The sequence below is a fragment of the Monodelphis domestica genome, chromosome 1, assembly GCF_027887165.1.
Source record: "Monodelphis domestica isolate mMonDom1 chromosome 1, mMonDom1.pri, whole genome shotgun sequence".
Classification (NCBI taxonomy): Eukaryota; Metazoa; Chordata; class Mammalia; order Didelphimorphia; family Didelphidae; genus Monodelphis; species Monodelphis domestica.
Window position 1 is genome coordinate 104,230,159 of NC_077227.1, and position 144,179 is coordinate 104,374,337.

Here is a 144,179-nt window from a genome sequence, read left to right on the forward strand (position 1 = left end):
TGTCATGTTAGCCAATCTGCTAGGTGTGAGGTGATACCTCAGAGTTGTTTTGATTTGCATCTCTCTGATTATAAGAGTTTTGGAGCACTTTTTTCATGTGCTTATTAATAGTTTTTATTTCTTTGGCTGAAAACTGCCTGTTTATGTCCCTTGCCCATTTATCAATTGGAGAATGGCTTGATTTTTTGTACAATTGATTAAGCTGTAATTTGAGTAATTAGACCTTTAAAAGAGGTTTTTATTATTAAGATTGTTTCCCAATTTGTTGCTTCCATTCTCGTTTTGGTTACATTGGTTTTGTTTGTACAAAAGCTTTTTAATTTGATGTAATCAAAATTGTTTATTTTACATTTTGTGACTCTTTCTATGTCTTGCTTGGTTTTAAAGTCTTTCCTTTCCCACAGGTCTGACATGTATACTATTCTGTGTTCAACTAGTTTACTTATAGTTTCCTTCTTTATGTTCAAGTAATTCACCCATTCTGAGTTTATCTTGGTGTTGGGTGTGAGGTGTTGATCCAAACCTAATCTCTCCCACACTGTCTTCCAGTTTTCCCAAGCAGTTTTTGTCAAATAGTAGATTTTTGTCCCCAAAACTCGGGTCTTTGGGTTTGTTATGGACTGTCTTGCTGAGGTCACGCACCCCAAGTCTATTCCACTGAACCTCCTTTCTGTCTCTTAGCCAGTACCAAATTGTTTTGATGACCACTGCTTTATAATAGAGTTTGAGATCTGGGACTGCAAGGCCACCTTCCTTTGTATTTTTTTTTCATTATTTCCCTGGATATCCTTGATCCTTTGTTCTTCCAAATGAACTTTGTTATGGTTTTTTCTAATTCAGTAGAAATTTTTTTTTGAAAGTTCAATGGGTATAGCACTAAATAGATAGATAAGTTTGGGTAGGATGTTCATTTTTATTATATTGGCTTGTCCTACCCATGAGCAGTTAATGTTTTTTCTAATTGCTCAATTCTAGTTTTAGTTGTGTGAAGAGTGTTTTGTAGTTGTGTTCATATAGTTCCTGTGTTTGACTCAGTAGATAGATTTCTAAGTATTTTATTTTGCCTACGGTGATTTTGAATGAGACTTCTCTTTCTAATTCTTGCTGCTGAGTTGTGTTGGAAGTATATAGAAATGCTGATGACTTATGCGTCTTTATTTTGTACCCTGCAACTTTGCTAAAGTTGTTGATTATTTCTACTAGCTTTTTGGTTGATTCCCTTGGATTCTTTAAGTAGACCATCATATTATCCACAAAGAGTGATAACTTGGTCTCCTCATTGCCTATTTTAATGCCTTCAACTTCTTTTTCTTCTCTAATTGCTACTGCTAGTGTTTCTAGTACAATGTTAAATAATAGAGATGATAATGGGCATCCTTGTTTCACTCCTGATCTTATTGGGAATGCATCTAGTTTATTCCCATTGCAGATGATGTTAGCTGATGGTTTTAGATATATATTGTTTATTATTTTTAGGAAAGACCCTTTTATTCCTATGCTTTCTAGTGTTTTTAATAGGAATGAGTGTTGTATTTTATCAAAGGCTTTTCCTGCATCTATTGAGATAATCATGTGATTTTTGTTGTTTTGCTTGTTGATATGGTCAATGATGTGGATGGTTTCCTAATATTGAACCATCCGTGCATTCCTGGTATAAATCCTAGTTGATCATAGTGAATGACCCTCCTGATCACTTGCTGAAGTCTTTTTGCTAGTATCCTATTTAATATTTTTGCATCTATGTTCATTAAGGAGATTGGTCTATAGTTTTCTTTCTCCGTTTTTGACCTGCCTGGCTTTGGAATCAGTATCATATTTGTGTCATAAAAGGAATTTGGTAGAACTCCCTCTTTGCTTATTATGTCAAATAGTTTGTATGATATTGGGATTAGCTGTTCTTTGAATGTTTGATAGAATTCACTTGTGAATCCATCAGGCCCTGGATATTTTTTCTTAGGGAGTTCTTTGATGGCCTGTTGGATTTCTTTTTCTGATATGGGATTATTTAAGACTTCTATTGCTTCTTCTTTTAGTGAAGGCAATTTGTATTTTTGTAAGTATTCATCCATATCACCTAGATTGGCATATTTATTGCCATATAATTGGGCAAAGAAGTTTTTAATGATTGCCTTAATTTTTCCTCTTCTTTGGAGGTAAGATTCCCCTTTTCATTTATGATACTGTTAATTTGCTTTTCTTCTCTCCTTTTTAAAACTAGATTGACCAGTACTTTGTCTATTTTGTTTGTTTTTTCAAAGTACCACCTTCTTGTCTTATTTATTAGTTCAATAGTTCTATCACTTTCAATTTTATTAATTTCTCCCTTAATGTTTAGGATTTCTAACTTGGTTTTCTTCTGGGGGTTTTTAATTTGTTCACTTTTAGGTTTTTTGATTTGAATGTCCAATTCTTTGATCTCTACCCTCCCTAATTTGTTGATATATGCACTCAAGGATATGAATTTTCCTCTGAGTACTGCTTTGGCTGCATTCCATAAGGTTGGAAAGAATGTCTCACCATTGTCATTTTCCTCAATGAAAGTATTAATTGTTTCTATGATTTCTTCTCTAACTAACCAATTTTGGAGTGTCATATTATTTAATTTCCAATTAATTTTTGATTTTGCTCTCCATGTCCCCTTACTGATCATTATTTTTATTGCCTTATGATCTTAAAAGGTTGCATTTATTATTTCTGCTTTTCTGCATTTGTATGCCATGTTTTTTATGACCTACTGTATGGTCAATCTTTGTGAATGTGTCATGTGCTGCTGAAAAGGTGTATTCCTTTTTGTCCCTATTTATTTTTCTCTGTATATCTATCAACTCTAATTTTTCTATGATTTTGTTCACCTCTTTTACCTCTATTTTATTTATTTTTTGATTTGATTTGTCTAAATTTGATAGTGGTTGGTTCAGATTTCCCACTAGTATAGTTTTATTATCTACTTCCTCCTTCAATTCTCCTTGTTTCTCCATTAGAAATTTGGGTGCTCTACCCTTTGGTGCATTCATGTTGATTAGTGATATTTCCTCATTGTCTATACTCCCTTTTAACAGAATATATTTACCTTCCCTATCTCTTTTAATTCAGTCTATTTTTGTTTTGGCTTTGTCAGATATCATGATTACTACTGCTGCCTTCTTTCTGTCTATTGTGGCCCAATAGGTCTTACTCCAACCTTTGATTCTGACCTTGTGAGTATCTACCTGCCTCATACATGTTTCTTTTTTTTTATTTTTTTTAAAATATATTTTATTTGATCATTTCCAAGCATTATTCGTTAAATATCATTTTCTTTTCCTCCCCCCCCACCCCCCATAGCCGACGCGTAAGTCCACTGGGCATTAGATGTTTTCTTGATTTGAACCCATTGCTTTGTTGATAGTATTTGCACTAGAGTGTTCATTTAGAGTCTGTCCTCTGTCATGTCCCCTCAACCTCTGTATTCAGGCAGTTGCTTTTTCTCGGTGTTTCCACTCCCATAGTTTATCCTTTGCTTATGAATGGTGTTTTTTTCTCCTGGATCCCTGCAAGTTGTTCAGGGACATTCCACCGCCACTAATGGAGAAGTCCATTACGTTCGATTATAACACAGTGTATTAGTCTCTGTGTACAATGTTCTCCTGGTTCTGCTCCTCTTGCTCTACATCACTTCCTGGAGGTTGTTCCAGTCTCCATGGAACTTCTCCACTTTATTATTCCTTTTAGCACAATAGTACTCCATCACCAACATATACCACAGTTTGTTCAGCCATTCCCCAATTGATGGGCATCCCCTCGTTTTCCAGTTTTGGGCCACCACAAAGAGTGCAGATATGAATATTTTTGTACAAGTCTTTTTGTCCATTATCTCTTTGGGGTACAGACCCAGCAGTGCTATGGCTGGGTCAAAGGGTAGATATTCTTTTGTCGCCCTTTGGGCATAGTTCCAAATTGCCCTCCAGAATGGTTGGATCAGTTCACAACTCCACCAGCAATGAATTAATGTCCCTACTTTGCCACATCCCCTCCAGCATTCATTACTTTCCTTTGCTGTAATGTTAGCCAATCTGCTAGGTGTGAGGTGATACCTCAGAGTTGTTTTGATTTGCATCTCTCTGATTATAAGAGATGTAGAGCACTTCTTCATGTGCTTGTTAATAGTTTTGATTTCTTTATCTGAGAACTGCCTATCCATGTCCCTTGCCCATTTATCAATTGGAGAATGGCTTGATTTTTTGTACAATTGATTTAGCTCATTATAAATATGAGTAATTAAACCTTTGTCAGAGGTTTCTATGAAGATTTTTTCCCAATTTGTTGTTTCCCTTCTGATTTTAGTTATATTGGTTTTGTTTGTACAAAAGCTTTTTAGTTTGATGTAGTCAAAATTATTTATTTTACATTTTGTGATTCTTTCTATATCTTGCTTGGTTTTAAAGCCTTTCCCCTCCCAAAGATCTGACATGTATACTATTCTGTGTTTACCCAATTTACTTATGGTTTCCTTCTTTATGTTTAAGTCACTCACCCATTTTGAATTTATCTTGGTGTAGGGTGTGAGGTGTTGATCTATTCCTAGTCTCTCCCACACTGTCTTCCAATTTTCCCAGCAGTTTTTATCGAATAGTGGATTTTTGTCCCAAAAGCTGGGATCTTTGGGTTTATCGTATACTGTCTTGCTGAGGCCGCTTTCCCCCAGTCTATTCCACTGATCTTCCTTTCTGTTTCTCAGCCAGTACCAAATTGTTTTGATGACTGCTGCTTTGTAATATAGTTTGAGGTCAGGGACTGCAAGGCCCCCATCGTATGTGTTTTTTTTCATTATTTCCCTGGATATCCTTGATCTTTTGTTCTTCCAAATGAACTTTGTTATGGTTTTTTCTAAATCAGTGAAGAAGTATTTTGGTAGTTCAATGGGTATGGCACTAAATAGATAAATAAGTTTGGGTAGGATGGTCATTTTTATTATATTGGCTCGTCCTATCCATGAGCAGTTAATGTTTTTCCATTTGTTCAGGTCTAGTTTTAGTTGTGTGGCGAGTGTTTTGTAGTTGTGTTCATATAGTTCCTGTGTTTGTCTTGGGAGATAGATTCCTAGGTATTTTATTTTGTCTAAGGTGATTTTGAATGGGATCTCTCTTTCTAGTTCTTGCTGCTGAGCTGTGTTGGAGATATATAGAAAAGCTGATGATTTATGTGGGTTTATTTTGTATCCTGCAACTTTGCTAAAGTTGTTGATTATTTCAATTAGCTTTTTGGTTGAATCTCTAGGATTCTTTAAGTAGACCATCATGTCATCCGCAAAGAGTGATAACTTGGTCTCCTCCTTGCCTATTTTGATGCCTTCAATTTCTTTATCTTCTCTAATTGCTACTGCTAGTGTTTCTAGTACAATGTCAAATAGTAGAGGTGATAATGGGCATCCTTGTTTCACTCCTGATCTTATTGGGAATGCATCTAGTTTATCCCCATTGCAGATGATATTAGCTGTTGGTTTTAGATATATACTGTTTATTATTTTTAGGAATGACCCTTCTATTCCTATGCTTTCTAGTGTTTTTAATAGGAATGGGTGTTGTATTTTATCAAAGGCTTTTTCTGCATCTATTGAGATAATCATGTGGTTCTTGCTAGTTTGCTTGTTGATGTGGTCAATTATGTGGATGGTTTTCCTAATGTTGAACCAGCCCTGCATCCCTGGTATGAATCCTACTTGATCATGGTGAATGATCCTTCTGATCACTTGCTGGAGTCTTTTTGCTAGTATCCTATTTAAGATTTTTGCATCTATATTCATTAGGGAGATTGGCCTATAGTTTTCTTTCTCTGTTTTTGACCTGCCTGGTTTTGGAATCAGTACCATGTTTGTGTCGTAAAAGGAGTTTGGTAGAACTCCCTCTTTGCTTATTATGTCAAATAGTTTGTATAGTATTGGGATTAACTGTTCTCTGAATGTTTGATAGAATTCACAGGTGAATCCATCAGGCCCTGGGGATTTTTTCTTTGGAAGTTCTTTGATGGCTTGATGGATTTCAATTTCTGATATGGGATTATTTAAGAATTCTATTTCCTCTTCTGTTAGTCTAGGCAGTTTGTATTTTTGTATATATTCATCCATTTCTCCTAAATTGGTGTATTTATTGCCATATAATTGGGCAAAGTAATTTCTAATGATTGCCTTAATTTCCTCCTCATTGGAGGTGCTGTCCCCCTTTTCATCTTTAATGCTGTGAATTTGCTTTTCTTCCTTCCTTTTTTTAATTAGATTGACCAGTACTTTGTCTATTTTGTTTGTTTTTTCAAAGTACCAGCTTCTTGTCTTATTTATTAAATCAATAGTTCTATCACTTTCGATTTTATTAATTTCTCCCTTAATTTTTAGGATTTCTAATTTGGTTTTCTGCTGGGGATTTTTAATTTGATCGCTTTCGAGTTTTTTCAATTGCATTTCCAATTGATTGATCTCTGCTCTCCCTTGTTTGTTAATATAAGCTTTCAGGGATATGAATTTGCCTCTGATTACCGCTTTGGCTGCATCCCAAAAGGTTTGAAAGGATGTTTCGCCATTGTCATTTTCCTTGATGAAATTATTAATTATTTCTATGATTTCTTCTTTGACTAAATGGTTTTGGAGTATCATATTGTTTAATTTCCAATTGGTTTTAGATTTGGTTTTCCATGTACCATTACTAATCATTATTTTTATTGCCTTGTGATCTGAGAAGGCTGCATTCATTATTTCTGCTTTTTTGCATTTGTGTGCTATGTTTCTGTGACCTGATGTATGGTCAATTTTTGTGAATGTGCCATGTGGTGCTGAGAAGAAGGTGTATTCCTTTTTATCCCTATTTATTTTTCTCCATATGTCTATTAATTCTAATTTTTCTAAGATTTCATTCACTTCTTTTACCTCTTTCTTATTTATTTTTTGATTTGATTTATCTAAATTTGATAATGGTTGGTTTAAGTCTCCCACTAGTATGGTTTTATTGTCTATTTCTTCCTTCAATTCGCCTAGTTTCTCCATTAGAAATTTGGGTGCTATATTATTTGGTGCATACATGTTGATTAATGATATTTCCTCGTTGTCTAGAGTCCCTTTTAACAAAATATAATTACCTTCCCTATCCCTTTTGATCAGGTCAATTTTTGCATTGGCTTTATCAGATATCATGATTACCACTCCTGCCTTCTTTCTATCAGTTGAGGCCCAGAAGGTTTTACTCCATCCTTTAATTCTGACCTTGTGGGTGTCAACCCGCCTCATGTGTGTTTCTTGAAGACAACATATGGTAGGGTTTTGGATTCTAATCCATTCTGCTATTCGTCTATGTTTTATGGGTGAGTTCATCCCATTCACGTTCAAAGTTATGATTGTCATTTGTGGACTCCTTGGCATTTTGATTGCCTTCCCTAATTCTAACCTTTTCTTCTTTGGCTCTACCTTTTAGTCCAGTGATGTACTTTGAATCAGTGCCCCTTGTCCCTTCCCTTGATGTTTCCCTTTTTAGTCCCTCCCTTTTTCTTCCCTCACCCTCCCCCCTCTCTTTCCCTCCCTTTTTGTTCTCCCTCTCCCCTTCCCCCCCTTGGTTTTCCCTTCTCCTTACCCTTGTTGGGTAAGATAGAATTCAAGATCCCAATGGATCTGGATGTTTTTCCCTCTCAGAGTTGATTTCCCTGAGATTGAGGTTTAAGTAAACCCCCCCCCTCTTCCTCTCCTTCTTATAGGAGTTTTCTTCCCCTCCCCTTCCCATGTGAATCTTTGTGTGAGAACCATTATTCTATTTGGTCTTTCTTTACCCCCTATTTATACATTACATTTTCCCCATATGTTAGTATACATAGATTGATATAAATGTAGTCCTTATAGAAGAGAGTTTGAGTAAAAGAAGAAGATAACATTTTTCCCCTTTCCTTAATATTTACCTTTTCAGGTATTCCTTGCTCTTTGATTTTCGGTATCAAACTTTCCACAGAGCTCTGGTCTTTTCTTTGCAAAACATTGGAAGTCTTCTCTTTTGTTGAATGCCCATACTTTCCCTTGGAAGTATATAGTCAGTTTTGCTGGGTAGCTGATTCTTGGTTGGAGACCCAGCTCTCTTGCCTTTCTGAAGATCATGTTCCATGCCTTACGATCATTCAGAGTAGAACTTGCAAGGTCTTGTGTGACCCTGATTGGTATTCCTTTATATCTAAATTGTCTTTTTCTGGCTTCCTGTAGGATTTTTTCTTTTGTTTGATAGCTTTGGAATTTGGCAATTACATTCCTGGGAGTTGTCTTTTGGGGGTTTAGTGTAGAAGGTGTTCTGTGAGCTCTGTCAGTGGCTCTATTGCCCCCTTGTTCTAGAATCTCTGGGCAATTTTCTTTGATTATATCTTGTATCACCATGTCCAGTTTGGTGTTTATTTCTGGCTTTTCTGGGAGTCCAATTATTCTTAAATTTTCTCTTCTCCCTCTATTTTCCAGATCTATCACCTTGTTGGTGAGATATTTTATGTTCTCTTCTAATTTCTTGGTGTTTTGGCTTTGCTTTATTAGTTCTTGCTTTAAAGCCTGGTTTTCTTTTACAGTTTGGTCAAACTGGTTTTGTAGATGCATGAATTTCTTTTGCATTATTTCCCACTTTTCCTCCCAGAGGGCTTCCATCTTTTTGGTCATTTCTGATTCAAATTCTTCATGGGTTTGTGGAGAGTTTCTATTTCCTTTGGAAGATTTTGGAGAATTTTCTTGTATATCTTCTTCTATCTGCTCTGTATTTTGTATTTTGGCTCCATAGAATGTGTCCAAAGTCGCCCCTTTCTTCTTATTTTTCTTGGTATTTTGGGGCTTCTGTGCTTCTGTGGAGTTTGTCATCTCTGAATGTGGAGGATTAGCTTTTCTTATCTCTGTCTGGTGATCAGAGGCTTTAGTCCTGGGCAGATGGTTCTATGAGCTTTCCCTGGGTTAAACTGAATATGCCTCACTGGAACTGGAATGGAAGGGGCGGACCACGAGGCCACACTCTCCCCCCGGCTCGCTTTCTGGAAGTTGCCTTCAGAATCGCTGGCCGTGAGGCTGTTTCGTCGGCCTGCGGGGGGATGGGCTGCAGCTTTCCCAAGCTCCGAGGGCAAGGACTTTCACTGAGACTTGGATAGCAGGATCCAGCTGGTGAGGCTGTCTTGCCCGCCCTGAGGGTTGCTGTTGTTTAGACCAGCTCTCTGCAGCGGAAGCCCCAGGCAGTAACTTTCACTGGGACTCGGGTAGAAGGCCCTGAGGGTTCTGCTCTCTGAGCCCCACTGGGCTGCGGCTTTTGGGAGCCTTGGACTCAGCGCTCCTACCCCTGAGGTCCGAGTGATCTGGGGTTCTGGCTTTTGAGGGGAGCCGTACCTTTTGAACCGGGTCCAGGTCCAGGAGGAGGGTTCCCAGGGTCTGTGCTGTTGATCATTTTGAATTTCGGCGCCTTAGGAGCTTATAGTTTGAGATCGGTCCGGAAGGGTTTTCCGGAGATCTGAGCTTTAGCTTTCTCTAAGCCGCCATCTTAACCGGAAGTTCATAAAATATCCTCATACATGTTTCTTGAAGACAACATATGGTGGGGTTTTGGCTTCTAATCCACTCAGGTATTCGTCTATATTTTATGGGTGAATTCATCCCATTCATATTCAGTGTTATGATTGTCATTTGTGAATTCCCTAGCATTTTGATATCCTCCCCTAATTCTGGCCTTTCTTCTTTTTTTTCTATAACCTTTTAAACCAGTGGTTTACTTTAAATCAATCCCTCTAGCCCCCTTCCTTGTTATGCTTCCCTTTCTGCACCCTCCCTTTTAGTTCCCTTCCCCTCCCACATCTCCTTCCCTCCCTTTTTGTACTCCCTCCTTCCCAGGCCCCCTTAGTTTTCCCTTCTCCCTTAACCTGTTGGACAAGATAGAATTCAAAATCCCAATGGATCTAGATGTTCTTCCCTCTCAGAGTTGATTTCACTGAGAGTAATGTTTAAGTAATAACAATTAGCACTCTTTTCATCTCCTTCTTATAAGAGAATTCTTCCCCTCCTCTTCCCGTGTTTATCTTTGTGTGACAAAGATAATTCTATTAAATTTATTTCTATTTCTTCACGTATATCTTAGTACCCTCATTAATCCCCCCCTCCTTTTTTCTTTCTTTTTGCTTTTCCCCCTCCAAATCATGTTAGTGTCCTGATCTTTCCCTATGAGTGATTCTTCTGATTTCTATATTAATGCATACCATTTTTGAAAGTTACATATAACATTTCCCCCATATGTTAGTATATATGTTTGATCTAATTGTAGCCGTTATAGAAGAGAGTTTGAATGAAAGAAAAAAAAAACACTTTACTCCTTCCCTTTCTTTCATATTTACCTTTCTCCTGGAAGTATATAGTCAGTTTAGATGGGTAGCTGATTTTTGGTTGAAGACCCAGTTCTCTTGCCTTTCTGAATATCGTGTTCCAGGCTTTGTGGTCTCTTAGCATGTTTGCTGCTAGGTCTTGTGTGATCCTTATGGGGACTCCTCTGTATCTAAAGTTTCTCTTCTTAGCTTCTTGTAAGATGTTCTCCTTAGCTTGGAAGCTCTTGAATTTGGCGATTACATTCCTGGGGGTTGTCTTTTGGGGATTTAGTATAGAGGGTGTTCTATGAACCCTTTCTATTTCTATTTTTCCCCCTTGCTTGAGAACATCAGGGCAATTTTCTTCAATGATATCTTGTAGTATGGCATTGAGATTTTTGTTTATCTCTGGTTTTTCAGGTAGACCAATGATTCTCAAGTTGTCTCTCTTTCTTCTGTTTTCCTGGTCTGTCACCTTGTCAGTGAGATATTTTATGTCTCATTCTAATTCATTAATTTTTTGACTTTGCTTTATTAATTCTTGCCGATTTGCAAGATCATTGTCTTTCAGTTGCTTAATTCTGAGCTTTAAGGACTGATTTTGCTTTTCAGTTTGGTCTTCCTTTCTGTTTGAGGCTTCCAGCTCTCTCTCCAATTTTGAGTTCTTGTCTGTCAGGCCGTTGACCTCTTTCTGATTTTTTTCCCATTTTTTCTTGCTAGAAGGTTTCCATTGTTTGGGTAAGCTCCGTTTTGAGTTCTTCCAGAGCTTGTGGATAATTTCCATTTTGGGGGGCATGTTTTGATTTTGTTTGAATTTCATCCTCTTTTTCCTCTGTAGCCTGGGTTTTCCTTCCATAAAAGTTTTCAATAGTCACTTTTTTCCCTTTCTTCTTGGAGGATTGATCTTGGGCACTATTATCCATCCCTTTGGTGGTTTTCCCTTTCCTTTTTGGTCAGAGGACTGGTTGTTATGGGCAGGTTTTCTGTAAATTTAAGTGGCGATGTTTTTTGCCTCAGGCTGGATCTTCCCCAACTCTGCAGTTTGTTAGTACGCTGTCAGCCCCCATGCTCTGTGGTCTCTTTTCTCCTGTGCATAGGAGTCTCCTGTAATATTGTTCTGAGGGGTAGTTCCCTGGTAGCCCCTGTCAGTTTTTTTTAAACCCTTACCTTCCGTCTTGGAGTCAATACTGTGTATTGGCTCCAAGGCAGAAGAGTGGTAAGGGCTAGGCAATGGGGGTCAAGTGACTTGCTCAGGGTCACACAGCTGGGAAGTGTCAGAGGCCAGATTTGAACCTAGAACCTCCCGTCTCTAGGCCTGGCTCTCAATCCACTGAGCTACCCAGATGCCCCACCCCTGTCAGTTTTCAAGGAGCCTGGCATGTCCCCCCTCACTACAGCAAGGAGTGGAGCTTTGGCCTCAGGTAGTTTCTATAGTTTCTAGGGTCTCCACAGTGTTCACAGTTTGCAAGGGCCCCTGAGGTCTGTGCGTTCTGCAGTGTGCAGGGTTCTCCAGTGAAACCTCCCTGAAGGGTGGTTCCCTGGCAGTCATTGTTAGATCCCAAGGACCCTGATGTGCACCCCCAGACAGAGATGCTCCTTACTCACTCGCTGTCTCTGGTGAGCATGCTGGCCCCTACTCTGGTTCCGTGGGGGAGGTGGGGAAGGGCAGCTCAGTTCACATTTTTGTGCACACTTTTTCTCCTTCTTATAGTGTGGAAATGTTCAAACCCCATGTACCTTCATTTCTGTGGTCTTCTGGAGAGTCCCTCTGTTCTTCCAAGGAAGATTTTTATGCTCCTTTGAGGTAGTCTATTTCGTTCAGTGCCGGGGAGAGGAAGCGATTCACATCTAGATTGCAGCCATGTTTAACCGGAAGTCCAAGACTTTTTTAGAACCAAAGAATTCATCCTGGAAATGATTCACCTGAAATTGTAGATGGGTAACATTTCTCAAGACTATAACTTTCAAAATGACCTGCTTATATTCCCATTTTTATTAAAATAGCAAATGTACTTATTCAATAAATATTCATTTGTTTGGTATATTTACTTAACACAGAGAGAAAGAGAGTTGAAATGTAAGAATGGTTAGTATTGGACTTCTAGTCAAGAAGTTCTTGGTTCATTTATTCAACAGCAAAGATTTATTCAGCACCTCTGTGCTAAGCATTAAGCTATGCACCAAGAACACAAAGAACAAATCAGTCTTTGCCTTCAAAGAGTTTATATTCTGCCAGGAAGAAGTGGAATATTCATGGGTACCTAAATAGAAAATACTAACAAAAGATTTACAAAGATATTTACTAGCAATGAGGAAGTACTAACAATGGAAAGGATTAGGAAAGGTTTCATGTAACAGTTGGCAATTAAGCTGAACTCCAAAGGTAAGTATGGATTCCAAGAAGTGGAGGTGAGGAGACAGAGCACTCCAGGCATGAATAAGAGCCTCTGCAAAGGTATGGAGGTGAGAAATTGAGTGTCATGTTTGAGTAAGAACAGCTATTCCACTATGGCTGGAATGTAGCTTGTGAAATTGTTCCAGAAAGATAGACAAGAGCTAGGTTGTAAAGACTCTAAAGTGCTAAATTGAGGAGTTCCATTTATTCTCTAGGTAATAAGGAGTGACAGAAAACTCCTAAGGAGAAAAGTGATATTGTGAGTCCTGAATTGTAGAGATATCATTTTGGCAACTTATGTAGATACCACAGGGGAGACCTTGAAAGGAGTAAACTAGTAAACTAATACACTAGTACATTATTGAAGTAGTATAGAGAAAAGATGATGAAGGCCTGAATTAAAGTGGTGGCCATATAAGTTGAGAAGGAGGCATAAAAGCAAGATATACTGTGAAGATAGATTTGACTTCCTCAACAATTTATTGATGTGGGACAAGGGATATTGAACATTCAAGAATAAAACTAACTTGTGAACTTGCAAGGTAGGAAGGGAAAGGAAGCCTTCCTTTCCCTTCCTACCTTGCAAGTTCACAAGTAGAGGTGTTCCAGGTACCATGCTAAGCATTTAGCAAATATTATCTTATTTGATCTTCACAAATACCTTGTCACAGAGGCACTGAAACTGAAGCAAAAAAAAAAAGCTAAGTGAATTTCCCAGCTTGTCTGAAACTGAATTTGAACTAGTCTTCCTGACTCCAGTCCCATCAGTACATACACTGTATTACCTGACTGTCTCCAGATGGCTGGAAGGAAAGTGGTGTCTGTAAAACAATAGAGAAATTAGGAATAGGGATAGAGATAGAGGGAAATATTCTGTACCCTCTGACTCCTTCCTAATCCCACATATCTCCTTTGGGAATTTACCCCTTCAATGAGTTCCCCTCTATTGTCTTGAATATTTCACTCATTCCGAGTTTTTTCTAATTGTCTATAAACAAAGCTAGCTCTCCTCCAACCTTTAAAGCCTTCACTTTAACTTTGGCATTCCATCAATCTTTATTTTTTCCTCCTTGTATTACCAAATACTTTTAAAGAGTCAGCTACATTTGCTGCCTCCACTTCCTCTCTGCTCACTCACTTCTCATCCCTTGCAAACTGACTTCTGATCTGAAAACTCTACCCAAATTGCTAAATCTACCCACTACAAAATCCTGCCTCTTGCGTGTAGGATTTGCTTATGTTGTAAGACATGGGTGTATGAACTACATCAAGCCATCTTCCACATAGTAACCAAAAGTGATTTTCCTGAAGTGCAAGTCTGACCATGCCACTCCCCTACCTAAAAACATGTCAGTGATTTCCCATTATCTTATAGGATTTAAATATAATTTCCTACAGTTTATATTTAAAACTCTGCAATCTAGCTCCAAACTAATAAGATGGCATAGAAGATAAAGGATTAAATTTGTGGTTAGAAAGATGAGTTTAAATTCTGCCTCTGACACTACCTATGTGACCTTGGACAAGTCATTTATCATCTTTAGTTTTCTCAGCTGTAAAAGGGAGAAAAGAATAGAACCAATCTCCAGGGTTTTTGTGAGCCACAAATATGATAATGTACATATCAAAAACCTAGGGTAAGGTTTATTATATCATCATCATCATATTATTAATATTTTATCATAATTAGCCCCCTAGAATTTAAAGAGCCTAGAACACACTCCCCCTAATCTTTCTCTCTTAGATTTTTTATGATACCCAGAAGATATCACTCTGGAGGGTACTTGGAAGTGGAGAAAAAGAGGTCTCTTATGCTTTGATCACATCACGTCTCTACTCTATTTTCCCTTCTATGAAAGGGAGAGTCAAAAAAAGGTCTTTGGTGCGAAATGTCCCCTCTGATGATAAGAGATAAAGCTTCTCAGGGTGTTTAGTCTAGGGCAAAGGCCCCAGTTTCATATGGCTTCCTTTCTGTTCAAAGCTAGAAATATTAACAATACAAATTATTAAAAATTCATAAAATATTCTGTTCCTCTAGTCAGTCTATTGATTGTCAAGCTGGGGCAGTGAAACCTCAGCCATTTGAATTTTCTGAGTTGGGGTAGCTGCAGAAGATTACAATCTCCCTAGCAAAAGAATCAGCTCAGGATGGAATTTAAATTATCTTTATTTGTAAACTGCAAATAAAGATTAGAAGACATTTTAAATAACATAGAAACATTTAGTAGTGAACTATAAAGTCTATTGCAAGTAGCAGTAAAAAAAGAAAGAGGAAAAAGAGAGCGGAGTAAATTCATCATTTTTTCCAGTGGTTTCCCCAAGTGTCCGATTCTATCTCTTCCTGTTAGGTTCCTTTCTTTCTTTCCCTCTCTTCCCCTCCCTCCACATAGCTTTCCAGGGTGATATAAAAACTGCAATAAAAATCTAGGTCCTCCAGTTCTGATCTTGCACAAACTCCTTTTCCCCCCAAACTGGGAAAAATATTAATCCTAAGGCATTTAGTGACATAAGCTCCCTCACAAGGAAGCTAACCCATGTTGTGTCAAAATGAATTTTCAAGACTCGGTTCAGATGCTATTTTCTGCTTCTACTTCAGAGAATAAGGGAAAGCACCCATGTGTACAAAAATATTTAGAATTGTTCTTTTGATGGTGGAAAAGAATTGGAAATGAGAGAATGCCTCACAACTGTGAAATAGCTGATCAAGTTTTATGGTATATGAATGTGATAGAATATGATTGTGCTATAAGAAATAATGAATGGAATGAATAAATGGATACTGCTTTAACCCCACCCCAATTAGTGTCTTCTCCAAAATGCCTTGTATCTGTTTTGTATATACCCATAGAAGTAAATATAGTCATTCAACAATAACCTCCCTGAAGGTGAGGATTGTTTTTCACTTTGTATCACCAATACATAGCAGAGTACCTGGTAAATATTAGGCATTTAATAAATTACTGTTGTTTGATATATGAATAGTGGCAAAATAATTGATGAGTTGAGCCAAAAAAGTTATAAAGATGTAGCTGTCCATGATAATTCAAAAAGGATCCATTTTAAAAATTTTGAATGTAAACTTAAAAAAATGTGTAGAAAATGTCTTCGTGTTTTAAGTTGTGTGAATGTAGGTCCCTCTCCACCCCCAGTTTAAGAAATTATGTGTTTATATGCAGATAGATAGATATCATTATTTCATATTTTGGCCTAAATCAATAGCAAGCTAAAATCAAGAAAAATATATATTAAGTACCTCCACATGCCAGGTACTCTGTTAGTTCCTGGGAATACAAATTCTATAGTACATAATCTCTGCTCTCAGGATTGGACTTTCTACTTGAAAACAGATGGAGGAAAATGGGGGTCAGGGAATAGAGCTTCAGTTTGGGGAGTCATGAAGATGGTGACTATACAGATGATTCCTATCTTATCTAAAAGCTTTTTTTTTAATATTGATGTCATTACTATTCTCATAAGAAATAAATTGAAATCAAGGGACAGAAGGAAACATTTTTATGGGGCCAGGATTGATAACAAGACACCCTGGATGGATGGATGGATGGATGGAAGGACAATGAATTCTGGGACCTACTAATTATAGTTGATTGAGTCGGTGAGTTTACATTCACTAGCTCACTAATCAAGACAGCTCAGTAGCAGGGCAACATCAAAAACCAAGTGAATTACCTCCTTTAAGGAAGGAAACATAGATTCTGAGAAACTGATCTAGAGATTGGAGGAGTTAGGGGCAGGTATCAGAGAAAAGGCAAGATAGTTGGAGCAGGTGGATGATTGCCCCAAGTGAGAATAAAATGAAGAGATTATTTAAACTGGAGATAGAAAATCATAAAGAAGAGAGTAAAGTACACTTCAAGTATTTGATGGGCTGTCAAATGAAATGAGAATTAGATGGTTTGGCCCCAGAAGACAGAAATAATACTCATGTATATGTTTTTTGCAGAGAAGTTGATTTTAGGCTTATATTGAGGGGAAAAACTTTTTAACAATTAGAGATGACTAAAAGTAAAGTGTGGTATGTTTGGAGGCAGTATGTGTTTGAAAATTCCAAAAGCTTTGTTTTGCTTTTTAAAATATTGAATTATTGTTGGAAAAGGCCCCTTATTTTAAACAGCACCCCAGAATCCCACTCATTCTTTGTTTTTCCAAGGCCTGTAGAAGTCATAATTCTATATACTAGTAGGTGGACTCAAACCAGAAGAAGCTCCTCATTCCAGAATTACAAAATTTGAGAGTTATAAAGAACCTTAGGGACCATCTAGCTAAATCCATATGCTGAAAGAATTCCCAATAGAACATATACAATAAGGAATCATTGAGGCTCTACCTGAAATCTCCCAAGAGTGAAAATTTACCTCTAGACAGACCATTCACTCTTGGACAATTCTAATAATTAAGAAGTTTGTCCCCACATCAAGTATAAATTCAACTTTTTATTACTTTCACTAATTATTCCTGATTTGGCCCTCTGTAGACAAATACAATAAGCCTAATTTCTCCTTTACATTATAGCTTTTAAATACTTGAAGATAGCTGTTATACTCTCCCCCTCTTGTCATCACTCTACCAATCAATCATTTAAAAACACAAACAAACCTTCCTTGTTTCTTCATCTGATCCTCATATGTCATAGATTCAAGGCCTTTAACTATTCTTACTGTCCTTCTAGGGAAATCCTCCAACTTATCAATGTTCTTCATAAACAATGGCTCCTAAAACTGAACACAATTACTCCAAATGAAGTCTGACAAAGTCAGAGAAAAATGGTACGAACACCTTCCTATTTTTGGTAGCTGTGTTTTTCTTAATACAACCAAAATTGCAATATTTTTTATAACTAACATACTACCCTGATATATTGAGCTTGTGATCCAGTAAAAACACCACATCTTTTTTGGAACACACCTCACCTATCTCTTCCATACTGTACCTTTTAAGTTGATTGGGGGGAGGGATCTAAGTGTAAGACTTTATTGTACCATTGTACCATTAAAAAAAAAACTATTTATCACATTAGCATTCCTTTTCAGAACTGTTTCAGATTCAAATGTGATAAGCCTATTACCATTGACTTTACCCAAGTCATTAATAATAATTTTAAATAAGTGCAGAGTCAATCATCAATTGCTGAGAGACTCTATTGGAGTCCTAAAGCCTTGGTAACATTAAACTATTAATAGCTACTTTTTAAACTCTTACCTTCCATCTTAGCATCAATACTATGTTTTGGTTACAATGCAAGGGCTAGTCAATGGGCATTAAGTGACTTGCCCAGGGTTACACAGCTAGAAAGTATCTGTGTCCAGATTTGAATCAAGGACCTCTTATCTCTAATCCTGGCTCTTAATCTACTCAGCTACCTCACTACCCCTAACAGCTATATCCTAAATCCACACATCCAGCCCATTCTGAATTCGTTTGTCTATTATCATCTAGTCTATATCTCTCCATCTTCTTCACAAAAAAGTCACAATTTATCAAAAGATTTGCTAAAGTCTAAGTTAAATTATATACACAGCATTCCTCTAATATCCCAGTTTAGTATCCCTTTAAAAAAAAAACATGTGTTTAATATGGTATGACCTGCTCTTCAGGAAAACATAACAAATGTTCATAGGGACTTGTAAAAATGGAGACTTGAATCCAGGACTTCAATCCCCAAAAGTCCTTGCTCCACTTCCCCAGAAGGCTTTTAATCTCACTGAATTCTCACCTGGGCTGAGATCGAGATGGGGCATTTAACCTGATTGGAAAGGCTTCTGTGCTCTCTTTTCTTTCCTGTTTCCTCTTGCAAGCAGACACTTGTCTTTTCATAATGTAGGTGAGGTTGTGTCTAGGCCTCTCTGGGCCTAGACATGTGCTTTCTTATTCTGTAATTTTCTTTAATCCTTAACATTTAATAAACCTCTAAAAATATAATACTCCTTGCATAGAGAAACTAATTTCTACCCTGACTTCAGTTTCCCAAAATTTTAATCTTTACAGACTACAACCCTTTTTAGGTGTTTGTCAACTACATATTTATGGTTTTAGTTTCTTCATAGACTTTCCCTGGGAAATTAAACTCAATGGTCTACAGTTTACAAATTCTGTTCTCTTATTTTTTTGGGAAGTGGGACAATGATGACCCTTCCATAATTTTGTGGTACTGCTTCTCTTTTTCATGACCTTTTGGATACTATTGACAATGGCTTAGCAATTGAATTTTTCATGGTTTATTTTATTGTTGTTTTTAGTTTTTAAGGATATAAATTCATCTGGGAATGACAATCTTGAATTCACAGAGAACAGCCAGGTGCTTTCTCATTCTTTCTTTACTTACCTTGGATAGCAATGCCTTGTTAGTTACTGTGTCTTATAATTTCCGTATGTTCATTCCTCTTTGTGGAGAAAATTTAAGAACTGAGGAGGTCCTCTTTTTCTCTGTTGTCAATTATTATCATTCTAGTCACACAAGCAAAAGTTCTATGCCTTCTTCAACTTTTTTCTCCAAATAGTACTTTCTAAATATCCAGAATCAACTTTTTTGTTGTCCTTAGCTTCTATTAACTACCTCAGCTATTTGACCTTTAACATCCCTGACAATATATGTAGAGGGCCACACTACACTACTATATTCATTCTCTGGTACATGTTTTGCTTCCATCTTTTTTACTTGTCTTTTCAAATCTAGGCTGCTACTGAATTCCTTGTTCCAGTTTGTGAATCCATCAATTTCTTCAATGGAATCCCATTTTCTCTCTTCATTGCAGTTTATTCCCTTTTTGCTTATAAAATTTAATTATTTCACATCTTCCAACTTTCTTGGGCTAATTTTCTCTAATGTACATTAGTCCATAGAATACTATCCATTTGAAAGATGTTTCCCTCAAAATGTAGGATGCCTGTCAGTCTATGCCCAAATGTCCTCTCCTCTATTATAAACTCTAGGATGGAAAATCAGTTCCTCGAGTTTCCCATCATGGCTATCCTAGCAACCAGTTATTTCCTGCTACTGAGACTCAGATCCAGAATAGATGTCTTTTGTTAGTTCTTCTACCTTTTAAAGGAAGCAGTAGTCATTAAGGCAAGTCAAGAAATTATTAGAAGTTCTATCTTTGACAGAAAGTAATACAATAGTTGTGTGGATAATTGGAGTCTTCCATAACCACTTGTCAGGTTTATGATTTAGTTTCCAAATTCTTCATTTTTCTCCCTTCTTTCTTGGTGGTACATAGTATACTTCAAAGACAAAATCACTTCTGTTTCTCCTTCCATTGACATTCACCAAATATTCTTCATTTATCCTATTTCTGGATCCTGGATTTCTTTGAATAGTCCTTCTCAATATACAGTGCTATCAATTCCCACTTAATTTATCCTGATTTTTCCTTTGTCCTGTGCCTCTTGCCTCATTGTCCTTTCATCTTGGTTGCATGGAAGTAAAGGATCCCTTTGGTAGACTAATAGCACCCATAACATAAGCATTATAAAAATATTTGCTATCTTTGGTGAAGTCACAGTGTTATACCACTTCATTTTAATACCCTAGATATATGGGAAAGAGAAAGGGAAACTAGGATTTAATTCAATTTGCTTCCTGTCATCAGAGAGCTCATGGCCTAGTTCATCAAGATGCAAAAACTCAAGTACCTCCAATTCCAGACCAAATGTGATAAGCACTATCATGATATAAACGAAAGTAATAAGAGGATTTAAATGAGAGAGAATGCTTTCTACTTGGATGAGAGGAATCAAGAAAGTTTTCATTAAAGGGATCATTTTTTTTTGCCAGGCTTTCATGGGATATGATTTTGAAAGCCACAAACTGGAGAAAGAGTACTATAATCAGAAGTAATAATGAAAAAAAAAGACATGAAGGAGCTTATGAAATATTCTAAGTATTTGCTTTATTGTTTATTTTTTTGTCTTGAACATAGTATAGCTAGAGGAGTGCAGTGGTTTGTAATAGCAGAAAATATTGCTTAGGTCTGAAGTGTGATAAGCTTCTGATGTCAAGCTATGCAGTTTAAAAATTTTCCCCATTTCATTGGAATCTACACCCATGATATACTTCAGCTATTTTAATCCCCACACATGACATTCTAACTCTTACTTTCATGACTTTGAGGGTATTGCACATGCCTAGAGGGCTATCTCCTCACCACCAATTTCCTGCCTTCCAGGATCAGTTTATTATTTTATCTCATGAGATTTTTGTTTTCCTGCAATCTGTTCTCTTTCTTCCTTCCCCTACCAAATTACTCTGCATTTCATGTGCCTATATTTTTATTTATATATCTGTATGTATGCCTCTCCCTTTAGTAGAATATCAACTCCTTGAGACCAAGGACCATTTCATTTTTTATTTTGTTTTTCCACTCTGTAGTGCATATCACAAAGTTAAGAGCTTAATACATTCTTTTAAAAATTAAAACAAATAGAACCTAGGACCTCCTGGGTCTAAGGTCATATTCTAGCCACATGGCATAAACCATCTCTTCTTGTGAAGTGAATATGCAAATGTAATAATCTCTTTATAGCAAGTAAAAGACATTTATTAATTAATTACTAAGTATAAGTTATTGTGCTAAGGGTCAAAAACACAAAGAAAGAAAAAAAAACAATTCCTCCACCCAAGAAGCTCATAGTCCAATTGGGGAGACAACATGCGAACAGCTATGTAAAAGCAAGATGTATAACAAATATGTGTATACATAAAGATGTAAATCTATATGTGTACATGTATTTCATATATGGTATGTATGTAAAGCTATACATATATACATAATATAATAGCATATAAATATGCTAGGATATATTATCCAGTACTATGTAGATATTGCAATAAATGTGTGTATACATATATTTTGCATGTATGTATTTACAGAGAGATAAATGTGTCTATATGTCTATATTAAATATTTATTTCTTTAAATCCCCCAAAGACATTGGTCTTAGAAAAGGAGTAAAAGAAAAGAAAATGAGACATCATGGAGAAATATAGAATAAGTTCAAATAAGGAATATTGGTATATAATTCCCAATTTTTCTGTGAACTAGAAAGCTTCTGCTAAAAGGGCTGGAGAAGAAATGGTCCAAGAAGCTTCAGTAAAGGAGTTTGTGGTACCTAATGTGGGGAATTCACGAATCAAACATGATAAAAAAAAATATTGCCATGTAGCAATGAGGGACTAGCTAAGATTGATTAGCATGCATTTGTATTGAACCCAATTATCATTGTTGTGTGACTTCCTCCATTAGCATTCAACAAATAATATGAATGCAGCAACTGAGAAAAGAGATGGTAGAGGTAGCATATGTTTGACTGTGGCTAAACATTTTAATTTACATAAACCAGCCACTCATAATGATGACATTTTAAGATATCAAGTATAACCATTTTTAGCAATAATGCAAAAGAAATAATATTACAAGTTCTTATATTAAAACAAATGCAAGAATAATAAATACAATTTACACATGAACCTAGGTCACAGCATTCCTAGAAATGAACTCACTATCTATGGCATAGAGCAGGCTCATTCTTAGAGAAACTAGGTGAATAAGCACATGAGGAAAGAAATTCTGTATGTTCCAGGTAACTAACAAGTCTAGATTGTAAGCTTTGATATTATTGGTCCATTTAGGAAAAACAGTACTCGAAGCTGCTTCATGACTGCTTTTCTTTTAATCCTCAACTTCTCCAGCTGGACAAAACCTCTATTCTCAGGCAAAATATATATAAGCTTTTTCCATTTATAATCACCTTGAAAGAGCTATGGAAATGGATACTAGAATTGCATTGCCTAGTAATTCTCTTTAAGTCAGAGATTTGAAAGGGAGAAAAATTCAACAGGCTTGCTCTTTCTGACCAAATCCAGCTAAGTTTCTCACTCTAGGATGCTACATTATCCAATCAGAATGTAGCAAATTGAGCACCCAGCAAAACATTTCAAGTTAACTCTTTAGCCAGAGAAAATAAGCTTAGCCAGATTCTGTGTCATACAAATAGATCTTATCATCTTTTCTTGTATCGCAATGATTTCAGACCTTTTAGAGATGGAGTGTCAGGCCCAACCCCACCCCCCAGACCAAGTGCCATGCCTCCCCCAGACTGTGTGCTATGCCCCCTCCTTCCCACAACATGCTGGATATATCCTGCCTCCTGCCTAACCCTACACAGAGTAGGGAGAAAGTGCTCCCATTGGGCTGAAGGGTGGAGGGGCAGGTGATGTGGAAAAAAAAATGTCATCAGGCACAATGGAGAGGAGGAAGGGAGCAGTTCCACCAGAGTCCCTTTGCCTTTCTAGTAACAAACTGTGGGGGTAAGGGGTGGGGAGGAAGGATGGTTGAGTGCCCACAGAGAGCATTCTGTGTGCCATCTTTGGCATCCATACAATAGGTTTGCCATCACTGTTGTATAGTAAAGAACTACAAAAACATCTTTCTATGCTCTGCTTTTCCATGTCTTACCAGAGGGGGTATCAGAGAGCAGTGAACATTTTTGAGAGACTTCATCACTCTTAAACTCTGGGTAGCATTGAAGGGAACCTAAAACTGAAATTTTCTACCACTAAGCTTAAAACTTTATTTTGCCAGTTGGGATGTAGTCATCAAAACCTTATCAGCTGACTGTTCCTGCTGCTTTTTCTTCAAATTGTTCTGATAAAACTGGTTGTCATTACCAGGTTTCTTCCTTACCTGATAGGCTGTTCAGGCTCTTTACTATATTAACTAGCCAATTTAAAATTTCTATTTTTAAATTTTTATTTTCAATTTGAAGTTCTCTCTCTCTCTCTCTCTCTCTCTCTCTCTCTCTCTCTCTCTCTTTCTCTCTACCCCTTTTCCAACCATTGTGAGAAAGAAATATGATGTCTATTATACATATGAAACTGTGCAAAATATATTTCCACATCAGCCATGTTGTGAAAGGGAAAAAAAAACAAGAAAAATAAAGAAAGGTAAGAAAATATGCTTCAATTTGAACTTAGTTCATCATTCTCTCCTTGGAGATGAATAGCAGTTTTCACCAGAAGTCTTTTATAATTGTCTTGCATCATTGTGTTGATCAGAGTAGCTAAGTCTTTTACAGTTGATCATCCTTTCAGCCTTGTTGTTACTGTGTACAGTGTTATTCTAGTAATACTCACTTCACCTTGCATCAGCACTTAAAACTTCCCAGGTGTTTTTGGAATGGTGTGCATTGTCATTTCTTATAGCACAATAGCATCCCATCACAATCATACACCACAATATGTTTGGCTATTTTCCATTTTACCAGTACAGTTGATTTACTTTCAGTAGATTAAATCAGAGCCTCCTGATATTTAATTCCTCTAGGAAATTAATAGTCCTTATATAATCATCCTCAAGGCTCCAAATGGTGTGATTTCTCTCTCTTTTTTTTAAAGTTCCCTAAGTCTTAAAATAGTTATGGGCAAATTAGCTGAGAAAAAATAATGTCCTTTATCTCCAGACATTAACCAGATCTTAAAACAACCATTCATCACCATATTTTGCCTTGAAAACTATTATATCTCTAGCACTTAGCTGTTGCACAAAGCAGAGACTTAATAAGTATTTGGTAAATTAAATTAAATGGACACTTCTTTTCATGTGAACATATTCTCCCCAAATAGATTATAATATCTTTGAAGGTAAGTACTATGTCGTACATCTTCACCTCAATGATCCTTAGGACAGAGCTAAGCATATAACAAATTTGTATCTATTCAGATATTTACTTGATTTATGATGTCTTCCAATAAATCTGTTGATTTCTTCACTTTGTATCTATCTTTGTTCCTTCTTGATTGATGACTTGGGAATGCTATTTTGCATAAGAACTACAAAATGGTGCATTTGAAATGTGTTCTTTCATGAGATGCATATGGGGTTATTTATTTTAAATGTATTCTTATTTATACTTATGTATATATGAATACACTTTTAAGACTTTTCCCTTCCTCTTCTGGTGTTTTCTCAAGGCTTGGAGACATAAAGAATCTGTTTGACCAAAACACAGCATACTGTTTGGTTTGGCATCTTCTCAAGAATTTAGCTGAGTAGGATAGGAGTGGGATCCAGAAATACTTTGGGCCTTTTGGGGGGGAGATTTAGAAATGGGGATTTTCTTTCTCATGTGAGCAAAATGATTTCAACAACAAAAATAAATGCTTTCATAGTTTTTACTTGCTATCATGAAAATCCCATGAGGGTAATTAAACCCTGGGTCAGGTAGTCATGCTGTTCCCTCAAACCTATAGAAAATTCATGTTACCATGAATGCTTCTATTATAGAATCTAGGATCTTTATATAATGATATATATATATATATTGATATAACATATAATGATAATATACTTGGTGCCTATACTAGGAGATTTATATTTGGGTAAGCTCCTTTGTTCTTTCTCTCCCATGTTTTTCCTTTTATAAATATTTTTGCTACTCTTGAACCCACTGTGTATTGGATATGGCTCTATCTGATGCTTTCTAAATACTTTACATATGATATCTAAATACTTTACTTAATAAGATCAATTGAGCGGTGCTCCTGGCATGGTTTCTTCTAAAGTCATGAATCTCATTCAGGAGTTGCTGCCAAAGTCAGAATAGAAAATGGGCTGTTTCATTTTGCTTAACTTGCTATCAAAGTTGTCAAATCAGTAAAGCTTTCTCTCTTTCATCCTTCTTTCCTCTCATGTCCTCAGTGGAAATAAAGTCAGAAAAATGTGAAACATGAAAAGTTCTGTCTCCTCAAGAGCCAGTTTTTAAAACTCCCAGAGGAAGCATGGCTTCAGATCTTAATAATATATGTGACTTGATTTTTAAATAACTAAACACATATTTTAGTCGAAAGAAATCACAAAAAAACCCTCTTGGGATATGAATAGCATATGGTGTAGTTCTCATAAACAGAAAATGTAAAATGTGCATTTGAAGTGCTTGGGGATGGAGAGGGTACTGAACCATGCCCATATGTGAAGGACAGTTTCATGAGTAAGGGTTAGGTGACCAAGCAGATTAATCAGTCATTATCTGGAAGTTATACATGCCAGAAAAGGGAAAAGGAATACTAATTTGAAGAACAAGGCAAGATAGAGTGGGAGGAAGGAATCCAATCCAGATCCTCCTACAATTGCTCCTACAATGATCTTAGAAACATGCAAAATGAATATTGATGGGGAAATCAATGGAGAAATTAAACTAAATCTTCTGTCTAGTTTAAAAATCATAAATCTGACCCACACAGACAAATGGCCAATGTCAGAATAATAGAACAAAGGTGGACCAGGATCCAGGACTGAGGACTCAGAGTTCCTAGCTAGGTCACCAGAACAAAAATACTCAGAATTGATCACAGGCCCAACTCCATACTCAAACTAGCAGACCTAGGATTTGTAGAGGGATAAGAGTCAGAGGCCTAGTGCTCAGATGCCCAAGTTGGGTCAGAAGCAGTGTATTATCAGAACTAATCTTGGATTCAGCTTTTTCCCTCTCAGACTAGCAATTATGGCATCTCCCATAAAGGACAGGAGCATGAGGCCAACCAGTGAAGATCTTGAACTCAGTCCTCATCTGGATTGAAACAAAAATTGCAGATCCAATGCCTAGACCTCTCAAATTGGAGAGCAGATTAGGATTGCCTAAAGGAGATTGCTGGAAAACCTAATAATGAATAAGTATGATGCTACATGTGCCTAAAATATAAACCTAGAAGAAGAAAATAAATCCAAACTACAAGAAAATATTGAAAATAAAATGAAGCTTGCATTGTAATTCCCAGAAGAAATTATGCAAGGGTTTTTAAAGGTGATTTATAATACTATATATGAAATTAAGGCCAAGAAGAGACTTGGGAAAAGAATTAAAAGTTTAATACAAGAGGTTAAAAAACACTTCACTCAAGTAATAGACTCCAGAAAAATCAGGATGAACAAAAGAGAAGATAATGACTCTGTTACACAAGAAAAATTAAAAAGAAACAAAAGTTCAAAAATTAGAAGAAAATTTAATATATCTCATAGCAAAACAATCAGTAAATAGATCAAGAAGAAATAAAAGAATCCTTGGACTACCCAAAATACCTTCCCCATACTTTACCCAACCACCATAACAACAAAAAAAATACTGCATAATAAATTTCAAGAAAACATGAAATAAAACTCCAGATTTCTTAGAACTAACTGGTAGACAAAGTTAAAATGTAATCTACTGGTTACCTCCTGAAAGAAACTCCAAAATGAAAATTCCTTGGAATGTCATAGACAAAATCCAGAGCTTTTAGTATAAAAGGGGGGGAAATTATAAGCAGTAGAGAAAGAAGAGTTCAATCAAAATCACTGGAGATTTCGAAATTATTACTGAAAAGGAACAGAAGCATGTAATAAAATAGTCTAAAAAGGAAACCGTATAGACTTACATCTAAAAATAACTTGCTCAGCAAAACTGAATATAATACTGTGGAACATAGGATCTTTAATGAAATAGAAGAGTTACAGGTATTCCAGATAAAAAAAACCAGAGCTGAATAAAACTTTGAAATGCAATCATAGAAGTAAAGAAAAATGTAAAAAGGTAAATACAGTGAATAATTGGAAAATAATTCATAAGGATGAAACATATGAATTCTTGTGAGAGTGAAAATGATAGAAAAATCTCCCAAGAACTGCAATGCCATGAAGGGTAGAGGATGGAGTCAAATCAGATAGAGGTTCTGGAAATGTGTTTTGTTATACTTTGATGATTTTAAAAGATAAAAGGGAAAGGAGGAGGGAAAGAATGCACTAAGGAAGAGAAAGAATAGGAAAAAATTATTTCAAATAACGGAGTGGAGAAAGAAGTCTTTACTGAAGAGGTAGAAGACTGGAAATCACTTGGATGTTATTTTCATCTGAACTGGTCAAAGGAGTGTATATATACATATAAAGATCTGTGTAACTATGTTCAATTCTTCAGATAAATAGGAGATAATAGGGAAAAAAAGAATAAGGAAAGGGATTATTCATAAGAAAAATAAACTCTAGAATTGGAGGGGAGATTATGAAGAAAGACTTAAAAGGAAAGAAAGAAATGGTAAGATCCTGTGATTGAAGTCTAGGTGAGAAGAAGAGGAGAGAGGTAGGTTGTTTACATTAAGAATAAAGGACTCGTGCTGAGAACATTCCTATTCCATACCCCTATTAGTCTACATAAGGAAAGAATAGAGAACAAAGAGGAAGAAAACATAATGAAATGGGATGGAAGGAAATACATAAAATTTAAAAGTATTGCATATACAAATCCAATGTAGCTAAGGTTCAAAGGGGTACTGTTAATTAAACTCTTTGCAGTTGAGCTTCTCTGAGAAAAGTTCCATTTTCAAGTTATTTAAGGAATTTACTCAAATATGTAAGAATAAGAGCCATTACTAAGTTGATAAATAGTCAAAAGGCAATTCTCAAGAGAAGAAATCTATGCTATCTATAGACATACACAAAAATGTTCCAATTCAGTTAATAATTAGAAATATTCAAATTAAAACAAACCTGAAGTTCTACCTAATACCTTTTAGATTGTCAAAGCTGACAAAAGTGGAAAAATTACAAAAGTGGCTGGATTGTGGGGAAGGAGATGCATTGATACAGCAGAATTGTGAACTGGTTCAACCATTGTTGGTTATCTCTCGAACCGAGGATGACAATTGTCTTTGTGTGTTTTTGTGCACAAAGACACTTGTGCATGAAGATTTAAGTGGAAAAGTCGATGCACAGAGACAGCCCCACTCTCTCTGTGTTGGAAGCCTGGGTCCAGTGGCACAAAAAGTCGTTACACCTGGAGACTTCCTCAGCTGCATTGGATGGCCATGTTGTCCTTTGTGCTCCATCACGCCCTAAGCACTCCACAGTGCCTTGCTGCATCACCATCTTAGCCGTTGAACCTTCTTGTTGGTTTCTTCCACCTGTTCAACGGAAGCAGTCTTCACATGCTGGGTGAGCAAAGCCCTGGTTCACCAGGGGTTGACGTCGACCTGATGGCTACCCTCACAAGGTTTAGCCAGCCTGTCGAAGCCATTGCCCAGGGTGTGGCTGCTGCCGCATGCTAGCAGCTACTGGGAGCCACAAGTGAGAGCTGGGTGTCAGGTGAGGGTGGCTGGAGTGGTGCCCTAGAAGGGCATGACAAGCCCTCCATACCAGAGATACTACCCCTCCCTGAGCACCCCATACACCCCAGGTTCAACCATTATAGAAAGCAATTTGGACCTACGCTTCCAAAGTTACTATAATATGAATGAATATTCTTTAACCCAACAGTACCTACTACAGAGAAAGGACAATGAATCCTATATTACAAAAATATTGAAGCAGTTCTTTTTGAGACATCAAAGAATTGAAAAGTAAGGGGGTGCCCATCAATTGGAGAAGTTGAATAACTCACCTAAAGTTTTCATTAAATGCCTCATCATATCTCTTCCTTGTTTGTCTCTATTGTGTCTCAGATGTATTAGCTACCACTCCACTTGCAAAGAAGATAATAAATTAGTATCCATCCCGTGTTGCTCCTACTTCTCCATCCATGCTCCTAGCATAAGGATCACTACTTGTTTCATAGTTATATTTCTGAAATATACAATTGTTTCAGTTGCTTTAAGCATTGATAGACTGGGCTAACTCTTCTAGGAAGGTTCTCTAAGGCTTTATATCTCAGCTTGTGAAACAGCAAAATGAAAAAAACCTTGGACTTTGAGTCATGGGATCCAGGTTCTAGCAATATATATATATATATATATATATATATATATATATATATATATATATATATATACACACACATATATATATATACATATATATGTATGTATGTATGTATTTTTTTGCATTTTCCCAATTAGATGTGGAAACATTTTTAACATTTGTTTTCTGGCATTTAGTGATCCAAATTCTCTCCTTCCCTCCCTCTTCTCAAGATGACAAGTAATCTGATATAGGTTATATATTTTTACCCAGGAATATTCTTTTGCCTTTTTTACCCAATTACATGTAGAAACAATTTTTAACATTTGTTTTCTAACAGGAATATAATTCTTACCCTAGCTTTGCCACTATCTAGTTGGTTAATCTTGGGTAAGCCATTTAACCTCTTTGTCTTTGGGGGACTGCATTTAGAAAACCAAGATGATTACTGTGTACCAGACACTCCTCTAAGTATTCAAGATGTAAAGAAAGGAGCCTCTACAAAATACTTGACTTCAAGGAGCTCACACTCTAATGAAGCAATAATATAACATTCTGGGGAATTTTCATTTTAGAGTTTCTTTCAGGGGGTGACCAGTAGATTATATATTCATTTTGTCTGCTGCTGGTTTTAAAAAATCTGGAGAGTTTTATTTCATTCATTCTTGAAAAGTATTATGCAGGTTCTTTTTGTTGTTGTTATGTTTTAGACTTGCCCTTTCTACCATACTGGAGTGCTGCAAGTATCAAGTGAGTTCCTACACACAAAATCCTTTGTAACTGCAAAATAATATCAAAGTTCAAAGTGGGTATTATCATTACAGTAATTGGGAGGAAAACGTTTTGTAAACCTATGTAAATATGAATCATTATCATTACCCATGAACCTGACATTCCAAGCTCACCAGAGGTTGAATATATGCCTTGGGCCTAAAAAATGATCTCGTTCTCAAAAGTCCTAACCTGAATTCATTGATTTTTTAATGCAATAATGAATGAACACAGGGAATTTTGTACTTCTGATAGTCTTCATATTTAGTAATTTATGGTAAAAATAAAAATTGGGTCTGGAGAGCTAAATGTTTCTCAACATTCTCCTCCTCTTCACAAACCATATTAGTGGTTTACTGGTCAACATAGGATGATCTGTGCTTTGAAGGCTGTCATTGGTTCCTGTCTTCATTCCATTCCTTATTTTTCTTTTCAATTTTATTTATTTTTTATAACTCATCAGATATTTTGTTGCTTTATTTTATTGCTTCATTTTACTCTAGAGCAAATAGATTCAAAAGACACATAAATATGATTGTCATTAGGACAGACCATTCTTCCATTAATTAATCTTCCAATATATAAAATGTTTATTGGCCACTTAAGTGTTTAAGGCATTTATTATTATTATATATTATTATTATTATTATTATTAAGGTATTAGGTATTTTGAGAGAGAAAAAAGTACAATGCAATGCAAAATAATGCAAAATTTGGTTCCAGTTTACAAATGATTGTGTTAGTGATTTAAAGGGTCCTTATAATCATCTAGTTCAGCTTCTTCATTTTATTTCAAAATTTAATTGTTTCATGCACCACAATAATTTCCTGGTATTTAACCACTACTTCCTTCTCCCTATCTGCTTTCCCCCCAAGAATTAGGTTTTTCCTAAAAAAAAGAAAAAAATGAAAAACTGGTGAGGAAACCAAATCTTGGTAGTCTTTATAGACCTTGGAACCCATCTTTCCATATTTTTCTATTGAGAGAAGAATATATTTCATCACCTATTTCTAGTACAATAAAAAAGCCTTCCCTAAACCTTACCTCCTAGCAAGTGTCTTATATCTCTCTTCCCCTTCACAGCCAAACTCCCTGAGAAAGTAATCTACAATCAATACTGTCTCTCTCTCTCTCTCTCTCTCTCTCTCTCTCTCTCTCTCTCTCTCTCTCCTCACCTCAAGTCTAAATCTTTAAGAGTCTGCTTTTTAAACTCATAATTCAAGTGAAATGGTTATTTTCTAATGACTTTTATTCAATACTCATCCTTCTTTGTATGTACATTTTAATATTATAGATCACCTTTTTTTTTCCTTGATACCTTCTCTCTCTCTCTCTCTCTCTTTCTGTCTCTCTGTCTCTCATAAAACTGCATTCTGTCCTGGTTCTCCTCCTACCTCTCTGACTGCTTTTCTTTGACTGCTTTGCTGGATCCATCTCCAAGTCATATTTGCTAACCATGAGTACCCCTAAAGCTTCTGTTGGGAGCTCTCTTCTCAACTCCTTCTATACCATCTCCCTTGATGATTTCAGAAGCTCACATGGAATCATTTATCATCTTAATACAGATGATTCCAAGATTTCTATATGTAACTCTATTACTTTTCTTGAGCTAGATCTTTTAAAAAAACCCTTACTCTCTGTCTTAGCATTGATACTAAGTATTGGTTTCAAAGCAGAAGAATTCTAATGACTAGACAAATTGGGTTAAATGACACACATGGTCACACAACTAAGAAGTATCTGAGGTTAGATTTGAATCTAGGACCTCCCATCTCCAAGACTGACTACCCACTGAGCAACCTAGCTGTTTCCTCTTTTTTTTTTTTTGTCCTAGGAACTACAATTATTTATTTAAACTGAACTATTACTTGAATAGTTGGAATTGTATTTTTGAAACAGAAGTTAACCCATCCCCAAATTAGCCCTCTCCACTTTAAATCTTCCTTATTACCATAGAGGCTACCACTATTTTTCCAGACTCGTCATGTTTTCCTCAACTCCTCACTTATGTCCCTACATATCTAATCTTTTGCCAAATCATGTTGGCTAGATCATGCCAAATCATCTCTATTTTCCATCAGTAATTCTAATTAGATTCATCTCCCTCTTCCAGGTAGTTGCCCTTGGTGCTCTCTCTGTCTCTGTCTCTCTCTGTCTCTGTCTCTGTCTCTCTCACACACAAACACACAGAAATCCTTTGAGGAAAAGACTATAATAAGACTATAATTAGCCCTATTTTTCAGATGATGAAACTGATTTATATTTTATATAGAGCTACATATATGTATCAGCATATATATATACTACATATATATGTATTATTATTTATTATATGTTATTGCTTCCATTAGATTGTACTCAGTGGGAATTTATTCCTTTATGGACAGAATGGAAGAATTTCAACACTTTAAATATCTCTGATAAGGTAATGACCAGGTCTGTCTGAGGCTATGGAAATATCCTTTTAGTATTATCTGGGATCTGATGAGTTTAAAGTCATCAAAGGCTAGACCTTCTGCCAAGGAGAGGTTTGCTAAAGTATTATTAGGGATAGATGGAAGAAGGCAACAGCACAAAGGCCCTTCTTGTACAGAGGCTACATAGGTTCTGGTAAAGAACCTCTGAACAACTTATACAAATGTAAGAACTCATGAATGAGATTTGCTGAGAAGCAGGCAGCTACTAGACCATCAGCTGAAACTTTCTTTTGATGGGTAGTATTAAGCAAAGAGAACATGAGTCATGGGGAAGATGTCTAGCAACTGTTTCTATTTGGCCTGGGAAAATTGATGGTAAGAATTGAAAATGGAGCTGTTCCCATTCCTTCATGGTACTCAGAAGAGCCAACCAACATTGTAGAAGTCCTAATGTTGTATTTGTTTCTGTTTTATAACAGTAAAAGGTGTTCATATTGCTCTGCCTTCCCCAACCTATTAGGTGAAAGTTGTTAATGTTTCATAGATGTGGAGCAAATGCTAATATTGGCCAATTGCCTTAAAAATAAATGAAATTCTAGCAATTATGATTTGGCAGCTAGAAAGGAACCTCAAAGATGATTGAATCCAACTTCCTCACAAATTCTTTGTTACTGAATCCATGATGAGAATATAGTGTTAAAAAAGATAGTGTACTAAATCACAATTATTTGATGTATACCTAAATTAGCTCTCTCTCTGTCTCTGTCTCTGTCTCTTTCTCTTTCTCTCAACAGAATAGAACTGGAACACAAAGAGGTGCAGAGACTTTACTTCTCACATTTCCCCTGATTTTTCTGGCATAAAGAATCAGTGATGCTCAATGTCTTGTCATACTTTTTAGTTGTAGTTTCTGCTCCATTACCTAACAAATTCTTAGAAATTCAACAAGCACAGAAGGTCAGCAGCCAAGCCTGCTCTGTCATTGATCCAAATTGAACTTCCGGTGAAAGAATTTACAGCCAAATTGGAGTCAAGTTAGTCTCCTAAAATTAATAAGGGACCAGAGAGTCTGACTTATGTGTAAACTAAAGTGCCAAAAATGTATTAATATTTATCTATTTGAAGCATATTAAAATTGTAGATGGCGAAAGAAGCATAGAAAGACATATGATAAAAATAAGAAAATGACAGCATATTACCAAAAATGGCATATTTGTGACAAGTGGCTTCTCCTCAAACAAATATAAGACCAAAAAAGGAGATGACAGGCTATTCATGTAAAAAATGTGTTGAAAAAGAGTCAAACAGCCCATGTATTATACTTGTTCTTTGAACTATTAAAACAACTAAAGGAAGGCATTCAGTATACCTGATATATCTGTGGTAGAAGATTTATGGAAAGGCAGGGACTACAATCATATATATAGGATGTGAAGATATGAATGGATGATAGAGGAAACATCTAGAGTGAATTCATCAATTGCTTTATACATTTAAGTATTAACATACTTCACAATTTTTCAAAAAAGAGGTTACTAAATTTCTTGGAGATGAATCTGCTGAGCTGAGTTTGTAACACTTAGAAGACCGAAGCAAGGTCTTAAATTGAATTTTTTTTAATCTGAAATTTTCATTGAATTGACCTTTATTTTTAATTTTCTAATGTTATATAACAGGATATATTTTAGTAATATATGTTTATAGAACAATAGTTCTAGATGCTTTAGGTTGGACATGAATTCAAATATATATTAACCTACTATGGGAAAAACACTCTCTTCTAGGTGCTCAATAGCTACATGATCATTATTGAGACTATATGTCTGCTCTCTTGCTTTCAGTTTCCTCATAACTAAAAGGAGAGTCAGAATGGAGAACTTTCTAATTTCCAGCTCTGATATTTGATGATTCTCTAATTCTTTATGGAATTTCTTTTAAAATATTGATAAATAACACCAGATTGAAAGGTTAGGAGGAAAAGGAGGGCATGGCTATGTATATATATATATATATATATATATATACACACACATGGATAGATGTTTATATATTATTCAGATTATTGATTTAACTGAATTTTAGAAATTTTGGTTTGTTTTCTTATTATGTTTGTGCCCTCATAATTGTTTTTCTATGATTTATTACATGATTCAATCATTGTGCAGGGTTTTATTAAATATTAATTTTGGTCTCTGTTGTTTTATTCTCTGTCTTTTGATTTATATTTTTACTAACAAAGATATATTTCGTATTTCTGATTCTTAATGCTTATTTAATGTCAGAATTTCTTCTAATGAGTTTGTGTATGCTATGCCTTGAACTAACTCTTCTGACAGCATTGTTTGTTCTTGATTTGAGTTGTTAACGTAATCATCTGTCTCCCACTCTTGTAAAGCTTTGTGATCTTGATTTTAAAGTTTGATATATTCATAAGGTTCTTGGCCTTTCTTGCTTTCTGAATCAAATATCATTGTATATAGTGGTTCTGTGCAATTTGTGTCTTGCTCTGACTCTTGCTCAGTGATTTCTATATTCCCCATGTCTTTAGTAGCTCTTGCACAATAGTATGCTGTAACTCTGTGTTATGTGTTGATAAATTTGGTCCTTGTGTGTTTATTCCTTCCTGTGGATCTGCTATCATATCCCAGTTTTGTTCTTCTGCTACAGACTTCTCTTATTGCTTTGAACATTCATTTTGCAATCCATCATCAGTTTGCAATGGAATTGTATTATCATGGAGATTTAAGAATGTTGTGATAATGTTTGTGTTTACTTTTTCTTGTGCAGTTGCTCTTGATTGGAATTCTTTGACATAAGGATTTAAGGTTGACTTTTCTATTATGTCATTGTTATGTTCTTTTGTAATATCATCCCTGCTTTTAGTGTCATTGTCTCCAGAAGGTCTGCTACTTTGAATGTTCTCTGTTATTGCATTTTCCTCTGCCTTAGACCATTCTGTTGTTTGCTCATATGCTTTAATTAATTCATTTGCACTTTGCTTAGAATCTTTAGAACCCTCTACTATTCGTGTCTCATATGGTTCTGGTTTTGGTTTTGTTATTTGTTCTATATTTTCTGTTCCTAAAAATATATCTTTACTTTCTGCTAAGTCACTTTTATCTTATGCTGAGAAATGTTGTAATTCATTGTTGCTTCGATTTACTCTTTTGTATTCTTTGCTTTTAAAGTTATAATGTCCTAATAAATTTAAGGTTTATGTATTACAGACTGTTGCTAGATATGTTCCTTCCCCTTTCTTTGTATCTTGTTCCACTGTTCCAAAAAATTTCTCTCTAATCTCTGTTACATCATTATCTAATTGGATTTCTTCTTCTATCTGCTCTTTAGTTTTATTTTGTGATTTTTGGACCCCCAAATTCTACTTGCATGCAGTCACCTTCCTTTTCATTTTCCCCATTTCCTTTCCCATTTTTCCTTTTTGATGTTACCCAATGCACCTGGCATCATAACTGACATTGTTTGACAGCACCTAAAATTACTTGTGAATAATATAACTTGCGATTAATGTGGTTTTGCCTCCCTGTTGGATGTATCTCTCCATGGTTTCTAAATTTGGTATTTGCAATGAATTCTTGCAATTACAATTGCAACATTTTGTATTTGCTTGTGTATTATTGCTATATTTTATGTTGCTTTTCCAGGATCTCTTTTTATTGTTAGCTTGGACTAATTGTGCCTTTAAATAACAGTCATGAACTATGTGTCCCAAATTCCCGTGATGGAAACATGTGGGTACATTTCTCCTTTGATTGTTTTGTGTGTAATTTTTTGTGGGTCTGTATGATTGCAGAGTGGCTAGATTTTTTATTTCTTCAATTTCTTTATGTTTAATTGTGCTATTTGCCTCCATGAGCTGTGTTTTAAGCTCTTTCATTATTTCATCCTTTTCCTCTAGGATTGTTTTATGACCTGTGAATATGTACATTGCAATTTTTCTTAAATCTTCCAGGCTTAATATTTCCCAGTCTGGGTAGTGAAGTTTAAAATATGATCTGTCATGAGCAGGATCCAGCCTCACTCGCGACTCCAGGGGTTCCCAACAGGTGGAGAATGATCAGTCAAAAAAATAACAAATGGAAGACAGCATAATCATTATGGCCATGGGACTGTTTTGCATCTGATAGCTGCTCCACCATTCCCAAGCCTGGTGTTTATTTTTATACCCATTTTCTTGGCAAACAGATACATTACCTAACACACATGCTCAAAGAGAGATAATTGGAAAAGTGATACATTAATTTTAACAAATCACTTGATCAACATTCTATATTCTTATATTGTAATCACAGACAGAATAAAAGGTTGCACACAAGATAAATGATTTTGTAATAGGTGGCTTAATTTTCTCATTACCCTGTGAGAAGTTTTGAGCTTACAAACAATCAAGGAAAAATTAATCAGCAGTTCTTAAAAGACAATTCAACAATCATGTCATTGAGGTTAGGGAGTACTGGGAGCATAATTTAAATTTAGACTGATCATTTTTCAAGGTTTTTACTAGGGAGTTTGAGTTACTGATTTGTGTGATCGAGTCACTGAGGCATACTTGAGCTTGATGTACTTGTACTTCATGTATGGGCCTCTATGATTGATTTGTGTCCTGGCTTCATGAGAATAGGGTTCTGTGAGTGGGAAAGTTTTGGGCTTGATTTGTTACTGCAATTTTGCTGGGAATTATGTACCTAAGTAAAAGTTAACCCATAATAGTCTTTTTGGGATTGGGTTTAAGAGTCTGATCATTTGGTAATGTTTTAGGAAATTAGAGTACAGCTACTTTGCTCTTACATTATTTCTTTTGAGACTAGGGGGAATAACAATCATGCAAATTCATAGGTAAGGGACATTGATAAGAGAGGTCATGCAAAAGGGGGACTGGGTGGGCAATCACATCTTGCCAATGACCACTCTGTGGTCTACTCAGCTACCATGCATGACTCTGTCAAGGTGTCGTGGCCTGATGGATCCCAGCAATGATCTAATAAGTGTTTTACTGCCTTTCAAAAATTGTCTCCTTATGTGTTGGAGATTTTGCTCAATTAACTCTTCAAATCTAAGCACATCCTCTGCTACTTCAATCACTCTATCAAGGAACTTTGATGGATGTACCCCATTCTCCTGTCTCAATTTCTCAAATTGTCCCCAAGTATCTGGTCGTTTTGAAAAACTTTTCACTGACTCTAATAGATTTTCTCTCTGGCCTTTTTTAGATAATGCATATTTGCATTATTAGATAACTCTAAGTCTGTTGCTTCCTCTGGTCATGAGGTTAAATTTGGATTGTTTCTAGTTTTATCAATGAATTGTTGTTTGTCCCTTTTTAAAAATAATTCTGAGAGAAGAATTTCAGTGTCCTGGAAATTTGGATCATAAAGTCTAATTGTTCTTTTAAATTCTTTTAAATATCACACAGGTTCTGAAAACCAGGAAGGCATCCGTTTTTTCAGACTTTCAAGGTCTGCTACTGTAAAATGGCTTATATGTTTCAATATGATTTATGACACTGTCTAGTTGTAGGCTTGTTTGATATCTTAGTGGCAATATTGGTATTCCCCCTTCAGCCCCATCTGTATTTTCTTGCTTACTTACATTGTTACTTTTAGGTATATCTTGTTCTGTGTTAATATATTTGCCATTTTGTTTCTCTTCAGTCAGTTGCTTAATCATTTGCTTTAGTTGTGTCATCTCCTCCCTCATGGTTAAAACCATCACTGCCATTTCATTTTCTTTTGCTTTTTTCCATAAATTAGATGCACACCTTTTTTTTCAGGTCATAGTATAATTGGATTAAGGAGAATAATGCTCCAATCTATGTGGGAATGAATGAAATCAAGTGATCTATACTAATCTTCAGCCATTGAAAACTTTCATAGATGTTAAGCAAAAAATAAATATAATCTGGAATCTTGACAAAAAAAATAAGTTTTAAATCATATAAAAGAAATGTCCAATCAAGGCTAGATAACATAAGCCCTTTGCAAAGAAAAAAAAAATGTTTGTTTTTTTAAGTCTGGCCCTTTAAGAGTTGCCTCCTTCCTTCAGAAGGAGTGGTTTCACTTGGCTGTGGTGTTGCTAGGCAGATTAGCTGCACTCAACACTGCTCTCAAAATGGCTGCTTTGCACAGTCACACATCTTTTTGAAATGTATGTAGGCCTGATTTCTCTGAAACTTCTCTGACACCTCCAACTGCCTTCTTTTTCCCAAATTCTTGGCAAAATAGGCTGGAAAACCTAGCTGGCTTTGCCAAAACTGTAATATTTAAAGGGAATTGTAGAGGACTGAAGAGGGTACAGGGGAACAAGGAGGGTTTTATGACAGGGAAATGAGAAGTTCAAGGGAGAGCGGGAATATGGCTGCCGGTGATGTAAAAGGAGAGAGCTACCACTGCTGAGAGGCTATCTTTAAAAATATGGGTTCCTGAGAAATGGGCCACCTATAATAGCCTGAGGAGATGTCTTCTCTATTGATTGATATTGAAGATACCCAGAGTAGGTAAGCACGGACCCCCCTGAGGGACAAGCCTTTCCCCAGACCAAGGTTTCCCAGCAGGGGTCTCATAAGGACTATTTAGGGTTGAATGGCAGTCCTGAAATTCAGCTCCCTCTATGTCTCCTGAAATGATAGTCCTCTTATTTGACTGTAGTTATTAAAATAAAGATGAATTTAGTAACAAGTTTGGATTGGGAAGGTATCAGGGAAGAGGGAAGAGGGGTTCCCTAGATTGGGTTTGAGTCTCTCTCAGCTTTTGAGCTGAGGCCATGCCTTGCAGGCTGGTGAAGGGTTTCTTATATTCCTATCTATGCTAATCTATGCTAGTTTTCTTAAGTTCAAAGTCTTTACCACTAGACAGCAAGAGGAAGAAAAGGTTCTGACTTTCAGAGCTGATTGGGCCTGTCTCTTCGGGCTAATGCCCCCCTAAAGACCAGGCTTACAGTTCAAACTGCTCTCCTTCAATCCTTTTGTTCAATGATATGATCACAGGAATCCAGGTAGAGTACACAGTTGGGAAAAGTCCAGGAATAGAGGTACTTCATCCAGAGACAGGGACAGAGGCTCTTCCAGTCCAAGGGCCAGGAAAGAGAACCCTGAGACCAATTGTCACTCCAAGCTCCCCTCCCTCCACCAATTGTCATTCTTATCAATATCTTCTCTCTAACATTCCTATTGCTATTTGTTCCACCCAAGTGGCAGAAAGTCTAGAACTTGATTCAGTTTTCCTTTCCACAGCTGCTTTATTCTCCCTCTTTTGATTTATATTTTACTAACAAAGATATATTTAGTATTTCTGATTCTTAATACTTATTTAAAACTCCTCTGTTACTAAGTACATATTCCATTTTTAAAGATACTTTATTATGCTGAGAAATTTGTATATTCTTTAATTTCACATTCAAAAGTTACCATAAAATTTTTAGCTTTAAATTCTATCACCATTTTTTTCATTTTTATATTTTCACTTTTTATTATTTGAATTAGATTTTTCCAGCTCTGAGAGACGGTCATTAAAGTTTAATTGCTTTTTACCTATGCCTTTTTGTAATTCATTTAATTTTTTTCCTTTGAGATATTGTACCATTTGGTGCTCAAAGGTTAAATAGTGGTATTAGTTAAGTGTCTAGAGTCCTTAAAGGATAAAATAACTTCTTTGTTTGCTTTAATTTATATTGTGAATTTTTATTTTTGCCATATCTGATAGCATGATTAAAATGTGATTTTTTTATTTACCTGATGTATAGTAAATTTCCATCTTTTCTCTTGACTCTGTGTTGATCTTTGCTTTTTAGATTAATTTATTATAACCAATTGATTGTGGGGTTCCATTTTTGTCATTCTGCTACTCTCATTTCTTAAAATGAATTCAATTTCCTAAATTCACTCACTTTTAAAGTTACTCTAAGTAGGCTTAAGTTTCCTTCCATTTGTTTCTTAAATATTTTAAAAACATATTTATGTTCTTCTTTGTCATTGAGGCCATTTTCCTGAAAATAGGTGTCCTTTATCTAATCAGATGCAACACTAATCCCATACATGGAACAATACTTTCAAACATGAAATCATGTTCTGTGGTTGTCAAGACTTTTAGTCAGTTATTCAATTTTTTTGTCTCCACTAGATTTGACTTGCTGTATGTTATCTTAGGAAGACTAATTGTCAGCCTTCATTTCTACCAGTAGGTGGTACTAGACTTTTCTCTAATGACATGTCATCTTTCTTTAGAAATATCCTTACAAAGCTCCTGGTTCTTCCAATGCTTTTGACCAGTTTATTTAATAGACCATATAGTTTTTCCCTCCCCATTTCTCAGTCTGCATAGTGAGTTCTTATATCCTTAAAATTTTTTTTCTTCCATGTCAATACAATTTTTAATAATCATTTCTAACATTTTGCAATCTGTGTTCTCTTCCTCCCTCCTACCCCTGTCCTAGATGGCAGGAAATAAGTTGTATATATGTTGTAATACAATAAATTTTGAACTCTATCATGTTGTAAAAAAGATATATGAAACTTACCTAGAGAAAAATTCATTGAGGTAATAAAGAATCACATGCTTCAATCGACCTTTAGATTTCATCAGTTCCTTCCATGGTAGTGGATATTATGTCCTTTGAAATTGTCTGGATCCTTACATTGCTGATAAGTTAATTCATTAGAAGTTGATCATCATATGTTATTGTTGGTATTGTGTGTAATATTCTCCTGGTTCTGCTCACTTCATTTTATATTACTTCATATAAGTCTTTTCAGGGTTTTTTTCTGAACATCTTGTTTTTCACTTCTTTTGGCACAATACTATTCCATTACAACCTTATGCCACAACTTGTTTCAATGATTTTCTAATTGGTGGATATTGCTTCAGTTTCTAGTTCTTTGCTACAATCAAAAGAGTTGCTATACATGTTTTTGTACAAATAGGTCCTCCCCTGCCCCACAACTTGGATTTCTTGGGTATTAAGACCTAGTAATGATATTGCTGGGTCAAAGATTATGTACTGTTTTATGGCCTTTGGACATGGTTCCAGACTGGTATCCAGGATGGTTTTATCAGTTCATAGTTCATCCATTGTGTATTAGTGTCCAAGTTTTACCACAACCCCTCCAACATTTGTCATTTTCTTTTTTGCCACATTATCCAATCTGATACATTAAGTAGTACCTTCGAGTTGCTTTAATTTTCATTTTTCTGATTAATAGTGATTTGGAGAATTTTTCACATGATTAAAGATATTTTTTAATTTCTTCAACTGAGAGTTGCCTGTTTATACCATTTGACCATTTATCAATTGGGGAATGAATGCTTTTGGATTCTTATAAATCTGACTGAAATCTATCTTTGTGAGAAAGGGGGCCTCTGTCAGAAGTACTTGCTATGGATTTCCCCCTCAGTTTGTTGTTTCCCTTTTAACCTTGGTTACATTCATTTGGTTTGTACAAAACCTTTTTAATTTAATGTAGTTGAAGTTTTCTGATTTTTCATGTCATAATGTTCTTTAGTCTTATTTGAACATAAATTCTTCCCTTATTTGTAGATCTGACAGGTAAGCTATTCAGTTCTCCCCTAGCTTGTTTTGCATTCAAAAGTATAGTAAATAATAGTACAGAGCTTGGAGTCATGAAGACTTACCTTGAGTTCAAATCTGGTCATGGACCCTTACTAGCATTGTGATCCTGGACAAGTCACTTAAAGCTATTTGTTTCAGTTTTCTCTTCTTCACAATGAGCTGGTAAAGGAACTGGCATAGCCACTGAGATTATGACACTATAGTACTTGAGAGGATACTAGAGAACAAAGCAGAAATTAAAAAAAAAAAACAATAATTGATAAACATTTGGTATATGCACCGATTAGAATGGTGGTCTCTGTGGTATGAACTGAAGCTTGTTGGGATAGTTTCCTTCTGGTCAAAATGATCTTCTATAATGTCCTGATGTGAGTACTAGAAATTATGCCAATTAAAGTTGTGCCATCCCTTTCATTTAAGGCATTGCATTCTTTAGGTCTGCCTTAAAATGTAGATTCAAAGATTCATTGCTGCTTAGAGATGGAAAGAACCTTAAGATCATGTAAGTCCAGTTTCTAAAATGAGAGATTTAGACTAACTGGAGTTTTAGATACCTTGCAGAGAATTAGGTTATGTATCCAGCTGGATCTAAATATCACAAGGAAAGCTAATGTAATTCTTACCATTTATGAATTAATGAATGAATTTATTCAGTGGTTTCTATGGCAGCTAGCTAGATGCTAAATTCTGAGAGCATTATTGGAATAGACATCTTAATGGGAAGAAAACAGGAACAGAGAGGAAGACATAGTACTTTAAAGTTTGCAAAGAGCTTTAGATATGCTATCTTGTTTGATTCGCAATACAATCCAAGTAGGCAGGTGCTATTATTATCTTCATTTTATAGATGAGAAAACTGAGAAGGAAGGATGTAAATGGCTTGCCCAAGGTCATAGTAAATGTCTGAAGAAGGATTCAAATTCAATCTTGCTGACTCTAGCTCTGCAATCTATCTGCTCTAGCACCTAGCTGTGAAGTTTACACATATATTTACAGGAGTATGTGTATATGTATACAAGTATATGTAAATGCACACAAGAATGTATACATGCATGTAAATATATATGCATATGTTATGGGGAAATTTTGAAGAAAATACTGATCTAGAAAAGAGTGTTGCAGTATACACTTAGACCAGAGGGTGTCTTGAAATTTAAGGAGGATTCCAATTTAGGATGGGCCAAAGGGTTAGAGAGTAAGGAGGGTATAGAATATTTATCTGCTATATCCATAGAGTTCATCTTTAAGGTCACAGAGTTAGCATCAAAATTTTGAATGAAAACCCTACCTTAATATAAGTGTTTAAAAAGAGGTTCTATTGGCATTCCTCACCCACTCAGTAGTGGGACTTCAGGATTACCAAAAAATCCTACTTGAAGGGATTTAAGAGATTGTCTTATCAGAGCATATAGTTTTGTTTTGTTTTGTTTTTTCCCAGATCTGGAAGGGAATTCAGAAATCAACTGGTCCCACTCTCTCATTTTACAGATGAGGACATAGTGGATCAGTGGCCTGACAGCATTCACATATAGTATGAAACAAAACCAGAATCAGAATGCAGGTCTACTAACCCCCAATTGAGCTCCTTTTCCACTCTACTCGTACCAAATCTTCACTTTATACATGAGATAACTGAAACCCATAAAGTAACTTGCCTAAGGCCAAACAGCATCTTAAAAAAAGAATTGGGGTATAAATCAGATTTCCTGCCATGCCCAGCTTTCCTGGTATCTACTCAGAGGAAGCTTTCATTTAAGTTGATTCTCAAAGAGGAGGTTGATGGAATCATTCTGTAGACAAGGTTTTGTTTATTATTTTAGAGCTGAGAAAGAAGTCCATGAGTTTCCAGTATCCAGTAGAGAGTGGTGACTCCCAACCATAAATTAGATTGATATATAGGAAATATAACTGCTCATTGACTCTCAGAAACCAAATCAGCAGAAAAGACATAGCCACGGACTAATAACTAGGTTATAAACTGGTCTTGAACATAATTCCCAAATTCCAGAAAACTCCCTCCCAGGATCTAAAATAATCTACTACCTGGTACTACTGTATTTAGTAGCATTTGGATTAGTTGGAAAATCTATTTTACACAGGTGTATTTCTTCTATTGGGAGAAGTGATGACTTAGGGGTATACAAATCTGAAGGTTAATTTTTTAATAATTCCAAATATCTTTCCAAAATGATCAGGCCAATTCACTACTATTTCTACAATTATTCTGTATTTCTCTCCACAACTGAATCTAACTTGACTATTCCTGTCTTTTGTTATCCTCAACAATTTTCTGAGTGTGAGATGAAATTACAGAATTGTTTTAATTTGTTTCTCTCTCATTATGAGTAATTTGGGAATTTCTTTCATATGGTTCTAACTAACTTGAAATTCTTTTTGAGAACTGTTTGTCCTCACTATTGACCACTTCTATGTTAAGGAATGGCTTTTGTTCTAATATACTTCTGATACATGTCCATGTATCTTGGCTTTCAAATCCTCATCAGAGATATTTTGTGGAAATATTTTTCTCAGATGACTGCTTAGATTTGCTAATTTTGTTGATTTTGTCTGTACAGTTAATTTTTCAATTTCGTGTAATCAAAATGATCATTTTATTTTTTATAATTGCTTCTGTCACTTGTTTGGTAAAGAAGTTATCTCCTACCTACATAGGTAAATAGTGTATGAGGGCTACTATAGATTGAATAATATGAAAGAAAGTTGCAGGAGTTTGGAAAACATTCAGAAATTTCTGAAGCCAAGGAGATAAAACTAAAATAATACAAGAAAGTGAAAGAGATATCAGGAGGAGAAATCTGAGAAAACTCAATTCTAATTGAAAGTCAGGTGTATCATTTTCATTCCCCTGAAAGCATCCTTACCCACAGAAATGCAAAAATAATTTGTAGAAACATCAGTTACTTGAGAATTTCTAATTGTAGGGAAAAGTTATAAAAACATGAATAGATCACTTTCTTTTCTGTGTATTGCCTTCTTGATCAGTAAGAAGAAATCATAGAACAAAATTCCTTTAAGCTATGAAATGTGGTTTCTAGGAGATAACATGCCACACCTAAAACATGCAAATGATGCATAGAAATCAATGGAAAGAGCTATGATTTTGTCATATCTATATATTTTTTAAGAATTAAAATCTAATAAAAACTCCAGGCTGTGGTTTTGAATGAGCTTAGTATAAAATGTGGCCACTAAGCTTTTTTAAGTTTTAATTTTATTGTTTTTTGTTCTTTAAAAGGTTCAAGTAACTCCCTCATCTCTCCCCAATAGAGAAAATATCATTTGTAAAAATATATATGTACATGTACATATATAAATATATATGCATATATATGTGTGTATTGCTTATTTCTATTCTAGAGGTGGACATTCACAAGTTATTCTACAAACAATATTTTTGTTGCTGTATATAATTGTCTCTTATTTCTACTTACTTCACTATTCATGATTTCATGTAGGTCTTTCCATGATTTAAAAAAAATTAACTTGATAATCATTTCTTACAATGTAGTAGCATTCCATTCCAATCATATGCCACAACTTGTTTATCTGTTTCCCAATTGATGGGCATCCCTTCAATTTTAAAGTTCTTTGCCACCACAAAGAGACCTTCTATAAATATTTAGAACATATAAGTTATTTTCCATTTTCTATGATCACCCTAGGAAATAAATCCAATAGTGGCTCAATGGAGCAAAAGATATATGCATGCACTTTTAAGTCTTTGGGCATAATACCAGATTGTTTTCCAAAATGGTTGGATCAATACACAGTTCTACAAAAAATGTATTAGTGCCACTAAGTTGAAAAAGTCATTTTAGAATTTTGTTCATTGGAAGAGAGAGGATGCTGAAAGAATCCTTTCTTTCAAAGTACAATCAAAATAACTCCATCAAATGAGATAATGCAAGGCCAAATGTATATACAGGATGGCACGGTGGTAGAATGAATAGAATGCTAGATAGAGTCAGGAAGAAACAGATTCAAATCTTACCTCAGATACTTACTAGTGATACAACCCACACTAAACTCCCTTTGTCTCAGTAATCTCATCTGTCAAATGTTGAAATTTGACTCAAAAATCCTCTAAGGTCTCTTCCAGCTCTAAATACTGTCTTATGATTCTAATTTACTACCTTACTCAGAGAACTTCACAGGCTCCCAAATACCTTCAGAACAAAATAAAAATTCTTATGTTTGGCTTTTAAAGTTCTTCACCATTGTTTCTCAGTCTGAGATGATTACCCATTAACCTCCACCACCTATATACTCTTTGCTCCAGACAGCCTGATCTACCTGTTCTTCCCAATAAACAATCTTCTACCTTCCCCTTTTCTGTCTTTGCCTTGGTTGTCCCCCAAAGCCTGGAATTTGCTCCCTACTCACCTCTATCTTTTGGGACTGCAGCTCCTTTCTTGGCTCATCTCCTAGACTACCTATAGAAAACCTTACCTGATTGTATAATCATCAGTACCATCTCCCATTAAATACGTTATTTTGTATATATCTGTGAAAAGTCAGTCAATCAGTTCAATGATTTCATTAATGAGGAAGCATTGAGACTGCAAAAAAGCAAGACAGTCCCGGCTTCCAAAGAGCTCACATTGTAATGAGGGAATGCAAGATATTCTATTCCCTCAGTTTAATAGAAACTCTTGAAGTCAGAGAGTGCCTGCCTCCCTTATGGATTTCTCTACCCCAAATCCTGGCACAGTATCTGACACATAGCAGGTGCTTTAAAATGTTTGCAGATTGATTTATCTCTTTCCTTAGCATAGTTCAGGGAAAGGGATGTTGGATTTGGACTAAGTAACCAAACAGATTTTGCTACTTGCTGTCTGTGATCTCAGGCAAGGCATTTAATCTTCCTGGGCCTTAGTTTTCTCATCTGTCAAATTAGGTTGTTGCTCTGTGTGCCAACTAAGGTCTTTTCCAGCTCAAATCTATGATTTATTCCATGTCCCCTCTTTATTGCCCATAGTTATTTACTTAACAGTTTCCATATTTGAATTGTTGTTTAACTCTTTTCTGCACAAAACTATCTTTATAAACAAACTGCAAAATGTAGCAACTGGTGAAGGAGATAGCAAACCACTCAGGTATCTTTGCCAAGAAAACCCCATCTGGGGTTATGAAGTCAGCTTGACTGAAAAAATGAATAACAAAATCACAGCAAAGGCAAGCATATATATCTTACATTTCTCCTATATCCTTCATGGTACATAGAACAGCTGAGCATAGTGTATAGTTACTCAATAAATACATTTTTGCTTAAATGGATGATTATTGATTAGATGACTAAACTCATTTTGTTTGAGTGTTGAGGCTGTTAGATTAAAAAATATAGATTGCTTTGAGGAAGTAGGTTTACAGATGATAATTAGTAGACATTGTAGTATTATTAAATATGTTTTTATGCTCACTCTAAATTCTTGTGGCTAGATTTCCCATTACTTTGCATCATTGTTACATATCTTTGGGGAAAATGCCAATAAAATATTAGCTGATGAATTGGTAAAAAAAAGTATAATATTCTTCAGAGATCAATAGAAGAATGGATAAAATCAATGTAAAATATTAGCAATGCCAAATTTTCCTCACTGAAACTTTCCATATGGATTATTCTTTTATCTATTTCATGTCCCCATCTTCCCAGATCCTAATTTTTCCACCCTCCCTGGTTCATTGTCTTGAATATTATATGACAGTTTGCATTTATAGATATGACCTCAGGCACAAAGTCAGTCAAAATCCAGGAACCTTACAGGGGAATTGGGGATAAAAAGTCAACAGCTAATGATAAGGTAGTTGAAATAAAATAATCCATTTTCAGAAAGCCTTGGGCATTCTGATTAACTAGATATTTAATTTCTGGTGTAACATTTATATTTATATGGCACATGTATATATCAAATATGTCACCTAGTTCCTTAAAATATTTTAATTCAAATTCTATATGAGAGAAAAGAAGAAAAAATTTATTAATTAACAAGTATTTATTAAATGTTTACTATTTCTCCAGAATTGTGCTAAATGCTAGATATATATAAGGACAGACAGGAAATATATATATATATATATAAGGAAAGAAAGGAAAGTTCCTAACATCTGGTGAGTTATATTCTAATGGGGAGACATGTAGATAGGCACTTAGAAGATATATCCATAATATATAAAAAGTTAGCTGAAATAGGATGGCAGGAACATCTGGGAAGAATGAGAAAGGTCTCATGCAGAAAATGGGATTTGAACTGAGTCTAACAGAAAGCCAGTAAAACCAAGAGGCAGAGTTGGAAAGGAAGAGCATACTAGGCATGAAGAAAAACCAAAATAAAGACAAGGAGGTGAGAGATGGAGTATCAGGGGTGAAGGAGAGCAAATAAGCCAGTGTAGTATAATGGAATCAAGCACTCAGAAGGAAATCAGGTATCAGAAGACAGGAAATAAAGGAAGGGGAAAGTTATGAAGTCATTTAATTGCTAAACAGAGCTTTTATAATTGATCCTGGAGGCAATAAGAGCCCAATGGAGTATACTGTAGTCAGTAAGAATGTCACATGAGGAGAAAGTCATGAGGTTTAATAGACAGTGGTCACCAGGATCTAGATCGGTTAATATAGTTTGACAACATAAACTTTAAAGGAGCCCAGAGGATGCAAAGAGACAATAATAGATTGAGAGCCTGGAAGTGGCCATAGTGAGCAAGGATTAGTCCAACTTCTTCAAGCATTGAGTTGGGGAGAGGGGCAACAAAAGAGAATTGGTTATGAATGAAAATGAAATCAGTGCTAAAAAAAGGTGTTGAGGGAATCGAGGTTTTAAGGAGGGAGCCATGACTCAGGGAGTACCAGAAGATCTAAAGGATGAGAAAGTAAGTTGTTTCTGATGAAAAGGAGTTTGAGGATTATGGGATAGGTATTATATAAGGCACAGGAGAAAAGTCTTAGAATTCAAAAACAGTACAGAATAAGGAAGGTAGGATTGTTGTGGGTGGGGTAAAGGTAGTTGGCAATCGGGGACCAGGGGCCAGGGTTTGGATGTTGTTAGTCAAAGTTCAGAATCACTAGTTTAGGGAGAGTATAAGTGGGGCTATTCGTTTGATCAAGGAATTTATCTAGGTAGAAAGTCAGTGGTTGGTGAGAAGTCCTCTGATGAAGCATATGATCAGACAAAACAAGGTCCTTCCTGGAGTTAGTTCCAACCTGATTATAGGTAATACTGCTGTTTCTTGTGAAATTCCTGGAAACCTGCCTCACACTACACTGGAACAAAAGGGAGTATGAAAACATATATAATGTCTAGCAAGAGAAGGTTCTAGAAACCCCAAAGTGAGAAGGGAATAACTGGTTTCTGTTACTCCTGTAGGCAACCTGTAATTGCCTACCTGGACTATACATTGGATAAATCACTGGACCCCTATCCATGGAAGTGATAGTAAAGAGTAAGTCAGATAAAAGAAACAATATAATCTTTCTCCCTTTCTCACAAGACCTATCATTTATTTTCTCTCTGTCTGTCATACTGAAATGAAAGAATGTCTTCTAAAATAAGATATTATTCTAATTGTGGGCTGGAGCCATGCAGTTAATATTGAATATTTGTGATATGGCTAATTTATAGGGCATTCTGATGTCCTTTTTCTATGAGACCTGAGATTCCTTCTATTAAATCTAATTATACTCTCTTGGTAAGCAGTTGCAGACACGTGCACAAATATCATTGCCTTGATAAGTACTCCCTCTGCCTGGCTCTACCAGGTCAGTGAACTAGAATATAAGTTCTAGGAAACTGTGAAGCACTCAAATGTTAAATTACTTGCTCTTATTCATGTAGCTAGGAGGAAAGATAGGATTTGAATCCAGGGCTTTAGTATTCCAAGCCCAACATTTTAGATACAGTTACACAGTCATTACACAGGAGAAAAAAATGTTGCATGTGGGTTGGGCTTTAAGCCACAAGCCCCACTAAAGAATATCTAGAGGTCTACTGGACCAGCCTTGTTCTCCAGATAGCTCACTGCCCACACTGTCCAGCTTCTAAGGTGCTTTGCTTTTATTTCTGTGCCATTCATATTCACAGTCAGTGATACATTGTTTAAGCATGCTATGGTAGTAGTCTTTTGCCAGGACTCAATGTTCTAGCAGATGGCACCCAGTCGACTCTGTACTCTCTGGCTGCCAAGCTGTCCTTCTTCACTTTTGACCAGCGAAGGGTAATGTACAGTATAATAGGAGCTGTTGATGCTCCCACTGGGACTTCTGTCTGTTCTATCATGCCATTCTGCTTTGTTAACTATTAGTAAGATTTAGCAAAAGAGCATTGTTGACATTTCCCACAAAAAAACCTCTTCATAATTTCCTTAAAGTTCAAAAGAGAATTTCAGCTGAGCTTTTATTTGATGCAAAAGAAAACAGCTCTGAATGGATTTAGATTCTTCAAAACAATTATATTGGTTCTTGCTAAGTGGCCAGTAAATAGGAATGAACAAAAAGCTTCTATGTGGACTTGATTTTTTTATTCTTAAAGAGAGGGAAGAAAAAAAGAACCTACCTAAAAATGTACTTTTTGTTCAATATTATTGCCTTTACCACCTGCCTAGAAATGGAATGGGCCTTCTAGGGTTTGGATAAATCAGTTGAAAGGTTGTCTGGTGCCATTGTAATATCTCTAAGTGCCAGTTTTGAAATGTGCTTTTTTCCACCATCCACAGTAACTCACCTGAGTGAGTCTCTGGAGAAACTTGGAGTCAGCAGGAATGTTTCAGCAGGGAGGGGAAACTTTTTGTGGGAAAAGGAACTAAGATCATATTAAAGGCAGAAATGTGAGTTCAGAAAGCAATGGCCTTTCTTGGTGAGCTACAGTCATTCAGGATACTAATGAGAACGAGGATTTTAAAAGTGGTTTTTCAAGATGGATGCTGACACACTTCACTCCTCTCAAAATGATCACATTCTCTACCCCATGTCTCTGATTAGCTAAGGCTGGTATGCTTGTTCATGTAGAGATTTGGGGGAAAGGTTGCTGCCAGCAGTATTCATCACCCTGAAAATCTATTTCTGATGCGAAATTTGTCCTATTGTCCAGGGAGAGCTAACAGCTATTTCTTTGAATAGAAAATGGAAAAGTGAAGATTTTCAAAGAATTTCTGAGCTGAAAGAGCTGTCCAAAATTATGTAATACAATTCAGAATTGAATAAGGACTCCATCTTTGCAAATGGTCATCTATCTATTCCCCAGTGAAATCTAATGAGGAAGAACCCTCTATTTCCAAAGACTGTGAATCCATCCTGCATTAGAGAGCTATCACTGTTAGAAAACCTTTTTTGTATGTATTGTTCCTAAAATTTTCCTCTAGAGTCAAGCAAATAAGTATAATACTTAAATTTCTTACTTAGATCCTATTTAATATATACATATATATTTATAGACATGATTTTGGAAATTAATATGTTATTTAGCCTTTGTATAGATAGACAGATAGATAATAGATGGAAACATATAGAGAGTAAAATGCGAATGTATCTTAATTGTATATCACATTCTCTCTGCCTACGCATAGTCTAGGAAATTATAGTCCTTAAATGGGTCTATTCTCAATTCCAGGGTTTCTTTATGGTGAATGTTTTTCTAGAAAATATTTTAATATTTCAATGTAATTTATTTCCTTTGTAATCTTATCATTTTTATTTTATGCATTTAAAAACATTCTGAGAAGACATCCATAGGAGTAACCCAACTGCACAATACAAAATTGAAATGCCTACACTGGTTCAACTTCTTCATTTTATATTGTTGAGGAAAACAAGTGCAGAGACATAAAACATGCCCAAAGGTATGAAGCTATTGAAGTAGTTGAGCTAAGACTTAAAACATGGTTTCTTAACATTAATCTTTATCTCTGCTGATCATAAGCCTGATTTGCCAATACAGTGATGATGAACCTATGACATAGGTGCCAAAGATGGCACACAGAGCACTCTCTGTGGTCACGTACATCACCCTACTCCTCCTAGAGTTCATTACTAAAAAGACAGCAGGACTCAGGCAAAGTTGCTCCCTTTCCCCTCTCCATCATGCATGATGACATTTTTTCACATCATCCACCCCTCTGTCCAGGAGCCCAATGGGAGTACACAGTGGATAAGATAGGCAGCTTACAAGTGGAAGAGCTGGAGGGGAGCAGAGCACTCAGGCCACTCCCCCCCCCACCTTCCTGTACTCACTGAGGACATTCTTCACTTCACCTACTCCTTCACCCAACAGTGCAAAAGGATTGCTTTCTCCCACCCTTGTGCAGGGTAAGGGGAGGGTATGCCCAGCACTTGAGGGGTGAGAGAGCACAGCATGAAGTCTCTAAAAGGTTCACCATCACTGGCCTATAGCCTATAATCTATGTAACTATGATATCATCCTAGACTATTATTACTTTACTTTCCATTGCTGTTTCACACTAATTAGGTCACTTTGCAATTATTAGCCTGCTTTTCTATCAATGATACATATCTTTAAGCAGGTATAGAAACCCCCAGCTGATGGGTACATCTCCTCTGAAAGAGTCAGGATATATGGACACTGGGGATATTCAGTGGGGCAATTTGACTCTCAGGATCCATGTAGGAAGCTGATGTGGGGCTGGTAATTGGAACATTTGCAAACTTCTATCAAGGGAGAGAATGCAGAGGAATACTCTAAATCCTTCATATGGAAACCTGGAATTTCATCCATCATAGACTCTACTTAGAATACACGAGTCTCTGTTCTAAATCTCCCTGGCTCCATTATTTACACCTCAGACTTCCCAAGATAACAAATTCCTTTTGGACTTAAGAAATTCAAATATGTGCATATAAACTCTTTGAGGTTGAGTGGAAGAATTGAAAACAAGAATGAAGGAAGACTGTATGACCACCTGTTCCTTGCTCACTTTGATGTAGAAGGGATTTATGTTCAGATATGAGGTATTTTAGATGCCCCTTGGAAGGGTAAGCTAGATGGTGCACTGAATGTAGCACCATGACTTAAGTCAGGGAAAACCTAAGTTCATATCCAGCCTAAGACACTCTGTAGATGTGTGACCCTGGGCAAGCTGTTTAACATAGTTTACCTCAGTTTCCTTATCTATAATACGAGATGGAGAAGGAAATGGAAAATCTCTCCAGTATATTTGCCAAGAAAACTCTAAATGAGGCCATTGAGGTCTTAGACATAACTGAGTAACAACAACAAGAAGGTGGCCTTTGAGTCCACTTCCAATTCAGATTCCCTCATTCTGTTATTTCCACTCTTTTCTATAAAAATGAGGGAGTTGAACTGGGGGGTGGTCTTTTCCAAATCTAACATGATTTTATGTTGTACCCTCACTATAGGTTTAGCAATAATTAAGATCATTTTTTAATAGAGTGTAAGTATGCCAATATAAGTGATTTCCCTTTGTCCTTTCTTTTTTACAAATAAATCTGATACAGATTCATTATGTGAAATTTCTTTATAAAATAACTTACATTATTCTTTCCATAATATTCCAAAGATTGTTATTTTATTCCTTCCAATGACACAAACTGTAAGCCCTCTAGTCTCTAGTAGATGGTAAGCATGAATTCCATTGGCTGGATACATTATCTCCAGAATCATGGAGACTAGCTTTTTTTATTTAGTACTGGTATAACCTTGGTCAGGTCTCTTAATATGGGGAGTGGGGCTAAGTTTTCTAAACTTTAAAAATGAGTAGATTGCATTTGATGATCCTGAAGTTTCCTTCCAATTCTAAAATTATTATCCTATTGCCATCAGAGAAAGTCAAGTGGCATGGAATATGGAATCAGGCAGATCTTAGTTCAAAACCAGTCTCAGACACTTACTACCTGTGTGACCTTGGTCAAGCCATTTAACTTCTGCTAGGCTCAGTTTCCTCAAATATAAAATGTAAAGTATCACTTCCTCATCTTCTTCATATGACTCATCTTCTTCACTTTGGATCTGGCATCAGACACTTACTAGCTATGTGGCCCTGTGCAAGTCATCTATCCCAGTTTGCCTCGGTTTCCTCATTTATAAAATGAGTTGGAAAAGAAAATGGCAAACCTTTTTGCCAAAGAAAACCCCAAATTGATTCACAAAGAGTCAGAGAGAAATGAAACAACTGAACAATAAAACCTATGGTTGTTGTGAGGATCAAATGAGATATTTATAAAAGTCTTAGCACAGTTCCTAGAACATAGTAGGCCTTATTAATGCTCATTTCCTTTCTTCATTCTATCACTTAGTAACTAACCATCTGGTGATTACCTTCTGTAAACTTTATCTGGCATGCTGCTTGTTATAATCTTTTAGAGCTCATGCTGTTGTGACATAGCTTGCAAAAATCCGGGGCCCACCTCCATGCCTTAGTGAAGTCCTAGAATATCACTTGATCAGAGTGAGCACAGTAATAATTACCACTTTATATTTGCATTGTATCATCAATCTATTATCTATTTCAGTCTGCACAATGAGGTAAGCAGAGAGGTAGGCTGGGAAAGCATAATTATACCCATTGAAGAGGAGGAGGAAACAGCCTGAGAGAGGTTCAACAACTTCATTAAAGCCTCCCACCCAGGAAGTTCTAGAGTTAGGAATAGAACCTAATTCTTCAGCATACAAATGCAATATTCTTTCACCTATATCACTCTGCCTCCTCTTTTTAGGACAAATTATTCATTCCACGATTGTAATGAAGTGTCATAGATTTTGGATTGGAAGGCTCTTACCGGCCACCGGTCCCTTCTTTTGTAGATGTCAAGCTGAGGGCAAAAAAAAAGTGAAGTCCACGTTTACACATTCTGGCAGAAGTGAAACTTGTAATCAGTTTCTCTGACTCCAAATCCATCACATCTACTTTTTCAGGTCACTGTGAAAATCTATGATCTGGTAGAAATCCTAATATCCTTGGGAGGGAGAAGATGGCGCTAGGCTTTAAGTCAGAAGCAACAGCTTCCTTCCTCCTCTATTACTGTCCTTCTCACCTCTAAACATAAATATCACAAAACTATTCTCAGCTTCACTGTTGTTCAGGCACTTTCAATGGTTTCCAATTTTTCATGACAGCATTTGGGATCTTCTTGGCAAAGATACTGGAGTGGTTTGCCATTTCTTTCCCCAACTCCTTTTAAAGATGAGGAAACTGAGGCAAAGAGGGTTAAGTGATTTGGCCAGGGTCATAGAGCTAGTTAGTGTCTTTGGCCAGATTTGAACTCAGGAAAATGAATCTTCCTGACTCTAGGCTTGGTGCTCTGTCCACTGTGCTACCTAATGTCTTAAACTTTAGGTTTTCCTCCATGCACTTGTTAGGAATATATCTTATAAAAATTAAGGTACTTTATAAGTGTATGCTTATTATTATTTTAATAATAATAATAATTAACATTCACATGGTTCTCTAAGGTTTAAAGATCATTTAACATATGATATGTCAGTTGATCATGATGAACCTCTGAGAGATTTTACAGATGAGAGACTGAGACTGCCAAGCAATTTATTCAAGGTCACATAGTTATGTAACCAAGGTTCAAACTCAGATCTTCCTGTCTCTAAGTCCAGTGCTCTAAGCAGCATGTCACCTAGCTGATATTGTCTATATTATAATATAAAAGAGTCACCTATAGAAAGGATGTATATACAACAGCATGTCCTTTTTGATAAAAGGAAGATCTTGTTTGGGAAGGGTTAAGTGAGAGGGAACCTGGCTGGTAAAGTTGTTAAGAGTGCCATCTTTGAAGTCAGGAAGACTCATCTTCCTGAGTTCAAATCTGGCCTCAGATATTCACTGTTCTTATGGCCCTGAGCCAATCATTTAGTCTCGTTCACCCCAGTTCTTAACTAACTGTAGAATGGTCTGGAGAATGAAATGGCACACCATTCCAATTTTTTTGCCAAGAAAACCCCAAATGAGGTCATGAAGAGTTGGGCATGACTGAAATAACTGAATAAAAATAAGCAAAGTGAGAGAAATCACAAGTGCTATGAGCTCCAAAATATGGGTGAGTGTGGACAAATAGGTTAAATGAGGGCAAGGGTAGAGAAAGAGCCAAGAAATGCTTAGAAATTAGAGGAAGGAAAAGGGGGAAAGGTATTTAATAAGTACCTAGTATGTTCAAGGCACTGATAATTTTTTGACTGACTATAAGTATGTCGTCCCAGGTTGACTTTAGTGTTAGTCATGCTGGAGATTTCCCCCTCTTATTTCTGAATTTGAACAATATTAGTGAAGTAGACAATAGAGAAACATGCTATATTTTTCTTCACTTGATGATTATTTTAAAGGTTTTACTAATAGAATGATCTACACAATGCACCTGATGTATTTTCTCAGTCCTGAACCCTCAAACCAAAGAGGTGCCAGTGTTTCTGTGCCATGGTAATTAGAATTGGCCTGTTTAGGTGAATATCTATAATTTAGGTCCATTATTTGCCAGGCAAAGGGCATAGGTCGATAAATGGAAAGGCTTTTGAATAGCTGAAACCTAACTGCTTTTAGATATTTTTTAGATTTTTTTTAGAAAAAGCAGTCTTAACCAGTCTATGTTCTATATTCTGAGTTCCACATTGCCTAGGGTCTTCCTAGGGTCTGAGTGAGAAACCCAAGTCTGCTTCTGATTAGCATTTCCCACCTTTCCCTTGAGAACTGAAGTCATACCACTGAGTTCCAAGTACTGTAAGTGAGCTATAAATATGAGTTTCTCACTGTGAGCGACTGCTGCTACTGAACAGAAATATCTAGCACAGAGGCATGGTTGGGGTTTCCATCTACAAGAGAACTTGCAATAAGAGATGGCATGATAGCCATATTTGGAGAAAATTGCACACAGACAGACATTCACAATCATGGAGTTAAATTTTTCAGTATTTGAGGTGGTCCTGGCAGTTTCAGACAGCGGAATCAGCCTGTGGGCAGCTGGCACTTGGGAGGAGAACCAACAAGGCTGAATTCAACTGCCAAAATTTTTGTCACTTTTAAGTATAAAAGAATAGTTTAACCTATAGCTCCCTAAGATCCCTATACAAATGTTACTTGATCAATTGCTGGGATAAGAAGGTATATACTTTCCCCAAAGGAGCTTTATTGATTTTAAATGAGAAAGCAAATAGATAATTGTGATTTAGAATAAAAGTATGCTTTGGAGATAAAAAATACTGGAGGGGTTTCTTTCTGGGCATCATTAAGTTAAGCCAAAAGGGTCTTTGCATCTATTTGCCTTATATCCATCATCTACACATAATAATAACTAACCTTTCTACAATCCTTATTGTTATATAGGTACTATGCTAAGCACTGTATAATTATTATCTGATTTGATCCTACATAGTGAGAATAATAGAAAACATGTATATAGGTCAGATCTGCAAAGTGCTTTATAAATATTATCTCCTTTGATTCTCAGAACTATCTTGGGAGGTCAGTACTTTTATTATCCCAAATTTACACATGAGGAGAATTTATACATAGGTAGAGGTTGAGCAACTTGCCCTGGGTCACACAGCTAATAAGGATCTGAGGTTAGGATTAAACTTAAGAAGGGACTTAGACCTTCCTTAAGGTCTTTTAAGTTCAACACTATCCATTATTCCGCCTAGTTATCTCCTTAGTCTGAAAAATGCATACATTTATCAAAATACAGTACAGTGTAGTAAATGAGTACTGGACTGGAAAGCAGCAGACGTGGATTATGGTTCTAGCTCAACTCATGAATGGAATTAGGCAAACTATTTCTCCCCTCTACATCCTATTTTATCCCTTTGTAAAATTAGAAGTTGAAGGAGATAATCTCAAAGATTTCTGCCAGCTCTACAATCTTCTAATGGCTTGATTTCTGCTAACTAAAATATTCTATTCCTTTAGAAAGGAAGAGATCCATTTTCTACTTCTCCACCTAAAAATCAAAGGGGAAGGAACCAGTAGTTTTTACATCTATTTATGATTGGTGAGTGTTATAATGGAAAGCCTTGGCACAAAGTACCTTAGATACTCTTTAATGTTTCCTCAAGCAGTTGGTACAAAGAATCATGTCACCACCAAGTCTTCTCTTCTCATTTCAAATATACACCTTGTGCTAAAAGGAATGAAGGTGTATAGTGATTTGAAAAAGAATATGGATGCTATAAGAGAGACATTTTAAAATAATATAAAAGGAAGGAGAATGTTTGTTGTTAATTGCTGGCTCTAATAAGCTATTGTGAAATGCATAAGTAATGATATTCCCAAAAAATTAATTAAAAATTATTTATTACAAATTACATGTAATACATTTCCACATAAGTTTTCTAAAGTTATATGATCCAGATTATGTCTTTCCCTTCTTCCCTCCCCACTCTCAGCAAGCAATTCAATCTGGGTTATACATGTAGTACCACACAAAACACATTTCTTTGTTATTCATTTTTGTAAGTGAATGATCTTATAAAACCAAAACCCCAAAACATATGCCCATGTAAACAAGGAATAGATTATTGGTTTTAGTCTTCATTTCTACTCAAATACTTCTTTTTATGTAGGTGGATAGCAATCAATTTCATAAGTACCTCAGAATTGTTCTGGATCAAAATATTGCTAATAGTAGCTAAGTCTATCTTAGTAGATATGCCTATCACATTTGATCATTTCACAGTATTGCTGTTACTTTATACAAAGTTTTCTTGGTTCTGCTTGTTTCAGTCTGCATCATTTCAGGTAGGTCTTTCCATCTCTTTCAGAAAACACCCTGTTCATCATTCCTTATAGCACAAAAGAATTCCATCACCTGGTCATATACCACAATTTGTTCAGCCTTTTTCCCAGGACATCCCTTTAGCTTCCAGTTCTTTGCCACCACAAAAAATATTTTTACACAAGCAGGTCCATTCCCATTTTTTAAAATCTCTTTGGGATATAGACCTAGAAGGGATATTATTGGATCAAAGGATATGTGCATTGTTTTATAGCCCTTTGGGCATAATTCTAATTTTCCCTCCAGAATGGTTGGAGCAGTAGACAACTCAACCAGCAATGTATTAGTGTCCCAATTTTGTCATATCCCCTCAACATTTGTCATTTCCCTTTACTATCATACTGACCAATCCAAGAGGTATGAGGTGATATCTCAGAGTTGTTTTAATTTGCATTTCTCTAATCAAAAGATATTGAGGACATTTTAATATAATCATTGATAGATTTTATTTCACCTCAAAACTGACTATTCATATCCTTTACCATTCATTATTTAAAGCATTACTTATATTCTTATAAAATTGACTTAATTTTTATATATTTGAGACATGAGACCTCTATCAGAGAAATTTGCTATAATTTTTTTACCAGTTTGTTATTCCCCTTATCATCTTGGTTGCATTGGTTTTGTTTGTACAAAACCTTTTTAATATACTATCATCAAAATTATTCATTTTCTAGCTTGTAATGCTCTCTCCGTTTGGTCATAAATCCATCCCCTTATCCATAGATTTGACATAGATCTCTGTAGATTTAAACTATTCTACAGTCCCCTATTTTATTTGTAATATCACTCTTTACATTTAAATCATATACTCATTTTGACCATATCCTTTTATAGGGTGTGAGATATTTATCTAAATCTAATTTTTGTCATACTGTTTTCTAACTTTTCCAGCAGTTTTTGTCAGACAGTGAATTCTTATCCCAAAGTCTGGGATCTTGGGTTTATCAAAATATAGGTTGCTTTGCTGAGGTCATTTACCCCTAATCTATTCCATTGATCCACCCTTCTATTTCTTAGCCAGTGACAAATTGATTCGATGGTTGCTGCTTTACAGTACAGTTTAAGCTGATACTGTTGACCACATCTTCACATTTCTTATCCCTTGATATTCATGTATCTTTTGATCTTCCAGATGGATATTATTATTTTTTTTTAGTTCTATGAAAGTTTTTTTTTGTAGTTTGAATAAATGAATTAATTTAGTTAGGGTTATCTTTTTTTATTATATTAGCTCAACCTACCTATGAACAATTGATGTTTTTCCAATTGTTTAGATCTAACTTATCTGTGCGGCAAGTGCTTTGTAATTGTGTTCATTTAATTCCTGAGTTTATCTTGCCAAATAGATTCCCAAGTATATCATATTGTCTGGAGTGATTTTAAATGAAATTTTTCTTTCTTATTCTTCCTATTGAGTTTTGTTGGAAATATATAGAAATGTTGATAATTTATGTGGGTTTATTTTATCCTGTAAATTTGCTAATGTGATTGATAATCTCAAAAGTTTTTCCGTTGATTTTCTATGATTCTCTGAGCATACCATCATATCATCTGCAAAGAATGATAGTTTAGTTTTTTCATTGCCTACTTTAATTCTTTCCAATTTGTTTTGTTCTCTAATTGCCAAAGCTAGCATTTCTAGTACAATATTAAACAATAGTGATGATAATGGGCATCCTTGCTTCACTCCTGATCTTTTTGGGAAGGTTTCTAACTTATCCCCATTGCAGATGATGCTTGTTGATGAACTAATTGATTGATATTAAAATCCTTAACTTCCATCTTAGAATCAATATTGTGTATTAGTTCCAAAGCATAAGAATAATGGTAAGGGTTAAGCAACTGGGATGAAGTGACTTGCCCAGGGTCACACAGTTAGGAAGAGTCTGAGGCCAGATTAGAACCTAGGACCTTCTATCTCTATATCTAGCTCTCAATCCACTGAGCCACCCAGCTGCCTTCTTGCTTATGGATATAAATAAGTACTACTAATTATTTTAAAGAAAGGCCCTTTTATTCCTATGGTTTCTAGTGTTTTTAAAAGGAATGGGTGTTGTATTTTTCAAAGGCTTTTTCAGCATTCATTGAAATAACTAGGATATTTCTTTTACTTTGATTATTGATATGGTCAATTATGGTGATAGTTTTCCTAATAATAATCTATCCTTGCATTCTTCGTATAAAATCCACCTGGACAGAGTGAATAATCCTTGTGATATACTGCCATAGTCACTTTACTAGTATTTTATTTAATATTTTTGCATCAATATTCATTAAGGAAATTGGTCTATAACTGTCTTTCTCTGATTTTGCTCTTTCTACTTAAGTATCAGTACCATATTTGTGTCATGAAAAGAATTTTATAGTACTCCTTACTTATTTTGCCAAATAGTTTGTATAGGTTTGGGATTAATTGTTCTTCAAATGTTTTATAGAATTCACTTGTGAATCCATCTGGTCCTGGGGATTTTTTCTTAGAGAGTTGCTTGATGGTTTGTTCAATTTCTTTTTCTGATATTTGATTATTTAAGTATTCTATTTCCTCTTTCATTAACCTAGGGAATTTATATTTTTGTAAGTAATCATCCATTTCACCTGGATGATCAGATTTATTGTCATATAATTGGGAAAATAGCTTCTAATAATTTCGTTAATTTCCTCTTCATTGGAGGTGAAATCACCCTTTTCATTTTTGATACTGGTAATTTGGTTCTCTTCTTTCTTTTTTTTTTAAATTAAATCAACAAATGCTCCATCTATTTTATTTTTTTTCATAGAACTAGAACCCAGTTTTATTTATTAATTCAATGGTTGTTTTACTTTAATTTTATTAATTTTTCCTTTGATTTTTAGGATTTCCAATTTAGTCTTTAATTGGAGATTTTTAATTTGATCTTTTTCTAGAATATTTAAGTTGCATGCTTAACTTGATCATCTTTTTTTCTATTTTATTGATATAAGCACTTAGTAATATAAAATTTCTCCTGAGAACTTCTTTGACTGTATCCCTTCATTTTGATATGTTGTCTTCTTATGTCCTTCTCTTTAATGAAATCAGTAATTGTTTCTATGATTTTTTTCTTTTATCCATTCATTTTGAAGAATTATAGTATTTATTTTCCAGCTAAATTTCAAATCACCATTCCATGAACTCTTATTGATTATAATTTTATTACACTGTCACATGAAAACTTTGCATTTATTGTTTCTACTTTTCTGCATTTACTTGTGAAGATTTTATGCCCTAGTACATGTTCAATCTTTGTGTATGTACTATGTGCTGCTGAAAAGAAGGTATGTTATCTATCATTATTCAATTTTCTCCAGATGTATATTAAATCTAACTTTTAAAAAATCATTAACTTCCTTTACTTCTCTCTTATTTACTGTTTTATTAGATCTACACAGTTCTGATCAGGGAATGTTGAGGTATTCCATGAGTATAGTTTTACCATCTCTTTCTTCCTAAGTTCATTTAGTTTCTCCTTTAAAAATCTGGATGCTATACTATTTGGTGCATATATGTTAAGTACTGATGTTACTTCATCATCTATACTACCTTTTATCAAGATGTAATTACCTTCCTTATCTCTTTTAATGAGATATTTATTTCCCTTAGCTTTGCCTGAGTTCATGATTGCTGCTTCTGCTTTTTTTTTGTCTCAGTTAAACCCCAATAGATTCTACTCCAGCACCTTACCTTTACTCTGTGTGTATTTACTTGCCTCTAAAATGTTTCTTGAAACCATATATTGTAGGATTATGGGTTTTAATCCATTCTGCTACTCACTTCTGTATTATGGGTGAGAACATCCAATTTACATTCAAAATTATGATTATGCTCTGTGAATTCCCCTCCATCTTGTTTTCCTCTTTTAATCCTACCCTTTCTCTTTTCACACTTTCCCTCTTCATCACTTTTACTTTCAATCATTACCCCCATTACTCCTCCCTTACATTACTTCCTTTCCCATCATTACCCTTCTTATTCCCCTCATACCTCTCTATATGGTCTTTTAATCACTGTGAAGGGGGGGAAAGGAGTTAATCTTAAAAGGGTTGGACTGAATTATTTAAGAGTGTGGTTGCCAGGAATTTAATGTATTCCATGGAGATTTATTTACAAATTATTTACAAAATGTAGAAAGAATTAAATTAAAAAAATCAGAGAGAGGATAAGGAACATCTCTCCTGAGGCTAGTTTTTTTCAGAAAATCCAGCAGTTAAAAGTCAGCTTTTCACTCACCACATGTCAGTTCAAAGGGAGAGATTTTTAGAACAGCTTCACCAGGAATAGGGTCTTGGTCCAGCCTCCATTCCAAAGAACGAAGAATTGTCTCCAATCTCCACTTCCAAAGAATGAAGAACTATCTTTCACAGGAAATGATAGCTCCTTTTAAAGACACTTCTTTTGCATCACTTCCTGTGTCTTCCCCTAATTTTATATCTAGCAATCACAGTGGAAGTTTTAATTTAAGACTGCCCAGGAGCAGTTAGTTTAATTCTGATTCATCACACACTATTGTACACATGGGTCAAAGACCTCCCACTTAATGATTAACAGGGATACTTACAGTTTTGGTGATTAAATATAAAAATGGGCACATCTCCATACTCAACTTTTAAGTAGGATATTTACTTTTTTGGTGATTAGACTTAAAAATAGGAAGGGGTTATAATTTTAATCTTCATAATCAGGGGAGAGTTCATTTCAATTTTCACAAATGCCCCCCCCAATTTCCTTCTCCCATAAACATGGTTCCCTACTCTCTACCCCATTTTTATTCCTCTTCTTTTTTTATAGGTTAATATAGGATTTCGTGACCCAACGAATCTGGCTATTCTTCTCTCTGTGAGCCAATTCCAATGAGAGTTACCATTTCGGGAATTAGATGGTGCTCTTTATTATGGGCTCATGAGAATTGTTTTGGACAAATGTATTGCTAAGAATAGCTAAATCATTCATAAATCTTCATCAAACAATATTGCTGTAACTGTGTATAATGTTCTGGTTCTGCTCACTTCACTTTGCAACAATTTGCAAAGGTCTTTCTAGGTTTTTCTTAAATCATCCTTTTCATCATTTTTTATAGCACAGTAGTATTCCATTACAATCATATACCATATTTAATTTGGCCTTTACCCAATTGATAGACATGCCTTCAGTTTCCAATTCTTTGCAACCACAAAAAGGCCATCATAATTTTTTTTTGTATAAACAGGTCCTTTCTCCTTTTTGAATACAGATCCAGTCGAGTTATTACTGAAACAGAGGATATGCACAGTTTTAAAGCCCTTTGGGCATAATCATTCTCCAGAATGGATAAGTCAGTTCACAGATTCACTAGCAGTGTGCTATCATGCCAATTTTCCCAAATCCCCCCATGAATTTATTAGTTTTCTTTTTTGTCATATTAACCAACCGAAAAGGAATGTTACAGTGCCTCAGAGTTGCTTTAATTTGCATTTCTCTAATCAAGAGCTATTTAGAGTTTTTTTCATGTAATTATATGTAGTCTTGGTTTTTTATCTGAAAACTGCACATTCATATCCTTTGATCATTTATCATTTGGGGAATGATTCATATTCTTATAAATTTGGTTCAACTATATATATATTTGAGAAAAAAGGTCTTTATCAGAGATACTTGCTATAAAAAGTTCCCCCCAGCTTTCTCTTTTTCTTTTAATCTTTGCTGAATTGATTTTCTTTCTGTGAAACTTTTTAAAATTTAATATAATCAAATTTATATATTTTATATCCTATAATACATTTTATCTTTTGTGGGATTATAAATTATTTTCTTATCCATAGATATAACAGATAAAGTATTTGAGCCTTCTCCAATTTGCTAATAGTAGCACCTTTTATATGTAAATCAGACCTTTTCTTGGTATAGTGTACAAGATGTTCAACAATATCCTGTCTCTGCCATACTTTTTTTTTTCTCACATAGTAACTTCTTGTTCAAAAAGCTTGGATCTTTGGGTTTATCAAACAGTGAAAAACATATAGTCTTTTGCTACTATGTATTGTGTAGCTAATCTATTCCACTGACCTATGCTCTATTTCTTAGCCAGTACCAGATTGTTTTGATGATCAGAGTTTTGCAGTGCAGTTTGCAATCTGGTAATCCTCAATCAACTTCTTTCACATTTTTTATTGATTTTCTTGATATTCTTGATCTTTTTTTTTCAAATGAATTATATTATTATTTTTAGTTCTGTAAAATAATTTTAGGCAATTTGATTGGTATGACACTGAATAACTAGATTAATTGATTTTTATTATATTGACTTAGCCAACCCATGAGCAATTCATAATTTTCTAATTGTTTAGATATGACTTTATTTTTGCAAAAAGAATTTGGTAATTGTATTCATATAATTCCTTGGTTTTTCTTGGAAGGTAGACTCTGAAGTGTTTTATATCATCTACACTTAATTTAAATGGAATTTCTTTTTCTATCTCTTGTTGTAGGGATTTATTGGTAATATAAAGAAGTACTGATATTTTATATAGATTCATTTTATATCATACAACTTTGTTAAAGTTATTAATCATTCAAACTAGTTTTTTAATTGAATCTTTAGGATTCTGTAAGAATATAATTATGTCATCTGTAAAAACTGATGATTCTGTTTTTTTATTATTATAATTCCTTTAATTCACTTTTCTTCTTTTATTGCTCTAGCTAGAATTTCTTGTTCAATGCCCTCACCCCTCATATTATTGGCAAGGTATCTAGTCTATTTCCATTTCAGATAGTGCTTGCTGATGGTTTTAGATACATACTATATATCATTTTAAGGAAAGTTCAATTAATTCTTATGCTCTCTTGTGTTTTTAATAAGAATTGATGTATCTTTTCAAAGGTTTTTTCTGCATCTTATAGTAATCTTAGGAGTTCTGTTGGCTTAGTTACTGATGTAGTCAATTATGCTTATGATTTTCCTAATATTGAAATAGCCCTGCATTCCTGACATAAATCCCACCTGGTCATAGTGGAAGATCTTTGTAATATATTGTTGTAATCTCCTTGCTAGTATTTTGTTTAAAATGCTTGCATCAATATTCATTAATGAGATTGGCTTTCTTTCTTTTTGCTTTTCCTGACTTCAGTACCTTATTTGTGTTATTAAGGAAATTGGTAAGATGCTTTCTTCAGTTTTTTTTTCAAATGTCTTGTATTATTGATTAATTCTTCTTCAAATTTTTAGTAGAATTCATTCATTATTCCATCTGCCCCTAGCAATGTCTTTTTAGGGAATTCATTTATAGCTTGTTCAATTTCTTTTGCTGAGATGGGATTGTTTAAATATTCTATTTCTTTTTCTGTTAATTGAGGAAATTTATATTTTTGGAAATATTCATCCATCTCACTTAGATTATCAGATTTGTTGTCATATAATTATATAAAAATAGCTACTCTCAATTACTTTAATTTCCTCTTCATTGGTGGTGTATTTACCCTTTTCTTTTTTGATACCAATAGTTTGGTTTTCTTCTTTCTTTTTTTTAATCAAATGAACCAATAGTTTATCTATTTCATTGCTTTTTAACAAATCCTGACTCTAGTTTTAATCATTAGTTTAATTGTTTTCTTACATTTAAGTTTGTCAGTTTCACCTTCAATATTCAGCATTTCCAATTTGGTTTTTATTTGGGAATTTTTAATTTTTCTTTTTCTACTTTTTTTAGTTGTATGCTCAATTAATTTATCTTTATTTTTCTACTTGATTAATGTAAGGAAATAGAGATATAAAATTTCCCCTAAGCATTACCTTAGCTGTATCCCATGAACTTTGGTATGTATTATCATTTTTGTTATTTTCTTTAGTAAAATGATTGTTTCTATGATTCATTTTTTGACTTACTTATTCTTGAGGAATTGATTGTTGAATTTCAATTAGTTCTTTATTTATCTTTCCTTGGACCTTTACTGAATATAATTTTATCGAATTATTATATGAAGATGATGTGTTTAATACTTCTGTTTTTCTATATTTGATTGTGAGGTTTTCATTCCTTAATATATGGTCAATTTTTGTAAAGATGCCATGCACTTTAAAAAAAAAAAGGTATATTCTTTTCTATTCCCATTTAACTTTCTCCAAAGGTATATCATATCTAACTTTTAAAGACTATTCATCTCTGTAACTTCTTTCTTGTTTATTTTTGGCTATATTTATCTAGTTATAGGAGGAAAAATTGAGATCACTAACTAGCATAGTTTTACTTTCTATTTTCTCCAGTAATTGATTTAACTTCTCCCTTAAAAATTTCTATAATATTCCACTTGGTACATGTATACTGAGTATTGATATTAATTCATTTTCTGTTATTTTTTTAGATAAAATATCCTTCCTTATCTCTTATAATTAGATCTAGTTTAACTTTAAAATTTCTATATCCTATGTAATCCTGATTGAGGCTCCAGGATTTTTTAATTGTTTTTTACTAGTTGCTTAGTATATTTTTTCTTTGTTTCTGGAGCCCTGGAATTTAGCTATGATATTTCTGAGATTTTACCTTTTGGAATCTCAGGAGATTATCAATGTGTTCTTTCAATTTTTATTTTACCTTCTTATTCTAGGATGTCAGGGAAGTTTTCCTTGATAATTTCTCTTACGTTGATATCTGGTTCTCTTTTGGTTCTTGGTTTTCAGGCAATTGAATAATTCTTAAATTATCTCCACATAATCTATTTTCCTGGTCAGTTGTTTTTCCAATGAGAAATTTCATATTTCTTCTATTTTTTCATTCTTTTATTTTTGTTTGATTTTTTTCTGAAGCCTAATATTTTTTCTACTTCTACTACTTTCTACTACATCATTTTCTAGTTGCCTCAATATAATTTTTAAAAATTATTTTCTTCAATGAATTTATATATCTCTTTTTCCATTTGGCTAGTTCTATTTTTTTTAATTGCTTTCTTTAGTGAATTTTTTTACCTTATTTTTCATTTGGCCAATTCTACTTTTTAATGAGTCGTTTTGCTTAGCTAACTTCTTAGATATTTTTTCTCACTTTTTGTGTTTCCTTTACCAAACTGTTGGTTCTTTTTTCATGTTTGTTCTGCATTATTCTAATTTATTCCATAATTTCCCTTTTAACTTTGATTTGATTTTAATGTTCTTTTTGAGCTCTTCAATTAGATAACTTGTGGCCAGAAAAAACTTTATAGTTTCATTGATGCTTCACATATAGCTATTTTGACAAGGCTATCCTCTTCTATACTTATTTCTTAAACTTCTCTGTTATCATAGTAATTTTCTAGATATTTTTTTTCTGTTTTGTTCATTTTTATGTTTATCTTGTGATTTTTTTTTACTTTAAAGTAAAGCCCTGCTTGTGGATTGGAGAGGGTACTAACAAATGTATTCCTCAGTGAGTTCAGATATAAATCCTCCTTCCTCTGATCTTGTTTCAAAATGTCTCTCTTATGCCTATAAACCCCTCCCCCAACCTCCAGGACACCTCCATTCATTGAAAGAATTGGGACTCTTTTCCTTGGGAGACTTGGGATTTACATGATATTTGTCATTAATTATTTGAAGTGTGATCCCCTTGTTTTGTTTGAGCCCAGCAAATAAAACCAAGGTTAATGGCAAGAAGTCATGTAAAGGCTTATTTAGGCTTAATTTGGGGGTGAGGGGACTTCCTAAGCATTATTCTTTAGTCATTTAAGAGTCAAGTCTGACTCTTTGTGACTCTTTTTGGGGATTTTTTTTGCAAAGATTTTGGAGGTTTGTCATTTTCTTCTTCAAGTCATTTTACAGATGAAGAAAATAGGATTAAATGACTTGCCCAGGATCATACAGTTAGCAAGTGTCTGAAGACACATTAGAACTCAGGAATATGGGTCTTCTTGACTCTAGGCCTAGAACTCTATACACTGTACCACATAGCTGTCCCAACTAAGAATTGGAGTTATCCAAAAGTAGAATAGTCATATTTTGAACATGATGAATTCCCCCTCATTAGGGTCTTTAAGCAAAATCTGAATGATGATGTTTTCCATTGCAAAGTTAGAATAAATGCTTTCTGAAGTCCTTCCAACTTTGAGATTCTGCAATTCTGAAATCAGCCTTCAGTTAAAGTCAGTTGTTCTATGATTTGTATGTTTAAATTTTAGTTCAGTTTTGTTTCTTATCTGGTATCATTACACATAAAACCATTAACCATTCTGAGCTGTGAAGTAACACTATTTTTCTCATCTTATCATGTAATTTAATACAAATCATTTCTAAATTTTAAAAATGTCTACTGATTCTTTTATTAGAATACTAGCAAATGTACTTTTTAAAAGGAAAACAATGTTGTATATAATCAGCAGATAAGTGTGAAATTTTCTATGAAATAACTATGTGTATTTGGAATCCTTTCCTAACTTGTATTTGTGGGTTGGGTCCCAGTTAACCTGCCCAAGTTTTAGGATACTTAATGAGTCTCATTTTTTAAAACTATAGGTCTTAAGCCTACACCCCTAAGTCTTCCCATAATGGTCAACTAGTAGACACAATGATGGCATATTAAGAGCAGTCACTTTTGACCATTTTCCCCATAAAAATGGGGCACCTTTTCCTGAAAATATTCAAATGATCAATAGGAAGTGGAAGCAGAAATTTAGAGCACAATCCTAGTGAGATACACATGTAAGGAAGATATAGAATCAAGGCAATGCATTCTTCTGGTACTACAGGGATGGGATATTCATTCGATCCTTTATATTATCTATCAAGAAGCAGAATCTCTGCTGCATGGGTTCATCTGATAGACTAGCATGATTTACTTCTTCCCTTGGCTCAACTCTCGATTGACTAGAATATTTTAACCTCTAATACATACTCAGCTCTTTTTCTTCTGCCAAGGACACAATTTTTGAAACTTCTTCCACACTGAATGAGTGTTTTTCTGTTTTCTTGTGTAACTGAAGAGTTTATCTAGGCCAACGGTTTTCAACATCTCACTTTGTAGCAATGAGACTAAATAATGCATATCAGATATTTACATTCCGAATCATAACTGTAGCAAAATTACAGTTTTGAAGTAGCCACCAAAATAATTTTTTGGTTTGGGGTCACTGCAACATGAGGAACTGTATTGTGGGGTCACGGCATTAGAAAGGTTGAGAACCACTGATCTAGGCTAACTTAATTGTGCCTCAAACTCTCTTGAACCAACTATTGAATTGCTCGATAGAGTGTCTTCTATTGGTGTAATGTATCTGTTGTTAGATGTCATGGCCGATGGATGGAGTTAAGAAAATTCTATTCTTCAATTCAAAAATAGAATGAATGATTCCTGTTTAGTCACTAGATTCTTCAACTCCCAAGTCCTGCTTGGACTCACATAAGTGTGAATAAACTTTAACGTTTAATGGACTCTCACAAACTTGATCAATTACTTCTACATCAATAGTATCCCCCCCTCTCAATTCAAATAAAGATATACTTGCCCATACTTTGGTAAAGGAATAGCCTTTCTTTGTTCAGTAACTTCAATAATGTCAAATTCTTCTTGGCCCTAATTTGGGATTTTCTTTGCACGATACTGGAGTGGTTTGCCATGTCCTTCTCCAGGTGATTTTACAGATAAAGAAATTGAGGCAAACAGGATTAAGTGAGTTACCCACGATCACATACCTACTAAGTGTCTGAGACCAGATGAGCCCACGAAGATGAATCTTCCCAATTCCAAGTCTAGCATAGTATCTACTGCACTATCTAGCCCCCCCTGCTTAGTCTTCCTTGCTTGCGTCTGAATGTCTGGTGCTTAGTACAGTATTTGATGTATGTGTTAAATAAATGATCTTTCTATCTGTCTATCTTTGTTTACACCTATATAGAGTCAGCTGGTGGAACAGTAGATATAGTTTAGAGTAAAAAAGTAGGTCTAGTGTAAGGAAGACCTTATGTCAAATCCTGCCTCAGACACATCTAGGTATCTGACCCTGAGTAACCTACCTAACCTCTATTTGCCTCTTTTTCCTCAACTGTAAGATGAGAATATAATAGCACCTACTTTGCAAGGTTGGTATAAAAATCAGAAGAGATAATATTTATAAAAAGCACTTAGCAAAGTTCCTGGTACATAGCAGGTATTACATAAATACCATTATTCCTTTCTCTCTCTATCTCTCTGTCTCTCTCTCTCTCTCTCTGTCTCTCTCTCTCTCTCTCTCTCTCTCTCTCTCTCTCTCTCTCTCTCTCTCTCTGTCCCTCTCTCTCTGTCTCTCTCTCTCTCTGTCTCTCTCTCTGTCTCTCTGTCTCTCTGTCTCTCTCTGTCTCTCTGTCTCTCTGTTTCTCTCTGTCTCTCTGTCTCTCTCTGTCTCTCTGTCTCTCTGTCTCTCTGTCTCTCTGTCTCTCTGTCTCTCTGTCTCTCTCTCTGTCTCTCTCTCTGTCTCTCTCTCTCTCTCTCTCTCTCTCTCTCTCTCTCTCTCTCTCTCTCTCTCTCTCTCTCTCTCTCTCTCTCTGTCTTTCTTTCTCCCTCTCCCTCCCTCCCCTTAGCACAGCCTCCAGCTTGCCCACTTTGAATCTCATTCATTTTCTTCTCTAGGTGTCCCAGATTATGGTAATCAGAACTAAATGTAATACCTTAGATATCAACTATCTTCTTCATTCTGGATTGTATATTTCTATTACATAACTTACTTTTACCATCCTACAAAACAGATTCCCCAGGAAAAGTTGGCTACATTTTTCTAAACTACTGAAGCTCATTTAGCCCAATTTCTCTATTTCCATTAGCAGTTTTTCTTCTAACCCTGGGCCTATAGGCCAATACTTTTATTTCCAAGGCTACAATATGTTCATTTATATTTACAGGAAAATTCCATTGCTCATGCATTGCTTATTATTACCAGATTCATATGTGGTCCCTTTATCATGAGTCGCATTCTGACCACCATTGTATGTGGTAAAATGGCACTGTAATTTTGTTAGTCTATAAGTTATTGTTAACTCTGCCTCCCAAAATTCTGCTTACAAAGACATTCCACTACAATTGGATTTAAGGAAAATTCATGGCAATTAGAAGCCCAGCTCCTGTCTTTCTCCTTTGTGAGTTTTCAAAATAGCTGACCTTTTCCTGTTTTGGAGTTTTGATCCTAATCTTAACCTTCAAAAATCATTATGTAAGCCATTTATATCACAAATCCTGGCTGCAGACCCCTACCTCCTTTACACCTTGAAGCCCCATAGTTACTCTGATGCAAATGACAAAGTGCTCTCAGTGCCAGGATTACCCAAACCAATTTGTTTTGGAACAGAATGCAGCACAGAGCACATATTTATAATTAAGCTCTAATTGTTATTGATGTTTTGGCAAGCATTCTCATTTGCTGCATCTCCAAGAAAGTGAAACACAGATTTTCCCAATGAATGCCAAGCAGTATTTGCCTGAACTCTCAAGGAGATACTGTCCCACTATGGGACCTTCATCGGATTGATTCTTAATGCAAGAAGGAACAAAGAGAAGATATGTCCTCTTAATTCATTTATCTAGGACTCATACTTTCTGACCTGCTTCCCAAAGGATGTGAGGCAGCTTGCAAAATTAACATAATGTTAGAAAGGACAACTTATGATCAATATACAACCAAGACCATCAAAGAACAGAGGGGATGCATATTGGAAAGCACTAGAGAAGAGTTAATTACCACAGTTGGACACTGAGGTTGGCTCTGAGTTTCTAAGGCAAAAGGAAACATGTTTTGCTCTACAGAGTTTTCATTGTCTGAAGAAAGCCTACGTGTGTTTGCAGAATTGGTCTAATTTTTCTGGAACTAAACTAAAGGAAAAATTATTATGTGGGTCTTTTTATGAAGGATAATAGGTAGCCCAGGGACTATGTCTTCAACAATGAATTTGCAAGAGAGACGTGAATATTCTTGTAATGGACAATTCCTGTATTAACATCTTTAAAGGCTGAGGGTTTAATATTAGTATAACTCCATGAAGATCTTTATGGGGAGAGAAAGAGTGAGAGCTGGATGGAGAGTGGGGTAAGATGAAATAACATAGTTTTCCTACTTTGCTTTCTGAATAAAAGGATGGAGGCTAGAACAGCTAGAAAAATATATTGTTAATATAGAAACTAAGGTATTTGCCCAAATATCTTTGGTTGTAAAGAAGCCTTTGAGAGGTTTTGGATGCGAGGTACTGTAAGATTTAAATTAATACCAATAATTCCAAGTATTATATTTATAAAGTTTATTAATAATCACTTGAAGTAGAAGGAATAAAAACCTAATTATCTAACAAAAAATAAGACCACTTGAGTAAATTCTCCTACCTGGCTAGCCAACAATATGAGATTAAAATTAACATCCAATAACTCCAAGTATTATATTTTATAAGATTTATTAATAATCAGTTGATGTAGAGAAAATAAAAGACAAAAAGTAAAACCTGAGTAAAGAGAAGTTATCCCAGCCGCATTTGCATGAAAAGAGAGAAAGGTGGGGTTACACACAAACTTTATCTCTGAAATGTAAGTACATAACATGAGAAGGAAAGTGGGATGCTGGGAATTGGAGTCCTGGGGAGAAGATTCTAATATGGAGGGACTGGCTTTTTATACAGGTGTTTGTGACTAAGATTTTTTTGCTTATGATTAAATGAGAGTCCTTTCACTGCTTCAGTTAGCTACCAGAAATAAGTATTTGTCTTTCTATTATAACAGCAGTTGCATTTTTCTCCAAGTTGAAGGACAACCTATTTTCACATATACATGGGTAGCAAGTGTGGATAAAGGAGAAGCTACTATTTTCCTGAGATGAAGGGAGCAGAAATAACATTTTTAAGAATTTGGTCAGTTATGGAAAAGAGAACAAAGTCAGGAGACTTGGGTTATGGCCAGGTGCTATACCGTCAACATACTCTATAGACTTGGGCAATTCATTTCCTTTCTCTCTGACTGTTTCCTACTCTTTCAATGAGAGAATTGGACCAAATTGTCATTAAGCCCCTTTGCTTCTAAAAGCAAATAGAAATTATTCCAATGGAAAAGTAATTGGTTGAGAATGCAGAATTTTGTATCATATTGACTCAGAAATGGGTAAATATACAAAGATAGCAATTTTGTATAGCTAGAGGACCTCATCTCCCTGAGACACACCTCACTAGAAATCCTGTCAAATTCACTCAACTAGTCACCCTTCAAAGTATTTCAATACTGTTACTACCCTGTCATAAATCAAAAAGGGAGGACCTACAGCCTTCCTTGTTACCTTATAACTTAGGCTTATAGAGAAAACATACTGGTCCCCCCTTGCAGGATCATTTAAGGTTTTTGCATAGTATGATGTTTTACTGCAATATTAGAAATCTTTTCCTGAAATCATGAGAAAGATGATTGTCATGATGGCAATGATTGTTTGTATTTTAGAGTAGTTAAATTTTTCCAAGATGCTTTAAAAATATTCTCATTTTACCTCATGACCAGGTGAGGTAGATATAATTATTATCTCCATTTTACAGGTGAGGAACATGAGGCAGAGAGGTTATGACTTGTAACACAGTCAATTAGTCAATTATTAAGTACCTCCTAAGTTCTAGACATCATACTAAATGCTGAAGATATAAAAAGAGTCAAAAGATAATCCCTGCCTTCAAGGTGTTTACAATCAAATGGGAGAGGCAACATGCAACCAAAAATTTATAAAGCAAGTTATATACAGAATAAATATGTATGGAAAAATGAGAAAAATTAAAAGAAGGAAAGTACTAGAATTAAGAGGGGTTGAGGAAAGCTTCCTATAAAAGATGTTGGGACTTGAAGCCAGAAATGTTAGTAGTCAGAATGGAGGAGGGAGAGCATTCCAGGCATGGGGAACAGTCATAGAAAATGCCTGTAGTTGAGAGCTGGAATAGCTTGGATGTCATTGTTACTGGATCAATAAATACATCAGGAAGTAAAGAACACTAGAAAGGTAGGAAGTGGCTAGGTTATGAAGGGGTTTGAATGCCAAACAAAGCATCTTGAATTTAGTCCAAAAGGTGATAGAGAGCTACTGGAGTTTGTTGAGTAGGGAGGTGACATGATCAAACCTACATTTTAGTAAAATCTCCTTAGTAGATTAATGCAGGATGGATTGGAGTAGCAAGTGACTTGAGGCAGGGAGACCTACTAAAGAGTTATTGCAATAATCAAGGTGATAGAAGACCAACACTAAAGTAGAGGTCACAATATTTGAGAGATGTGAAAAAGTTGAAATTGAGAAGCTTTGGCAAAAGTTTGGATTTTTTTTTTCAACAGTTTGAGTAATAGTAAGGAATCCAGGATGACTCCTTGGTATCAACCCTGAGGGACTGGAAAAGCATATTTTTGTCTATAGTAAAACAGAAGGTAAGAGGAGAAAGAAGATTTAGGAGAAAAAATAGTGAGTTCTGGCTTGGAATATTCATTCAGTTTGAGATGTCTGAAAGCCAATTTATTTGACATAGAAGATGGCAGAGAGATTGGAGCAGAAAAAGTAGTTTTAAGAATCATCAGCAAACAGATAGATCATAATTAAATCTAGATAGCTGATGAGATCACCAAGTAAAGTCAGTATAAAAGGAAAAGATAAGAGGACCCAACACAGAGCCTTCAGGGACACCTATGGTAGGAGTGATCTGTAAGAGGATTCAGCAAAGGAAACATATTTGAACTTGGATCTTCTTGACTTCAGGTCCATCACTTTATCTAACATTTTAAAAAAAATTCCTTTGTGTGCTAGAGCTTAATTACTTTGTCTTTTAAAACTAGCTGGCTTCTGTAGTATTGTTTTAAGTGATAGTTCCATGCCTTTCTTTGTGTCTAACTTTTTGTTTGTTAATTAATGTGTTTAGTTTTCCTTCAATAGTGATATGCCCTTAGCTTTCACAAACTGACTCTAGTGTTACTTTCCAGTACTATAAATGCACTGTTTTTGATAAGATATCCATCTTTTTTTTTGCTTTTAGCTCTCTTCTTCAAACTATGTAAATGATTTGTTTATCCCAGCATCCTATATTTTTATAATTTCAAAAACTCTGATGTTGAACCAAAATAAAGGACAAAGACCTTTAAGATTCTTTAAGTGATGAATATTCCATGGCAGTTTTTCACCCTAAGAGTCATTGTTGGTATTTGAGACTATCCTCATAACTTTTCAATGTTAACCTTTATGGGTGCTTCTATCATGATTTCTCTGCAAACCCCAAAGTGGTTTATCTGAGCTGATGAAGAAAGTAAGATGACTCAATAGTTGTGTAATAAAAATGCTGGACTTGGAGTCTGAATACTTGGATTCAAGTCACATTAACTCAAGAAGCATTTATTAAGCACCTACTACATATGAGGCATTGTGCTGAGTCCTGAAGACATAAAGATTGGAAAAATCGAGTTCTTACTCTCAAAGAGATCAGAGTCTAACAGAGGAGATAGCATTAAAATGATTAAACACAAATAATATATATAAATACATGGGATAAGTTGGAAGTAATCAATACAGGGAAGGTTCTAACATTAGACAGACAGACAGACAGATAGACAGACAGACAGACAGACAGACAGACAGACAGATAGATAGATAGATAGATAGATAGATAGATAGAGTTTTTGGAGAAGATAGGATTTTAGCTGGAAATGGAGGATAACTAAAAGCTAAAGATGAGGAAGTAGAAAATTCTATGCACAGGGTACAATCATTGAAAATGTCTAGATCTTAGAGACAGAGTATTTTATATTAGGCTAATTGTCACTTGGACAAAGAATACAAGGCAGGACTAAGTTATATGAGGACAAGAAAGATTAGAAAGGGGATAGGCTATAAAGAACTTTTAGTGTCACACAGAAAATATCATATTTGATCCTGGAAATAATATGAAGCCTCTAGAGTTTCATATGCAGGTGACATGATCAGACCTGCAGTGTAGGTGGATCAGTTTTAAATCTCAGTTTCACAGCTGAGTAAGGAATGGATCAGATTAGGGCAGGAACTCAAGGCAGGAAGTTCCATCAGCACACTATTTCAATAGTTTAGGCATGAAGTGAGGAGGCATGCACTAGGGTGGTGGCAATGTCAGAGGAAAGAAACTAGAGGACTTGGCAACAAAAAGACATAGGGAGGGAGGTGAGAGAAAGTGAGAAATTGAGAATGATGCCTAAGTTATGAGCCTTGGTGATTTGGAGGTTGGTAGTGCTTTCCATAATAATAAGACAAACAGGAAGAAGGGGCAAAGGGTTGAGGAAAAGATAATGAATTCAGTTTTGTTCATGATGAGTTTAAAATGTCTATGAGACTTCAGTTTGGGGATTTTTAATAAGCAATTGGAAATGAGAGTCTAAAGGTTAGGAGAGAGGTTAGGGTTGGATGAGTAGAACTGAGAAACATCATTTTAGCAATGAAAATTGAAGACATAATAACTGATGAGATTACCAAGTGACATAGTAGAGAGGGAAAAGAAAAGATGGCTCAAGATAGAGCCTTTAAGAGACATTCACCATTAGTGGGTATGATGTGGAAAAAGATCCAACTAAGGAAACTGGGGAGTGGTCTGAAGAAGCAGAAGAAGAATCAGAATACAGCCATATGACAGAAATCTAGAGAGATGAGAGAATTAAGGAGTCAAATGTTGAAGAGAAACAAAGATAAATGAGGATTGAGAAAAAGCCATTATACTTGTCAATTTAGAGTTCATTTGGTAAAAAAAAAAAATTAGTTCTATGATCACACCATTCTGGAGGGCCAACAAATTTGATAATAAGTGAAATTGATGAATACTTACAAAAATATAAATTGCCTAGTCTAATGGAGGAAGAAACATAATATTAAAATAAATCCATTTCAGAAAAAGAAATTGAATAGGCTATCAATGAACTTCCTGCCAAACTCCTTTTATGAAACAAATTTTGTGCTGATACCTAAACCAAGAAGAGCAAAAACAGAGAAATAAATATATAAGCCAATTTAATTAGTGAATATATATATACAAAAATTATAAATAAAATATTACCCAGAAGACTAAAATATTGTATCCTAAAATGTATACATTATGACCAAACAGGATTTATACCAAGAAAGCAGGAATGCTTTAATATAGAGAAAACTATCAATAAAAAGTAACAAAAATCATAGCATATCAATAGATACAGAAAAAAAGCTTTTGACAGAATACAATACTCATTCCTATTAAAAACACTTGAAAACATAGGGATAAATGAATTTTTCCTTAGATCAATAAGAAGTATATATTTAAAGCCATCAGCAAACATTATCTGTTATTGGAGATATATTAGAAGCCTTCCCTCTAAGGAAACTAGGATGATTATCACAAATGTTATTTAATATTATACTAGGAATGCTAGGAATAGCACTAAGAGAAGAAAAAAAAATGAATTAATCAGAATGGGGAAAGTAGTAATAAAACTAGAAAATATGATGATATAGCTAGAAAATCTTAGAGATTCTACTAAAAATAATCAAAGCTATCAATAATTTTAGCAAAGTAGCAGGATATAAAATAAATCCATATGCCATCATCAGCATTTCCATATACTACTAACAATATCCTTTAATAGAAGATAGTAAGAGATAATCCATTTAAAAATAACCATAGCTAGAATAAAATGCCTTAGGAATATGTCTTCCCCTCCAAAGTCCAAAAATTATATGAAAGTTATCACAAAACACTTTTTCTACAGATAGTCAGATGAAATAATTGGAGAATTATTTATTGTTCATGAGTAGACAAGGCCATTACAATGTAAAATGACAATCCTACCTAAACTAATCTACTTATTCAATGCCATCCAATTAAAGTGCAAAAATATTTCATTGAAACAGAAAAAATAATAACAAAATTCATTAAAAAAAACAAAAGATCAGGAATACCAAAGGAAACAATGAAAAATATGTTAAGGAAGAGTTCTATCAATACCAGATTTCAAACTAAATTATAAAGTAGTAATTATTAAAATATCTGGCGCTAGCTAAAAAAATACAAATGAAGATCAGTGGAATATAATAGCCACAAAACAATAGCTACAAAAGACTAAATAACCTTGTGTTTGACAAAAGTAAAGATCTAAGTTTTAAGAATAGGAATTTACTTTTTAGTAAAAAGACTTGGGAAAACTGGAAAGGAGTTTTGCAGAAACTAGATATATACCAATATCTTATACTATGTACCAAGATAAGATATGAATGGATGCATGATCTGACCATAAAAGGAGATATTCTAAGTAAATTAGAAAAGCAAATAACATTTTACTTCTCAGATTTATGAATAGGGGAACAATTTATTAGTAAATAAGAGATAGAAATCATTATGAATTATAAAATGCATAATTTTAAGTACATTAAATTGAAAAGGTTTTTTTTGTTTTTTACAAATAAAACTAATATAGAGAAGATGAGAAGGAAAGCCATATGGAAAAAAAGATTTGTAGGCAGCTTCTTGGATAAAGATAATCTAAAATATATTGATAACATTGCCAAATATATAAGAATGTAATCCATTCTCCAATTAATAAATGGTCAAAAAATATGAGTAGATAGGGTTTTTTGATGAAGAAATCAAAGCTATATGTAACTGTATTAAATGTTTTCTCCAAAATGAGAAATGAATATCAAAACAAAAACAACTCTGTGATATCATCTCACACCTATCAGGTTATGATAAAAGGATAAAAGGACAAAGAAACAGATTGTAGAGGGAATGTGGGAAAATGAGGACATTCATACATTGTTGGTACAACTAGGAACTGATTTTGGAGAGCAATTTGGAATTATATTCAAAGAGTTATAAAACACTACATACTATCTAGTTATGAAGATGTATATATAGATAGATAGATAGATATAGATATAGATATAGCCCAGCAATACCACTATTTGGTTTAATTTCCAAAGTGACCAAAGAAAAGGGAGCAGAACCCAGCGAACATTATTTGCAACAATAGACATATTCTTTGAAGAACTTATGTGTGTCTATCTCCAGAAAAAGAGCTAATAAATGGAAATAAAATAACTCCAAGAGACTCATGTTTTAAAAAAAAAAAAAGCTATCTACACAACAGAAGTAATTGACGGAGTCTGAATGAAGATTGAGGCATGCCATTCTTCATTTTGTTTCTTCCATGAAAATTTCAGTTCCTTGAGTCCAAAAGTAATGTTTTATATCTTTCTCTACTAAATTTTATTTTATTAGGTCCAGTCCAATTCTCTAGCTATTAAGACATTTTTGTATTCAAATTGTTCTTCCAGTGTGTTAGCTGTCTTCTAGTTTTGTGTCATATGCAAATTTGTATTTAATGATGTCAAGGATAATAATGTTAAAAAGCATAGGCCCAAATAGAAATCCTTCTGTCAATCTTCTGGACACCTCCTTCCAAGCTGACATCAAAGTATTAATTACAATATTTTGAATGGCTATTCATTCAATTCTGAATCTATCTAGTTAATTATCTAGCCTATATCTCTTCATAGGTTCCACAGAAGTATTAGATGCTATACTGAAAGCTTTGTTCAAATATAGATAAGTTGTATCCACAGCATTGTTCCAAGACTTACAACATATCTGTTTAATCACAGTGTCAAAATGTATGACTTATTCTTAAAGAAGTCATGCTGGTTCTTATCACTGCTTCTTTTTTAAGCTGTTCACTATCTCTTTAATAATACACGGAAGAATTTGGCCAGGAATTTGTCAGTCTCACTATCCTTTCTATTATACCTCTTGTTTTGACAGTGTTTTGAGACTTCCCTACAAAATGCTTTCATGATACAAGCCAAGACTGTGAGTAAGAAGGTCTGGGTTTTAGTCTTGAGTCTATCACTCACTTTCTTGCATGGACCTGAACAAGTTATTTCCTCTTCCTGTAATTCAGTTTCTTAATTTGTAAAATAAGGGATTTGGACTAGATGAGACTAGTAGTCCATTTTAGACCATAAATAATATAATTGCATGTCTTTATGTGCTCTTTCAAAGTGCCAGAGAGAAAATCTATCAAGATGCAAAGATGCATTCACAAAGATTTATACTATTTCTTATCAGAGCAAGTGTTTTTCTAATCTGTTGTACTTTACTTCAGGTCAATAATTTCTCTGTTCTGTGACACTGTTAATGTAGCATTCTAAAGACTTCAGTCTTCATCCATGTCAAGTGCATTTTAGCAAAATTGAAAATTTCAGGACTAAAGAAAGATCTATGACAGCCTGATTCTGAATTCTATGCTTATGTATTCTTATAGATGTCAAGGGTCGTTTGTAGTAGTAATTATGCTTCTAGCATTTCCATAGGTCTAAGATCACTTCCTGGAAATACAGGAGTCAGATCTCAGATTCTCCCCACTTTGAAGATGGATGTTCTTGCTTTAATGTGGATAATGGAAATTCTGGTCTAGCAAATTACAGCTTGGAATTGAAAATAGGCAATTTGAATTCAGGGATGATTTTTAGAATTTGGAAACAGTTTCTTGACAAAACTCTTACTGTGTTTCCCAAGAAACAAACATTGATATGGAGTTGCTGTTTTGTTTTATCCCAATCATAATGCGTTTTTTTTTTCTAGGAAAATGTAATGTTTCTTCATTTTATTGGCAAGAGTATGTTTGCATGTGTTTGAATTTAGCTAGTGGTTCTTATATTTTTAAATTTTATTTATTCTTGTGGAGGTGGTTGAGAGATAAGACTATAACACTGGAAATAAGAAAGCCTGCATTCTAGGTAATGGGCATTTAATTTGCTGGTTTATATTGTATAAATTCCCTTGTGTGTCTCAGTTTCTTTATCTGTAAAATGAGATGATTAGAATAAATAACCTTTGTTCCTTTGTAGTGCTAATATCACAGAGTGACAAGAACATTGAAATTAAGGACCAGAAAATAACAGAAAATCAAAGTTTGAAAGGAGCTCATAGTCCAACCAGTCTAATAAAGAAGCCCCTTAATAACTTCCCCAACAACTGCTTATCCAGACTTGATCTAAATGCCTCAAATAAGGAAGGAAACAAATGGTTATTGAGTGCTTTATATGTGCCAGGCAATATGCTAAGTTTTATAAATTTCACCTTATTTGATTTTTAGAAAAACCCTGGGAAGTGGGTATAATTATTATCCCATTTTACAGTCAAAGAAACTGAGGAAGAAATGACTTGCCCAGGTCACACAATTAGTATGTTTTTGAGACCAGACCTGAACTCAGGTCTTCCTGCCTGCTCATCTCACTGGGTCATCATTGCCTCTAGGCTTTATGTATGAAGGAGAGTAAAACTACCACTGTGTGCCCTTGGATAAGCAATTTAACCTGTATAAACCACAGAATTATCACCTGCAAAAGAAGAAGGATCACATCTCTTAAAAGGGAAGTTGCTGCCCAGTTAGGCTCTCATTGCCTCACTTATTTTAACAACTTCCTAACACCTATCTCTACCTCCATTCTTTTCCATATACATTTCATCCTTCACACAGCTAAGAAAACAATCTTCCTTAAACTCATGTCACTCCACTGCTTTGAAGTATTTGGGGGCTCCCAATCATCTCTCAGATAAATTATAAACTCCCAACCTTGGCATTTAAGGGTCTCTGTAATCTGGAAATATCTTTCCAGTCTTGTTTTACATTGCTCTCCTTCAGGCAAGTCACTCTATGTTCCAGCCAACCTGGACTCCTAATTGTTTCCTGAACTCAATATTCTACCCTCTGCCCTTTAGGCATTCATTTAGATGGCTTCCAGCTTCAGGTCCCTAATGTTCTCTTTGTCTTTCATCATTCTTCCCTCCCTTCAAAGCTCAGCACAACCTATGTGGAACTTTCTCTGCTCTTCTCAGCTCAAATGGATATTCTCCCTTTTCAAAATTTCCTAGAACCCTCTTTTGGCCCCTATTGAGCTCTGCTTTAGACTTTTTTTCTTGTTATTTCTCCAAGTAGATTATAAATTCCTTGAAGGGAAGGCACTATTATTTTTCATCTTTATATCCCCAGTACCTTAGCACAGTATCCTTTCACACAGTAAGCACTTAATAAAAGTTTGAGTCGAACTGAATAATACTTGCACTACTCATTGCACTATTCATTGGTAAGAAAAGCACACTTACTTTTCATGACATATTCATGGGAGCTATTCATCTGACTTGTGAATCTAAGAGATTTTTCTGTCATTTAATTACTTAAAACTTAAGAATAACAATCTCAATCTCTTAGGCATGAAGGAAATCAACTCTGACTATAAAGATACAAATTAAATGATATAATAAGAAAAAAAATTAGCCACCCCTAATTGGTGACAACTATATGTGCTACTGCTCCCAGTGAATAAAGTATTTTAATACCAGACTCTTAAATATTGAAAACCCTTTAAAAGTAATAGGAATGCATCTGTAACAGTAGAATCCCAGATAGGTAGAATGAAGGAGATACTTTGGGCCACCAGATCTCATACTCCATGAGTGAATGCCCACTCTTTTTTCTTCTTCTTATGGCTGACCCAAAGTAGGAATTTATTTAAAAAGTCCCAGAGATGACTAATTGTGGAATACATTTTAGAAGATTTCCAACTAGTCTCTTTGGGACCCTATTTGCTTCTATTCCATGAATACAGAGTATGGATTTCCATCTTGGCTCTCTCTTGGTTTTCTAGGTGTTTGGTCTCACTGGAAGAGCATCACATAGTAGGCCTTTGAAATTACTCCTCAGCATTGCATGTGTTCATCCTCATTCCCAATCTGAACTTCAGATGAGTATATTTTCCCTAATGATGCCTGGAAAACTCCATGTTTCTTGAGAAAGGAAGATTGTAGCCCCTGCCAATGTTAATGATCAAGAGAAGGAAGTCATTAGCTGACTAAATATTTCCACAATAAAAACTGGAAGACTTAATCCCCAAAGAATCAGACATTCTAACTATTTTGTATGGATCAGCCTCCAGGCAGTGTTCATCCTTGCTTGTGAAAATAGCCTGCAAAGAATTTGGACAGTTAGCCAAATAGCAGAAATAATAGATGACATCAAAGTCCTTTTAATTTGACTCTTTAGTCTTTTTTTGTTGGTGTTAGAGGGAGTCGTGAGAATATTATGTTCAAACAACTATGGCAAAATACCTATGGATTCTTGGGTCAACAATTTCTCTAGGCCTCAATTTCCTTATTTAAAAAAAAAGTGTTACCAGACACTTTCTATAGTATAGCTTTGAATATATGCTCCTATGAATTTGAAACTAATCTCTAAATCCTTCAGACAAAATATGATTTATCTTTTGCTTGCTTGATAGTTTGTTTCATCATGTTTTCTGGAAAGATCTTATTTGCTTGTGTGGATGGTACTGAACTCACCTGACATTATTTGGTTCTTGGCTTTGGAGTCTGGAAACTTTTCCTGGCACAGAGGCTTTTGACTAGTGAACTGAGACAAGTGTGACAAACTCAGATTAGTTAGGCATAGCCAGGAGATTATGTGATGATACTTTTCTCTTTCACTGAAACCTTTACTATCTAATAAATAATTATAACTATACAGTCTCCAAAGAATTTTAATCATAACAGTCTTTATCCATCTTTTTATTTTCCATAATGAAAGATACATATGTAGGTGTCTAAGAAATATTCACTCGGTAAATGAATGAATGGGACAACTAGTACAATGACTGCCAGACCTACAGTCCGGAAGACTGATCTTCCTGAGATCAAATCTGTGTTCAGACAATTACTAGCTGTGTGACCCCGAGAAAGTCACTTAACCCTGTTTCACTCAGTTTCTTCAGCTGTAAAATGAACTCAAAAAGGAAAAGGCAAACCACCCTATTATCTTTGCCAAAAAACCCCAAAAAAACACCATATGGGGTCACAAAGAGTCAAACATGACTGAGATTAATGAAGAACAACAAAACAAATGGATACAATAAATGAAATGGGTTTTGTGCATTGTATAAATGTTGGATGGGGTGTTCAGGTAGGAATAACACCTCAGTAAGATCTTTTTCAGGGCTTCTCATTCACCTTTCCTGTCCACTTCTCATCTAACATTTACCTGTGGTTCCAAGAAGCTATAGCGTGTGTAGCAGCCACACTCCAGTAAAGGATCTTGGCAGATGGACTACACCAGGTTAAAAGTAATTGACAGGCCTTAAACTTTTTAGTGAATTAGTGGGATGTCTACTTCAAGCATGTAAAGATTTCTCTGGGTAGAATAGGCAGATGAGAATATTTTTTTTCCAATGGCCATAAAGGTAGATGAAGCCAGTTCTATCAAGCACCCTGGAGCCTTATCAGGTATTGAAGATGATCCCATCATTACCAGCCATCTTGAGTTTTGTTGTGCTCCTGGTCTTTAATGACTGGAAGAGAGTGTGAAATCATTGACTTTGAACAGCTCTGCTTCACTTAAATCCAAATTCTGCAACACAATATATCATCCTCTTGATGTCACTGGCCCTCTTCAAAAATGAATGAAAAATAGTAGTGATGGGAACTTCAACTATTTGGACTTCTGTTAGATCACAAAAAATGATTAAGTTATAAATTCTTGGCTTGGCTTAATGATAATTTAATTTTTCTTTTAGGGGGGTGATGGGGAGTTGCTAATCTGGACTTGAAATGGCCAATAAGGAAAAATTGTTTTAAGGATCAATTGAAAGGAACAGAAATTACCACTTTCTTTGAAATTACCACGTTCCATCAAAAAGAGTAGAAATCTGAACAAAGATTGATGATTTACATTTGAGAAAAGCAGAAACAGGATAAGTACTATTCCATGGATGAATATTTAATAGCTCAAGTAAGACTGGAACTTTTAAGAAATAAATTTCTGAAGAAACAGAAATTATTCCAATGAGGAAGAAAATGAGAAGCTATCCAAGGAGATTAATATTGATATACACATTACTCCTCTACGAACTTAGATTTTTCAAATAGCATGTAGAGAAAATAGGAGGAAGGTAAGGTAAGGTAATAGATTAAAAAGAAAGAGTAGTATGATCTTGATTCAGAATGAGCCAATGAAGAAGATGAATTCTAAAGGAAAAAAAGAACATTTTAGCATGTAATGGAAAAGAGAATTAAATTGGGGATGAATCTAATGTTTGATATGGAAAGGATGATGAAAATGACATTCTTTTCTCATATGATGACTCTTTTCTTGATTATTTTTTTCTCTTTCCAAAAAGAATGATATTTAGATTTTGGATGACAGAATAAAAATAGGTAAAAGAGTTAAACACCAAAAATAAGAAAAAAAATAACAAGAAAGCAACTAGCTATTTTCAGTGAGTTTGGGCTATCAGATATAGATAAACTATATACCAAAGTACTGAAAAAAGAGAGAAAGTGTTGGTCACTGTCTTTGATACTTATAAGACCAGAAAAAAGGAGTTTTGTGAGGAAAAAGTCCTGATTTTCACAAAAAATAGTCCAAATTATAGGCCAGTGAAATTTCAATGCGAAAAATACATAAGTATATGAATCAAAGGAATGTTTTGTGAGCCCTCAGAAAGAAGTGATGGCCACAAAAAGCAATATCACTTCATGGACAGCAGGCCATGCTATATTGAACTTATTTGCTTTGCTAATAGTCACTAGCCTTTAGCTCAAAGGTCTGCTGGGTAGACCTCTTATACCTCAGTTTCATCAAAATATTTGGTATTTTCATGTAATCTTGTGAACAAGATGAAAAGATGTCAGTTAAACAATTGTAAAGATAGGTGGATTTGAAACTTATTGAATAACTGGACTGAATAGTAATTAATGGGTTAATAACAATCTGAAGAGAAAGCTGTAAATGGTCACTGTTATCCCTTCTAAATCATATTCTGGGAATAGATTAATTTTTACAGTTCCTTCTAGCACTACTGAGGAAACCCAACATATTTCACTTCATGTTATTAGGACATTTTTTTTCATAATCAATTCCATGAACATCCTGACTTCTATTTGAGCTAACACCAATATCACTATTAAAAAAAAATAATCACCCAGAGTACATTTGATCAACATTGGAAAAATCATATCATCCCTTCGCTATTTGTGATGTTGTTGTGGTAGTTGTTTTTCCTAAAATAAATAGTAGGAAATAACAAAAGGGAACTCATATAGTGGGAAGCATATGATTTGCTATATATGGCATAAAAATAAGAGATATTTTTAAACTCTTATTCCAAAGGAAATTATTTTTCTTTTCCTGTCCACATAATCAAATATCTAATAGCATATGAGACAAAAAGATAGTCCTGATTCTGATTGGTTTAGATCTCTCATTTTTGGAAATAGTTACAAGTTAGTTTAGGATAGAAGATACATAATGTATCAGGGAAAGTGAAGAAAGTCTCAGTGGGCCTATTATTTACTTGCTCAGATCACATGGTCAAAGAAAATAAGACCCTTGAGGCTTTTGATCCAGTGATATTTACAAAGGTCTTTGTTTAAAATCTGGAATTCAAAATCCATAATATATTATTTTTGGATTTGTTTTTAAATTGAACAATAAAGATTCATTTCTGTAAAAGGATTGATGGTAGCTGAAAGGGATAATATTCACCATGGCGAAAAAGTCCCTGTGATTATGAGTTATGAACTTTCAAATATGATTCAAACATTTTATTATTGTGTTGAGAGGAGCTTTTTGAGAAATAAATGGAGTTTTGAAGTCACTTCAGATTTAACACATACTAAGGAGTATTCTAATTATTACAATGACTTGTTATTTTTATAATCTTTCCATAAGGGAATGTTATAATACATCTATGAATTGATTGGAGATCCTTGAACGATGCAGTGTTTGAAGAATTTATTTCTTGTACAATCTAGAATTGAGATTCTGTGAACTTTCCAGTCTAATTGTTTTATTATAAACACTGTCTTGATTCCAGGTTCACATTTAAAGTCTTTTCAACTTGATAGACTAACTAGAACTTGTGCTTCATTAGCCTAGCCTTTAGGATATCCCAGTCTACTGTTTTAGGGATGCAGAGTTTATGTGGAGTGATAAGATATAAGGTTTGAGAGACAGATTGTGCAACGAATTGCAGGCATTTTTCTCCATTGATTAAAAATAAATTAAATTAGGTACAACTAGATTTTAGCACAGTGGATAGAGTTCCAATCTTGAAGTCCAGAGTCAAATCTGACCTCAGATGTTTCTAAGCTGTATGACCCTGGGCAAGTCACTTAACACTGATTGCCTAGCCTTCTATCTTAGAAACGAAACTACTATAGCTTCAAAATATTTTAAAAGATAAATGTTTAAATAATAAAAATAATGAATTATATTTACATAGTAAAATATATACAGGTGTTCTTTACACATTGCAACTTTACCAGTTGTGGTTTCCATATACCACAGATTGACATAAGAAAATAAATAGGAATTTGGGGGGCATTTTACAGAAGATGCAGACTACTTGAGAAGTCCAGTAGATGACACATTAAAATTAGAAACTAGAAAAATGTATAATATTTGTATATATAGTTTTTGTGAAATATCAATATATTTCATTTATAATACAATAAAGATACATAATTTTAAAAAGTTAAAATAAGTAAAACATTAAATATTGTGAAAAGTACATGAAATCCAGCAGATGATACACACAAGTTAGAAATGTAGAGATACCTTTAAAAGTTTAGTCACTCAAAAATGCATAAAAGGTATTGTAAGCACCCCATTTAAAAAATCAAACTTCTATCTGCTATGAAGAGAGGACTGAAACATTTTATGTGAACTTTCCAGATCACAGAGACATCATACTTTTTTAGCTTGAGATATGGAAGGGATACCTCTATTTACATATTAATATAATACATAGTTATATATTATAAGATTATACATAAGTACTTACATTTCATGTATTTGTTGAGCTACTAAACTTGTAGCTTTACATTTCTAGGCTTTGTGTGTCATCTGCTGGCTTTTGTGTGTCATCTGCAGCCTATGCAAAACTCCCCTCAAATTCCCATTTAATGTCTTATGCTGACTCACAATATATCAAAACCACAATGGAGAAAGTAGTAATAATGTGGAAGGGAAGCCTGTATATACTTACTCTGTTTACATCTACCTAATATGAATATAAACTCATGAGGCCAAAGAATCTTTTTAATTATCTTTAGATCCACAATACCTAGAACTTTGCCTTGCATATTTGTAGGTACTAAAACTAAATAAATATTTGTTGAAAGAAAGAATATTACAAATTAAAAATGAATAATTTTAATTACAGAAAGTTAAAAAGGTTTTGTACAAACAAAACTAATGTAACCAAAGATTAGTAGGGAAACATCAAAATAGGAAAAAAAATTTTATAACAAATGTCTCTGATGAATGTCTAATTTCTCAAATTCATAGTCAAGTCAAATTTATAAGAATGAAAGCCATTCCCCAATTGACTAATGATGAAAGGATATGAACAAGTAATTTTCAGAAGAAGAAATCAAAACCATCAAGAATCATCTGAATCATCTGAAAAAATGCTTTAAATCACTCTTGATTAGAGAAATGCAAATTAAAACAATGCTGAAGTACCACTTCACACCTATCAATTTAGCAGTAAAGGAAAATGGAAAATGTTGAAAGGAATATGGCAAAATTGGGACACTAATGCAATGTTGGTACAGTTGCGAACTCATCCAACCACCCTGGAAGACAATAAAACTGTGTATACCTTTTGATCCATTATAGCACTGGGTCTGTATCCCAAAGAGATAATAAAAAAGAGGGAAGAAATAACTTGTACAAAATTATTTATAGCAGCTCTTTTTGTAGAGGCAAAGAATTGGAAATTGAGGGGATGCAAAGACATAAGAAAAAACACTTGTTCAAAAATATTTTTATCTGTACTCTTCATAGTGATAAAAAATTGGAAAATTGGGGGGTGTCCATCAATTGGGGAATGGCTGAACAATTTGTTGTATCTGATGGAATACTACTGGGTTAAAAGGAATGATAAGCTGAAGGATTTCTATGTGAACTAGAAAGACTTCTAGGAATTGATGCAGAGCGAAAGGAGCAGAACCAGGAGAACATTGTACAAAGTGATGGATATACTGTGGCCCAATCAAAAGTTTTCTACTAGCAGCAAACAGTGCAATGATCCAGGAAAATCCAGGGTAATTTAGGAGAAAGAACTCTATCCACATCCAGAGAAAGAACTGTGGGAACAGAAACACAGAAGAAAAACATCTGATTCATCACGTGGTTTTATGGAGATGTGATTGGGGATTTGATGTTAAAAGATCACTCTACTGCAAATATGAATAGCATGGAAATAGGTTTTCAACAATGATACATGTATAATCCAGTGGAATTACTTGTCAGCTCCAGGAGGGAGGAAGAAAGGGGGGTGGGAAAATACCATGAATAATGTAACCATGGAAAAATATTTTAAATAAATTAGAAAAATAAAAGGAAATTGAGGGGATGTTCATCAATTGGGGAATGGCTGAACAAATTGTGCTACATATTGGTGATGGAATACTATTGTGCTATAAGAAATAATGAACAAGATGATTTCAGAAAAAGGTGGAAAGAGCTTCAAGAACTGATGCAGAGTGAAATAAATAGAATTGTCAGACTACTGTATACACTAACAACAAAATTGGACAGTGATTATCTATGAAAACTTGGCAACTCTCAGCAATGCAAGGTCCTGGGACAATCCTGAAAGAATTATGATGGGAATGCTATCCACCTCCAGAGAAAGAATTGTTGGAGTCCTCTTTCACATCATTATATTTATGGTTTTATTTTGGGGGTTTGGATATGTATGAATTTGCTCTTACAACTGAGACCAATATGGGAGTATATTTTGCATGACAATAAAATTTAAATAAATAAATAAAAATAAACACTTGTTGGATTGGATTAGAGAGTATGACTATCATTCCCCCATTTTAGAGATGAGAACATTGAAGAACAGAGAAGGTTAAGTGATTTGCTGAAGAGTCACACAACTAGTACATTTTAGCTCTAGAATTAGAACCCAGTTCTCTTGACTCAAACATCAGGTTTTCTTTTTTCTACCACACTTAATTAGCGACAGAATATTGGGTCATTTCAGTTTCATCTCACTCTTCATTACCCCATTTAGGGAAAGGTACTGGATTGCAATTTCCTTCTCCAGCTCTCCAGATGAGGAACTGAGGCAGATAGGTGACTTCCCCAAGGCTACACAACTAGTAAGTGTCAGAGGTCAGATATGAACTCTAAGATAAGTGTTCCTGATTCTGAGTCCAGTGCGCTAATGTGCCACCTTGCTGTCAAACAACAGAATGGAAAATTTTCAAATAAACTGTATAAAAGTGCCTGAGTTGTCTTCTGTCTTTTTCATCTTCTGTCTTTTTCTGTCATCTTCTGTCATTTTCAAATATCTGAGTAATTGAGGCTTAAGAATAGTTACCTCTTTTCAATGGAGACAAGCTGATGCTGTTTACATCTTAATTAAATCTTGATTAAAAGTGGCCATGTTGCTGAAGGACACAATTTGTGCCTTTCTTAAGAGCTTCCATTTATGATGAGTTGATTCCCAGAAAGCTAAAGCAATATATTATTGCACTATTTTTTAGACTGAGGTGTATGAGTGCTCAAGGAGGACTTGAATTTCTGGTGTGAGGGCTTCCTGAGCCCTTTTGAAGGCTGCTCTTCCACCTTTAGGGTCCACCTATCACTCAACTCTCACTTGTGGCTTCAGAAAGCTGTAGCATGCGCAGAGGCCACACCATAGAAAAATCTCAGCACATGGGATAATTAATCAGGTTGAAGGTAACCAATTGGTGAATTGGTGGGGTTGTCTACCCCAGACATGTGAAGAAATTCTCCAGCAGAATGTGCAAATACGAACAATTTGTTGCAACAACCATGAGGGCAGCAGAAGTAGGTGCTATGGAGTGCTTAGAGTTTGGTCAGGCACCAAAAATGCCAAGACCATTTACTACATCCTGGGTTATCAATAGTCATCCTGACTTTTGTTCTGCTACTGGACTCCAATGACTCCAAAAAAGAGAATGAAGCCCAAGATCTTGTGTAATTCTGCTTCACTTACATCCAATGTCATACACAAGTCAATACATCACTGCATGATCTCATTGGTCTTTGAAAATGGACAAACAACATTTTTTAGACCAGAAGGCCCACTCATAGGCATAACCAGTGGACTCCACTATTAAACTATAAGAGCAGCATACCTGAAGTTGGAAACGATAGTTCATGAAGAAATGGCCACTATTCATGTGACATTGGACAAGCTATGCAACCTCTCTATTCCTCGGTTTCTTTATTCACAAAATAAAGTCAAAGGTCTTATTCTTAAGTAAGGCAGCATATACAGAGGACTATAGGGCCTACTTCTTACTAGCAGGATGGACTATTCAAGGTTGGTCCATATGCGCTTACCATATGGGAGACAGGAGCACACTGCTAGTGTTGAACACTCCATCTGCTCTACATTCACAAGAGCATGGAATTGGAAAGGCTTGAAAAGTCATGTAGTTCAACACTCCTACTCACTCTAGGAACCATAATGTCTTTCCAACATTCCTTTTCCTTTCCATTGTGCACTTTTAAAACTTTTGTCCATTTCAAATTAACCCTTGAAACTAAAGAGATCATTCTTTTTTCCTGCTGATATTTAAGAGCAGGTTTTGAGGATGGAGTTTTTTTTTTCCTATGATTCCCTTTACATCAAAAATAAAACTGCCTTATTATCTGTACCTGGAGTTTAACATGTATCCATCTCCATTTCTATAAAAGGCTTCCTCACCACACACACACACACACACACACACACACACACACACACACACACATGTACTCTATTGTGGAACCACATTACACATTTACCTCTATCCCTTCCCCCCCCTCCCTTTAAGTCTGTAGTTTCTTTCCAGTCTTAGTTTTGGTGCCAACTCTTTCAGAAAATGTGTCCTGGTATCTCCCATTGCTAGTGTCTTCTCCATCCTCATATCATTAACCAAATAACAGTTGCAGCTAGGTGGCACAGTAGATAGATCATTGGGCCTGGAAATATGAAGACCAGAGTTCTTATCCAGCCTCAGGCACTTAATTGTGTGGGCATTGAGCAAGTCATTTAACCCTATTTGCCTCAGTTCCTCATTTGGAAAAATGAGCTAGAGGAGGAAATGATAAATTACTCCAGTATCTTTGCTAAGAAATGTCCAAATGGAATCAGGGAGAGTCAGAAATGACTGAACATCACCATTAACAACAATAGTGCAAATTAATTTAGGAAATGAATTTTCTGTCTGTGTCCTCAGTGCCTAGACAATGTCACACATATAACTTATTAAATTAAAGGACTTAATAAATTTGTTCAATTCAATTGATTTAGATTGTTTTGCTCACCTTCTGCCAGCATATTTTCTGACTTTCTGTTTATGATTGAAATGTCTTCTATTTCCTCTGACTCACAGAATCTCTAAGCTTCCTAAAATTAATCAAATAAATATTTATTAAATACCTACTCTGCTAGGCACTATCCTAAGTGTTAGTAATATATATACAAATATTGAAAGGATTCCTAATCTCAAAGATCACACATTCTTTTTATTCTTTATATCTTTTTAAAAATATTTTAGTTCATTAAATTTTCCCAAATACATGTAAAAATGTTAACAATATTTTTTTAAAGTTTGAGTTGTAAATCTTTTCCCTCTTTTATGCCTCACTCCACTCCTTGAGAAAGCAAGCACTTTGATATTGATTATATGTGTGATTTCATGCATGAAGTCATATGGAAATGTTTTGTATGATTATACACATATAACCAATATCAAATTGTTTGCCATCTCAGGGAGGGAGGAATGGAGGAAGAGAGAGAATGTGGAGCTCAAAAGGTTAGAAAATGAACACCAAAAGTTGTTTATATATAATTGGGGGAAAATAAAACACTACCAATGGAAAAATAAAGAAGAAGTAAAAAAAAGCTGAGATAAGGAGCTGAGATGAAGGAAACACACACACACACACACACACACACACACACACACAAACACACATACACACACACAAACCCTTTAACTTTCCTCTTAAAATATATAAGCATTCGTTCCAAGGCAAAAGAGCAGTAATGGACAGCCAATGGAGGTTAAGTGACTTGCCCAGGGTCACATAGCTAGGAAATATCTGAGGTCAAATTTGAAACCAGGACTTCCTATCTCTAGACCTGGATCTCTAACCATTGAACCACCTAGATGCTTCCACAAAACACTTTTACACTACTCTTTCTCAGAATCTCACAATAAAGGGAAGGAAAGAAATATGCTTACATCTGAAAAAAGGTAGTGAGTTTAAAGGGAGGGTTTTTCCTTTAGGATAGATAAGAACATTTTATGAACATTTTATGGCCAAACATTAAGAAATGACTGGAAAAGGAATTATTGAAATTCAGAAAAGAAACAAGACAAGTTCATGGTCCAAAACACCACAACATATTTCCATATTAACCATGTTGTAAAAGAAAACACAGTCAAAAACAAAACAAGAAAAATAAGAAAGTTTTAAAGAGTATATTTCAGTCTACATTCAGAGTTCATCAGTTCTCTCTTTGGAAGTGGATAGCATTTTACATCATGGGTCATTTGGAATTGTCATAATCATTGTGACAATCAGATTAGCTAAGTCTTTCATGATTGATTATCTTCCTTATAGTATAGTTGTTACTTTGTAGAGTGTTCTGGTTCTGTTCACTCCACTTCGTTTGAGTTCATCTAAGTCTTCCCAGGTTTTTCTGAAACTATCCTGCTTGTTATTTCTTAAAGCACAATAGTATTCCATCACAATCATAATACAAGTTGTTCAACCATTTCCCTATTGATGGATATCCCCTCAGCTGCCAATTATTTGCCACCACAGAAAGAGCTTCTATAAATATTTTTTATGCAAATAGGTCATTTTCTCTTTTCTTTTATCTCTTTGGGATATAAAGCTAGAAGTGATATTGCTGTGTTGAAGGGTATGCCCAGTTTTAGAGTTCTAAGGGTATAGTTTAATATTGTTCTTCAGAATGTTTGGACTAGCTCAACTTCACCAAAAGTTCATTAGTGTTCCAATCATTCATCTCTTTCTTTTTCTGTCATTTTAGTCAATTGGATAGGAATGAGGTGGTTTCTCAGAGTTGTTTTAATTTGAATTTCTCTAATCAATAGTGATTAATGTGTTTTTTTCATGTGAATAGGTTTTATTTCTTCTAAAAACTGCCTGCTCATATTATTTGACTATTAACTGAGGAATGAATTTTGTTTTTACAAAATTGGATCAATTCCTTACGTATTTGAGAAAGAAAGCTTTCATTGAAGAAACCTGTAAAAACTTTTTTCCCTACTTGTTTTTCCTCTAATTTTGGTATCATTGGTTTTGTTTATGCAAGAGGTTTTTTAAATTTAATGTTATAGAATTTATCCATTTTACTTCCCATGAGGGGATCACATATTCTAACAGCTCATTCTGCACTACTAATGCACCAGTAATTTTTTGCCCCACCCAGTCTTAGTGTCCTTTTCTCATATTTCTTGGTATATATTTTTAAGTTTAATGTCTATAGGTATTTTGTCCCTACTGTACCTCTAATATATAATATGGGATCTTTGAGAAGAAGAGTTGTTTGCATTTTTATCTTTAATCTCCACAGCCTATGAAAGTGAAGATTGTAACTGGTTAGTAGGTATTTATTAAATAAATTAATGTGATCCATTGCTCTCCTGCTCATAAGTGTCCTTGGTAGACTTCTTCAAATTCTTTGTGCAATTGAATTGAATATATGGATTGCCAAGTTTGCATTATATCAAAATCTTCTGAGTTTCCCAGTTAAAGATCCTAGAAATGTTGACCTTAATAATCCTTACCCAGTTGTGACATTCTACCAGATTTATGGTGCATGTCATGCATTGCATTGGAATTTAGAGATAATTTGAGCATTTGTCCCTAAATAGCTACAACTTCCTGGTACTGAATTCTCAGGTAATGATGTGACTTAGACTTTTATTTCTTCCCTTTCTTTGCTGAAAGTATACCTGCTATGGCCACAGAACATTCACCCTATAGAAGCCCACTAGAACTTTTCCATTCACAGAAAAGTATTAGCCAATAGAAGTTCATAAGTCAATGCAATGTGTTCCCTGACAGAACATGGCTCTAGCATTAATGAAAATGGAAGTGTGACTTGATCTAGTGAAGAGTGAAGTGTTTGTGAGTGTGGAAAACTCACATTAAGGAAATGTAGGGCGAAATTCCCTTCTCCCTTTGGTATTTCTAGAATGATTAACAGATCTAATTTTATAAAGTGTTCTACATTGTGTATGTGGACAAATGTAGAAGACATAGAATTTTGAGAAATCTAACCATGCATTTGCCACTGCATTTTCCAGCTTCTCTTTGCTGCTGCAAAATTCCTCGCTTTGGGAATTTCCTACTCCTCTCTTTCCCATAGATAAACATGCTCCTCATCTCTTTTTCTTCCCAAAGCTCCCCTTAAGAGATTCTTCTTAGTTACATCCAGGATCCATCAGAGTTCTAATCAAATGGTAGATATTTGAGAAAGATCCATATTGATGCATTATTTGTTTCTCTTTAATATGACTAAAGCTTTTTTCCTCTTCAGTCAATTGATGAGTATTTATTAAACACCAACAATGTACTAGACATGCATTTTTATTCATAGCTAGGTTTTAGGGATAGAAATATATAATGAAAGGAACAAGGAATCTGGATTCCAAGAAGTTTGCATTCTAACAGAGGACATAAGGAAATCTTAATAGTATATGCAGAATAGATACAAAGAAAATACATTCAAGTAATTACAAGCTGTTTATATGTAAGGTAGTTTGAAAGGAAAGATACTAGCAACTGAGTTGGATTCAAGAGATGATTCATGGCAGAATGGTGCCTGAGCTGTGGAAAGAAGAGAGGAATTGAAGGGAAGCCAGTTAGATGGCAGAGTGCAGATTTCAGACACTTCCTAGCTGTGTGATCCTGGTCAATTATTTAACCCAAACTGCCTCAGTTTCCTCATCTGTAAAACCAGCTAGAGATGAATATGGCAAACTACTCCAATATCTTTGGCAAGGACACCCCAAATGGAGACACAAATCATTGGACATGACTGAATAACAAAAAAAAAAAAGAAAGGGAATATGTCCCAGAAATCAGGGACAGTCAGTGAAAGGCAGAAACATAGGAGATGAAGTGTCATGCATGAGGAAGAGAAAAGGTCTTTTCAGCTGGTGTAATTAGTCTAGAAAGTGTTTGGGGCAGATTGTAAAGACCTTATTTTATAGACATTAGAAAGTCACTTGAGTTTGCTGTGTAGAGGAGTGATATAGTCAAATCTTCATTTAAGTAAAATCATTTTGGTAGCAGTGTGGACAGTGGACTGGAATTCCTTCTGAACTCCAAAGTTTTGCCTTGAAGAGTTAATTCTGAATACCAAAGCATTTTGTGTCAACAGCACTGTGAGTGGTATAGACAATAAAGGCCATCAGGGTTCAGAGGGAGAGGTCACTATAGACATCAGTGATCAACAAAGACTTCATAAAGGAAGCTAATCATGAAATAGACCTTGAATGATGAGATCACATTTATGTAGGGAGAGAGGTCTTTACAAATTAAGAATACAAAAGAGAAAGGAGATCCACTATACATCTAAGAAACCATGGATAGATTAGGTTTTGGATTAAACAATTATTTATTTATTTATTTTTTAAACCCTTAGCTTCCATCTTGGAATCAATACTGTTTATTGGTTCCAAGGCAGAAGAATGGTGAGGGCTAGGCAATGGGGGTTAAATGACTTGCCCAGGGTAACGCAGCTGGGAAGGGTCTGAGGTAACATTTGAACCTCCCCTCTCTAGACCTGGCTCTCAATCCTCTGAGTTACCCAGCTGCCCCCTAAATAGCTTTTTAAATCAAATGGAAAATCTGATTCTCCAGGGCTGGCCACTCTGCTATTTCTTTCTTTGTGCTAATCAAGGTTGTGTAGATAGGAAAGTCAAAAGACCTGAATTCTGGTTCTACCTCAATGATTTTAGTCAATCATGTCTTTCTCAAGATCAGGTTTCTTGTTTTTAAATTGAGAGTTAGGCAGGGCAACTAGGCAACACAGTGTATAGAGCACCATTCCTGGAGTTGGAAGGACCTGGGTTCAAATCTGACCTCAGATGCTTCCTAACTAGGTCATTTAACCCTGATTCCTTACCTACCAAACCCCAACCCCTGCTGTTCTTCTGTTTTAAAATTGATCAGACAGAAGGTATGAGATTTTCCTGCTCTAATATTATTTTTTAGAGAAATGTTGGTATCAACCTATTTTTTGGAACTTTTCATGCCCTTGGGTATCATTTATCATCTAATGGCAGAGTTAACAATCACTACAAGGTGTGAGAGTCAGAGATAGTTTTTCTTATAGGACTACCCAATATTCAATTCATGTCCAGTAGGGTCATCAGCATTTTAAACACACTTTTTGAATTTCACTAAGGGAATAAAGAACAGCAAAGGTCAATAGGAGAAAGTTATCTGAGAAAAATGGGCTTTCATGGGATCATGGGCATATTTCTGGCTTTTGTTATACAGACAATTCCACCAAGAAATAGAATTCCAGGAAATGGGCAACACATAGGCAAGTCTTCTCTCTCTCTCTCTCTCTCTCTCTCTCTCTCTCTCTCTCTCTCTCTCTCTCTCTCTCTCTCTCTCTCTCTCTCTCTCTCTCTCTCTCTCTCTCTCTTTCTCTCTCTCTCTCTCTCTCAAACCTTACCTTCCATCTTAGAATCAATACTATGTATTGGTTCCAAGGCAGAAGAGTGATAAGAGCTAGGAAATGGGGCTTTAGTAACTTGCCCAGGGTCAGACAGCTATGAAGTGTCTGAGGCCAGATTTGAACCCAGGACTTCCCACCTCTACACATGGCTCTCAATCCACTGAACCACCCAGCTGCACCCCAGCAAGTCTTCTCTTGATGGGGATGTTATGCTGCAAAATGAATTTTGTCAACTGGCACCCCTTGGCATTCATATCAGCCCATGACAATAAAAAAGAGTGGGTTTGCAGTATTCCTACCTAACTAGAAGCAGCTCATTCTGGGACCTAAGCTATACCCATGAATCCTCCTTTCACTGTGCTAGCATCTACACTCTTAACTCATCTCTGTTTTGCTTCGGGGTATTAACTAACAAATTGATCCTGCCAAGATGCTCTTATGTCATTGTTTCTTAATGATCTGATTTAATACAATCTTTGGGGTTCAGTCATTTTGTTTGATTTTTTTAATTTAAAGATGAATTCATGCCCTGAGGCAGGGGCAAATGGATAATAAGAGTCTCTTTCAGAGATTAGCACTATATAATTAGAAGTAGAAGAGTTGCAATGATCATCTGATTTAGCAGAGGTAACTAGGTTCTGCTTAAGCATCCAAGCGAGTATGGACTTGGCTGCTCTTGGCCTCTGCCTAGCTAATCAAGCACAACCCCTTGTGGTCATAGGTGAACCTCCACTATCAACAGAATGTTTGTGGAAGTATGTACTGTGCTACAGCTTACTCAAAATTATTTATGAGGAGAGTGTTGATGTTCTAGGAGTGAAAGAACTCTCTGTATATAAACAAAAGAGGAATGGATTTAAAATCAGAGAATTTGGGTTTGAATCTGAGCTCTGTCATTTACTAAGTATATGACTTCAGTACTATGTCTTTAACCTCTCTGGTCCTTAACTGAACATCAAGATTACATTAGATGACCTTTATGAACTTAGAATCACAAATTTATAGAAAGAAATGCATCTATTCCAACTCCCTTATTTTACAGATGAAGAAACTGAGTTCTAGAGAGATTAAGGATATAATACCAAAATGAGTTTCTCTCCTTCAAGATCCAAGGCTATTTTCATGGTCTATGCTACTCTTCTGCCATCAAAATGGCAAATAAGACAAACCATCTGAGGGAGTTCTGAGCTCTATACACTTCCTCTTACCTTTCCTCATCATATGAAAATGTTTCATGGCCACTTTTCTCTTCAATAAAGAAATTTGGTCCTATAATTTAAAAAAATCTTTTTGAACTTAAGGAAGAAAATTTTTTCCAACCAGTTTTAGTGTGAAAGGTACTGTATCTTGATGGGATATAAATAATGTATCAGGAATTTCATGGAACATACTTGCTTAGATTGTGTGGTCCAGAACAAAGACAGTGATTACTTTTGATTGGTTTATTGAAGCTTATATTCTAAGGGCAAATATCAAGTCTATAAATAACTAAGAATACTTCCTGTAATTAGAAAAGATTCCAATTCTTCCCTGATACAGTGAAAGAGGAAGGATGAGAGGATAGGGACTGAGATCTACACTTTCAGACAAGAGACAAAGTAGATATGTCTCAAGATTTATTTTTATACTAATAATATATTTCCTCCCCTTCTGAATAACTCAGGCCAATTACTCAGTTCCCCACTACTACTCACAAAGAAACACCGATATGTAGGGTCCTAACTTGGAATCTCTATTCTCAAAGAAAACAGAGATGAAAGACATGGTCCCAAACCTAAACCTATATGGTTGGAATCCATACAATAATCTACATGTCTTCATGGAACACGAAATATGGGGTTTTATCACTCAATGATTATCACTCAATGAACATTTATTAAGTATCTGCTAAGTGCTGGGTACTGTGCTAAACCATAGAGATAGAAATAGAAAAAGAGAAGATATTCACTGCCCTTAAGAAATTTACAGACTAATGTTGTTGTTCAGTAGTGTACAACCTTCATGACTCCGTTTGGGGTCTCAGCAGAGATACTTGGGCATTTTGCCATTTCCTTCTCTACCTCATTTTTACAAATAAGGAAACTGAGGCAACTAGGGTTCAGTAAGTAGCCTGAGGTTACACTGCTAGAAAGTGTTTGAGAGAAGGTTTGAACTCATAAAGAACAGCCTTCCTAACTTCAGTCTAGGCATTTTATCCATGTGGCTTCCTAATGTAATGGAGTATAATAAAGCACAAAAGTATGCTTAATATCCATCCTTCAATCAGAGGCAGAGGGCGGTGATGAGGTAGGATGCCTTAATTAATGAGATCTTATAAAAAGATGAGGTTATAATAATAATGAGCTTCATACGGCATGGTTTAGAAGTTAGTCATGAAGGCAGTGCATTCAGGTGAGAAATGAGAAGGTGTCAGAGCTCAAATGTAATTTAAGGCCCTACTCTTCCATTAGAAGGAGAGAGAAGAATGATGAGGTGGTGCCTCAATTCAAAGTTATTTTTCAATGAAAATTTCCCTCAACTAAGCAGGGGCAAAAATTAGATCTGATGACCATCTGTGGTAATTTTTTATATTTATAGGTGATAACTTGACAAGGACTTTTCTAGTAAGCACTTTCAAACATTTCTTTTTCTCCTCCTGTGACTACTCTTGTAATTTATATTTCCCAAAGTGTTTTGAAAACTCCCTCTCTGAGAAATTCCATTTAAAATCACCCTAGAAAATGTAAAATACTTCAGAATCTATCTACTAAGACAAACACAGGAACCATATGAACACAACTACAAAACACTCACCACAAAATTAAAACTAGATCTAAACAACTAGAAAAATGGTAAATTGCTCATGGGTAGGATGAGCTAACGTAATAAAAATGGCAATACTACCCAAATTAATTTACTTATTTAGTGCCATACCCATTGAACTACCAAAAATCTTTTTCACTGAATTGGAAAAAAAAAAAAACTATAACAGAGTTCATTTGGAAGAACAAAATATCAAGGATATTCAGGGAAATCATGAAAAAAAAAATGCAAAGGAAGTGGACCTTGCAGTACCAGATCTCAAACTATATTATAAAGCAGTGGTCATCAAAACAATTTGGTATTGGCTAAGAAATAGAAAGGAGGATAAGTGGAATAGACTTGGGGTAAGGGACCTCAGTAAGAGAGTCTATGAAAAGCCCAAAGATCCCAGCTTTGGGGACAAAAATCCACTATTTGATAAAACTGCTGGGAAAATTGGAAGACAGTATGGGAGAGATTGGGTTTAGATCAACATTTCACACCCTACTCCAAGATAAACTCAGAATGGGTAAATGACTTGAATATAAAGAAGGAAACCATAAGTAAATTAGATGATCACAGAATTGTATACATGTCAGATCTTTGGAAAAGGAAAGATATTAAGACCAAGTAAGAGAAAAAATCACAAAATGTAAAATAAATAATTTTGATTACATTAAATTAAAAAGTTTCTGTACAAACAAAACCAATGCAACCAAAATTAAAAGGGAAGCAACAAATTGGAGGGAAATTTGCATAATAAAAACCTCTCACAAAGGTATAATTATTCAGATTTATAAAGAGCTGAATCAATTGTACAAAAAATCAAGCCATTCCCCAATGGATATATGGGCAAGGGACATGAATAGGTAATTTTCAGATAAAAAAAATCAAAACTATTAATAAGCATATGAAAAGGTGTTCTAAATCTCTTATCAGACAGATGTAAATCAAAACAACTCTGAGGTTATCACCTCACACCTAGCAGATTGGCTAACATGATAGCAAAGGAAAGTAATGAATGTTGGAGATGTGTCAAATTTGGGACATTAAAGCATTGCTGGTGGAGTTGTGAATTGATTCAACCATTCTGGAAGGCAATTTGGAACTATGCCCAAAGGGCGCTAAAAGGTTGTCTGCCCTTTGATCCAGCCATACCACTGCTGGTTTTATACCCCAAAGAGATAATAAGGAAAAAGACTTGTAGAAGAATATTCATAGCTGCACTCTTTGTGGTGGCAAAAAAATGGGAAATGAGGGATGCCCTTCAATTGGGGAATGGCTGAACAAATTGTGGCATATGTTGGTGATGGAATACTATTGTGCCCAAAGGAATAACGAAATGGAGGAATTCCATGTGAACTGGAAAAACCTCCAGGAATTGATGCAGAGTGAAAGGAGCAGAACCAGAAGAATATTATATACAGAGACTGATGATACACTGTGGTATAATTGAATGTAATGGACTTCTCCATTAGGGGCAATGCAGTGATCCAGAACAACTTGGAGGGATTAATGAGAAAGAATACTATTCACATTCAGAGGAAGAACTGTGGGAGCAGAAACACAGAAGAAAACAACTGCTTGATTACATGGGTCAAAGGGATATGATTGGGGATGTAGATTTTAAAGGATCACCATTGTGAACATCAACCACATGAAAATAGGACTTGATCAAGGACACATGTAAAACTCAGTGGAATTGTGCATTGGATATGGGAAGGGGTGGAGTGAGGGAAGGGAAAAAATATGATTGTTGTAACCAAGGATTAATGTTCTAAACTGACTAATTAAATAACATTTAAAAAAAAAATAGAAAACTCCCTCTCTGGTACTGTTTAGAATGAAGTGAGAGAATAAGACCTCTAGCAGATTATGTTAGCTATCAACTGTCCAGTTTGATTTTTAAGGGATATTTCTGTGGTGCATCAATGAAATTTATTGTCTCTCATTTAACTTTATAGTGCAGTTCATACTTTTTAAGAACCTACAGTGCAGGGGGCAGTTGTGTGGTTCAGTGGACTGAGAACAAGACCTAGAGAACAAGACCTAGAGACAGAAGGTCCTACATTCAAATCTGACCTCAGTGCAAGTCACTTAATATTCATTGACTAGCCCTTACCACCCTTCTGCCTTAGAACCAATAAACATTATTGGTTCTAAGACAGAAGGTAAGGGTTTTTTGTTTGTTTGTTTAAGAACCTATAGTGCATTCTCTGCTGAGGGTTGGATTAATCTAAAATAATTCCTCAACAATAAAGTATTATGATGTCCTAGACCCTGGTTATTTTTGCTTTTTGAAAAATTAACTGAGCTCTAGCACAGTGAAAGGGACTCTACAATCTTCTAATTATACTCAATAATTTTTCCTTTAAAACTGAATCTTAACATAAGAAGATGTTAACTCCATGAAGGTCAGATTTTATTCATCCTAGTCTCTTGAAAATCTTCACCAGCTCTTTTGGATTCAGAGGACTCTCCTGTCAATTCTCTGCAAAATTATCTTGAACATATGATATTATTCTATAATCACAATGGCATTGATCACTGGGATAAGTCACAGATTAGGGAGAACCAAGAAAATCTAAGGAGAGAAATTACTCCAGGACATATCTTTTCCTACCAGAGCACAATAAAGACACCTTCTGGCTAACATAAGATTTTATGAGAATTCATACTTGTTCATCTCTATGAGCAAAGATGTTTGACAAAATGATCCCTAAGAACCCTTTAAGATAAGCTTTAAATATGTAATCTACAATCTGTGTCAAAAGTGTTCCTAAAGAAAAATGAAATCTTCCTGATGATAAAGTTCCTAAAGTCTCAGCCTGCCTTAGTGTCCTTTTAATGTCCTTTTTATCCATGACTGTATATGGAGGTTCAAATGATGTCCAAACAAGAAATGGCAAAATGTCATGAGAACTATGGTTCTGATTCTCTCTGGCAATGGCTGAGGACCAGGAATACAGGGAAAGTCTCACAAGATAACTTATTCCCCAAAGTGTTCAAGGCCTGCTTTGCAGGCTCCAAAGGTTGAGATGAGCCAGATAATATTTATGCTGAATATTTGACCTTCTGCTTATCTGAACCAGGCCTGGGCTCCAGATCTTTCAGAGTCACCCATCATCAGTCATTTAAAAGTATAGATTTCAGTGTTTCCTTGAACTTATTAGTCCTGGTCACAGAATAGGCAGATAAACAAAAACTTCCCTCTGTTTCTCTTGCTAATGGAAACCTTTTAGGTTGAACTTTTTATTGGTTTTATGTTAGTGTCATTAGCCATTTTATGTTCCCAGGATGATGAGTCTGTCACTAAATCTATTTTCTAAGCCTTTGTTGGGAATTGAGTTGGCATTTGGATGAAAAAATACACTGCATTGAACTAATATGTTGTTCTAGCCAAGATATTCCCATGATTCAAATATTATTTTAATCATTTGAGAAGAATGATTATTTGGAATCTGCCATTGGAAATATTAAGGAAACAGCCCCCAAAGTGGTTTTATCAGAAAATTCATCCTCAATCCATTACTTAGTCCATTGTTATTTGACGTTTCTGTTGGAGCTTGGATCAAATTTACAAATTATTCCACAGATATGTGTTTGTATCTAAGACATTTATGGAGTGATGGTATCTATCTCTTGCTAGTGAAATAATAACAACAATAATAGCTGACTTTTGCACAGCTAGTTAATGTTTGTGAAGAGACACATTATCTCATTCGATACCAATTTCCCAACAATCTGTTGAGGTCATGTTATTATCCTCATTTACAGATGAAATACCTTAAATGCAGAGCTCAAATGATTGGCTCAGGGTTACACAAGTAGGAGGAATCAAGGGTGGAGTTTAGACCCATGACTTCTTCACTATATGTCCATCACTTTATTTACTGCATTGTAGTTTTCGAAGTTTCCATCTCTGAATTGCGAGGGAGGGTTGGGAAAGAGTTCCCTCTTTTAAGAACAGCAAGTCAGTAGGGATATTGTCATCTGGAGTACATGTTGTTGGTGAAGATGGGTCCTCCAGCCCCAGTCCTGTTCAGAGACAAGGTTTAGAACCCACATCACCTGGAAAGATTTCACCTTGGAATCTACTGTTTTTGACTTTGTGGTTACTCTCCCCTGGATAACTATAACATTCTGACATTCCCATTAGGCTGGAAGGCAAGTGGAGACTTCTCATAGCAATGATTATCCAAATACCTACCTACACATCCCCAAACTCTTTATCACAGGACCCAGCAGGACGGGATTCTCAGTGCAGACTTACTCAGTGATTAGATTTTCAGCTCTCTTTACTATGATGTTTATGGCCCCACACCCAAGGTTCTAGAGGCTAGAAATTGATTTTGTCCTTTTTTTTCTATATTTAATACAGTGCCTGGAATATAGTAAATGCTTGAGAAATTATCTTTCATTGGCTAACTAGCTCATCTACCTTTTAATCTGCATTTATTTTGATCTGTGTCACATCAGCAATGCAATCTTGTACCAGTTAAACTGATTTCTTGAGCCAAAGGGTAAGATTGCATTTATCTCTACTGAATTTCATCTTATTACATTCAGTCCAGAGAAGCTGTGTGGTATACCTGAAAGAGAACAGATCTTAGAGTCAGGAAGACCTGGATTTAAGTCTTCCTTGGAACACATTAACTTCTAACTCTGTGCATCTCATTTTCTCTCTCTTTTAAAACGTTTTAAACTTTGTCTTGTTTTCTTTTTTAAGAGATTTTAATTTTTTTCAATTATGCATAGAAATAATTTTAATAATCATTTTCAGACATTTTGCAACTCAGATTCTGTCTCATTCTCCCCTCTCTCTTACAATAGTTGTTAAATAGTCTGATAAAGGTTGTACCAGTGATGTCATACAAAACATATTTCCATTTTTCTCATGCTGCAAAAGAAGACACACACACAGAGACACATATATATAATAAAAACCTCATTAAAGTGAAAAGTGGCATGTTTTGATATGCATTCAATCTCGTACAGTTACCTTGGAACCTTCATAGTTCATCATTGTACAATATTTCTTTTACTGTATACAGTGTCCTGATTCTACTCACTTCACTTTATATATGTCCAGGTAAGCCCAGATAATTTTCTAAGGCTAGAAGACGCAAAGCAGATTTTTATATATATTTGGAGGAAGTTATTTACCAGGAACTTCCTGTACTGAAGATATCACAGGTCCAATAATTTTTTTTTTCTATCTGTAAATTTTTTTTAAAACCTTAATTCTGTACCATCTGCAATTCTGATGAGTATATCACATGCTTTTCAATCTTCATTTTCAGAGAGAATCAATGATATTACTGAATAACATTTTGGATTAAATAAGACAGAATTACACAAAATTGTCAGGCTCACTCTCTCTTCCAGTCATCAAAATCCAGTGGCAAAACAAAACTCAAGATGACTGGCAATGGCCCAGATGTAGTGGATGATCTTGGCAACTGGGGGAAGTCTTCATATGCTTTTAGTTAACATCCCCTTCAGTCACCCCTGATGGATTTGAGGCCTATCAGTTTCCCTCAGTCTGGTTTATACCAACCACTGACTCAGTTTTACTGAGGTCTGGCTGCTACATATGCTACAGTTTCTTGGATCCACAAATAAGAGTTGAATGACAGATAGGCACTGTGAACCTTAAAAATTCTCAGACCCTACATCATAAGGTTTGGTTAAGACCAGTCCCCATTTTAAACAATGAAGGAACTTAGATCAGGAATGTGAGACTCTACTCCACCCCTACTTAAGCCTGCTTTAGAGAAGAAACTCTTTGCTGAACAATGAAAAATACTTAAACCCATACTTATAGTAAGGAAAAAGTTCTTAAGCTGTGCCTATTTTTAGATCTAATACAAAAGGGTGCTAAATACCTAAAAGGTCAGTCAACTTGTGAATTTACAAGGAGCAAAGAGGTGAGAACTTACTCAGAGGTTTTCTGGTGTAAACTTAATCAAAAATTTAAGCCTTCTGAGGTGTGATTTAAGAATGGTCTGTCCTTTGAAAAACATCTACTGTGATTGGTAGATGTGAGAACTTAGGGGAGGTGACATAGGAGAAAATTCCCTTTAAAAGGAGACCTCAGGAGGACTTCCGGTTAAGATGGCGGCTTAGAGAAAGCTAAAGTTCAGATCTCCGGAAAACCCTTCCCGACCAATCTCAAACTATAAGCTCCTAAGGCGCCGAAATTCAAAACGATCAACAGCACAGACCCTGGGAACCCTCCTCCTGGACCTGGACCCGGATCAAAAGGTACGGCTCCCCTCAAAAGCCAGAACCCGAGATCACTCGGACCTAAGGGGTAGGAGCGCAGAGTCCAAGGCTCCGGGAAGCCGCAGCCTGGCCTGGCTCAGAGAGCAGGGTCCTCGGAACAACAACCCTCAGGGCCTTCTATCCAAGTCCCACTGAAAGTCACTGCCTGGAGCAAGACAGCCTCACGGGCTGGATCTTGCTATCCAAGTCTCAGTGAAAGTCCTTGCCCTTGGAGCTTGGGGAAGCTGCAGCCCATCCCCCCGCAGGCCGACGAAACAGCCTCACGGCCAGCGATTCTGAAGGCAACTTCCGGAAAGCAACGTGGTCCGACCCTTCCATTCCAGTTCCAGTGAGGCATATTCAGTTTAACCCAGGGAAAGCTCATAGAACCAACAATCTGCCCAGGACTAAAGCCTCTGAACACCAGACAGAGATAAGAAAAGCTAATCCTCCACATTCAGAGATGGCAAACTCCACAGAAGCACAGAAGCCCCAAAATACCAAGAAAAATAAGAAGAAAGGGGCGACTTTGGACACATTCTATGGAGCCAAAATACAAAATACAGAGCAGATAGAAGATAATATACAAGAAAATGCTCCAAAACCTTCCAAAGGAAATGGAAACTCTCCACAAACCTATGAAGAATTTGAATCAGAAATGACCAAAAAGATGGAAGCCTTCTGGGAGGAAAAGTTGGAAATAATGCAAAAGAAATTCACGCATCTACAAAACCGGTATGATGAAACTGAAAAGGAAAACCAGGCTTTAAAGGCCAGAATCAGGCAGCTGGAAGACAACGATCATGTAAAAGAGCAAGAATTAATAAAGCAAAGCCAAAATACCAAGAAATTAGAAGAGAACATAAAATATCTCACCGACAAGGTGATAGATCTGGAAAATAGAGGGAGAAGGGATAATTTAAGAATAATTGGACTCCCAGAAAAGCCAGAAATAAACACCAAACTGGACATGGTGATACAAGATATAATCAAAGAAAATTGCCCAGAGATTCTAGAACAAGGGGGCAATACAGCCACTGACAGAGCTCACAGAACACCTTCTACACTAAACCCCCAAAAGACAACTCCCAGGAGTGTAATTGCCAAATTCCAAAGCTATCAAACAAAAGAAAAAATCCTACAGGAAGCCAGAAAAAGACAATTTAGATATAAAGGAATGCCAATCAGGGTCACACAAGACCTTGCAAGTTCTACTCTGAATGATCGTAAGGCATGGAACATGATCTTCAGAAAGGCAAGAGAGCTGGGTCTCCAACCAAGAATCAGCTACCCAGCAAAACTGACTATATACTTCCAAGGGAAAGTATGGGCATTCAACAAAATAGAAGACTTCCAACTTTTTGCAAAGAAAAGACCAGAGCTCTGTGGAAAGTTTGATACCGAAAATCAAAGAGCAAGGAATACCTGAAAAGGTAAATATTAAGGAAAGGGGAAAAATGTTATCTTCTTCTTTTACTCAAACTCTCTTCTATAAGGACTACATTTATATCAATCTATGTATACTAATATGTGGGGAAAATATAATGTATAAATAGGGGGTAAAGAAAGACCAAATAGAATAATCATTCTCACACAAAGATTCACATGGGAAGGGGAGGGGAAGAAAACTCCTATAAGAAGAAGAGGAAGAGAGGGGGGGGGGGTTTACTTAAACCTCAATCTCAGGGAAATCAACTCTGAGAGGGAAAAACATCCATATCCATTGGGATCTTGAATTCTATCTTACCCAACAAGGGTAAGGAGAAGGGAAAACCAAGGGGGGGAGGGGGAGAGGGAGAACAAAAAGGGAGGGAAAGAGAGGGGGAGGGGGAGGGAAGAAAAAGGGAGGGACTAAAAAGGGAAACATCAAGGGAGGGGACAAGGGGGACTGATTCAAAGTAAATCACTGGACTAAAAGGTAGAGCCGAAGAAGAAAAGGTTAGAATTAGGGAAGGCAATCAAAATGCCAGGGAGTCCACAAATGACAATCATAACTTTGAACGTGAATGGGATGAACTCACCCATAAAACGTAGACGAATAGCAGAATGGATTAGAATCCAAAACCCTACCATATGTTGTCTTCAAGAAACACACATGAGGCGGGTTGACACCCACAAGGTCAGAATTAAAGGATGGAGTAAGACCTTCTGGGCCTCAACTGGTAGAAAGAAGGCAGGAGTGGTAATCATGATATCTGATAAAGCCAATGCAAAAATAGACCTGATCAAAAGGGATAGGGAAGGTAATTATATTTTGTTAAAAGGGACTCTAGACAATGAGGAAATATCATTAATCAATATGTATGCACCAAATAATATAGCACCCAAATTTCTAATGGAGAAACTAGGAGAATTGAAGGAAGAAATAGACAATAAAACCATAGTAGTGGGAGACTTAAACCAACCATTATCAAATTTAGATAAATCAAATCAAAAAATAAATAAGAAAGAGGTAAAAGAAGTGAATGAAATCTTAGAAAAATTAGAATTAATAGACATATGGAGAAAAATAAATAGGGATAAAAAGGAATACACCTTCTTCTCAGCACCACATGGCACATTCACAAAAATTGACCATACATTAGGTCACAGAAACATAGCACACAAATGCAAAAAAAGCAGAAATAATGAATGCAGCCTTCTCAGATCACAAGGCAATAAAAATAATGATTAGTAATGGTACATGGAAAACCAAATCTAAAACCAATTGGAAATTAAACAATATGATACTCCAAAACCGTTTAGTTAAAGAAGAAATCATAGAAACAATTAATAATTTCATCGAGGAAAATGACAATAGCAAAACATCCTTTCAAACCTTTTGGGATGCAGCCAAAGCGGTAATCAGAGGTAAATTCATATCCCTGAATGCTTATATTAACAAACAAGGGAGAGCAGAGATCAATCAATTGGAAATGCAAATGAAAAAACTCGAAAGCGATCAAATTAAAAACCCCAAGCAGAAAACCAAATTAGAAATCCTAAAAATTAAGGGAGAAATTAATAAAATAGAAAGTGATAGAACTATTGATTTAATAAATAAGACAAGAAGCTGGTACTTTGAAAAAACAAACAAAATAGACAAAGTACTGGTCAATCTAATTAAAAAAAGGAAGGAAGAAAAGCAAATTCACAGCATTAAAGATGAAAAGGGGGACAGCACCTCCAATGAGGAGGAAATTAAGGCAATCATTAGAAATTACTTTGCCCAATTATATGGCAATAAATACACCAATTTAGGAGAAATGGATGAATATATACAAAAATACAAACTTCCTAGACTAACAGAAGAGGAAATAGAATTCTTAAATAATCCCATATCAGAAATTGAAATCCAACAAGCCATCAAAGAACTTCCTAAGAAAAAATCCCCAGGGCCTGATGGATTCACCTGTGAATTCTATCAAACATTCAGAGAACAGTTAATCCCAATACAATACAAACTACTTGACATAATAAGCAAAGAGGGAGTTCTACCAAACTCATTTTACGACACAAACATGGTACTGATTCCAAAACCAGGCAGGCCAAAAACAGAGAAAGAAAACTATAGGCCAATCTCCCTAATGAATACAGATGCAAAAATCTTAAATAGGATACTAGCAAAAAGACTCCAGCAAGTGATCAGAAGGATCATTCACCATGATCAAGTAGGATTCATACCAGGGATGCAGGGCTGGTACAACATTAGGAAAACCATCCACATAATTGACCACATCAACAAGCAAACCAACAAGAACCACATGATTATCTCAATAGATGCAGAAAAAGCCTTTGATAAAATACAACACCCATTCCTATTAAAAACACTAGAAAGCATAGGAATAGAAGGGTCATTCCTAAAAATAATAAACAGTATATATCTAAAACCAACAGCTAATATCATCTGCAATGGGGATAAACTAGATGCATTCCCAATAAGATCAGGAGTGAAACAAGGATGCCCATTATCACCTCTACTATTTGACATTGTACTAGAAACACTAGCAGTAGCAATTAGAGAAGATAAAGGAATTGAAGGCATCAAAATAGGCAAGGAGGAGACCAAGTTATCACTCTTTGCGGATGACATGATGGTCTACTTAAAGAATCCTAGAGATTCAACCAAAAAGCTAATTGAAATAATCAACAACTTTAGTAAAGTTGCAGGATACAAAATAAACCCACATAAATCATCAACTTTTCTATATATCTCCAACACAGCTCAGCAGCAAGAACTAGAAAGAGAAATCCCATTCAAAATCACCTTAGACAAAATAAAATACCTAGGAATCTACCTCCCAAGACAAACACAGGAACTATATGAACACAACTACAAAACACTCTCCACACAACTAAAACTAGACTTGAACAAATGGAAAAACATTAACTGCTCATGGATAGGACGAGCCAATATAATAAAAATGACCATCCTACCCAAACTTATTTATCTATTTAGTGCCATACCCATTGAACTACCAAAATACCTCTTCACTGATTTAGAAAAAAACATAACAAAGTTCATTTGGAAGAACAAAAGATCAAGGATATCCAGGGAAATAATGAAAAAAAAACACATATGATGGGGGCCTTGCAGTCCCTGACCTAAAACTATATTACAAAGCAGCAGTCATCAAAAAAATTTGGTACTGGCTAAGAAACAGAAAGGAAGATCAGTGGAATAGACTGGGGGAAAGTGACCTCAGCAAGACAGTATACAATAAACCCAAAGATCCCAGCTTTTGGGACAAAAAATCCACTATTCGATAAAAACTACTGGGAAAATTGGAAGACAGTGTGGGAGAGACTAGGAATAGATCAACACCTCACACCCTACACCAAGATAAATTCAAAATGGGTGAGTGACTTAAACATAAAGAAGGAAACCATAAGTAAATTGGGTAAACACAGAATAGTATACATGTCAGATCTTTGGGAGGGGAAAGGCTTTAAAACCAAGCAAGATATAGAAAGAATCACAAAATGTAAAATAAATAATTTTGACTACATCAAACTAAAAAGCTTTTGTACAAACAAAATCAATATAACTAAAATCAGAAGGGAAACAACAAATTGGGAAAAAATCTTCATAGAAACCTCTGACAAAGGTTTAATTACTCATATTTATAATGAGCTAAATCAATTGTACAAAAAATCAAGCCACTCTCCAATTGATAAATGGGCAAGGGAAATGGACAGGCAGTTCTCAGATAAAGAAATCAAAACTATTAACAAGCACATGAAGAAGTGTTCTAAATCTCTTATAATCAGAGAGATGCAAATCAAAACAACTCTGAGGTATCACCTCACACCTAGCAGATTGGCTAACATAACAGCAAAGGAAAGTAATGAATGCTGGAGGGGATGTGGCAAAGTAGGGACATTAATTCATTGCTGGTGGAGCTGTGAACCGATCCAACCATTCTGGAGGGCAATTTGGAACTATGCCCAAAGGGCAACAAAAGAATATCTACCCTTTGACCCAGCCATAGCACTGCTGGGTCTGTACCCCAAAGAGATAATGGACACAAAGACTTGTACAAAAATATTCATAGCTGCGCTCTTTGTGGTGGCCCAAAACTGGAAAACAAGGGGATGCCCATCAATTGGGGAATGGCTGAACAAACTGTGGTATATGTTGGTGATGGAATACTATTGTGCTAAAAGGAATAACAAAGTGGAGAAGTTCCATGGAGACTGGGACAACCTCTAGGAAGTGATGCAGAGCGAGAGGAGCAGAACCAGGAGAACATTGTACACAGAGACTAATACACTGTGGTATAATCGAACGTAATGGACTTCTCCATTAGTGGCGGTGTAATGTCCCTGAACAACTTGCAGGGATCCAGGAGAAAAAAACACCATTCATAAGCAAAGGATAAACTATGGGAGTGGAAACACCGAGAAAAAGCAACTGCCTGAATACAGAGGTTGAGGGGACATGACAGAGGAGAGACTCTAAATGAACACTCTAATGCAAATACTATCAACAAAGCAATGGGTTCAAATCAAGAAAACATGTAATGCCCAGTGGATTTACGCGTCGGCTATGGGGGATGGGGGGGAGGAAAAGAAAATGATCTATGTCTTTAACAAATAATGCTTGGAAATGATCAAATAAAATATATTAAAAAAATAAATAAAAGGAGACCTCAGGAGAGAGAGACGGACATTCAGCTGGTGGAGTCAGCTGAGATGGAGCTGGCCTGGTGTCTCTCTGAACACTAGAATCTTGCTTGGACAAAATCTTGTGGTGAATGGATAAAAAACTGACTGATCTCTCTCTCTTAAGGCTGCCCTAATCTGGTCTAGTCCTTTTCCTATTATTTTCTCCTACTCTCTCTCTTTCATTTATTCCTTAATTTTGTATTAATTAAAAGCTCTATAAAACCCAGCTGACTTGGGTATATTTTCATATTTAGGAATTTTCCCCTGGTGACCACTTTATATTATTTGATTTAAAACAAATCATTGTCTTGAAACCATATTTTCTGCAGTCACAATTTAAACCATCCACTCTATTATCATTACAATTTATGGCCTCAACTATTTTAATTATTACAGCACCAAAGGTGAATGAGCAACCCTGAAAAGGACTTAGAAAGACCTTACACCAGGGGATAGTTCTCCCTGAACACCCCATATCATCTCATAGATGCTTTCATTCAAGTCATTGGAAAAATATATTTCCTAAAGATCAGCACAATGAAAAGTGGAATGCTCTGATATAAACTTCTTGCCATAGTAAAATGAAATTGTTAATGATGAGTCTGAATCCAACAATTCAACCAGTTCTGAATCCCTCTGGTTACATTTTTATCTAATCCATATGCCTCTGGATTTCCAGGAGAATAATACCAAATAACTTCATTAAATGCTTTTGATAAAATGATGAAATAGACATAGGTAATATCTACAACATCCCTCAATTAGCCAGCTTAGAAATACGATAACAAAGAAAAAAGTTATTCTGACATGACTTGCTTGTGATGAAGCCATGTTGGCTCTTCACGATCATTGTTTGCTTTTCTAGAGATTGACTAATTCCTTAATCATCCATTCATGTGGAGGAGATATATTTAATGCTCTGTGTCATCACCTAGTGATACATTTATTCCTTACCATTGATCACACAAGGCAATCTTTGTTTATTTGAGGTGTTTGAAAAATAAAAGGAGGTAGAGTCAAGATGGTAGCTTAGAGGAAGCAAAACTTCAGATCTCTTCAGAATCTTTCCTCACCAAATCAAAAACACAATGCTTCAAGGGGACTGAAAATCATATCGAACAACATGACAGAACTAGGAAACCCTCCTGCAGGACTCAATGTAAAAGGTATGGTCTTCCAATAAAGCTTGAATTCTAGAATACTTGTGTTTAAGGGGAAGGAAGAAGGAAGGTCCCAGGACCCCTCCCTCACCTAGAGTGCTGAGCCTCCAGTGGTTGCTGGAATCTCTGGGCCAGCAAGGGCACAAGTCCAGAGGGAATACCTTACTGGCACAGTCGTGCCAGGCTCAGGGTGTTGAACACAGGAGAGAGGCAGTTGGAGGAAAAGTGCAGAGAAGGCAGCAGAGAAGGCAGCCTAGTCATAGCCAAGATACTTCATCTTACTCCCCCACCCCCACCCCTGCCCAGTCTTCTTGGGAGGTTTTGTCCTCAGGGCATATCCAGCTTTGCAGATCAAATCTGCCTGGCTCAATCTTATCAACAGGGCAGATAAAAAGCCTTCAGAAGGTAGAGAAGTCCAAGCCAAAACACCCCTCCCCCAGACTGCTCTGAGACCCTTGTTGACTAAGCTCCAAGGGTGAAGACTGCAACCAATACAAGCTACAACCTTTAATAACAGAGTGGGAAGTCCAGTTCATTTTCAGCCTCTTCCGCCAGCTGGGGAAGATCTGATCTCAGAGATCATCAATACCATCAACATAACCTAACCAATCAGGAGAGAAACTCCTTCAGGACAGAATAGTCCAAAACCACAGATCTAGCACATAACCAAATGAGCAAAATTACAGGCAATTGCAGGGGGTAAATGAAGGGAAAATATGTGTAAAGAACAGAAAAAGAAAAAAGAAATTACAATCAATAGCTTCTATCCAGGCAATGAACAAAGAGCAAATATAACAGAGGAAGACCAAGGAACACCAAGCAAAAACACAGAAACTCCAATGAATTGAACACAGGCTTTGGAAGAACTCAAAATATAATTCAAAAAACAATTGAGAGGCTGAAGAAAACTGGGAAAAGAACTTAAAAAGCAAGATAAGTCATCTGGAAACAGAGACACTTGAACTAAAATGAGAAAATAGTGTCTTGAAAGCCAAAAAAAAAAACCCTTGAAAATGAGGCAAAGAAGATTAAAAATCAGAAGGAAAAGAATGACCAAAAAATCCAGGGATGAAATTCAGTCTTTAAAAACTAGAATCCAACATCTAGAAGCAAATGACTTCACAAGGCAGCAAGAATATGTAAAACAAAATCAAAAGAATGAAACAATTGAAGAAACACCTCATTCACAAAATGACAGAACTTGTAAACAGAGCCAGGAGAGATAATTTTAAAATTATTGGACTACTGGAAGAACATGACAAAAGGAAAAGCCTGGACATCATTCTATAGAAAGTTATCCAAGAAAACTGCACCAACATTCTTGAGCAAGAGGGAAAAGTGGAAATTGAAAGAATGCACAGATCATCTCCTATATTTAATTCTGAATTGACAATGCTCAGGAATGTTATAATTAAATTCAAGAACTACCAGATCAAGGAAAAAAATATTATAAGCTGCTAAGAAGTCATTCAGATACCATGAAACCACAGTTAGGATAACAAAGGATCTGGCTGCATCTACACTCAATGACAAAAAGGCATGGAATATGATATTCTGAAAAGCAAGGGAACTGGGTCTTTAGCCAAGAATCAACTACCCAGCAAAACTGACTATATTGTTGCAGGGGAAAGTATGGTCATTTAATAAAATAAAAAAGTATTCATGAAGAAAAGATCAAACTTAAACAGAAAATATGATGCCCAAACACAGAACTTAAGAGAATCACCAAAATGTAATTAAGAAAGGGGGAAAAAAACAACACTTTTTAAAGGGACCCAATAAGTTCAAATTATTTGTACTCCTATAAGAAAAGATGATACTGGCAACTCTTAAAAATTGTTATCATTACCTGCATAGCTACAAGAATTATACTTAGAGGGAACAGTGACAAACTGTATAGGATGAAATGCCAAGACATAAATATGTATATAGATATATGTATGCATATATACATATACATATATATATATAATGCGCGCGCACACACACACATATATATATAAAACTAGAGTTAAAAAGAGGTTAATACTAAGAGAAATGGGAAAAGAATCAAAAATGAGGTAAATTTATATTTCATAAAGAAGCATATGCAAGGAGTGAGGGAGAAAACCTATAAATTGAAAGGGTAAAGAGGTTGGAGACAGGAAATACTTAATTCTTATATGCATTGAAATTGACTCTAAGAGGGAAGAACAATTAGATCCATTGGGGCAGAGATTTGATTATGCCCTATATAGAAGTAGAAGAGTAACAAACAGACTGGTGGGGAGGGAAGAAATACAAGGGAGGAAAAGAGTGGGGGCTATTTAAAAATACTATAAAAATAAGAGGGGAATAAGAAGGGAGGGGTGGAGAAAGGAAAGTAAAATAAGGTTGGGAATTAGGGGCCCTGATTAAAACAATAACACTGGTGTAGAAGGAAATAGTGAAAGAAGAAAAGGTAAGACTAGGAGAGAAAAATCAAAATGTTGGGAAATCCACAGGAGATAATTATAACTCTGAACTTGAATGGGATGAACTCACCCATAAAACGCAAGTAAATAGCAGAATGGATTAAAAACCAAAATCTTTTGTCTACAAGACAACGCACATGAGGCAGATAGACACACAGGGTAAAGGTTAAAGGATGGAGCAAATTCTATTGGGCATCAACTGAGGAAAAAAAGGCAGGAGTCACAATCATGATATCTGACTAAGCCAAAGTAAAAATAGATCTAGTTAAAAGAGATAGGGAAGATAATTACATCCTGATAAAAGGCAGAATAGACAATGGGGAAATGTCATTACTCAACATGTATTCAACCAAATAGTATAACATCCAGATTTCTAAAGGAGAAACTAATGTAGCTCAAGGACAAAATAGACAGTAAAACTATACTAGAGGGAGACCTGAACCTTCCTCTATCAGATCTAGATAAAACAAACCAAAAAATAAATAAGAGTAAGTAAGGTAAGAGATATGAATGAAATCTTAGAAAAATTATAGTTAGTAGATATGTGGAAAAATAATAAACTTTCCTCAGGCATCATGGGCTTCTTGAGAATGGTATCGCTATTCAATAAATAGTGCCAATTTTTTTCAGCTACTCACTTTCTCATCTCTCGTTGCCTATGTACATTTGCCATTGATGGAGAGTAAGTCACACTTTCCCACTCTCCCTCCTTATTTGTTTATCCACAGTCATTCAATTAGAGTTCTGGAGTATAAAAAAGTATAAAAGAACATAAGTTAATTTGGTTTTTAAACTCTGGGCCTGCCCCCTTCTTGTTAGATCTCTTCCTCTCATATTATTTCTATCATCTTGAATTTCTTTGGAAATCTAGGGTTCTTCCAAAAAACACTGTTTCCATGCCTAACCTCTCCAGAATCAGATTCATATTTCCCAAAGCATTGGGCCAGGATAAAGAGTTGAACCTTGACAGAATATTCAAGCTATTCTTTAAATCTCATTAATACTTCTAGCCCTTCCCTCTTTATCCATTCATTTTCTTCTCTGGGGATCACCTCCATCCTATCTAGATCATCCTATTTATTTCCTGATTTTATTAATCTAACAGCTTTTTAAATACTTTATCTCTTTTCCCAAATCATTAGTTACCTAGTTCACAATTTACTCAACCTTGACCTTTGACCTCATAGATAAGGCCTTCCATATCTTATTGGCCATTCCTTAAAATTTTCAGATATCACAATTCACCAGTTTCATGAACTTCTATGGAAAATCTATTTCAGCTGTCTACAGAGTTGTATCATATTTGGATTTGTATTATTTGATATGATAATTATGTAAAATATGATCATTTGTTCTAGCACAATGGAAATGATACAGTTTGAATTTGGAAAATGAGACCACTTCAGAGAATTCCTTAGTCTCACTAATTATAATATAGCTATACCTTTGTCTCATCATCACCCATATGTGTTATACTTACTCATTCTTGACCTTTTTAATCATCAGCATTCAAATCTATTTTGTTCTCATGATTTTGACCTTGAAGAAGCAGTATTATAGAAGGTAGAGGGAACTGGACTTGAAATAAAAACTAAGGTTCATACTCTACCACATATGTTTCTTAACAGGATAACTCAACTATTCTCTTTGTGCCTCAGTTTCCTCACCTTTAAAATAAACATGTGGGATAAGATAACCTCTCAGATTGTTTTAGCTCTGAATTTATTATCTTAACCTCTGAGATTCTTCTCTGATCATAACCTCCTATTCTTCCAGATCTTCTACTTTACCCTCCTGAACCCTTTCTTCATTTCACTAAGACTTCCAATCACTTCCTCTCTCTTTGTTCTTCTAGTGTATTACCCTACTTTAACATCTCTTTCTTTCTTTTCAGGGTTAATTCTATGATTAACAGGTTTAACTATATAGTCCCATTCACTTTGAAATACTTTCTCCCCTTGTCTTGTTAACATGTTGCAGCAAAGCCCAAACCTGGATTTTCCCCATGATTATATTTCTCTTCTACTTAAATGCTGCTGAATGTAAATTTTAAAAGTCACTAAACCATAATAAGCAGATCCACTACAAATCTTTCAGCTAATCTCAACTGGAAATCCATTGCTACCTGGAAACCCTCTCATTCTTCCCTGATTCTAGCCTCCCCACTCCTTATCCCCACTATTCTTTCATTCATTTGCTCCTATAATGTTTTCCCTTGGTCTTCCTCCTACTAGTTCAATTATTCACCAGTGTTCTTTGCTTGGTTATCATCCATATCCTATGTTCTCCTCATAGGTGTTCTTTATGTCTTTGCACTGAGTTATTTTCTCTTTTCCACTTCTTTCATGGTAATCTCATCAGTTCCCTTTTATGATTTCTATGCATATGATTCCCAGTTCCTCAGTCCTGAGCTTTAGTCTCACATCATGAATATCCTGCTGTACAACTGCACTTAGAAGTCCCATTGTTATGTTCATTTCAATGTCTAAATTTAATCCAGTATCTTTCTCCCAGCCTAACCGCTTCCCTTAAAATATTCCTGTTTCACTGAGAATACATCTTTTTTTGTAACTAGGATTTGTAAACTTAGAATCAAGCTCAATTCATCCTTCTCCCTCTCTTTTCAGTTGCCAAGTCTTAAAGGATTCCATTTCTATAGTATCTCTTGTATCTACCTCCTTTCCACCCACATAGCCAATACTCCAGATCAGCTCAGTACCATATCTTGCCTGTACTATTGCAACAGTCTCCCAAATTGGTTTACCTATTAATCTTTCATCTCTAATCCATCTTCCCCAGGATTGCCAAAAAAAATCTTCCTAAAGCACAGATTTGACTCCATCTTGCCTTTTGGGCAAAATATCAGTTGCTTACCCTGGCATTGAAAGCTCTTCACAGTATCTCTCTAGCCTACCCTTTCAACTTTCTATCACTACTCCTCAACATATACTTTATGTTCCAGAAAAATTGGCCCACTTGTTCCTTGAACTCAACATCGCATCTCCTACCTCAATTCCACACTTGGTATTCACTTGGTATTTATTCCCTCCTCATCTCTACCTCTTAGAAAATTTACCTTCCTTCAAGACCCAGTTCAACTCAGAAGCCTATTTCAATTATTTATATCAGTTAATTTTGCTATTTTTTCTCTTTTCTTCATTTTTTTTTTCATTTTAGGATAAAGAGTAAAAAAATAAATATCTCAGAAAGTTGGTGATAGAGAAAAAAGATATCAATAAATTATTTTTAAAATATAATCCTCAATGTAATATAAATTTCTTAAAAGAAGGGACTATTTTTTGCCTTTGTATACCTAGCACCTAACATAGTTGTCTTGAATCTGGAAATCTAGAAAGTACTTCATAAGTACTTGTTGAATATTTCTGAACTGAACCATTTACAGATGAAGAAGATCCTCACCCAGTTTCTCTTATATTTTCACACTGTATATTCTGTGTTCTACTTAAGTTGTTTTTGTCATTATTCAAGCAGAGCTCCTGGTTGGCTATTCCCAGTAAGGAAATGCTGTAGAGAATGACTAATATAAACTATTGAAATGCATTTCACAGATATAGTCTAGCATCAATGCTTATCAATTATGTACAGCAATGATATTTTGTGTTGTGAGTCTCTTCGCGAGAGCATATTGTTATAAGAACAGACTTACTTCCAAAGATAAGTTTTATTTGTGAATTTGTTTTTGATTCCCTGACAGAAGCTGACCATGGTACTGAAAATTAAATTAAGCACAGAAACAGTACCATCATAGTAAAATGACAACAGGAAATAAATCTGCATGGGACAGGCTACAAACACCACAAAGAACAAAAGGCCATCTTAGTTTGTTTTTTTAAAAGCTCTATAAAAGGAAATCTCCAATTTTTTTTTTGTTTTGTTCTTAACAGCAAAGTTATATCTTGAAACATTGTTTTCCAGGGTTTTACTGCAGTGGGATGTGGTCTCTGTGCTTCATATTCTGGGTCCAAATAAAGTCATAAAATGAAAGAGTGATATTGTCCTAGATCCCAAAAGAATAAAAATGCAGCCAAAGTTCTTTCTTCTTAAAACTCTCAGAATAGTGAATTATTGTTTCCATGCCATGTGATTAGAATTCAACAAAAGCCAATACAGTAAGTATATATTATACTAAGTACATACTCTGTACCAGCTACAGAAACAGAAAACAAAATTAACTCTGCCATCAAGGAGCTTATTTTCTACTATTTGTATGGAACATGTACCCATAAAAGTAATGCAAAATATAAAGCAAATAAGCATAAAAATATTTTCATAGGGAACAGGAAGAGCCATGAATTGAGAAAATCAGGAAGAATCTCATGCAGAAAGACACTTGAACTATACAGTAGGACCTCATTCTACTTCACCAATACATTCCAAGACCCTTTGCATGAGATAAAAAATGACATAATAACAAACCCCATAGTTTAATAAATATTTATCAGAGGAAAATACCTAAGCACTTTGCTTTTTCTTAGGCTTGTTGGGGCTATAGTCATTATTGTTCTTGTATTTAGCGCCATTATTAATAATGAAATCACAATAAAACAAAGAGAAGCACTGCTCTGGCATGGACACAACTTGTTATGAGTGAGAACTTCTGACAAAGACTGATATGGGGGCTTACATTTGGTGCAAAACCATGTCATGACCCACACTAATTAGTAAGAATGAAAATGATCATAATTCACTGAACTGGTATGTGACTTTATACAACCTGGGGGAATAGCATGGGTTTGGCATGTTTGGCAAGAAACATTTTTATTTTGCATATTTTACTGCATTTAATTTTTTTATTCACCAATTGCATATATGTGAAATCACATGTATTAAGTTTGAGTAAAATGAGGTCCTACTGTACCTCTAATTAAGAATTCCACAAGCCTAAGGTAGAGAGCATTCTGATGTATGACATTGCAGACATGTGATTAGTAGATAGGAATTATGTATGGAAAATAGTAAGTAAACATTGACTCGACCAATGATGGTTACTTTAAGATAAATAAGGAAATAAGAAAGAAAGAAGGTGTTTAAAGATATTTTTTTTTTGGACATAGGGGATGCCTATGGCACATTTAGATGGGGATATTACAGCCATTTTCCAAGTAATTCAAGACTAGCACACAGGGAATGAATAAGTGAGGGATGCATCTAGAAATCTATTAGTTATCTGTATGTATCATTGTGAAAATTGAACACATAATAAATAATGGAATTGTCAAAAGAGTATAGGAGGAAGAGTACACAAGGTAGAGCCCTATGGGACACCAACTTATTGGGTAGTGGGATACAGATAATCACTGGGAAAATAAAACTGAGAATAAGTGGTCAAATAGAGAATAAAAAAAAGGAGAAAGCAAAGTCTTGAAAACCTAGCGAGTACAGGGTATCCAGGAAGAGATGGTGGTCAACAGGATCACCTGAAACAAGAAGGAAATGAACAATGAGAACTAATAACATGTCATTGTATTTGAAAATTAGTAATAAGGCATTAGTAACCTTGGTGAAAACAATTTCTTTTGAAAGTGTGATTGGAACCAAGATTGCAAAGTGAATCAGGGCTACTCCCTGTGACCACGAGAATCCTCTCTGACTCAGATTAAAATATCACCACAAAATGAATAAACGAGTAAAATAACCAACATGGAGACAGAGTGAAAAAAACTTTCAAGAAAAGAAAAACCACAACGGTAGGCAGAAAATAACTGGGGCACTGGAGTGAGAGGAGAGCAGAGCCAACAAGAGGCTATAGCAAGGAGGGAAGAGCAAGCCAAGAGCAAGCTGCACAACCCCACTGCTCATCTGCTGTCACATGTTCAGAACCTAAGACCAAACCAACATTCAAAACCTTAGATCATGCCTGGACATATAGTGTTACAAACCAATCCCCACCCCTTGAAATTTCAAACCTGTGTTAAAGTTCAGAGTCAGAGCCCAGAGCAGTCTGGGCTAACATGGGATGATAATTGTGGGCCAAGAGCAAAGCAAGGAATCCCAGTCTGGGCATGGAATGAGGACATAGTTCATGTGTTGGGGTGAAGACACAGTTCACAGGGGTGTCACCTCCACAACTTGTTGCCTCACACTAACTGCAGAGCTCTAGGACAGGGCAATCAAGGGTGTGCCTGATTACATCAAGTATACAATGAGACAAAAAAAATTGAGCCCAGGCCTGCAGCTAGAATTTGATTAGCCCCTGACCTGATCAATTTCAGATAAAAAGCTTATCCCAAGTCTAAGGCAAGTCCTTAAGAAATCAGTATCTCAAGGGTCAATAGAATCAGCAGGGGGAGGGGTCTTTCAGAGCTCTCAGCCCTCAGAGCATCACATCAGCCTCCAAGAACTGAAACAGGTTCAGAAAATAAGTTAAAAATAACATTAAGGAAGGATTAAAGTTTAAGAGACTAACCCAACTTCCCAGAAAACAGAGCCTGCCTATAATTAAATAGGAAAAATGAGCAAAACAAAAACAAAAACTAAAAGCATCTAACTCTAAAGGATTTTTATGAAGACAAGGAGCAAGGTAAAAACACAAACAGGCACAGTGAAATCAAAGGAAACACATACAAAGTCCAAAAGAAAATTATGGATTTGACACTGATTCTGGAAGAGCTAAAAAAAAACCCTTAAAAACATTTAATAGGGGCAGAGGAAGAGTGGTGAAGAGAAATGAAAGTGATGCAAGAAAAAAGGAAAGTGAACTGAAATGGCTTCCAGGAACTGATGCAGAACAAAAGGAGCAGAACCAGGAGAACATTGTACACAGAGAGTGTTACACTGTGGTACAATCAAATGTAAAGGAATTCTCCATTAGAGGCAATGCAGTGATCCTGAACAACTTGGAGGGATATACAAGAAAGAACACTATTCACATTCAGAGGAAAATCTGTGGGAGTAGAAACACAGAAGAAAAGCAACTGCTTGATTACATGGGCTGAAAGGATATGATTGAGAATATAGACTTTAAATGAACATCCTAGTGCAAACATCAACAACATGGTAATAGATTTTGATCAGGGACACATGTAATACCCAGTGGAATTGCGCATCAGGTACAGGAAGGGAGGAAAATAATATGATTGTTGTAACCAAGGAATAATGTTCTAAATTGGCTAAAGAAATTAATTAGTTAATTAAAAAAAATAAAAAAGGAAAATGATACAAAAAGAAATGGGCCAATTGAAAAAAACAGAACCAAAAACCAACAGGGAAAACTCAAACCTTAAAAATCAGCATTGAGCATCTAGAAACTAACTTGCTCATCAGAATTCAAGAAATAATAAAGCAGTATCAAAGGAATGAAAAACAGGAAAACATGAACTATAGTAGTAAAAAAACAACAATAACTGACCTAGAAAATAGATCTAGGAGAAACAATTTGAGAATTATTGGACTACCTGAAAGCCTTGATCAAGAAAAAACTTTGGACAGCATATTATAAAAAAAATATCAAAGATAACTGCTCAGAGATCCTCAAACAAGAAAATAACATTGAAATTGGAAAAATTCACAGGTCACTTCCAGAAAGAAATCCTCAAATGACAACTTCCAGGAATGTAATAGCTAAATTCAAGAGCCCCCAACCAAGGGAAAAATATTTCAAGGAGTCAAAAAGAAAACATTCAAATACCATGGAGCTATTATCAGAATGACACAGGACCTAGAGGCTTCTACATTAAAGGATTGAAAGGCATGGTATATGGTATTCAGGAAGGCAAAATATTTTCATTTACAATTTACAGTCAACTATCCAGCAAAGCTGAATATATATTTTCAGGCAGAAAAATGGACTTTCAATAATATAGAATGTTTCTAGGCATTCTTGGGGAATAAGGCAGATCTAAATAAAAAATTTGAAGGCCAAACACAAGACACAAAAGAAGCTCAAAAAGTTAAATAAGAAAGAGAAAATTTAAGAGACTAATTATAATCAAAATGTTTATATGTCTACATGGAAAGAGGATTTCTGTAATTCTCAAAATTACTCTCAGTAGTATAGAAGACAGAAGGAATTTACTCAGAAAGAGGGTGAAGAGGTAAGCTGATTATGATGATATGATGTATATGATGATATATGATGAAATGATGTACATGTAAATGTGATGATATATATATATATATTATGTATGCATGATAAGATATGTATACATATGAATGATATATTAAAAATCAAACAAGGACTGAGAGTTAGGGTTCTACTGAGAAAAGGGAAGGGAGAGATAGAATTGGGTAAAATATATGACATAAAGAAGCATGACAAATCATTCCAGAGAGGAGAGGATAAGGGTGATGAAAGGCAATGCTTAAACTTTACTCTCTTTGTAACTGGCTCAGAGAGGGAAAAAAAACAAGTATAGTCTGTGGAATATAGAATTCTATCTTACCCCACAGAGAAGTAGAAAGGGAATGATGAATGACAATAGAGATATTTGGAGAGAGGGGAAATGGGGAGGATGACAAAAAGCAAAATACTGGCAAGGAGGAATTGAGAGAAAGGGAAAACTGCAGGATCTAAAGGGGATAATATGATGGAGGGTAATACACAGTTAATAATCATAACTCTGAATGTGAATGGGATGAACTCAACCAAAAAACAGAAGCAGATAGCAGAGTGGATTAAAAACCAGAATCCTGCTATATGCGGTTTACAAGAAACACATTTGTGGCAGGGTGACACACAGATTAAAAGTAAAAGGCTGGAGCATAATTTATTATGCATCATATAAAGTTTAAAAAAGCAGGAATAGCAATCATGATGCCAAACAAGTTAAGGTAGAAATGATCTAATTAAAAGAGATAAGGAAGGAAATTACATTTTGCTAAAAGTTATTATAAAAACAAAGTAATATCATTATTAAACATTTATGCACTAAATAGTTTAACTTCTAGATTTCTAAAGGAGAAATTAAAGGAGCTTAAAGAGGAAATATATAATAATTGAACAAAACAATTAATAAGAAAAAAGTAAGGGAAGTGAATGAAATATTAGAAAAATTAGAGTTAATAGATATCTAGAGAACATTAAGCAGGGATAAAAAGGAATATACCTTTTCCTCAGAAATATGTGTTACATATACAAAGATAAACCATGTAGTGGGGAATAAAAATATTGCAAACACACAAAAAACATAAATAAGAATTGCAAAGTTTTCATATTGTTAAATTTAATTGTGATTGAACTCTGAATATTTATATATGTGGTCACCAGGGATTTAATTTCTAAATCCCAAAATGAATTACTAAAGTAAATGGAATTTATGGTAGTTTATTTACAATAGAGAGAAAAGATATTAAGGAAGTGAGAGAAGGGAGAGAGAGAGAGAGAGAGAGAGAGAGAGAGAGAGAGAGAGAGAGAGAGAGAGAGACCTGGTTTCCTCTGATACCAGTTAGAAATTCTAAACCCTAGCCAGGGGGGAAATAGTCTCAATACAATGGGCCTTTCTCAGAGCTTTACACCTCCAAGAAAAGTGGGGTCACTAAGTCAGCCTTTCACGCACCAATGGTGACCATCTAAAAGGAAAGCAGTCTGAGGTCTCCTGCACAAGCTCCTCCGGGTTCAAGTTCCTCTTCCAGTCCCTCCTCAAGTGTCTATCCTCCAGTCCAACTCTGAGTCAGAGTTCATCCATCCCAAATCCCTTTTGTGGTCCTCTTTTTGAAGATCTTTTTCTCTTGTGTCACATCCTTAAATTTCATGTCTACCAATCACAACAGATACTCTGCTCTAGGACTGCCTCAAAGGCAATTAGTCGATTCTAATTCATTATCTACTAGCACACACGTGGGTCACAGACCTCCCACCTCATGACTAAGTGGGAGATTTACACCCTTGCTGATGAGATCTAACATGGGCGGATCTTCCCACTCAACTTCAAGTACTGTGCACTTACATTTCTGGGGATTAAATCAACAAATAGACATTGAATTACAATTCAATCTTCACAATCAAGGAAGAGCTTAGTACCTCCATTGTTACAATCAGGGGAGAGCTAAATTCAATCTTCACAACATCATGAAGAGGTGGCATGTATAATCAACAGGGGTCCATAGAAAGAGAAATTTAAAATTAATTGGAAAATAAATAATCTAATTCTTCAAAACTGGTGGGTCATAAAAAATTATAGAACTAATTATGGTCTTCATTAAAGAGAATGACAATGAGGAGACAAAAGAGCAAAATCTATGAGATACAGCCATATCAGTATTCAGTGGAAATTTATATCTTTGAGTGCCTAAATCAACAAAATAGGCAAGGAGAAGATTAGTGAAATAGACTTGCAACCTGAACTAATAAATAAAACTAGGAGCTGGTACCTTGAAAAAAAAATAGATACAGCACTGGTCAATCTAATTAAAAAAAAAAAGAAAAATCAAATTAACAGTATCAAAGATGAAAAAGGTGATCTCACCTCTAATGAAGAGCAAATTAAATTAATTGTTAAGAACTTACTTTGCTCAATTATATGTCAATACGTATGGCAATCTAGGTGAAATGGGTGAATATTTACAAAAATATAAATTGCCTTGATTAGCAAAAGAGGAAATAGAATACTTAACATAATTCCATCTCAAAAAATGAAATTGAACAAGCCATCAAGGAACTTCCTATTCCAAGGGCCAAAGGAATTGACAAGTGAATTCTATCAAACACTTAAAGAACAACTAAACTAAATATTATACATATTATTTGAAAAAATTAGCAAAGATGGAGTCTTACCAAATTCTTTTTATGACACAAATATGGTACTTATTCCAAAGTCAGGCTGACCAAAAACACAGAGAAAGAAAACTACAGACCAATCTCATTAATGAAAATAGATGTAAAAATCTTTAATAAAATACTAGCAAAAAGTACCACAAATTATCACAAGGGTTATTCACTATGATCCGGTGGGATCTATACTGTTAATGCAAGGATGGTTCAACATTAGGAAAACTATCCACAGAATTGATCATATAAATAATCAGAACACCAGAAATCACATGATTATCTCAATAGATGTAGAAAAAGCCATTGACAAAATACAATGCTCATTCCTATTGAAAACACCAGAAAGTATAGGAATAGATGGGCCTTTCCTCAAAATAATAAACAGTATATATTTAAAACCATCAAGAAGCATCATCTGCAATGGAGACAAGTTAGAAGCCTTCCCAATAAGATCAGGAGTGAAGCCAGGATGACCATTATCACCTCTATTATATTTGACTCTCCCCTGATTGTAACAATGAAGGTACTTAGCTCTCCCTTTATTGTGAAGATTAAATTGTAATCCCCTGCCTATTTTTAGATTTTAATCCCCAAAGCATAAGCCCAGTATTTCAAGTAGATCTACCCATTTTAACCACAAAAATGTATGAGCTAACTACAAAAAGGTGTGAACTAACCACAAAACGTTATGAACACCCATTTCATACATTGAGTGGGAGGTCTGTGACCCATGTGTGAAAGAGTGGGCAGTCCTGGAGTGGAGTATCTGCTGTGTTTGGTAGACATAAAATTTAGAGGGCACAAGAGAAAAAGGTCTTTAAATAGTGGAAATGGAGACACACAGGGATGAATCAGTCACTCAGAGTTGAACTGGAAGACAGACTTTTGATGGAGTAAAGAGAGACTCTCAGACTTGTAGTGAAGAGAGTCACTTGGAGTTGGAGTAAAGACAGACACTTGAGGAGAGACTGGAAGACAAACACTCAGACTTGGAGTGAAGAAGACATTTACCTGTGGAACTGGACCCCTGGAGGAGCTCCTGAAGGAGACCTCAAACTGCTTTCATTTTAGACAGGCACCATGGTGAGTTCAAAGGCTGACTTTCTTCTTTGCCCTTTCTGGAGGTATAAAACTCCGAGAAAGGCCCATCATGTTAAGACTCCTTTCCCCTACTGGTGCCTTAGAATTTCTAACTGGGTCAGAGGAAGCTGAAGTTTTCTCTGTCTCTCTCTCTCCCTTTTCTCTCCTCCTTAATATTTTCCCTCTATTGTAAAATAAACTACCATAAATTCCATTTTACTTTAGTAATTCATTTTGGGATTTAGAAAGTAATCCTTGGCAACCATCCAATTAATTATTCAGTCCAACCATATAAATTTAATACATTGTAGTAGAAAAGCAAGTTGTGGAATTTAGAGAAGAAAATGAAATTGAAAGGATTAAAGTAGGAAATGAGGAGGCCAAGCTATCATTCTTTGCAGATTATGAATGTTAAATTAAGTCTCCCCTGGCCATTCTTAGATTTAATCACCAAAAGTCTATATGCCCCACTCAAGTTTGAGTTGGAGAGGTCTGTGACCCACCTGTCCAATAAATAGTGACGAATTAGAATCAACTGACTGCCCTCTGGGCAGTATTAAGCAAAGCTTTATTTGTAATTGAAACACATCAAAATGAAGTAGGTCACAGGAAGTGATGAAAAGCAACAGTCTTTAAAAACGCCAAGAATTTCTTGTGAAGCTCTCTTCTCTCTTTGGTCTTTGACTGACTTGGGAGGAGCTCAGGATTGAGATCTCAGACTGCTTCCCTTTGGACTGACATGTGATGAATGAAAGGCTGACTCCCCTTCCTGGATTTTCTGAAGGGACTAGCCTCAGGAGAGACCTATGCTCATGAAAGAGGCTCCCTGCATCCCCCATAATGTTCCCAGTTAGTAATGAAAAAAATGACCAAAATTTTTTCAGTATAATATGTCTTTAAAAGACATTGAAAATTTGCTCCAGGCTTTTCTAACAGAATATGAGAAAAATAAAATCATTTCTCATGTCAATAAAGTCCGGAGGGCACAATGCATCATACTGGCCATCTCAAGATCAGGAATGGGATTATAACAACTCTAAGGACTACTTACAATTATATCGTGGAGGGAAGCCATTCTAAAAGCAATGAGAGATTGTTCTGGAAATACAGATATATGGACAAAATTTGAAAACCTAAAACAATCAGATAATGAGACACCTTCTAAATTCATGGATAGGCTCATTGAGTTTGGGGGTTGGTACCTAGACTTTGATCTTTCTAAAGAAAAGGACATAAGACAAATAAGGTAAAACTCTTGCAAAGGGATCCAGAATTATTTTAAAATGCACTGCCCAAGGTGGCCCGAGATCGATCTTGATGTGTTGAGAAAAACTGCTGTTCATGTTTCAAAAGGCAACAAAGAAAAGCAGGAAGAGGCTAATGATTTCATGGAAATAATCGGGGAAGAACTAAAATACTTAAGAGATAGAATTGATAAACAGGAAAAAGGGCATGATACTCAACCAATGGCAATTTCCCCTCTGCAAAAATCTTACTATTGATCCCTTACCTGCCTCTTCTGTGAGAAGGGCCACAAAATAATAAACTGTAGAAATATATTCAAGGCAATCAGAAATAATATTCAGTTGAATAACAACTACAGAAATAATAATAATAATAGAAATAATAACTATAATAATGATTATAGGAATCACAATTTTAGGGATAACAATTCTAGGAATAGAAATTGGGTAAATGATAACTCAAGCCAAATGACCCCACAACAAGTATACAACAAGTATAACTTAAGTGGAGCTCATCCACAAAATACTCAGGGTGCTACTGCCCCTCCACATGGGGCATAAAGTGATGCCACTTAGACTCTATTGTTTTTGTTGATGTTAACCCTTTTCAGTTTTGTCTCCCCTCCACATAGTAGCAAAGAAGAAGAAATAGGATTTGAATTCAGTGTCTATCTACCCTTTTTACTATCTTTATCTGTACCATTCTACTTGTCACATTGCAAAATGGTTCACCAACCTGAACATAACCTTTGGAGACTTTAGTAACCTGAATACTAATTGATTTTAAGGAGTTTTCATAGCCCCACTTCCTATAACTGCTTCATTTGATTTACTTGTAATAAAGATAAAAGGGTCCATTTGGTAACTGAAGTAAAGTGTTGTAGCAATATTTGTATCCCTCACTTCTGATTTTGTAGAAAGGAAATGATGAGACATATAAAGTGTTAGTCTCCTGGGGGACACGATACCCTCGGATACCTCCCAAGAGGGAGCATTTTCCCATGAAGTCTACTGGCTTCTGGATAATATTTTGGACAAAAGAGTATTTTTATCAGCAGTACAGAGTCTTGTGTTTTGGAATTTGTTGAAACTTATCTCCTCCAAGGTTGAAAGATTTGCTAACTGTAAATCAACTTGTAGCATGTATTTGTCACACAGCAACTCATGTGACTGATTATACCTTCTGTTGATAATAAATAATTACTTGTACTGGTTGTATTTGATCATTGATTATGATAAGACTTACCTATTTATGAATCTGTATTATTTTATTGCACTTTATTTGGTTGATCCTTCTATTTGAACAAATTGCCCTTGTAGAACCATTCTTGCTTTTCTTCCTACATGTGCCTACAGTATTTTATTTTTTCTCTCATTTTCTCAAACAGTCTTTAAAAATGCCAAAAACTTCCTGTGAGGCTCTCTTCTCTCTTTGGTCTTCGACCTGACTTTGGAGGAGCTCAGCTTGAGATCTCAAATTGTTTCCCTTTGGACTGACTTATGAGTGAAAAGCTGACTCCCTTTCCTGTATTTTCTGAAGGGACTAGCCTCAGGAGAGATATATCCTCTTGAAAGAGGCTCCCTGCATCCCCAGATCCTCAGCTCAAGGTCAAGGCCCCTTTGGCTAAGGACTAATTAGCCCTGCCTAGGTTGAGCTGGGGCCAGAGCAAATACTTAGTGCTTAGGTTAGATATCTTACCCTATCTTCTCTCTATTTTTTTACTTTCACTCTTTCTATATTTTATAAATAAATTGTTAAAATTAATCTCTTTGGAATTAATTAAATTCTTGGCAACCCTATTTCTAAATAATCTAGTCCAACCTTTTTAATACCCTTCACATTTCTACCCCTTGCAAGATGATATGATGGTGTACTTAAAGAATCCTACAAAATCAATTAAAAATCTAGTGGAAATAATCAACAAATTTAGCAAAGTTGTAGGATACAAAATGAGTCTACATAAATAATCAGCATTTCTATATATTTCCAGCATTTCCAGGCAACAGGAGTTAGAAAGAAATACCCCATTTAAAATCACTCTAGACAATATAAAATATTTAGGAATCTATTTACCAAGACAAGAACAGGAATTATATGAACACAACTACAAAACACTTTTCACACAATTAAAAGTGGACCTAAATAATTAGAAAAAAACATTAATTGCACATGGATAGGATGAGCTAATATAATAAAATTGAAAATCCTACCCAAATTAATTTACTTATTCAGCACCATACCTATCAAACCACCAATTATTTTTTAAATAAAATTAGAAAAAATTATAACAAAGTTCATCTGGAAGAACAAAAGATCAAGAATATCAAGGCTGTGAAGAGTGAATCAAACTTTCTTTGTCTATCAATCATCAATTTTTAAATTAATCAACCATAACTTAAACACTCCTACTTCACACTAAGTAAGGAAGTTCCCAAGTCACTTACTAAAGTAAGTTACAACTCCAGAAGCCATGGATTACCCCCTGGGCAGTGCTAAGCAAATTGAAAGACTGCAATTTGTTCTGATAAAGTGGAGAAAGGGACAGGAAGTTGTATGGAAAAAGGATTATAAAAAGTCCTGAATTTCCTATCTGGGTGTCTGCAGCTGGTGACTTGCCTCTTGGAGGTGGCTTTGGACTGGGACTTAGGTTTCAACTTTGCACCTTGGGTCTTGGACTGCTTCTTGGAGGACTGCTCCTGCATCTTCTTCTATGGACTTTGGTGCTGAAGGACTTTGCCTTGGGACTTAGCCTTCAGTCTTCTCCTTTGGAGTTTGTCTTGGGTGGGTGAGAAGCTGAAGACACCACTGACTTGGGGAAGCCCCTGCGAGGCTGAACCTCACTTTACTAGAGAAGGATTAGTAGGCTTGTTAAAACTTGTCTTTTTAGCTACCTTTTCCCATTTTCACTTTTTTATCTCTTTGTTATTAAAGCTGCTAAAATCATTTTAACTTAATTTATAATATTTTCAAATCAGTGACCACAATATTACCTTAGAATTTTCATATTAGCATAAAAACCTAATTTAAATTCTTCCAAGGGAAATAATGAAAAATAATGTAAAGGATCAGGGTCTAGCAGTACCAGATTTTAAACTGTACTATATTGCAATGGTCATCAAAACAATATGGTACTGATTAAGAGACAGAAAGGTGGGTCAGTGGGATAGACTTGGGGTAAATAACCTCAGAACACTAGTGTTTGGTAAACCCAAAGATCCCGGCTTTGGGGTCAAGAACTCACTATTTAAGAAAAACCTGCTAGGAATATTGGACAATAATATGGCAAAATCATATCTAGATCAACATCTCACACCCTATACCAATAAAATTCAAAATGGGTAAGTGACTTAAATATAAAGAAAGAAATCATAAATAAATTAGGTGAACATAGAATAGTACACCTGTCATATCTGTGGGTAAAGAAGGAATTTAAGACCAAGAGAGAGCTAGACAACATTATAAAGTGTAAAATGAATGATTTTGATTATATTAAATTAAAAAGGGTTTGTAAAACAAAATTAGTGCAACTAAAATTAGAAGGAAAGCAACAAACTGGGAAAAAATTTTATAACAAAATTCTATGACAAAGATTTAATTTCCCAAATATATAAGGCAAATTCACACAAAAATCAAGCCATTCCCAAATCTTTGAATGGTCAGGGGATATGAATAGGCAGTTCTCAGATGAAGAAATCAAAACCATCAATAATCACATGAAAAACTGTTCTAAATCCCTCCTGATTAGAGAATTGCAAATAAAATCAACTCTGAGGTACCAGCTAGTAGATTGGCCAATATGGCAGCAAAGGAAAAGTGATAAATGTTGGAGGGAATATGGCAAAATTTGGGACATTAATACACTGTGGAGGGAGTTGTGAATTGGTCCAACCACTCTAGAGGGCAATTTGGAATTATGTGCAAAGGGCTTTAAAAGTATGTGTGCCCTTTGATCCAGATATACCACTGTTGGGTTTGTACCTCAAGGGGTAAAAAGGAAAAAGACTTGTACAAAAATATTTATAGCCAAGATTTTTGCGGTTGCAAATTTTTTAAATGAGGGGGTGTCTATCAATTGGGAAATGAATGAACAAATTGTGGTATCTAATCATGATGGAATACTATTGTGATTAAAGGAATGATTAGCTGGAGGATTTCTTTGTAAACTCAAAAGACTTCCAGGAATTGATGCAGAGCAAAGGGAGCAGAACCATGAGAACATTAAACACAGAGATGGGTACATTGTAGCACAAATGAATGTAACAGACTCTTCTACTAGTAGCAGTACGAAGAACCAGAATAATACTGACAACTTATGAGAAAGAACATTGTCCACATCCAGAGAAAGAACTGTGGGAGCAGAAACAGAAAAGAAAATCATATGATCAGTCATGTGGCTGATGGGTATTTTGGCATTAAAAAATCACTCTATTGGAAATACAAATAATATGGAAATAGGTTTTGAACAATGAAAATATATAACCCAGTGGAATTGCTTGTGAGCTCAAAGAGAGAGAGGAGGGAATAGGGGTGGGAAAATCATAAATCATGTAACCATCGAAAATATTCTAAATAGTTTTTTAAATGTGACTGGAAGACTTATTATAAGAGGTTGAAAAGTGACTGTGAGGTAATAAAATCAAAGCAGACTATATACAGTAAAGACTAAGTATAAGAATTAGAAGCAGTGAGGTACAGGGGAAAATAGAATAATAGGAGATTGTGATCAGATAGAGGGATTTTAGAATTTTGGATGTAAAACTTTTGTTAGTCAAAATGAAATCAAAGATATTATTGTCTTTGGTCTAGAGAGCAGTGAAGTGGTGCAGTGTACAAACAAGAAGGTTTTGGATCAAATTTAGCCTCAAGACACTTAATAGCTGTGTGACTCTCAGGAAATCACTTAGTTTCCATATGCCTTAGTTTCTTCAGATCTAAAATGTGATTAATAATAACACTTACCTTCCAAGGAAGTTGTGATAAAATGAAATTATGTATTTGTTTAATACAGTGCCAGAAGCATAATAGGTGCTTAATAAATGTTTTTTCTCTCCCTTTCTTTAATCTATAATTGAATGGAGTGATAGTCAGAGTCAGGGGAGTTGTGTGGTGTTGATGAACAGAAAAGTCAAAAGGATTTGAGCATGTGACTGAGTTTGTCAGACAGGGATCACTTTAATAGATTAGTCCTTATTACTATCAGGTAATTTTAGCCTATTGAAAAAAATTAGCCCATTGAAAAGAGCATTGGATATGAGGCATAATTACTAGCATTTAAATAAAACAAATTAAGGTTTGCAAAACATTTTAAATTCATTTTTTCATTTGATCCTCACAACAACCCTATGTGGAAGGTGATACTAATATCCCTCTTTTATAGATGAGGAAACTGAGGCTGAAAAGGGTTACATGACTTGCCCAGAGTCACCACACTGACAAGCATCTGAGGCAGGATTCTAAGTAGGGCCTTCTGGATTCTCAGAGAACTCTATCTATTGTACCACCTATCTGCCTAGATGTAGAATTACTAGTGATATATAAGTAATTATTTGGCCTTGGTAAAATCACTTTATATTCTGGGGCCTCTCATATGATTATTGATGTAGGTGATGTCTAAAGCCTTGTTGAACTCTAAATTCCTAAACTATCTAATCTATATTTGTAAAATTGTGAATCTGGAGTAAAAATAAAAATAAAACTAAAACCTGAACTTTCAATTATTAAAAATTTCCCCCTTTTCTGATATTTCAAGTATCAGTCTGAATCATATTGGTCAAAAGTCCTATTTCTTTTTTAATATTTTTTATATTTTGACCAATTAAATGTAATATTGATTTTTCACACATTTCCCTAAGTTATATGATCAACCTTTTCTCCCTCTTTCCCTTTCTTTCCCCTTCCCAGGGCTGGCAGGGAATTTGATCTGGGTTATACATGTTTTATCACACCAAATATTTCCATATTTTTTGTTTTTGTAAGTGAATAATCTCATAAAACCCAAATCTCAAAACATAAACCCAAATAAACAAGTGAAAAATCATATACTTTGATATGAATTCTGACTCCAACTGTTCTTTCACTTAAAGTGGGTAACATTCTTTGTCATACATCCCACAGAATTGTCCTGGATGATAATATTGCTGATAGTAGCTAAATCTATCAGAGTAAATATTTCAAAGGTCCTATTACTGAGAAGTTATCCTGTCTTTAAATCTCAGCTTCCTGGGGAGAAAACTTTTAAGTATAGCATTTTGCCTGTCTAGCCACCTTGTCACCTTCTTTGTCAAGAAGACTTAAAGAGATCATTTATCATGGCAAATAAGAGGTAGTTGTTTTTAACAGGATGATGCCACTTGTAATGGTTTCTTTTGGGCAATTAGTCTAGCCAGTTTTAGGCACATATCTTGAAATTTTCTTTAAGAAAATGGCAGAGAAAATCAAATCCTTTAGGAAACACACACTCAGTAGCTCTGGGAAGATTTTTCTCCTGTCCACATTTAGAGAGGTAGAGAAACTCACCCCCCAAGGACATTCTGTGAGGAAACGATAAAGGATAATGATGCTGAGTGCAGCCACTGGGTTCAGAAAGCGGTAGAGATGGAGCCAGCTCAACATGAGATCAGTCGCGGGTATTAATGAGGACAGATGGCTGAACCGGAAGGCTGGGCTACCTGAAAGCATTGTGATATTTTTATTGGCCATTAAGCAAAGTAAAATTTTGCAGTAATATTTAACAACATGTTTTTTCCCCCTCATTTAAAATTGTCAGGCCTAAAATGTGTCAAATGAAATTTCAACTCAGAGCACAATCCGTGCTCCAGGAAATGGAAGTGTGGATTTTAAGGCAGCTGTTGGTGTTATTATGGGTCTCCTACATCAAAATTGTTAAAGACATGTCAAGGATATCCCTCATCAGACAGGTGGAATCTATGTGAAATCTATTATTACTGACATCACTCTCACTTCAGTACTATCAAGACCATCTTCAGCATCTCTCAATAGCAAATACCCGTGAGAATGTTTGGTTTTTTAAAGTGAGAAGTGAGCAGGGCTATATTTATTTTAACTACACGCCTTTCCCACTGATTAGCCCTGGACCAGAACCTGGATTACAATTAGAGAACAATAGAAATTTAGAACTGAAAAGATGGCTTGAGAGATCGATCACCTAGTCTGAATCTATAAATTAGAGAGGAGAAAACTGAGGCCCAGGAAGGGAGAATTGCCCAAGGTGATGAAGGATGGTTCAATGACTAGTTCTGCTACTACCACAGGACCTAGGCAGGTAAGTCTTCCTGAGATTCAGTTCTCTTGCAAAATGGAGGAAAAAAATGAAGTCACTATAATGATCAAATATGCAAAGGCACACATTAAGGTACTTTGTAAATATAATTTATTGTTATTGAAATATACTTATCTTAACTTTTTCTGAAAGAGTGGAGGTAAAGCATTATAATTAGAGACTTTTCATGGAATTTTCAAGGTAGAAGGAATCTTCAAAATCACTTGTTCCTACCCTATATTCCCAAAGATGAGGAAGCCAACACACATAAGTATATACTTTATGTAAGCATAGTAATTACAAGTTAAAATAATCTTTTCACCTAAATTCATTAGGTTCTCACAACAACTCTCTGAATTAGAAACATATTATTTTGTTCATTTTACAGATGATGAAACTAGGGTGATTAAGTAAATTAATTGGCCAAACTCATAAAGAAGGCTATCAGTAGATTGAAGACTAGAATCCACATTTAATGGCTTCTCATCTAGTGCCATTTCCTCATATGGTATGTAGGTTCCTCATATCTTTCTTCAAATTACTATAAAATTAAAGTCCTGATTTACAGTGGAGTCAGGAAGTCTATTTGTCAGATAAGAGAGGCCATAGTAACAACCAATCATTTTAGAAGATACTGTTAAAGAGACATTCTTAGTACCTATATCCAACTCTGTTCTCCCTCTCGCCATTTTTGACATCACTTATTACTCTCCAATTTTTGCTCATCTTGAGCAATGGGAATGCAAGAAGCCACATTTGATGCTTGGAGATATACACATGTGTAATAGCCATGGTCACTGACTTCAAGGAGCTTATAGACTATACGAGAAGACTGGATATCTAACAAAAAACAGAAGAGAGGGGAATAAAAGTCTTAGGTATGCCTGTTCTTACTTCATTTTTCATTCCTTATTTCAAACTACTGGGTCATGTGGTAGGATGTTTTTAAGTGTGCATCATGCTCCAGGCCTAAAGCCTGAGTAGTTTAGTTTGAGGGGATCAACCTATATGCAATGGCTCTGAAAAGACATCTCTCTAAAATAAAGGGTATTGTTCAGTGTCTGTTATAGGACAGGCAAATAAGCCAAATATAGTTGATGTATAGTCCATAAGAAGTAAAGAATATGCTGAATCCAATTATAAATTGGAAGCTATCAATTAAGATAAAAAAGAAGGGAAAAACAGAATTGTGAGAAGGCTTTCCTGATTATTGTTGTTAGAAAATAAGAGAGATAGATAGGATGTGGGTCTATTATGGTGATTAAAATTCACATTGTACAGTGGGTTAAGTGCTAGGCTATTATAGACCATCTTGGTCTCTGAACTAAAGATGTTATAACTAGATATTTAGTCAGAACCTGAAAACGGTGATGGCTACCCTCACAGGAAAGAATCGATCCTTCTACTATAGTGGGGATGTGTTTTGAAGGAGATGAGTAGAAAAGAAGAAAAAATGGAAACTCAATGACTTGTTGGATGAAAAAGGATAGAAGAAGAAAGGAAGGAGAAAAATCAGATATGGAAGAAGGTGGAAGGGATGTCAAAGCTCTGTTAGCCTAACCTCTCCATTGAACAGATAAAGAAACAGATTCCCCACCAAAAATTATTTACTAGGCTAAGGCTATCTAGATTATAAGTTGCAGGTGCAATATTTGATCCCAGGTCCTCTGATTCCATATCCAGCTTTCCACTTTCTCATACTAGAGAATGTAAGAGACAGCCTTTATAATGTGAATAGTATTAGGGACAGATAGTGGATAAAAAGCCAGACTTTGAGATTAGTGGTCCTAGGTTTAAATCTAATCTCAGACACTTCCTAGCTTGGTGACCTTGGGCAAATTATTTAACCTCAATTGCCTAGCCCTCTCCACTCTTTTGCCTTGGAACCAATACTTAGTATTGATGCTAAGACAGAAAGTTAAGAGTGTTTTTTAAAGAAGTGAATAGTATCCTGGAACCACAGAAAATCTGAGTAGGAAGAGACCTCTGAAATTGTATAGGTGAATTCTATTATCTTTCTGATGGGGGAACTGAGGTTCAGAGAAGGGAAATGACTTGTTCAAGCTCATATTCCTCTTTAGTGGCAACATACTCTCAGATTAAACTATAGCAATGATATACAGAATAAGAATGTATATGTGCTTGGTTTTGTGTTTGTGTGTATGTGTGTGTGTGTGTGTCTGTGTGTATGCATGTATAAAAGCTCCTGCCTGAAAAAAAATTAAAAGCCCCTACCTGAGAGGCTTCATGATTTTTCATTGGATAATGTTATGCAAGGGACTTATTGCCAGCTCTGTAGATAATAGCATCAAAGAGTGACTAATATATTTGTAGCAAACCTTATCACATCAGTGTTTTTATGGTGGTGGTATATTTCATTTAAAATTTATTTTCAAAAGAATTACTTTTTTTATAGATAACCTCCTAGAGTCAGCTTTCCCTTTATTTAAAACGTTGGTTATTAGTTCTGGGAAATACTCCAGAAATTACCATTTGGGGGTCAACTTCTATGAATACTTAAGAATGGACATGAATACTTATCTCTCAGGGTTGCAACTTATTTTTCACAGCTTTCTTAACTACTTCGTAAATAGGGAACATATACGATGGAAAGGTGATTAAAATGTCCAATGAGGGCAGGTCTCAAGGATGAGTTTACATAGAGTTCAAATCTCACTTGGCTAACAACAAAGTCACAAAGGATCCATTTGCACTATGGGTAGTTAATGGGTAGACTCTAGTTAAATTGTGGTTAGTTGGTTAATCTTAACTTTGATAAAGTATTCTGGTTAATATTCAGTGAGAGGAGGGAAGAAATAAGCTAAAATAAATATAGATCTTAAAGCATTATTACGACTAAATTTATGGCATAAATCCCCCTGAAACTGTTAACTCAACTTCTAAAGGATAGTTAACTTTATAGGCTCAGTTAATGAGCAAATCTTAGTTTTTCCACAAGGTCACATTTAGACCTTGGTTAATTCTTCCACATCAATCAACATCTGGACTTAAGCCATAATATCCATTGCCCATCAGGTATTCTTATATCCAGAAATTAGTCCAATTATCTGGGTAGAGGATAGAATTTCTAGCACCCTAAATTCCAAAATTAGATTCTAAAATTTAGAATAAGAACAGCATGTGAACTTCTAAAAGAAAATTAAAACACTGACATAACGAAGCAGGATTGTTAGCCTTCAAGAGCAGGATCTGTCTCTTTAGAGTTCACCATTAAACTCTACTTAGATTAGGTAAAAATAAATAAAAAAATAAATAAAAGAAGGAAGGAAGTACAAAAAGTTGAAAATGACTGAATAAGAACAGTTCAAGATCCTACTTTGCTTCCTCATTGCTTCACCTAAAATCGTAGTCCTTGTTTCTTTCTATACTGCTGCCTACTTCATGTCTTATTCTCATCTCCTTATGATGGTGATGATGATGATGATGATTATGATTATGATGATGATGATGTAATATCCTGGTTGAGTTTTATCCTCTGGACTTTCTGTAAATTATGCTTGCTTATAGATTATCATAGGTATCTACCATCTCCACACTACTGAATAGTGCTATTTTCCTAATTCTCTCTCCCAGATCAATCTATGAGACACCCCCTTCAGGTTAACAACCCATGAAATGTTTCTTCATGAAACTGTCTCAAATTTATACTGTGAGAGTTATTGGTTTCCTTTTACTTTTATAGAGTATTAAGAAAATGATATCTCTTCTGCATTGTTATCTGTTTACATAAGAATTGTAGTCATTGGCTAAACATTTATTGGTGCCAACTTCATGAATAGCTAGATCCTAGATAGTGGAAGGGAGAACAAATACATAAATGTCCCATCTGTGCCCATCAGTAATTTATATTCTAGCTGTGTTATTAATGTGTCTTCTTAAGCCACTTAGACTGTGAACTTTTGGATGTCAGAAAATAGGACTTCTACTTCTTTGTATATTTCCTTAATGTGTAACGTAGTGGGTGCTTAATAAATACTTATAGATAAATCAATTTATAAGTATATTAGGAATAATATGATTCAATTATATTTGCTAAATCATGCAAAGAAGATCAAGATGGGCTAGTCTTAGAAAAGGAGGCTTAAAGGAGATAAATTGGAGAATTATAGGATCTCACAAATATCAGTGGCCTCAGGGTTCATCTAGTCAAAATAAAAAATGTTCAAAAATTTCCTCTACCATATAACCAATAAGTTGTCATCTGGCTTTCATAGATATTAAGGAAGGGAGAGGCCAGTGCCTCCCATAACCACCCATTATACTTCTGAATAGTTCAGGATATTAGCTTCTATTCATTGTTCCTAGTTCTGTCCTCTGAGGGCTGAGCAGAACAAATTTATTCTGTATTCTTCACAACCACTCTTCACATATTGAAAAACAACTCTCCTGTCTCCCACTGACTTTTCTTTTTGGGCCAGGTCTTGAAGGAAACCAAAAAGATAAAGAATTAATAATATTCTCATTTATGTTCATATGTTTTTACAATTCACAAAGAACTTCCATCTATTGGTCCTTTGTACACTATTTTGTCCATTTCACAGATGAGTAAACTGAGCTTCAAAGATAGGAAATGATTTCCTTGTAAGTGGTGGATCCAGAACTCAGTTCCTAACTTTTGCTTCCAAGGTCAAAGGTATCTTCCATTATACCACATGGAAGGATATTCTAGAATGAAAACAAACAGGATACTTCTCAGTGACTCTCTCTGAACCTCAATTCACACAATTAGCTAGTTGATAAATGTTCTTAATTAAAGATGAGCTGGTCAGTAGGTACAAGGTTAGTTTAATTCAGAGAAAATATAGGCTTTGAAGTTTCATTTGTTTTCATGGTAATAATAAATACACAGTACCTGAAGCAATGCTGGGCACTGGTAAATATAAGACTTGGTATATCCAGCTTTTATCTGAAAACCTTCAAGGAAATTGGTATTGATTTTTCCTTCATATTTCCTGCCATATCTCCCATACTATCCTTCCTTATCTTTTTGGAAAACCACCTTATTTCTAATTAGCATTTAAATTTTTAAACATTGATCCATTTAGAATCCTTTGCAAAGAACTCCCAGTTAATTTCTCATTGACTTAATTCAACAAAGCTCAATAATATTTGACTTATTTCAACAAAGCTCAGTAACAGTATCAGCTGAACAAGATGGGCCCCATAAACCAACTGGAAGCAATGTCTATAGAGTGTCTATGTTGCTAATAATTCAGATGTCACCTCTGGCCCCTTTTCAGAGATAGCAGAGGGAGGATGAATAGTATTGGACTAGTAAATAGCTCTTACCCTATTCATTATAATTAGACATTTGGCTAGGTATGTGCTCTGAATTAAAATTATTTCTAGAGCTCTGTATTAAATGCCTTAATCACATGGGGAATGGGAAAAGGAAATTATTAAAAGGGTCACTTGAGTTCAACATTTCCATCCTACTGAAGAAGAGAAGTTGGGAAGAGATTCACAGTAAAATTGCTTTGGGTGTGAGGGGGAGGGATGAGTGAGACATAGATGCCGATGACACAATTCCAAGATAACAGCAATCAGGGTTCTATTCAAGCATATTTCCCCCACCCCCTTCCCAGCAGAATATTTTTCCCCTTTGAAATTTTTTGTATAGTTGCACAGGTGTATTGACTTCATAAGAGATCTATCCAAAAAGCTAATCCTGTGCCAACAAAATCCAGAAACTTTAGCAGAGTCTTGCAAGATACTAAAAGAAAAATAAATCTGAGTGTGACTAAGGATGACTTCTCATCATAGAGAGAAGGAAGGCACCACTTATCCATGCTACTCATTCTCTGAGTTTCCTAATTTTATCAAGTATATGCCCAGATCTCTGCAGGATCCTTTAGGGTACACACAGAGGTCTAAAGTAGGTTTTCTGTCCTTAGGAAGTTTAGAGGAGAAGGCAAGATAAAATACACTCAGAATTCAAGATAAAAACCATTTATCCCTGTAGTTTCTTCCCATGTTCTCATTAGGAAGTTAGATGGAACAGTGAATGGAATTCTGCATCTAGTCAGGAAGACTTGAATTCAAATCTGGATTCAGCCACTTACTAGCTATGTGGCTCTGAGCAAGTCATTAAACATTGTCAATCTCAGTTTTCCCATCTGTAAAATGGGGGAAAGGATAGCTTTTATTTCCCAGGGTTGTTGTGAGGATAAAATGAGATATATTTGTAAAGCACTTCAAAACCTGAAAGCACTATGTAAATGCTAGCAAGCTGCTACTTATTATTGTTGTTGTAGTTATCAATAAACTCTTCAGTCCTTTCCCTGTAAAGCAGTGGTTCTCAACCGTTCTAATGCCGTGACCCTGCAATACAGTTCCTCATGTTGC